The 114,787-nt window shown below is 29.0% G+C and overlaps 6 protein-coding genes and 2 long non-coding RNA genes across 28 annotated transcripts in view; 5 read left to right on the plus strand and 3 right to left on the minus strand.

The window, feature by feature from the left end:
* The first annotated feature begins 11,096 nt into the window (after nucleotides 1-11,096).
* Nucleotides 11,097-27,565, plus strand: LOC145187609 (multiple C2 and transmembrane domain-containing protein 1-like). 4 transcript variants are annotated; one of them, XM_090076668.1, is made up of 20 exons: nucleotides 11,097-11,483; nucleotides 13,172-13,238; nucleotides 13,748-14,002; nucleotides 15,624-15,727; nucleotides 16,125-16,218; nucleotides 16,461-16,683; nucleotides 17,291-17,402; nucleotides 23,248-23,365; nucleotides 23,717-23,772; nucleotides 23,851-23,981; nucleotides 24,084-24,318; nucleotides 24,471-24,619; nucleotides 24,699-24,801; nucleotides 24,898-25,074; nucleotides 25,218-25,337; nucleotides 25,424-25,540; nucleotides 25,642-25,704; nucleotides 25,797-25,903; nucleotides 26,018-26,225; nucleotides 26,760-27,565. In XM_090076668.1, exons 2-20 carry the CDS (start codon nucleotides 13,211-13,213, stop codon nucleotides 26,796-26,798), a joined length of 2,439 nt encoding a protein of 812 aa, XP_089932794.1. In that variant the 5' UTR covers nucleotides 11,097-11,483; nucleotides 13,172-13,210; the 3' UTR covers nucleotides 26,799-27,565. The 4 variants fall into 4 exon arrangements, with proteins under 4 accessions (XP_089932794.1, XP_089932793.1, XP_089932792.1 ...); XM_090076667.1 differs by lacking the exon at nucleotides 11,097-11,483 and adding an exon at nucleotides 12,851-12,999; XM_090076666.1 differs by lacking the exon at nucleotides 11,097-11,483 and having other exon boundaries at nucleotides 13,088-13,238.
* Nucleotides 27,566-40,571: 13,006 nt separating this feature from the next.
* LOC145188120 (tetratricopeptide repeat protein 39C-like) lies at nucleotides 40,572-62,079 on the plus strand. 5 transcript variants are annotated; one of them, XR_016453223.1, is made up of 16 exons: nucleotides 40,572-40,767; nucleotides 40,974-41,022; nucleotides 41,361-41,571; nucleotides 43,365-43,474; nucleotides 46,089-46,318; nucleotides 46,619-46,689; nucleotides 46,774-46,871; nucleotides 58,575-58,668; nucleotides 58,983-59,066; nucleotides 59,210-59,262; nucleotides 60,369-60,475; nucleotides 60,681-60,804; nucleotides 60,898-60,995; nucleotides 61,076-61,180; nucleotides 61,304-61,342; nucleotides 61,447-62,079. XR_016453223.1 is itself a non-coding variant. In XM_090089998.1 (16 exons), the coding sequence occupies exons 1-16, from the start codon at nucleotides 40,610-40,612 to the stop codon at nucleotides 61,579-61,581; spliced, it is 1,737 nt and encodes a 578-aa protein (XP_089946124.1). In that variant the 5' UTR covers nucleotides 40,572-40,609; the 3' UTR covers nucleotides 61,582-62,079. The 5 variants fall into 5 exon arrangements, 3 of the variants coding, with proteins under 3 accessions (XP_089946124.1, XP_089946128.1, XP_089946143.1); XR_016453224.1 differs by having other exon boundaries at nucleotides 46,092-46,318; XM_090089998.1 differs by having other exon boundaries at nucleotides 58,983-59,037.
* A 5,053-nt stretch (nucleotides 62,080-67,132) lies between these two features.
* LOC149892863 (uncharacterized) lies at nucleotides 67,133-68,697 on the plus strand. Its single transcript, XM_090071325.1, has 2 exons — nucleotides 67,133-67,148; nucleotides 67,280-68,697. The coding sequence occupies exon 2, from the start codon at nucleotides 67,449-67,451 to the stop codon at nucleotides 68,640-68,642; it is 1,194 nt and encodes a 397-aa protein (XP_089927451.1). The 5' UTR covers nucleotides 67,133-67,148; nucleotides 67,280-67,448; the 3' UTR covers nucleotides 68,643-68,697.
* Nucleotides 68,698-75,555: 6,858 nt separating this feature from the next.
* On the plus strand, nucleotides 75,556-89,416 carry LOC149892864 (uncharacterized). 13 transcript variants are annotated; one of them, XR_016449187.1, is made up of 26 exons: nucleotides 76,064-76,352; nucleotides 76,545-76,610; nucleotides 77,887-77,969; nucleotides 79,562-79,629; nucleotides 79,822-79,881; nucleotides 79,975-80,063; nucleotides 80,155-80,458; nucleotides 80,574-80,677; nucleotides 80,901-80,948; nucleotides 81,132-81,160; nucleotides 81,330-81,380; nucleotides 81,751-81,801; nucleotides 82,027-82,089; nucleotides 82,396-82,464; nucleotides 82,547-82,603; nucleotides 83,246-83,373; nucleotides 83,496-83,559; nucleotides 84,181-84,486; nucleotides 84,985-85,091; nucleotides 85,293-85,361; nucleotides 86,966-87,046; nucleotides 87,285-87,401; nucleotides 87,485-87,565; nucleotides 88,621-88,764; nucleotides 88,980-89,045; nucleotides 89,137-89,416. XR_016449187.1 is itself a non-coding variant. In XM_090076670.1 (26 exons), the coding sequence occupies exons 2-26, from the start codon at nucleotides 76,580-76,582 to the stop codon at nucleotides 89,197-89,199; spliced, it is 2,247 nt and encodes a 748-aa protein (XP_089932796.1). In that variant the 5' UTR covers nucleotides 76,064-76,352; nucleotides 76,545-76,579; the 3' UTR covers nucleotides 89,200-89,416. The 13 variants fall into 13 exon arrangements, 9 of the variants coding, with proteins under 9 accessions (XP_089932802.1, XP_089932796.1, XP_089932803.1 ...); XM_090076670.1 differs by having other exon boundaries at nucleotides 83,246-83,287; XM_090076676.1 differs by lacking the exons at nucleotides 76,064-76,352; nucleotides 76,545-76,610 and adding an exon at nucleotides 75,556-75,631 and having other exon boundaries at nucleotides 83,246-83,287.
* Nucleotides 89,417-89,782: 366 nt separating this feature from the next.
* Nucleotides 89,783-90,861, minus strand: LOC149892865 (uncharacterized). The gene is made up of 4 exons (XR_016449191.1): nucleotides 90,732-90,861; nucleotides 90,328-90,457; nucleotides 90,115-90,163; nucleotides 89,783-89,969 (listed from the first exon to the last, which is right to left on the minus strand). It is a non-coding gene; the product is annotated as an uncharacterized LOC149892865 (long non-coding RNA).
* Nucleotides 90,862-100,222: 9,361 nt separating this feature from the next.
* Nucleotides 100,223-105,113, plus strand: LOC145187533 (NADH dehydrogenase [ubiquinone] iron-sulfur protein 4, mitochondrial-like). Its single transcript, XM_090067119.1, has 4 exons — nucleotides 100,223-100,423; nucleotides 103,885-104,060; nucleotides 104,271-104,344; nucleotides 104,516-105,113. Exons 1-4 carry the CDS (start codon nucleotides 100,271-100,273, stop codon nucleotides 104,617-104,619), a joined length of 507 nt encoding a protein of 168 aa, XP_089923245.1. The 5' UTR covers nucleotides 100,223-100,270; the 3' UTR covers nucleotides 104,620-105,113.
* An 18-nt stretch (nucleotides 105,114-105,131) lies between these two features.
* Nucleotides 105,132-110,515, minus strand: LOC145187532 (neuronal acetylcholine receptor subunit alpha-3-like). 2 transcript variants are annotated; one of them, XM_090067100.1, is made up of 9 exons: nucleotides 110,191-110,515; nucleotides 109,973-110,112; nucleotides 109,820-109,864; nucleotides 109,602-109,711; nucleotides 109,237-109,469; nucleotides 108,736-108,948; nucleotides 108,098-108,215; nucleotides 107,794-107,898; nucleotides 105,132-105,734 (listed from the first exon to the last, which is right to left on the minus strand). In XM_090067100.1, exons 1-9 carry the CDS (start codon nucleotides 110,228-110,230, stop codon nucleotides 105,314-105,316), a joined length of 1,425 nt encoding a protein of 474 aa, XP_089923226.1. In that variant the 5' UTR covers nucleotides 110,231-110,515; the 3' UTR covers nucleotides 105,132-105,313. The 2 variants fall into 2 exon arrangements, with proteins under 2 accessions (XP_089923226.1, XP_089923232.1); XM_090067106.1 differs by lacking the exon at nucleotides 109,973-110,112 and having other exon boundaries at nucleotides 110,191-110,308.
* Nucleotides 110,516-113,672: 3,157 nt separating this feature from the next.
* Nucleotides 113,673-114,787, minus strand: part of LOC149892866 (uncharacterized) — a 2,577-nt gene continuing 1,462 nt past the window's right edge. Inside the window, exon 2 of the long non-coding RNA XR_016449512.1 lies at nucleotides 113,673-114,787. This exon is cut by the window's right edge and continues 462 nt beyond it. This is a non-coding gene — a long non-coding RNA (uncharacterized LOC149892866).

Here is a 114,787-nt window from a genome sequence, read left to right on the forward strand (position 1 = left end):
TGCAATATAAGTAAAGATAATGTTTTTAACTTAACACTTAGTTATATCTAGTGCAAAATATCCAAAAGTCTCGACAAATATTGTCATGAATTGTTAAACGGGAAAAAAATTTTCGCTATACAACGTTAAGAATAATCAAATCTATATTATCGTTAATAACGATACGATACAACAAAGGCATCGCTAATATCGAAACCCAAACGGTCCTTTATCGATTTCATATCAAAACTCTTACTGATGTTAGAAAATTTATTAGAAATGCATAATTGCCTAACTATGATGCAGTATTTGTTGATCTTAAGAGATCACTCAAAGATATTGCTCCGAGATGGAGTTGTACGTATATTATGGCATCAGACATGTTTGAAAAACTCGCGATTTATTTACAAATCGGGACTAATCGAAATAACTGCGCGCTAATATTAAATGATGAAACCTGAAAGTTTATTCTGGAATATGCAAAAACTTTTGAGATGATATTTTTTATGCAATGAAGGATTTTCAACAGATGTTAAAACCATGTCAATAGGTAATAAATTTAGAAAAGGTTGCCGATGAACTAAATAATTTCATTTTAAGCTTCTAGAATTTTTAAATTTACGTTTACAAGAAACTTTAGAATGTGATGCTTTCATTGCTTCACTCTTATTCGATCCTCGTTTTGCATGAAAAAGTGCGAGACACGAAGTTTTCGATGATTTATTGAGAAGTTGTGGATTAGATCATCTTCTGAAGATTCATCATTTTGTAAACTCACAAAGACAACTTGCTGAAATTTTTCAAAGGCCTGAAAATCTAACAGATGAAGGTGAAGAATGTTTTAGTCAATTCTCTAATTGATATTTAATCAATATTTGATATCAATGGTTCATAAAATAAATTTTATTCAATTACGTTAAAAAAATCAAGAATTTTCACACCCAACAAAAGTTCAATACTGCTCATTAACTTAACATTTAAATAATTTTCGTCATCTTAGAATATGTTTTTTCTATTTATTTTTTTTCAAAAATCAAACGAACAAAAAAATAATTTAACATGTTATTGATTTAAGGTCAAAGAGTCAAATTTTAAAGAAAATTTTTTATCTTTTTGTATTGTATTTTTTAATTATTCAAATACCTGCTATATTAGACAATAATTTCTCCTTTTCCAGGAGGAGGTCAACGTCAAGTTTACAGGTCATACAAAACACAAGAATTCATCGGCAAGTAACAAATATTGTGTGAATGAAAATTTTAACATTCTTGAATACTAGCATTAAAAACGTGATGATCCTAATTGGAAGGAACTTTACAATACATCTCAAGTTGTTTTTGGTGCTGCATTTTCTCAGGTTAAAGTTGAACGAGATTTTAGTAGTTTTGCAATGGTCTACACTCATTTGAGAACTCGACTTTCGGATGAAAAAATTAAACGCAATACTAGTTGTTAAACTAAACTTGAGTTTGCTTGACTAAGTAAATTTTCCTTTATTACGTTAATCATATTTAAAAAAAAAGAAAAAGTTTCTATTTAATGGTACTCGTTTTAAAATGGAATATAAAGCAAAACCTTTAAATCTTGTCTTAATACAATCAGTGAAATGGCTCTTTGTTACGATGATCAAATCGATTTTTTTTTAACTCCATGTAAAAAAATGAAATGAATTACGAATGAAAAAAATGGTTGCAAAATGTTTTTAAATTTAAAATGTTTAATGTACCAAAAATGAATTATTTGGTTTTGGTGTGATTATAAAATTTCTTATTTTATTCGATAGTTTTAGAAAAAAACCATTCTCTGACAGTAACTATTTTGTTTAAATTATCAAAATTTGGCAATTAACATTTTAAAGCGCAATTTTGATGTCAAGACTTCAGTATTCCAGGAAGTTGGACGCCAACGGCTGCGAAAGAGAAGTGGAGTCGAGAAGATTTCCACCTTTCATCAACTGCAACATTTCAAAACATGACAGGCCCTTGATTAACAAAGTAAAGCCAAAAAAACCGCAGTGAAAACGATCACAGAACTGTAATGCTTAAGGTCAATAAAAGATACTGTAAGTACTTTTTTTTGTTTTGCTGAGTAAAATCATTTTTTATCGTTCCTAAATTGAATAATATCGTCTGGATAGTGGAAAAACTCATCTAGTTAAAGATATCTTATTTGAGATAATTGATTTAAAGTCTTTTTTTTTTAACCATATTCAGTTCTAAGATGAAAAAAAAATAATGTAATTCCAATAAGCTTAAATTATGTTATAATTTAAACAGTAAAAAATGATTCTATTTGATGCTGTCTATTTTAAAATGAATATGAAACTAAACCGAGGTTCTAAATTTTGTCTTTAAACACGCAGAAAAATAGTTAACTTTTTGTTATGAGATAACACTGGCCAGCAAGAAAATTATTGCATTGATTTTGACACTTGTTCTTACCTAATTCTGATACGCTGAATTCAAATCTGACATCAGATTTTTTGCAAAGAATAATTTACTTATTGTGCAAATATTGTGCAAGTCAAAAAAACTTTGGAAAAAGTGGTTGACACTTTTTCCAAAGTTTTTTTGACTTGCAGATTTGAAAGTCTTTTTGAATTTCAAACGTTCTTGTTTGAAGATCATCCATTTTCGTAAGATCTTGGTGGAACCGCTCTCCTTTAAATAGTCATCTTGATCAGGAAACTGGTCGAGATAACTATTTATAAAATAAAGTTTTATTCTCATTTCGCATCCAAGAGCAAAAAAGGCTTTTAACGTTCTAACAATTAAATCCGCAAAGTTTTCTCTTTTTTTATTTCTAAGGAAGTTTTTTACAACAGCCACACACAACAACCAAGCTATTTTCACCTTGCTATTGATTTTTTAATGAATTCTTTATTATTTTTAAGATAGAGAATTTATAATCCATCAAAAACTCCTGCTTTTTTTTTATTAACAAACCTGGAAATACCCTTTGTCTTCATTTCTTCTGGTGGCGGGAGGCAAAGTTACCGTCTCTGGTATGGCGGCCGCTGCTAGTTGGGAGACAGAAGCCACTAGAGACGATCTCCAAATCATCCTATCTAATTACTTTGCCGCCGAGGAGGGGGGGGGGGGCGGGCATAATCAACTCTGGTTATAACTTTTTCATAGGTGATTTGTAAATTCGGATTTATAGAGATTTTTACTTGACTGCTGTAAATGTAAATAGCAAAAAAGTTTCTTTATCAAAAACAAAACAAGGTAAAAGAAAAAAAAAGGTAAAAACAAAAATGATGCTACTGGAAAATCGGGGAAGCACATTAAAAGGGTATTTGATCAAACATCAAAACAAAAACGTTAAATACCACATCAGTAGCAGCTACCACCACATCAGTAGCAGCTACCACCACATCAGTAGCTTTTCACATGCTACTGTCGTCAACGAACACAGAAAGAATATTTGAAGCTTTTTTCAATAAAATGCATACATATAGATTCATATTTGAACATAAGTTTAACGTCGAATTCCAAAAACCAAAATGAAAGTCAGCAAAAAATGTTACAAAAATCGCTACATAAGGTATTCTACGAAGGAATAACCCCAACTGTTTACAAATTTCGTCAATGTAAACCAAGATTTAAATAATATAGAGATGTAAATAACAGTTTGTTTTTTTTGCCCAGCTAAAATATATGTATAATTAGACGTATTTACAATTTTTTTCCTATGTAATTTTTTTAAAGCATACTTAAGTTTGATTATATATAAGAAAAGTTGAAAGAGTATATTATTTTGAATAAATAAACAAAATTGATGAAGAAACATGAGGGATTTGTTTGTTTATTTATTAAAACGATGTGTCATAATAACTACCGACCAAGTATTCATCTAAATAAGAAATAAAAATAAACTGGTTTAAACTGATTCGGGTTCATAATCCTTCATTTTTTGTTTTTGACAGTATAAAGTGCAGTCATAGAATGAATTTAGTACAACAATTATTATTACTATTATTATTATTATTATTATTATTATTATTATTATTATTATTATTATTAGTATTATTAATATTATTATTATCATTATTATTATTATTATTATTATTATTATTATTATTATTATTATTATTATTATTATTATCATTATATTATTATTATTATTATTATTATTATATTATTATTATTATTATTATTATTATTATTATTATTATTATTATTATTATTATTATCATTATTATTATTATTGTTACTATTATTATTGTTATTATTATTATTATTATTATTATTGTTATTTTTATTATTATTATTATTATTATTATTATTATTATTATTATTATTACTATTATTATTATTATTAATATTATTATTATTATTATTATTATTATTATTATTATTATTATTATTATTATCATTATTATTATCATTATTATCATTATCATTATTGTTGTTATTATTATTATTATTATTATTATTATTATTATTATTATTATTATTATTATTATTATTATTATTACTATCATTATTATTATTATTGTTACTATTATTATTGTTATTACTATTATTATTATCATTATTATTATTATTGTTATTTTTATTATTATTATTATTATTATTATTATTATTATTACTATTATTATTATTATTATTATTATTATTATTATTATTATTATTATTATTATTATTATTATTATTATTATTATTATTATTATTATTATTATTATTATTATTATTATTATTATTATTATTAGTAAGATTAAGAAACCATATTTACTTCAAGTTATAAATTTCCAAATATATTTTGAAATTGAATTAAAAATAACAGTTTTGATAAAAACTTGAGCTACATATAAATTCAAAGAATCGCTCATTACTCCTGTCTGTAATTATTTTGTTTCAGTAAATTTTGTATCCGCAAATATCTATATTTAAAAAAATACTTTTGGAACAATATTTAGAGTAAATTTTAAAATTAATATTTTTTATACCAGCAAAATTAAAGTAAATATGTAAGGAACTTTAAGTCTACGAACATAAAAGTATTAAACACTGCAACATTTTAAAAAATTATTACATTTGTTAAAAAATCTTAACATGTTAAAAACAAATAAAGTTCTGTTAAAAAATGAAAAAATATTGTTATAGAACGGTCATGATTGTTATAGAACGGCTTTTGATTGAAAAAGTAAATTAATCTAAAAAGTATTTAAATTCTCTAATTGAAAAGAAATCATTTTCTCATCCCATAAAACTAAAAAAAAAAAAGTAATCATAAAATTCTGAATAATGATAAAAATCACTCTCATACTTAACTATTAAACATAGAGAAGTTTTCTGAAGGAAATTAAAGTGAACCTCATATGCATATTTTTATACCTGCATATTTTTCAAATGCTTCTGTGATTAGGACCATCCACTTGACGTGACCTGAAGAATGCTATGAAGATTCAATAAGGGATTCTTGTCAAAGCCTGTGATTTGAGATACTGTTTCATTTTGTAAGAAAAATCTTGTTACAGTGTTCCCATCATTACTAGTACTACTACCTTCTTGCTTCGGATAATCGAGTTCTTTTTTTCTCGTTAGAAAACTGTACTTTCAATTGGTCTCCACTTACTTAACATTTCTTAAATTTTAATCGACATGAAGCATGCAGTACATACTCCAAGCAACGAACCCAACAATGAAAAGTGGACAAGATTTATTTAAGAGATTCCTGATTTACTTTTTTTTGAGAAATTAGTTGTAAATTGTTTGTCTCACGTGGTAATGCTCCACAAACAAGACAGCTTTGACTAATTGAGATTTCAGTGAGAAAATTTGGGGACTTTTTTTATTCATTTCAGGGCACCGGAGAAATTTATTTAACTCTAAATTCGCGTCTAATCATTTGGAGTTATTGGACAAGAATCTCTCATGAATCCGTTTTGATTGCTTCCATCTTTCCATGATGTGCGACTTTAATCTTCAGAAATGGGCATTGACTAGGCATCTTTTTTCATAGCAGGCCTCAAGTCCACCAGCTATTTTAAGCTTTGGAATGGCTTTCTCACGAGTTTCCAAATCCGCTAAATTATTTGAAGATAACTCCCTTAACGAATCATAGAATTCTCTTCTAGTAGGCTGCGCCATCTGAAAAAGAACTCTCTTTTAGTTGGCTGCGCCATCTGTAAAAGAAAAAAAGTGAAATTATACAGACATGTGCTACAGTTTCTAGAGGGCAAATAGAAGCAGCTAAATTGTTTTTCATTTTGTTCTTAAATGATCATATTTTACAGTAATAAAAGATGAATTTTGGGAAGAAACTAGGAAAATCACAATATTCAAGCAAATTGTGAAGATTCATAATAAATATAAGTGATTTTAGATTATGGTATTTTATATATTCTAGAAAAGGTGAGTTGTAGATATTTTCAGTCTAAACTTTGAAAAACAAGAAAAGAAGCTTCAGTGAAAATTTGATCAATTTAAATGAATTCTTTTTTGAGATATGCCGTCTTTTATAATAATGAAAAAATATTAACCGCAGTAATTAATTGTACAAGCGGTTTTTTGTAGTTGTTGTTGTTTTGTTAAATGTGTTTTTTGTTTTTTTTGTTTAATGCGTTTTTTTAAATTATTTGGAGTTTTTTAAATCCAAAGTTACAAAAAATGAAAAAAAGTTTTTATTAAGTAAATCATAAAATAATATTGGGCTTTTGGAGTTTGGTTTTTTGGCTTTTATCGTAAATTAACGAAATAATAAACAATTTCTATATCGGTATTAAAAGTAACTCAAATTTTCTGAAGTTCATTAAAATAGAAGCTTTTGATGTGACAAGTTTACATTCATTCATAAATTTTTAATTTAGAACTTTTTATAAAAATATGTTTAACGGCTTTAATCGAATATCAATTTCGGGCGATTTCTTGAACGGTTGAAACAAAATAACAAGGTATTCGAAGTATCGCAGTTTTTTTTCTCTGGGATTTGTAACTTTGTATAATTAAATGTATTTTTAATATGATTAATTTCGAATGACTAATATAAAAGTCCGTTTTTTATTTGCTAACTACCGGAAAACCAAACTTCGATACCTCAATAATAAATCAATAAATTGGCAAGATGGTCGGAAGAGGACTTGACTTTGGAAAGCTTAGCGGATTTTTTCAAACAAGTTCAGTGACTTGAGTGAGCAAAATGAAAATACCGCTAGCGGAAAAATAAAAATCGACCACACTTGAAAATTTTGCCCGTTTCCTAAAACCCACAGGTGCAATTTTTTTGAAGTTGAAAACCAAATTTGTAAACCTATTAATAACCATTCGAGTAACATATTTACTAAATAATTAAACTTGTATAATTCCTTCGATAAGTCTACGAAAAAATATATTTTAGTAAACAAAATCACGCTAAAACGTTATCTTTTCATAATGTCAGCTGAGCATATATATTGAACTTGGTCATTTTTGTCAATTCGTGCGGTATAAATACCAAATAAATACCAAATAAATACCATAAATACCATCTAAACACCATAAAAATACCATAAATGCCATTAAATACCATAAATACAATATAAATAAATTTGTACTTCAGGAAGAGTGGTGGGCATCTGGATCAGGTTTTTCGTACTTTTGAGATTTGCATAGAATTATGAAACTTGCGAAAAGAAATATCATATGTTGGGAGAAACACTCATGACAGTAGAGATTCAGAAAACACGATTTTTAATAAACTTTTGTTGTTTTTTCATTCACTTAAACAACTTAAACAGTTTGCTCGCTTATTTCGATTCTTTACTTTCAATTTCAATGCTACGTTCATGTCTTTTGTTTTTTCGTTTTAGTAGGTTTATGTCTACTCTTTCGGTTACTAGAAACTGTTTTTACTTTGGTGCGCTTTTTCTTCCCTTTTACCATTTTACTTTGGTGCTCTTTTTCTTACTATTTCTTCCCTTCTACCATCATTTTTTCTCTGTGCAGCTTTTGAAAATGCTTTAAGTACTTCAGGAGAGGTAGTCTGGTCCAAACTCTTTTAAAAATCAATACTCAATTGTAACTTTAGTTTTTATTCAGTAGGGCAATTTAAAGAATAAAGCTAATAACATAAAAAAGAAGTTTTCATATCTCCGCTGATCCCGAAACTTTTAGTTGATTTTAATCAGTCGTCCTAACTGAAAGAAATTCGTCATCCTGAAAAGTTTTTGAAGTAAATAGTTCGGCTCCCGTAACAGCAAAAATCCGACTCTAATATTCAAAGATCTTAAAACTTTTTCAATTTACTCATTTCTTCATTCATTCGTTCTTCCATTGGTTTTGTGTGTTTCCTGTTAGTGTGAGGAGTGTAGTGTGGTAGAGGCGTTATAGAGGTTTTAGGAGGCATGGACTCTAGTGTTAAATAGAAAGATTGTGGAGGTTGGGGTTGAGGCTAAGGGTCTGGGGACTGTTTAGTTAGGAAAGGGCAATGGTTAATTGTTAAAAGGTTAAGGTTGTGTTGTCCGTCCCCAGTAAATTCTATTATACGATAATTCTCAATATAATGTTCCGTTAATATGTAATGGTGCTTAGTCCTCTTTTATTCATTACGTTGATAAAATTATAATTTTTTCTTGCTCTCCTTATAGTGTCTAATTCTGTTTTTATCAATTATTCTTCTATTTATTCTTCTTCTTTAAACGAACATCTCTTTTCTTTTTCTTTATTAGAAACGGTAAAACTTCTGCTTACTTTTCTTTAATCAAAATCTGATCTCTGTTTAACTCTTTGCTTTTTCTATTTATCAAAAATTTTTTCTTCTTTTCTTTTTTTTTTGTTACCTTTAAAACTTCTGGTTCATACAAAAACTCATCAACTACAAAAACTTTCTCTCTAAAAACTGATCTCCCTAAAACTCAGTTCTCCCAAAAACTTATCTCCCTAAAACTCAGTTCTCCCAAAAACTTATCTCCCTAAAACTCAGTTCTCCCAAAAACTTAATTTTTTTTATTCTAACTTTATTTTTTTTGAGCTTTTATCGTTCTCCATTACTGTTTTTGTTGTTGTTGTAGTTGTTGCTATATTTACTTATGATTTCTTTACTTGACTAGTAAATATCTCTGCGAGTAGGGGAACATGGGGCAAGATGAAGAACGTTTTGAAAAGCACTTATATCTTATTCAATAACTGTTTGATTAAGTAAAACTTTATCAAAAAGTGGAAAAAAAATTATTATGCGTCACATATGCGTATAAAAATGCGTCACATATGCGTATAAAAAAAAACCCATACAAAAATTAAAAATAGCCTGGAAAAAACTCATTAACCGAAATTACCTCAAAATATCATCTTGCCCCGAATACGGGGCAAGATGGCGTTTTTGAAAAAAGTAAACTCCATTATACCATTACCTTCTCAAATAACACGATATCATAAACTCTAGTTAATAAGATATGTAAAACAAACGATTATGTAACTTTTTAAACAATTAAACTATATATTTATAATGGGCTATGCAAAAAAAAAGTCTACTAATCAATTCATAGCAAATTCCAACACAACAAAATAAAGCAAATGTCAAACAAAATATTTTAATGCATAATAAAGCAATGTAATAATGTCTAAGCTACACAAAAGTTATTACAGTACAGGTTTATGGTAAAACATGTACTTTGGCGAAACGACAAACGAGTCATCTTGCCCCGTTCATCTTGCCCCTAGGCTACTTAATCTTCAAAATGACTCAGAACTCTACATAAATAAGTTATCATAGCTTAATACTATTTGTATGGCTTCCAAATTGAACAAAATGAATGAGAAATTCTTGCTTACCTTTGGCTGGTGATGTAATGATGAAATAAATCAAACACAAGTGGATAAATTTTTTTTTCCCTTAACATAGGAGAAACCTTTTTAATAATTATCTTTGATTCCGAAAATAATATTTATAAAGAAAGCATAAATAAATCTAGTAGATGTAATCTACTTCCCTCTCAGCTACAGTCAGATTTCATATTTAGTTAAGTTTTGAGGATAACAATATGTTTTCATCTTGCCCCATTCGTCATCTTACCCCATGTTCCCCTACCTCTTTTCTTAATCGTTGTTTTTAATTTTTTTTGTTTATTACGCTTTATCATCTTACCGTTTATTTACTTGACAGGGTGAATAAGTCTCTGTGTGTACGTCATTTCCTAATCGTTGTTTTTAACTTAATTCTCTCTCGTCACATATTCAACTCTCCACGAGGAATCGTATAGCCATGAATTTTCAATAAGTTTAATAAATTCAATAACAATATGGCTATCATGATTGTGTAAAGAAAAACAGGTTTTGTTGGTTGTAAATATCAGTAAAATAAATTTAACCATTTGATAAAAGATGGATTTGCTACGTATACAAATACAATTAGACCTCGGTTGATCGTTTGGTATTTGAAGTTCGTTCGCGGACATGTAAAACAAGGAATCGAATTTCAGAAGGACATTCACGGCACAACATCCTGTAATCAGTATTCACATACTGCAAATTATCAGTGTTCACGTTCAATGTATTTCAATTTGGAAGATACTCTTTTCTTCAACAACTTTTGCTGATTTCTAAGCTGTTGTCAAACGCGTTTTATCAACATTCCAAACGTCTTGTGAAGCATGCGTTATTCCAAAATTTTTAAAATTCGCCCGCTGTATAACAAATAAAATTGACAGCGCTAGAAAAACTCCTTCTAGAGTTCGAAAAAAACCCTGGATTACACTTTATAAATATAGAAAACCAATTTTTTCCAGCATTTTCACTTTTATTTTTTTTCAGTATTCTAGAATCCTTAAGCTATTTTTCAAATCTAAAAATCAAAAGTTGATTCCCGTGTCATCATAGCGGATCATTTAAAATGCAGTTGGTTGCATTGACCAAATAATCTGCAATCAAAGCTTAATGATGATTGAAATGTGAATTAACTATCTTGTTGAATTTGATGTAACTAGATAAAAACGGCAAAAACTCGTCCTGTTGACATCGAAAGTTTTAACTGAGTTGAATGGATTTTCTTTCAGAATATTTTTGACAGTTTTTCATAGATTTAACCAATTTTAATCCCTTCAACGACTTTCGTTTATAATTGCCAACCATTATAATTTGATGATTTTCATTTACAGTTGCCAACTATTGTAATAAGAAGGATTGTTTTTGATTATAAACAAATTTATGTTAAACGTCACCAAGATTGGAACAATTTAATTGTGGTAATACGCGACCTGCAAAAATAAATCAATAAAACAAAAGAAAATTTTCGTTAAGAGAACACTTTGGAATATAGTTTCGAGATGTAAATCGAGCTGTAGTATATATATATTATACATATATTGCAGAACAAAATCAAGATCTTACAAATAAATGATAAATTTAAAAACTCTTTCTGAAAAATGTGGAGAAGATTCTCCTTTCTCTATCCTGAGCCACGAGTGAAATCTTCTTATACTGCAAGATGAAATAGTTGATAAACAGCTCTTTTGGCAAGAGCATGATAAGCACATGCAAGGGGAAGCGTGGTCATACTCATTGTGGCTATCACCTGACTCGACCGTGGTATGAGATATAGTAACTTTACTTACTATGCATGATGGGTAATTTGCTATGTATGATTGGTAGTTATAACATATCCCAAAACTTTGCCAGTAGAGAACTAAGTTAAAAAAGAAGGTTCTTTTCTTAAGCAGCTCTTGAAATTTCACTTTTTCAGCTGAAGACAAAAATTATTTTTACAAATTCTCGCGTAACATCATTAGACAACAAAACAACTCTACAGTAACATAGATAAATAACATAGATAAAAATTAATAATTTTGATAAAATTAACTTAGATAAAATAGATAATAATTAAACAATTAGATAATTAGATTACAAAAAACAAAAAAAAAAAATCGTGTTAAAAAAGTACGATGATTTGGTACCCCGCCGATCATCATTTGGCACTCCTTTCTCCCTCACAAATGGCTCTTTGTATATTTTTACCGTAACTTAAATACAAGCTGTTTGACTATTTTAACTATTTTTCAGGACGCAATAAAAACTTAATAGAATTAATTTTTTTATGAAATCTAAGATTTTATTTTTACCAAAATTTTTCTAGTTCTAACTGTTACATAAAGATTATCAAGTGTTTTTAGAATTTCCTTTCGAACTGATTAATTTAAATAACTTACGGCCTGTTTGAATTTAATTCTTAAAAAAATGACTTACGTTGTATTTGAATTAATTTGACTATAAACAGACATTTGTGAGGTGGAGAGAGAATTTGTAAGAGATAGAAAAAACAATCTCCAAACCTATCGGTTTTTGAATTTCAGTTAATCCTTTATAAGCGGCATTATAAAAAAATCTAATTGGAGATTTAAAAGAATTATTTATTTGTTTTACATCAGAATGTATTGTGTTTTTACAGTTCCTGGAGTTATGAAAAACATCATTTGTAATAATAACTCATAATTAAGTTTCGCGTTGTAATTTATGGAGCAACAAAAAAGTTGTTATTTTAAATCATCAGTTTTAGCTAGTTACATCGCAGCAGACGTCTTCAAGACAGTTTAGATGGATAAGGCGTCTCAGAGACTCCCTTTGTTTGCTGGAATTAGATTGCAATAGAGTAAAAAAAACTTCTTTTTATCTTTTCAACAATGTACGCCGTTATGTTTCCAGTACCTTTACGAAGTTTTGAAAATTGCAAAGGAAAAAAACTTTGTGTAAAACTTCTGCGCTTATAAATTTCTTAAGTCGATATTGATCTTTGGGAATAATAGGTGCTTTTCCATTCAAATTTCCATTCGATTATTACTTAAAACTTTACTATTATGAGTTTAATCTGAAATGTGGAAGCGACGAGAAGCGAGGGAGGGGGGTAGTTGGTTTAATTTATCGTTTTTATTTTATTTGCGAGCGGTGACGCGAAATTGTTTATTACAATAGTCGATCAAAATACCTCGTGTAACTGCAAGACAGTTGTAGTGGACATACACTTACGTGGGAATCATCGTACTTTTTCTGCACATATATTGTTTGATTTTTTGCACCTTAATAAATTATTATATTGACTCTCTTAATTCTTGTAAGTTTTATGTTCTATATTGTAGGTCCATTTTTTTATTTCGCGTCATCCTAATATGTGCGGGGTTTTTGTGTACTTGGCAAATTTATTTGAGATATTCTAAAATTTCACGATTCTGATAATACAATTTATCTTTTATATATTCTGACCTAACTTTACTTTGTTTTTTTAGTAGTTAATTATTAGTTAACTAAGAGTTAGCTAAAGTATCATGAATGATAATGAATGCGAAAATAGAGGTTAGTTTTAATTATGTTTAAAACAATGTAGCGTTCATGTGTGATGTCTCTCTGGCATAACTATTATGTACTGTTTTACAAGTTCGTTAAGAGTTAGACTAGTAATATCAATATTTTAGGACAGGAAAATAGACTACAAAGTTTTATGACATATTTAAATAGGAGAAGAGACAGGTGGATTTTTTCTTTCTTAAACTAAAAACATCTTTTAATAGCAATGATCAAACCTTTTAAAAACACATTTTTTTTAAATAAAAAAAGTGTAAAGAAACCCAGTTCAATTACACTTATTTTATATTCTTTATGTTTTACATAATGAAGTTCTCAAAAGAAGATCCTTATTTTTTGTTGTTTCATTTGAAACTTATTTATAATTTATTGATTTAAAATTCTATATTAATATAAATGTTTTGTAAATGTTAAGAATGATACCAGCGACAGTTATTTAATTTACTAGTGATTACTTAACTTGTTTATTCAGTGTTTTCATAAAAGGTTTTCTTTTTTAGATTCTGTTTCTATGTCAGATTCTCTTAAAAAGAAAAAGAATGTTTTCTCAAGTATTGGTAAGGTTTTTCGTAAAAAGAACTCAAGTAAGTCAAAGTCAATGATGGATCTAACACAAAGTAGTAGCTATCATAGTTTTGTTAGCACAGAAGCTGACATCAATCAATTTTCAGCAGGGACATATGATTTTAAACATGTTGTTTCGGCTGCAACATCTGCTGATTTGGAAAGCAAGAATAGTAGCAGTGAGGATGAAGGTAATTATATAGTTAGGCACTTATGTAATTATATAGTTAGGCACTTATGTAATTGTATGAAGTAAGAAAGTCAATCCAAAAAAAAGATCTTTCATTAAAATTACATTTTTAGTTATAGTGTTTTTTTACATTTATCAAAACAGATTTTAAAGTTATAGAAATTAAGATTTTAAGCGCAACAGTTTTAGGTTGTAAAAAATGCTCAAAGTCTTCAAGATAACAATTTTACCCTGATGAAATCATAAAAGCATCATCAAGGCAATCAAATGCATGATCTATTTTAAAAGGTGCAGCTTACCACTAGACTTTTTTTTTCTGTGTTAAGTTTTTTTTATTGACATTAGCATATTTCTTATAACTCTAGTTATAACTTCATAATGAAGTTTAGTAAATTTATTTTTTCAAATCCATTTTTTGAAATTTCTTTTACCATCATTACACAAATTGTTCCCTTATGATTTAAAAAACATTAACATCTTTGAATAACTTTTATGTTTGATAAATTTGTTGTTATTTATTTTGATAGCTAGATTAAAAATTCAAAAACAGGTTAGTGTTCTACTAATAATTTTATGTCAAATCAGAAGTTAACTCAACAGATAGTTATTCAGAAGATTCAAAGTTTAGTTTATTTACCAAAGTTTGCAGAGTAGTTTAAAAAGTGTCTTTACATTTGCTGATTATCAGGTGAGCAGTTTTCTTTTTGAGTATTCATATGAAAAGTTATAGAAATTTATTATGAAAAATATTTATAATTTATATATATACTAACTATAAATACTAGTAATATATCTCAGAGATAATGTTTGTCACTTAAGAATAACAATTTTTTTCTGACATTTTTTTTGCTAAGCTTAAATACTTTAAATCATTTTTTATTGTCCAATAAAAAAATAATAAAAAAAACAAATATTATTATTCTATTTCTATTATTATCATCATCATTTCTAAGTAAATAGTAAGTTTAAACCATTTTTTATTGTCCAATATGTAATTATTTTCAATTTCTTTTATTAACTTATATTATTATTATCATCATTTTTAAGTAAATAATAAGTTTAGGTTTTAATTTTATATGATTTTCTTTTTTTCATTTTTGATAAAGTTCTGCAATCATCTAGCATAACAAAGTGCTAAAGTTTTAAAATATTTAGTCATGTGGGCTCATCTCAATAATTATATAGTGGATTTCTCCATTAAAAATTCTACTTAGACTTAGATCTTTTTCTATTTTTTTTTCTAGCTAATTTTTCTGACTATATAACATAATAACTTTGTCTTCTTTTGAATACACATCCCTATCAAATTATAAATAGTTTGTTGTATTTCTGTATGTGCTGCAGAGTTTGAACACTTAAGAGCCTCTATCTTTTCTAGTATGATGGAGCGTTTGATTAATAATAGGAGTCCTTTTTTTGTAATGGCACTTGTTATTCTCAGTTGAAAAATACTTATTTCCAGCAATTCTGCGGGTAACTTATGTTTGTTAGATATTTGATAATTCTGATTATTAGATAAAATATTATTAGGTAGTTTGTTAACATTTTTTAAAATAATTTCATGCAATTTGGAAAATTTTCATACACTCTCTTTTGATATTTACATATTTATTTATACACAGATAGTGTTAACAAATTGGAATCTGATCGGAACAGTTTAGGAAGTGAGAATACATGTGATATTGAAGAGGAAAACCAGTGCACAGTACCAGAAGAAGAGCTTACAGTAAGTTTAGTAATAATTTTTTTCTTTACTGAAAATTTTACATCACATAAGTTGTATAAAATATTGTTTATTAGAGAATTTACTATGAACAAGAAACTTTCTTTATAAGGAAATTAAAGTGGACAAAAAATTTCTTTATAAGGAAGTTACAGTGGACAAAAGATTTCTTTATAAGGAAATTAAAGTGGACAAAAGATTTTATTAGATATACAAAGAGAATTTAAAAAATGGAATATTTAATATGAAAATGGTATTAAGTTTCTGAATGAGTTCTCATCAGTTTCCGAATAGAACGAGTTCTCAACTAACCCATTAGTTGGATTCTGCCATGTAAATCTATATAAAAAGTGTAAAATATAGCAGAAATTCTAAAAGCACTTTATCATTTTTATTATAGGCAGCTGCATTATACAATAGAGGTACCTATTCAGTATTTGTAGTTGAAGGAGAAATTGTTTCTGGTATAGGACTAATTGCTCGTGATTCTTCAGGTAGAAATTTTTCTTTTCAAAAAAATTTAACAGAAATTTTTACAGAGAACTAAAAATATTGTATTACCTAAATGTGATATTAAATATGCATGTCTATAAATTTTGATAACTTTCTATCGATTAATCATTTAAAGTAAATAATATGAATAGGTGGAAAACATTTAAAAAAACAGAACACCAAATAAAACATTTCACGAAATTTATGTTTAACAGAAAATGGTTTTCTTTTTTTGTTCATTTAGGTACTAGTGATCCTTATGTTAAAGTAAAACTCAATTCAAAATGTATTCACAAAACAAAAATTGTTTATCGTAACCTTGATCCACAATGGAATGAAAGCTTCAGTTTCTTTGTAGAAAATATTGACACTGATCTTGCTTTCAAAGTTTATGATTTTGACAGAATTTTGTATGATGATAGTATGGGATTATGTAAAGTCTCTCTCGGTGCGTTAAAGATTAACAAGTAAGTAATTCTAAAAGATTGTAAAAGATTTTTAGATGGATTTTTACTATCATTGATTAGGAATAATAACTCCAATTTTACTCCTGTAAAGTTTTGATATTGATATTTGGAGGCATTTTATTGATAGTTTGTTAAATATTAGAAGAATGAATTAATTAGAAACTCAAAGCAACAAATTTTAACATAACGTGCTCTAAGTATTTTTTTTTTTTTTTTGTCTTTTTATTTTGGCTTTTCTACATATGAAAAGCAAACTGGTAGTTGTCAGTAAAGATTTCCTGAATATTTTATTGAAAAGTTTAAAGAAAAGTTTTTTATTTTTCTAAAGATTTGTTTTTGTAAAGTAAAACAGAGTTCAGAAAATTACCATAAAAACAGAAATTACAAAAACTGTTACTTGTAACTGCTATGTGGTCTGAGATAACAATTGCAGATAAGTTGACAAAGGAAAAAGGCCTCCTGTGAGGTGATGGTGCTTGATGGCAGAAAACTGTAAAATCAACTATATCTACTTGCCCCTATAGCCAAGTAGCTTTTATTAGATTAAATTTTTAAAAGAATTTTTTTAAAAATTAAAGAGTGTATTGAGATTCATTTTATTTTACAGACAATATGATTTGAAATTGCCATTAATCAACAGCAATGGATTTGATGAAGACCTTGGTTTTATTCGTGTAAAATTGACAATTGCACCAAAGTCTCCAAAAGAGAAAAGTGATGTAAATACAACTTTTATTATGTTTTTTAACTTTGTTAAGACAGAAGAGTTTAATACCTACTTAAACCAGTTCAATATTAATTTATTTGTTTTAAATTATACAAAGTGTAATAAAATTCATTTATGCAGTTCAGACAATGCTGAAACTATACAGAGACTGGTACCTAATATTTATTGAATAAAGTTTTAAGTTTAACCTGCGTTGGCTCAACAATTAAAAAAATTGTAATTTTGTTTAATCATCCAACATGCTGTATACAGCTATTCTCGAAAGTTTAAACGATTGCAGAATTTTCAAATCTAATCTTCGGTTTTTCTTGAATAAAAATCTAACGGAAATAGATATCAAAATAAGTATTTTTCCAATTTGGTAAATAGGTTATTTGTTATTAAAATAAAAAAAAGTAGGTTTTGACTCATTACCGTTTACTCAGAAATTTCATTAAAAGGTAGGTGATACAAATTAAGAGGTTTCACAAAAGTTTAAACGATTTTATTTAGGATTAATTATTTGCTAATTAATTGATAAATCCGCTGCGAAATTTTTTTTCACAGCAAATTTATCAATTAATTAGCAAATAATTGAGTAGTTTTTCAATCAAAAAATTCATCACAACATCATCAGGCAGCTTTTAATTCATTAAAAATCAACTTAAAATATTGTGAATTTCAAATTAATTTCAATTGCGTGCAAATGGGTTGAAAATCAGTTTCTAGTGACATCAAATGGCAAGTTATTGGTATGGCGCGGACAAAAAATCACACAAACGTTCAAATAGGCAAAATACTTAACATTTCTGAATATTGCGTTAGAAAAACCATCAAAACCTGGGAACTTACCAAGGATGTCTCCAACATGCCGCGTACTGGGAGACCATCCAAACTCAGCAACCGTGACAAAAATGGTATATTCAGAATGAGCAGAGAAAACCCCAGACTCAGCTACAAAAAAGCTAGCACAAATCTTCGATGAGTCAAAAAATAATCCAAAAGTTAGCAGAGAGCTCGTGAGACAAACATTGTCGGACAAAGGTATTGGAACGTACATAGCTGCTAAAAAACCTATTCTTTCAATCACGGATAAACGTAAACAACGAGTGTGGTCCAAAGAAAGGCTGGACTGGTCTGTAGAACAGTGGGCAAAGGTTATTTGGAGTGATGAAGCTAACTTTCAAGTTGTAAACCGCAAGGGAAGAATCTATGTCAAAAGATTTGCATTTGAGAAATATTCAAACAGGTTTTTGCAACATCGTCGACAAGGTGGTGGAGGTTCGGTAGGCATCTGGGGATGTTTTTCTCACAAAGGTATAGGCTTCTGTGAGCTGTATGAAGGCCGAATTAATCAATACACCTACAAGAACACATTGGAAACGTGTTTAGTTCCATCAATCAGACAAATGTATGGCAGAAGTAAGCAATTCATCTTTCAACAAGACGGGGCTTCAGCTCATACAGCACACTCAATCAAAGAATATTTTTTGAAAAAAAAGTTCAATGTGATGCCCTGGTGCCCTAGATCACCAGATCTCAACCCAATCGAAAATATTTGGTCTTGGATCGACAATCAACTGACATCTCATGAAATTCAATCAACTCAGCATTTAAAGCAACTTTTGAATGAGTACTGGCTGAAGGTACCTCACGTGATGTGCATGAAATTAGTTGTATGCATTGAATAAATGAGTTTATCTTTGCTATAAAAACAAAGGAGGACAATTCAAATATTAATTTCACTTTTTTTTTCATTTTTTGTTCGAATGTTGCAATTCATTTAAACTTTTGTGCTTCTTATTTTTCCTATAAGATTTTTTGTAATAGCTTTTTTCTAACTAAATATTAAAATTTCTATAACATGTTCATATTCATTTTAAAGCTAATTACTTTTTCTTTAATAAATAAAAAAAAATTAAGTCGATATCATTTTACAGTTTTTCTTTATTAAACAAAAACCAAAAATACTTGATAAAAGTTCTGCAACCGTTTAAACTTTCGTGAATAGCTGTATTAAAAGTATGAATTTTAGACTTTTGGTTACAAAAAAAAACTCTTTCATGTTCGTGAGTCATAGGGGATATCTAATAGTTGTAATTTTTTACTCCAAACATGAATTCTTTTTCTCAAAAAAAATTTGATTTACGTTTGAAATCCAAGTGAGACAAAAAAATGAGACAAAGCAAACAAATCCTGAGCTGAGAGACCTAATTAACCTTTTTAAAGATATTACTAAAAAAATGAAAAAAAAAAAAAAAAAAAAAAGTTATAAAAAAGTGGGTGGAGAAATTATAATTGTGTGTACAGAAATATTTGAGTCAAAAATTAGTGAGTTGTAGTTGCACACAATAGCAAGATTATACAAAGTAATATTTCAATAAATATTTATATTTCAATGAACATTTCAATGACTTTTTTTTGCCAAAGTCATGTAAAAAAGAAAACTGAAGTGAAAGTTTTACGCAAAAATGGTTTTGGCATATTTCTAAAATTTCAAAAAACGACAGACATGATAGATTGTGATTGGTCGCCCAAATTTTAACCAAAGCTTATTTAATCAAAATGATTTTAAATTGATTATTTATGCACAGGAAAAATGCTGAGTCGGCTTTGTTATGTAAGGAGATCATGTAATGGCTATAAAATTGCAAATTTACATCTACTAACATATCATTTTTTTACTATAAACAAGGCTTAAGTCTGTTTTACGCTCGTGTACATGTCTTTTTTGAATAATCACTTTTTTTTGGCGTTATTTCTGTTAGGAAAATTATTTATTTACATATATCTGATAGGCTTACAAAAGCTCACTTAAGTTCCCATTTGATTTGTGTTCGTGTAATTGTAGAAAGAAATTTTGAACGAAGTTTCTGTGCGATATTGTCTCATTTGGTTTTGAAAAGCGATGTTATTTAAAGTCTACACTAAGCTCTTGCGTATTGAAACTATGATTGCGTATCGAAACTGTGGCTGCGTATCGAAACTATGACTGCGTATCGAAACTATATATTATCTTAAATACAGTTATGATAACTTAAAAATAATTACGATAACTTATCCTAAATATATTTAAGATATTATCGTAACTAAGCTCCTGCGTATCGAAACTATATAATATCTTAATTTAGTTATGATAATATCTTAAATATAGTTATGATAACATATCGTAACTATAACTATTACATTTTCGATAATCAGTATCGTATTGAAATATTATCGTATCGTCATAGTTTCGATACGCAGAAACTTAGCTACACTGTAAAAGTTTGACCTTAAACTCCTAAAGTCATTGCATTTTAACTGGCTGTTGAATATATACTGATGTATTTTATTTGACAGCGATATTTCAGCAATAATAGTCTATTCTTCAAAAGTTATTTTTTTATGGAGAATCAAACCAGAGTCAAATATTGTTGCTAGTTTTTTTGAAAAACAATCGCTTTGATATAAAAAAAACTGGTCAGTGTGTCCACTAATGTGTTCTAAGACGGGAAAGGAAAAGAAACTAGTTTGTTGTAAAAGAAACACAAATTAATGACAAATCTCTTATTGCACTGCATTTTCCTCACCAAGAGAGCTTAGTGGCGCGTATTGCTGGACTTGATGTTGCTCGCCGCATTTTCATATTTTTTTTTCATATTTTATCATATTGAAGCACTTTACATCGTACTTTTCATATGAATAAAGATATGCAAGTGGAAATTGAATAAGTTAAATGAAATCGAAAACCTGACATTTTCATAAACTTTTTTCTGTATCCCACGACAATTTTAAATTTAAAATGTCTGGAGCTGTTTTCAGCGCAAAAATGTATTTTTAAAAAACTTTCGGTCTAAAAACAAGAAGCCCTTGATATTTTCTTGGGTTTTTTTTTACGTCATTTATAAGGTAAACCGTAAAAAAGTTTAATTTCTTACATTTTGTTTTAAAACAGCAAATGATGTTTTAAAAATGCGTAAGATATAAAATCTTTTTTTCAAATCAAAAAAAAAAAAAAAGATTTTATTTCTTCAGTTACTGCTGTGAATTTTACAGCCTCGTGTGAATTTTGGCATTGTTAAAATCAAATTCGATATTTCTTGAATAATTAAAGGGAGCTTTTTGTTTCACGTGTTTACTTACTCGTTATTTTTTTTAACGATAAAAATAATAAAAATTAACTTTTGTTATGGTTTGTGTTGGCCCTTTGTTTAAAAGTGTTTAATGCCCTGTGTAAAGAATAAAGTGAAATATTTGTTTAATGAAAACCAATGTTTTCTTTTTCATCTGTGTTTTCACACTAAATGCAGTTTCAAAATTTCATTTTGGTAACGTTTTTTTATGATCCTGTGGCTAATTTAAAAAGCAACCTGGATTTCTTTACCAATTTGGACAAATTTTTTCGTGAAAATTTGATGTTTGAAAAGCAATTATGAGTCTGAATGGAACCTGCAAAGACAAAAGTAATGGTTCTTCGAAGATGAATATAAGTGACGATGGTTTCCGTAGCGTTTTTATTTATTCGAATCAACCAACTGGGATCTTCCAGAAAAAAAAACTAATATCAAGAGAGAGTGCTACCCCTTCTATATGTGTCCCTGGCGATTATGAAGATAATTTTGTAGGTCGTGAAGATAATTTTATAGATCGTGAAGATCATTTCAAAGATAAAAGTGCGAGTTTGGTTTTACAAAAGTCTAGGTTAGACTATGACGTAACCAATTCATTCAATCGTTTTTCTTCCGAACTAAATGTAAAAAAGACAGAAACGAGCTTTACTGAAAATAAAATCCATGTCAATAATCGACAGGACAGTGCTAGCAACATCGATTCATCTGAAAATTCATTGGCCGCCTCTCAAGATTTTTTGAATGCAAGCAAAATATCCGATGTTGGAAAAAAAATTTCTTTTAGTAAACAAATAGTAAAATGTTTAAGCGATATGGATTTAAACTCGAAGAACAGCAAGTCCTTTTTTTTTACCTTGATAAAAAAAGCCAATTTAAAAACAAAAAAAAAAAGCAAAGATGAAGACTTTAGTATGCTGGCTGAAATCGGTAAAAAAAACAGCAAAAGCGAAGATTTTAGTATGCTAGCTGGTAGCGGTAAAAAGATAAATAAAGACGAAGACTTTAATATGCTGGCTGAAAGTAGTAGTTCAGGCAGCTTGTCTAAAATTTCCTGTTGGAAAAGCAGTCTATCGGTTTTTGATTCTCCAAAACGTACTTCCTGTGCGGAGGTTAGTTTTTTGATGAGAAGGTTGCAAAATTTTCAAATTTTACGATAAATTTTTCAGTTGCCGCAGTATACGTGTGTATTAAGGCTGAAGTGTAGTGAATAAAATCTCGAATTTCTTGACTATTAGGTTACTCTTAAATATTGTTTGAATAAGCATAAAATAAGTTTGTGTCATCGAGAGAAATAAAATAAGTTTGTGTTATCGAGAGAAATACGTTTTACATCCTTATAGTCATAACTATCTCTTCAAAAAGATGTTACGGCAGTTTTCTGTTTTAAAAAAAAAGAAAAGAAAAAAAACAACAAAAAAACAAAAAAAAACAACAAAACGCTATAACAATTTTATTATTATTATGATGCTCCTTTTATAGATTTATTTATAGGATTTTTTTTGTTGTATTTTAACTTTACGGCTTCTCGTTTTTCTTACTCAAAGTATTGCTGAATAACTTGTCAACACTTTGAAGCGGTTTTATGTTTAGACGTTAAATGCTGTATAGTTTTGTATCGAGTTTTTCCACCCTCATTCTAATTTTTTTTACCCCTTTTCAGAAATTTAAATTTATTTGCTCTAAATTTTATTGTTGTCGTTACGTTTGTTAATAACGTGGTCACTTCTGCGATAACTTATTTTGTAGCATCTCCAACTGCCCATCGTAAAACGTGTGAAGCACGGTAGCAAAGGTCAAATATGCGATTCAATGCTTTCTGTTGTACTAGCGGAGGGTAAAAATTTGAAACCGATTACCCAAGTTGGTAAGTTTTTTAAACATTTAGCAATCTCGATATAACGATCTCGATATAACGATCTCGATATAACAATCTCGATATAACGATCTCGATAAAAAGATCTCCATATAATAATCTCATTTCCCCTACACTCTAGTTCTAACTTACAACTTGATGTAAATAAATAGTTAATATAACAATTCTCTATATAAACATTTTCGGTTCGTTTTATCAAGATTCTACTGCTTTGCACGTATGTCACAAATTTAATACAATTCTTGTATATGAATGTAATATATGTATATACACGTGTGTTACACTCATTTACTAATTCCGAAGAAAGTCCTTATTTTGTTGATCAGATTTAACTTTGTTTAGGTTGTTGTGACATTTTCGTCAGATTTAAAGTTGGTGCAGACAAATATAAATCAAGGGTACGTGGCTTAATGTTGCTATAGAGATTGAAATAATTAGTTACAACTGAGTATTCTTTTTTTGCGGTCGATTTTTAGGTTAGCAAGCAAACTGCTAATCCCATTTGGAACGAGCAGTTCGACATGAAATTAGTGATGTCTGGGGCATTTTCATGTTTGGAAGTAAGTGTCTGGGATAAGGAGTCTGGAAAGGAAGTATTAATAGGGAGGTACAACAAGTTTAAATTTAATTTACGAAGTAGTTTTTATAGTTTTTACATTTACCCGATGTTGTTTGAGTTTTTAGTTTTTTGAGCCAACTTTTTATGTAGGGGGAAGATCGATATATCCACTCTAACAGCAGAGAAAACTCATTACATGGAATTGGGTTTGGAAGACCAACAAGGGATTATTTGCTTATATCTTTGTATAACAGGTTTAAACATCCCTGGTTGTATATCAGATTTAAATTCATACGTTGACGATCCTAGTTTAATCGAGAAGCAAGAGAATTGTTTTTCGTTTTTGAAGACAGCGGAAAATCTCAAACAAATCGGTTGGATGCAGGTAACATTTTCTTTCTAGCATAAGGTGAGGTATTTTAAAGTCTTCAGGTTCGAAGTTGCTTTCTTTAGGTTCGAAGTTGCTTTCTTTAGGTTCGAAGTTGTTATTTTTGAACATTTAACTCTTACGAAAAAAAAAATTTTGTTTTGTTTCAGATAAAGCTTCATCGTGCTGTTGGATTAGCTATCGCTGATTTGGGTGGCGCAAGTGATCCGTTCGCAGTCATCGAGCTTGCCAATCAAAGACTGGTTACCCCCACTATATACAAAACATTAAATCCACAGTGGGAGAAAGTCTATGAGCTGTAAATGAATCTTTTATCTTAGTATTTTACTCATGCAGCTGTAACCTAAATCTATAAAGACTGTTCTTTTTTATATCAGGATGATTTATGATATTCATGACGCTCTTGAAATATCAGTCTTTGATGAAGACAAGCGAGGAGCACCAGAGTTCTTGGGTCGATTGAAAATACCACTTCTCTCTGTAAATGGTTTTTATTTATGTAGCTACTTTTGTTTTTAGTGTAAAAGGTAACCAAGAGCGTTATATATTTTAGGGTAATTGTAATATTAATTACAGATAAGATCTGGTGAAAAAAGTAGCTATCAGTTGAAAGACAAACGATTGCAAACACACAGTAAGGGGCATCTCATAATGACCGCTACCATCGTTTACAACAGCATTCGAGCTAGTTTAAGAACATTTACTCCAAAAGAAGTCAAAGTAACAGAAGAAGCACCGAAGTTTCGAAGACAGGTGAATGATTTTCAATAGAATTAGTTCTCATAAATAAAAGAAAAAATGCCCGACCAAAAAACATCTTTAAAGTTAAAATGAATCAAAAACAACACCAACAAAAACGAAAAAAAAGGTCAAGTTTCATTCTTTTTTTGTTTAAGCTCTTACAAGAAAATGTAAATCGCGTCACAAACCTTATTCAAAGTATTATCGCAACAAGCGAATTTATTCAAAGCCTGTTCACCTGGAAATATAAATTCAGAAGCGGATTTGCATTTATGGTAAGTCTGTCCACCGTTCCTTGTTGCTATTAATATCTCTGCAGCAATAAACCTATAAGAATGTTGTAAAATTGCTTTGTTTTTAGATCTACATTTTGTTTGTTTGGAATTTCGATTGGTTTATGTTGCCGCTGATCTTGTTTTTGGCTCTACTAAAGAATTACATCGTACTAATATTCTCGCCCACCCATCTAAGTTACGATGTAATTTTTGTTTAAAAATTTTAAATCTTTTTTTATTTGAATTTCAACATTTTTTCAGGTGTTGTTAAGTATTTTAAATAAATTATTAATTGAAATTAAAGGAAATTAAAGGAGAAAACGATTACGAAGAAGACGATGACGATAACGATGAAAAGTCGAAAAAGGTACATGAACTGAAAAAAAATGTTCCCATTTTAGGTGTTTATTTTTTGTTTCAACACTTTACTCGCTGTTACCAGAACTTTTTTGTATACAGGGAAAATCCAAGACATTCCGAGAAAAGTGGGAAGCAATTAATCATATTTGTACGTTGGTTCAAAACCACCTGAACAACATCGCATCTTTTGGCGAAAGAGTTAAAAAGTTCTGGAATTTTCTTTTTTTTCGTCTTTGATTTTATCGTTCTTTGCCAAAGATTGCAAAAATTGGGGTGTAAATTTAAAAATTGGCTAAATAATTTTGTGCTTTGTTTTGCAGCACGTTTGCGTGGACCGTTCCGTTCTTGTCGTACCTTTTAATGGTTATCTTGCTGTTAGCTACTGTTGTTCTTTACCTCGTCCCTCTACGCTACCTTTTGCTTTTGTGGGGTATCAATAAATTTACAAAAAAAATAAGAAAACCTCATGGAATATCTAACAATGAACTTTTGGATTTTCTGTCGAGAGTGCCTTCTGATCCGGAAATAGTGAGCGCCTAGTCCCATATTTACTTTTAAACTGAAGGACATAATAATAGATTTCTGAAATTTTATATATATATATATATATATATATATATATATATATATATATATATATATATATATATATATGAAATGTATGTATGTATGTATGTATGTATGTATGTATGTATGTATGTATGTATGTATGTATGTATGTATGTATGTATGTAGGCATGTATGTATGTATGTATGTATGTATGTATGTATGTATGTATGTATGTATGTATGTATGTATGTATGTATGTATGTATGTATGTATGTATGTATGTATGTATGTATGTATCTATGTATCTATATATCTATGTATCTATGTATGTATGTATCTATGTATCTATGTATCTATGTATGTATGTATGTATGTAGGCATGTATGTATGTATACATATATATACGTATACACATATATGTGCATATGCACATGCATATATACATACACATATACACACACCAATGTGTGTATATCATTTCAGTTTTATGCTTTCTTTGTTTTATGGTTTAGAAACAATATCACCAACTTCGTGCTGATGTTCCTAGATAGCTTCCTAGGTAGCTGAACTGGGCTAAAGAATATCTTGTCATTGTAGATGTTAGTACCCTGTTAGTAGGGTGACGTCATTGTACCCTAATCCCGTGTGTATTATATCACTATAGTGCCATCTAGTTTGGATTTATTTTTTTAGTTAAGTAAAATATTTTTTACCTTTTGCTAGTTTGTTGAAGGTTACGCAAAAAAAGCTCTTTAAAAATATTTCAGTAAAAAAAAATATGTACGCATGAGAAAAACTCAAAATCAAAACGCAAAAAGAAAGGCTGGTACTTTCTATTTGCTTCTGGTTTCTATTCTATTTTTATACAAGCAAATAATTGCACCAAGTTCGATAAAACTATTTATATTACACTTTGTCGTGGAGGTGGGGAACGCTTTTTCTATAGATTTACTAACCTGCCCTTAATATGAGTTTTTGATATTTATTGATATTTTGTATCTAAGCCTGCGATGTGTAGATAATATATATTCAAAATAGTTGTATTCAACAGAAAATAACAAAGTATTTTTGTTTTTTCTTTTTATTACTGGAAGGATTCTGAGAGAGTTTGTAGCAGTAAAAATACCCATTTGTAAAAATATCCATTTTGTAAAAAGAATAAAATTGTAAAAATATTTAAATGTTTTGAGAAGATGGTATACAGATGGGATGAAGGTAATTCTTTAGTACTTTTTATTTAGTTTTAGGGAACGAAAATAGAGTTGGAAATCATGGTTGCTGAGGAGGTATTAAAATTATGTAAAAGAACCGAAAAAAAGCTTTTAAGTTGATTTACTCCTGTTAACGTCTGAAAAATGACAACTAGTTCCCTTTTTTTTTTTCTCTTTTTTTTTTTCAGTTTTTTGTTGATTCTGTTTTATTGAAATGGAATAAAAAAAAAATTGCATCTTTACATGGAAACACCTACAGTAGCATCGCACATTAACCCGAAAAACAGGAAAGTCCGAACAAAAAAGTGAAAGCTTTTATCGCTTTTAAACTTAAGATCTTAAGCAAACTACTTTTTGATCTAAAATCAACAACAACAACAAAAAAACCCTGGATGTTATTGTTTAAATTTAAAGGAATATTTCGTGACCCAAGTGACCCCATTTGTTATAACTCCAAAAAATTCATCATTAAAAAAAAATGCGGATTAAAGATTTAAAGTTTTTTTTCTCTTTTTACGTTTTTAAAGTTACAAACACTTTATTTGAAAGAGATGGTAATCATATTCTTTCAGATTTAATTTTTAAAAAAATTTAGAGTAAAATTACTTTTAAAATTTGAGATTAATTGATTGGGAGATAAAAATTCTTAAAAACATTATCTGTAAAAAAAACAATGCTCATTTATTTTATCTCCAGGGACAGAAATTACGATAACATTTAAGAAGTATTTTACTAAGTTTGCAGTTTTCGTAATATAACTGCTGTTATAAATTGGTCTTTTAAAACACGTTTATTTTGAAAAACGCAGTTTTTTGATGTAGATTTTACATAAAACTAATAACAAAGAATAAATAGAGCAAACTTTATTGTAAGTTATTTATTCATTAAAATGTCTTCACAAATTAATAAAATCTATGATAAAGTAAACATTATTACTCACCTACCCCCAACAAGAAAAAATATTAAAAATGAGCGCTGAGCCCCACAGCCTTGACATTCTCACTATATTTTGAAAGTGGATATTAAACTGTACACAAAAAACATCAAAGAATTTCAACAGAAAATCGTTTCAGGAAGAATCAAAGATTATGTCGAAAAAAAATACAAGTTTCAGTAAAATTAAAAATGTTGAGTTACGTTTTTACTTTAAGATTGTTTCATAAAAAGTATACTCAATCGTAGGCATAAAACAGAGGATTGACTTTATGTCATCAGCTTTTTTTTTTTTTTGCTCAGAGGAGTCGATGCTTTTAACAATGAGAGACTGGAGATTTTATTTGCTGCAAATCTGTTTTTCCAACTTGTAAACTCCTTCCTTTTTTCAAAACTTTTACCAAGACTAATGAAATACAATTTGCATTTCTGCCACTAGTATACTCACTCCACAAACAACAGTAGACTTTCTTATCTATTGAATTATGAAGAGATTAAGAAATGATAGTTTTCTTTTATAAAAGAAACTAAATGTTTTTGCTCTTCGAAACTGAACAACATTTTCCATATGAAAGCATAAAACAATTTTTCTGGACTCTTAATAGCTTTTCCTTTCTTAATAAAAATTGATCTTAAAAAATATGTGATCAAATTGTTTTTTATACTCAAATTTGGCAAATCCTCCGTATTCATTTTATTCTCCTCACAGCAGTCACACGAGTTTGATTTTGGTCTTAAAAAACTTACATTAAGCTCTGTATTAAATTCTTCTCTATACATATGTTGCTTGACAGATGAAACTTCTTTATTTGCACAATGTTCAGTATATTAGTCATGCATTAATGAAAAATTCAATTTATTTACGAGATATTCTTTTTGGGTTGTGCTACAATTTTTGTGGCAATTTCTACTCTATGTGGTTTGCTTTTTTCCTTTCAAATAGAGCACCTGTATTTCGATTTATTAGCTTATTGCAAAAATAATGTACTCTTATTTGTAAAATGCTTATAATTCCTATAAAAAACTTCTTACAAACTCAGTTAATAATGCAATCATTTTCCAAAAAATTATCGATAATGTTTGCTTCTGCTATTTTTTATCTGAAACAGTTCTAACTGTTACTTTCTCATTCCTTTTTTGTAAATTTAGCATAAAAAGCATTTTAGCTTCTTGACTCCGGAAATGTTTGAATATTTCTTTTTTCTAGTATAATTTTTGATTTGCAAGAAAATATACAGTTTGAACAATCAGTTTCAGCAGATTTTCCTTATTCAACTATTAACCCCCTTTAACTTATATAAGATTGTCCAAACTTTCTTTTTTTTTTTTTTTTTGTAAATCTTTTTCCACATACCAGGATTTCTCGTCCGTTTTCTAGTTCTCTTTGCTTTTCCATTACTGAAAGAATAATACATAAGCTTGATTTACATTTTGTGCAGTTTTGTTGTCTGTCATCTTAAAATTATTACCAAATTGTAAAAAGTCAGCTGGCTGATTGGTTAAAATCTGTATTTTCTTTAGAAGAACAAATTATCATTAAATAATTTTTCCTGTTTCACACAGGCGGATATTTAAAAATTCGCAGCCAAAATATCAAATACTCATTGGTTTTATGGTACATCAAGTTGACCAATATGAATAACAAAATTAGTCATTTGCTATCAATTCACATGTGTCGAGTATTGCTTGAAACTACTTTTAAGCCCTCCATAAAAACCCTTTGGAGGGGGATGATAGTACTGTTATTCTTCATTACAACTTTGAAATCATCTGTATTTATCCGTGAAAGAAAATTTGATTTGATGAGAAGATGAGGGCATTAGATCTTATTTGCATTTTTACAGCATGAAGAAAAATTTCACTAAAATTTTCCATGAACACTAAAATAGCAACCTTTCAACTTATTTTAATATTAGCAAGGAATTTTTTTTTGGGAATTACCAACTATCCTGTTACTTTATCCTGCGTAGAACAAAATTTTCGGAACAGTTTTTAAAAATGCCAAACTCAAAGAGAACTCATGAAAGACTGTAGAAAAAATAGTTTGCATCCATTGCATGAAAAAATGTGCAAGAGAGTTAAATGACCAACTGATTTACAGACAGCAAATTGTGCTTAACACCAAATTCAACTTATTAGACTTACGAGTTCCAAAAGGTATTTATGGCACTTGTAGGATTGCTCTTGGAAAGAAGAAAAATGGTGAGAATGTTGCACTCCGTCTTATGTTTCAATTAAACACTCTAAAGGTTCGACCTTCAATACCTAAACAGGACTGTGACTCCCTGATCAATCAAATAGGGCGTTTAAAGTTCTATGAAAAACATCCACTGGAGTCTTCTTCTAAACAACCTCAACCACCTTCAAACCAAAGAAGGTGTTCTGATTGTTAATCCCTTCTTAGAAAAGCAATTCCACATAGCTGCAATGATTTCTCATTTCGTTTAAATATGAGGCAACTGGCTACAAAGGATTCTCTAGTCAGTGAGCAAATAGCAGCATCAGTTGTTGCTACCAAAGAAGCATCTCTACATGGAAATGCCAAACTTGCACAAAACAGAGGTGACCGCCCCTTGTGTCTCACAAAAAGTACTAAAAATTTCTCCAGAAACTACCATTAAGCTATGTACTTGCTTTGAACTAAGAGTAATACAATACCTTAGCAAAGAGATCCTTGAAAAATGCAATGCTTTTATCTGCTATCTTATTAAATGAAATAAAAGGCAATAGGTATCAACTGATTCCTTTAATTTGAAACTATATCAATGCTTGAGTAAATACCTAAATATTTGTTGCATGTTAAGTACACAGGTCTTAAATTATATATTAGTTTTTGAACCAAACATATCCAACAAATATCAATGTTTTATGTAGTCTATATTTGTAAACTTTTTTATGTAATGCACCAACCTAGAGGTTAAAATTTGCCAAATATATAGAATATGTTGTTTACAAATTAGGCTAATGTTTGAACATCATAAAGGAATTTTAAGTGTGAATTTTTTTAACATACAACTATAACAAACCATAATTTTTAGGTGCTTATTTTAGGACCATCAAGTGTCAAAAAGTTTTTGGAGATACACCCCTTCTGAAAGCTGAAGATCTTGTAGTTGTTTAAACCAACATTGGCTTGTCCAATTCTTCAATGAAAAAACTGGTCTACCAAAGTCATGTTGTTGAACCCAACTTTCAAGCAAAGTTTATTGAGACCGGAAAAAGGCTGTCTTTTCATTTCATGCAAACTGAAATTGAGGTCTACAATGACAAATCACAGAAAAGGAAGCAATTAGTTCTGTACTGCAAAAACCTAGGAGAGTTCCTAAATGATGTCCTGCTTCAAAGACAAGTCTACACTCATCACATTGTGAAACTTAGACTTGATGGTGGTGTTGGTTTCTTTAAGATCAGTCTGAGCATTCAAGAAAGGGAGGAGGTGTTGGAATCTAGTTCTTCACCTTTTAAGAAAACCTTAGCATCACGAGTAGCAAAACAAAGTGGAGTGGAGCGTCAGCTGTTTGTTGCTGTAGCAGAAGAGATTCCTGAAAACTATATATGTGATTTGATGTCCCATTCAAGCTCTAATCCATGCACCTGGTGTGAAGTTGACTCAAAGGTCCTATCAGCATGTGGAACTCCTCGAATATTTGCTTTACTGAGAAGATGCTTTTACCATTATAGAAAATTGACCAGAACTTAAAGAGAGCATAAGATTTTTTTGAATGTGGTTCATGGGCCTCTTTTGGCTATGGCTGACAATGTTCTGGTCTTGGACTTCATTCCACCAATGGAAATCCATTTCCTCCTTGGAATTGCCAAACATCTGTTCAAAGCGTTGAAGGAAGAGTGGTCTAAAATTGTACATCAAGCCTTTCCATGGAGGTCAGTTTGCTGGAAATGAGTGTAGAAATCTTCTCAAAAATGTTAATGACCTTCAGAGACTTGTAGAAGAAGATTGCGCCTTCAACATTTTTGGGATTGTTGGTTCACTGAGAAAATTTGATGCAGTGGTGTCTGCCTGCTTTAAAATGCCACTGGAACCAGACTATATTGAAAAAATCTTAGCATTTCAGGCCTCTTATCTGGTTGTAAACAGAGTAAGTGTTACTCCAAAATTCCATGCAGTGTTTTACCACATCCAACACTTCATCCAAAAGAGTCAAGACTCCCTTAGAAAATATAGTGAGCAGGCTGCTCAAGCACGTCACCACAGCTTCAAGACTCATTTGAATAGATACAAGTAACTAATTGGCCATCTAGAGTATGGAAATTGGCTGCAAATTTTTCTGGCGGACTACAACAGCAAGAACCTCTAAAGTAGAAAATTAAATTTTCATTCCACCAGATATTAAGACTTTATGAACTTGCTGCAAGGATTAGTTTAAAATAATCTAAGTTTCTTTTCATTAACAGAGTTTTTCCTTTATAATACTAGGATAAAGATTGTTAATATGATTGTTGTTTCTTTACTATTCTCAGGATAATTTGCTACTTAGAATTCAGAAAGTATTCAGTACCAGAGAATGTTAACTAGATCACTGCATAAAAAGGCCAAAAAATTTAAAGCACTGTACCTTATGTTTCTTAATTGTTGAATGTAAAGATAAAAAAAAATTATGTTTATTATATACCTTTTAATTTTTGAATTATGTAGAAATGGTGAACACAAATAATCTAAAATTTAAAAAATGTTTTTTTGCATTTTTTTGCCAAAAAAAATTAAAATTTTGCAATAATTTTAGCTCGAGATATAGCGACAAGTGTTCAAAAGAAAATGTATGGGAACAACTTTAATTAGGACTTTTAGGTTCATGATCTGAAAATGTTGGCTTATCTTGCCGGCAGCTGGTAGAATATTATAGAAAATGTAGTCCAGCCGAAAAAAATTAAAAATTTGAACTTTTGGTCACTAAAGTTAAGAATGCTTTACATATGAAAGATTTGGCAGCAACAACTGAAAGATTTATCGAATGCTTCTAGACAGTTGCAATCGAAGTTTGTTTTCAAATACAGAGAAAAATGGAATTTAGTAGGAAGAAACAAAGACTTTTTCAATAAAAAGTAAACCTCCTGACTTTATGCGAATGTTTGTTGTTAGAAACAGGGTTCTGGAAAACCATTCACATCTTTAACTGCAGATGAAATTTGGCATTTGTTGTTGGTGCCAAACTTACAAAACTTCAATATCATTTTATACATCAAAGTGCAAATAATCATAATTGTGATTTGTATCGTCCATATGAAATCTTATTTCTGCAAAAAAAAAAAAATTTTATCCCAAAAATATAAACGTTAGTGAATCATTTGAAGAGATACCTCTTCAAGAGTTAATAGACAATACAGCTGCAAGACTTTTTTAGTCATTAGATAACGTGATTTCCTCACTTCCTCAAAATTGTCTTGAAGCAATTCGTATGGTCACAAAATGGGGATGTGATAGAACATCGGGACAAGCTGAATATAAACAGGTATTTCAAAATAAGACATTTTCCAACTCAAGCATTTTTTAAACAACTATCGTTCCAATATAATTAGAAATAGATAGCTTAGATAGTTCTGGCAAGACGATTGTTTGCAGAAATACCATTACGTGCTCTTCTTGAAGTTGCAGACTATTGAAGTTAATTTTCGCCAATAAACTACAAACTTTATCAAAGATCAAGTCGTTTACGTCAATACACAGATAGAGTCATTGAGATCGTCCCAGCGAGAACTTAATGGCAACTAAATCTTTCTAAAACATCATTTAATTCGTTCTATAATCTACGGAAAAACAATAAATGCCATAACTGACACTAAATCCCATCAACGATGCCATCTGTGTCATTTAACTTCAAAAGCCTATAATAGTATTTTGCTTTTTTCGTCTAAAGTTTTAAGCAGCGTTTCATATATTATGGAATATCCCCCATTACAAGCATGGATTTGATTGTTTAATTGATGTTAGTTACCGTTTGGAGATATGTAAATGTTTGGAGATATGTAAATGTTTGGAGATATGTAAATGTTTGGAGACATGTAAATGTTTGGAGATATGTAAATGTTTGGAGATATGTAAATGTTTGGAGATATGTAAATGTTTGGAGATATGTAAATGTTTGGAGATATGTAAATGGCAAATTCGAAGGCAGACGACAAAAACTAAATTAGAAATATTTATAAAACATTACCTGTGGTTTCTCCTACCAAAAACCGTACATAAAATACTATTTCGTGAAAGTAACAATCAAAAGTTGTATAGCATCAAACCAAAGTATTTACAAGCAAAAATCTGATAGCCATAAGTTTACCGAAGAGACGAAACAAGAAGATGGCCTGTTTAGTACCGCAATTGTACCTCTTCTGTTTAAAAAATCAATTTTTGGAAAATTTTTAAATGCTCTAGTTGCTACTTTTGTAGACTTCTTCACCTGCAATATAAAAAAGAGACATAAGAGTTTTGTAAAGAAGGAGAAACTGATCTTCAAGCTCAAATTATAATTTGATTATAGTCAGTTAAACCCTTAAGTACCATTAAGATTACTTTTAAAATTGATATGACCATGTTTGAAGGGAAAGTAGTAAACTCATTAACTGACCCAAAGTCAGCAAAGTCTTGTAATGCGTGTGGTTTTAAGCCTAAACAGATGCATGGTATAAATTAAGTAAAAAACGTCTGTAAATGAGAAAGGCTTTGGTAATAGCAATAATGCAAATACTTTGAGAAGAGCATTTGAGAACTCTGAGATTTTCTCTGAAATAACATAAAGAAAGAAGTTATGAAGAGAATGTACATTATTTTTATTACAATATCCTCTGGATACCACATCGATACTGATCAATTTGAAGTTTACTGTACTGATACAGCTAAAATTATAGTTAAAAATTATGGTCAAAATATAATGCCACTCAAGAAAAATAATATCTGTTGATTGAAATTATTTTCAATTACAAACGAAGAAAAAATAGCGTTTTGGGCTAAGGAAAATAATTTCTTTACTAAAAATAGTATTTACAACTTTTATTGCCAACTAACATGCGTGTAAAAAATAATTTTAAGTTTCGAATTTGAATTCCTTGATCCTAAAAACCCCTATTTTGATGTATGATATATTTCTTATGTACATTTATTTAACAGTAATTTTTGCCGCTTTAAACTTAATCTGGGTCACTGTGCATCGGTCTGAAGGTTTGTCAACGACAAATCTGGTTCCAACTCATTTTCCAGCCGTTAAATTCCCATCATTAAACGTTTCAAGGCCCTTAGATTAGAATATTTAAAGGAGATTGTAGACTTTAAAGAATTGTGGTATTATTTAATCTTGACAAAAAAAAAAACGCCCATTTATTTGTTTTCAAATGAGAAGTAGTTTACTGTCAACCCTTTTCACACCGGATAAGCCGAGTCACTCCGGGTTTTGTCAGAAAGTTAAGAAATTTTTACGAAAATCAATCAGTTCGGGAATTTGATGGCTTTTGTTTTCAATCCTTTTTCCTGTAACTCAATGTTTAATGTAGCTTAAATGCATTTAGAATTTTGCCGATTATATCTTGGATATTTACACGTTATGCAAAATATTGATTACTGTAAAATGGAGTAACTTTGGACAGGTAAATCGGAAATAAAATTATTAAGTTAAGAAAGCTATGGTGCAAGAAAACGCAGAATAAGTATGATGTGCCTAAGACAATTAGTTATAACAAAGGAGAAATATAGGTAAGTTAACTGATATAATCAACCAAGTGATGCGGCATTTAACTGGTAAAATCGATCAATTGGAGCAGATTTAACAGAGTAGCCTAAAAAACTATTTACCTTTGCCAAATTATAGATTGTAAAACTAGTATTTGTTAATGTAAGTTATTGTATCAAAAAATATAATATTGCATCAAATATCACTTTGCACCCCAAATGTCGAATACTGATTTCTGTGGAAAATTTGTAGCCATTAAATCTTCTCTGAGTTATTTACACCTTTTCTAAATAATTCTCCACTATGTTAAGTAAAGGAAATTTTTCCACATAGTTCATCTATCATTGTAACACAAAGTCGTTGTCGTTCTTCAATTTCAAAAAACTTGAAATAAAATTAAAAAAAATTGTGAATTAGAAATGCTTGGCCAATTATAACCATTTAAAAAAATAAGTCTTACTTAAAATATAACTTAAGTCTTTTCTTGTGCGTAATTGTTCAAATTCACGAGCAGCAGTATTGGAAGAATAAAGCTGATCAATACTTGAGGTTTTCATAAAATTTTTACATGAAAATCTCAAATATTGATCAGCTTTATTCTTCCGATTTTTTCTAATATACATTTATGTTAGACTAACTATGCAAAGCTTGAAAATCTTTTAACTTTTCAAGAGATATTCAATTTGAAACATTTTCACTTATATTGCCAGTAATGCACAAGTTTCTTTTCAATTAGATTGTCTTTAAACACAGTTTTTTGATTTTTAAAAAGTTAAAAAGTTTCATAAACACTGTTACTTAAGTCGCAAAGTTACATTTAAAAATACTCAATAAGTTTTACTATGAATGATACAAACAAGTTTTTGTAGTATAATCTTATGGAAGCATAAGTTGAAATATTTCTTCCACAGCTTTACAAATGTTTGGTATTGTAAAAGCACTGTAAAAGCACAAAGCACATAAAATTTTTTGAACCTTAAGCATTTTACCATGATTTTTTTTTATGCACTGCTTCTCTTGCTTGTTCACTAAATAATCCAAGGGAATTGCGATATTGAATATATTTGTATCTGAATGTTCAGCTTGGGAGGCTAGTCAGATTCTGACCAATACTAAGGTGTGTTCTTGAACAGTTGGTTAACAACTCGTAAAAGAAGATGGAGCTCTATTGGTGAGATCAAATTCAAAACAAGTTAAAAGTCTTTGGCAATAAACAAAAGTACTTTAGCTACAATGTTACTAATCTGGGTAGTACTTATTTTTGATCCAGCAGCTACAAACTCAATACTATGTTTAGCATCTTCTCTTTCAAACAGTAAATGAGTTGTTGCTTTTTTTCCAAATTTTTGAAATAAGCTATGTTGTGTTCTATTGCTGTGACTTTCACAGAAATTCTAACATTTGATATTGTGAAAAATTCCTATCAAAAGAGGCCTCTGAAATTTTGTTCCTTAACTTTTGGAGATCCTTTTGACAGTGTGACCACAAATTCCCCTTGGAACCCTTTTGTTGTTTAAATCCAAATCTTTTTGTAGCAGATTGTTCACTATTTTCTCATAAAATTTTTCAAAAATTATCGCAATTTTTATTTTTTATTGCTTTTTGAATTAATGAAGCAAAAAGAGATTTAAAAAAATCTGAGTCTAAATTTTTAAATTATAAATCATATAAAAGTGGGAAATGGAGGACCAACTTTCCCTTCGATATTTAAATTTTAGACCACTCATAAACATTATAACTAAAAATGTTTCTGAAGTTTCATGTTGATTTCAAAATTTTCTTTTACTTAAGTTGTTTCTAACCTTTAAAATAGTAAGCATCAAAATAGTATTCATCTTTGTTAAATATTCATTAAATAACAGAAAGCTGTTATTTAACAAACTTTTAACAAAGATGAAGATCATATACTTTGCTTATAAAATTTTTAGTAAAAATCTTAAAAATTGAGCATCTTCTAAACGATGTTAAAAGGTTTTCAAATTTTAGTTTTGATCCATTGAATATGTATATTTATACCCAAAATATGTATAACTATACCCAAAAGGGGTTTTCTCGGGCCTCGCCGTTAACTCTAACCGTGATTTTTTTAAAGATATGGATAAGTCTCCTATCTTTAAGTCACATTAAACATTCAACAAACACCTAAAAAATATGCAAATAACAAATTTGATTAGTTGTTATCATTTTGTATCACAAAAACAAGAAGCCAAAAATAAAAAAAAACCTTAAATAAAAAGTTTATGGTATTTTTGAGTTATACCGTGATAACTTTGCGTTTGTGAAATTTTTATCCTTACAGCTTAAAGAGTTTGTGAGAAGTTTTGGGTTAATTTTTGAGTAAAAAAAAAAAGTTTCTTAAAACTGCTTATGTTCTTGGGATTGCCTCGTAGAACCATTAACTTCTGAGAAGTATGAACTCTTCAAAGACTTCGTTTTTTGTTTCTAAATACCCAATAATTTTTGGTTGATTGACTTTCACAATTCTCTCCGAGGTCTTGACTTTAATTCTTGATTCGCATACTTCAATGCCTTCGTATTTAGAAACATACCTTTTTATAGTCTTTGCAAAATTTTTTAACATTTTACTTTATTTTTCAACTTTCTTTAACAGGGAAATTATTTCTTGCCTTTGTCATGAATTTTTTTGTATGTTAATATGATCTTTTCAGTGTCTTAAAAAATCTAAACCTTCCTTTGGTGTCATTTGTTGTCGTCCTGTGTTAAATTTATGAATATACGGCGAGAATCTTTTTAATTTTCTGCTATGTAAAAAATGAGTTTTGCCAATGTAAAGTTCCAGTCATTTTATGTTTTCCTTCTTACAATCAATAAGACTTTTTCCACTGAATCGATGCTTGAATTATCGTCTTTATCTGACGTTTGAAACGTTCACTCAAATCAACAACTTTTTTTGGTCGTCCAGGTTTAGACGCTGATGTTGATGGTTCTGGGAATTCAGATGATGCCAATTCTTCTGTACTTTTTTGCAGTTTAAATCCACCATTCAACTTTTTCCATGTTTAAACCTTTTTTTACTTTTTTTACTTTCCATTGGAGATCATACAGTATTTTTATTTTTTTAGCTATATTGATCACGTGACATTTTTGTACCTGAGAAACAATAGAAAAAAAAGGCAACTTTTCTAACTGCGACTTTAGGTATATGCATCACATGACATGTTTGTACCCATAGCCGCCTAGAGAAGTTTTGGGCCCTGGGGAAGGTTTCTTAACGGGCCCTCATTATGATCAGTTATATACCCAGGACCACTAGAAGTGTGCTTAGTTCACTGAAAATTAAAAATGAAAATTAATTAAATTTTTTAAAAGTCAAAACTATTTAAATCTCTTAAAAGTTATTTTAAAAAATTGTTTGTACACCAACGGGGCCCTAGGAATCTTCCCCGTCCACCCCCCTCCCCTCTCGGCGGCCATGTTTGTAACTGGTACCAAAAAAATCACCCCGAATTGAAACCAAAAGGTTTTCTCAAAAAACATAAATTGTATGATATTTTAAAACTTAATATACAATTTATCCATGAAAATATTACAGTGCAACTTTTCATACTTAAATAGTTACCTTGAAAATTTAATGTCTTGAAAAAGTGAAAAAACGTGCAACTGAATTTTTGGCCGGAGTTGCTAGACATGTTATATATTCAATTGTGCTCCTATTAAACTTTTAAAAATTATATCAATTAGACTTTTGTAAACAAGTTTTTAAATCTCTAACAAAAAACGAAATTGACGGCAAACTTCTATTTCATCGGGGAATTCGAAAGAAACGCCGGAGAGATAGTATTTTTTGAAATTGTATATTCAAAGCTAAGTTTAACTGCTTTTCTAAAATAAGTCTTCAAGAGAATTTTAACGATTTTTTTTCGAAAGTTTTGACTTCTTCACTAAATATCTCCAAAACGGTATAACTTAAGACATTCGTATTTTGGATTTTTATCTTATGTGTTCTTGATAAAACTCAGTCAAATGTAGAAAATTTAATTGTGTTTTTTTTGATTTTAGACCACCTGACCAACTAACTTTAGCCGCGACACTTTGAGAGCGTTTTGCTCAATTTTTGACCAAACGACTCGCGGCAAAAAAAGAGAAGGGAAAAATTGTGAAACACGTGTATTTTGCAGAATAAGTTGTTGAATAGATGAAACCTGGAGCTCCCTGCGAAGCCAAAGCTTCCGCTTCCTCCTCCCTTTCCTTACCCAAAATATAATTCCACCCTTTAATATATCTTTTTTTCCCTATGAAGTAGGGAATTTCTATTGGATAATAGAGTTTTCTGTGCAACTAACCTCTAGGAAGCTTACTTTTTAACATAACTAATTGACATAAATGCATAGAGAAATAAGCTATAAAAAGACCTAAACTTAAAGAACAAACATAAATAACTTAATTTACTTCATAAACTACATTTTAAAATTACTAACCTCTGATAATAATCATATACATATGAGTAGTAAATATTCTAGCAGATTTGTATAATATATACTTATAACACTATATTTCTAGTGATATGATACAAAAATAAACAATATGAATGAAGCAGAAAATGACTTGAAATATGACAGTAATACTAGTAACATTCCATTGCCACCTGGTGTTGATGCACATTGGCTTGCTCGTGAAGGAATTCATATTTTGTTAAACAATGGAGGTGTAAACCATGCTCAAAAACTATTTCAGAAATACAAGTTTGTGATTTTATTTATTCTTCCTAAAAAGAATCTTTAAAGAAGGCTCACATAGCTCTGATACTTTAAGGCTTTTTTTATTATTACTGGGTGCGTCTTATTTTAAATTGAATAAAATTTTTTAATTTAAGAAATTTTCAAAGTAAAAAATTATCAAAAAATGTGCTTGCTTTGTTGCACTTTTGTTTACATGGTTATTCACTTAGAAAAGGAAGTGTGGTTTTATCTGCTGCTGCAAGCCTAATTGATTTCATTGTGAGTTGTTGTTGTTGTTTTTTTTTTACTATAGGCTTAACAAACAGAATGTTTTCTATTGAAAACACTAAGTTTCTTTTGGATGAATTTTTGCTAAAGGCTTCCCTTTTGAAGCAAGTGGTTTTTTTTAAATCAAGTTTTATCAAATTTTATCAACTTTCTGTATGTGTTTCAAAGCCTTAGGGGTGGAATTCAGTAAAGATATTAAAAAATTTCTTTAGTTCTTTAAGAAAAATTTTTTTTCAGAAATCTGTTTGTTACAACTATTTTAATAAAAAATTTAAAAAAATTTCTACCTAACAAGTTATCTACGCAATGTTTTATTTTTTCTTATTAAGGCAGCTGCAATGTCTTTTGAAGACGAAAAGATGGAGATTGCCCAGCAAAGTTTAAAAAATACCATAAAAGTTTGTGACATAGACAGTTGTTTTGAAGGACTACTTAATAAACGACCTTCACAAATGTGGAGCACAGCAGAGCGAATTGAGAGAATGATTATCTGGGCTGATTGTGAACTGTTTTTAGCATTTTTAATGTTTTTGAAGCAAAGTAAGTTTTTTAAAATTTTTTATAAAGTGAAGGAATTGGGGATAGGGGAGGTTGCAGTTTTAGGTGGTATTTTAAGAACTACAAAAAGTAAGAAAACGTAAGTTTTATGCTTAATTACAACCTTCAGCCGCATTATACAGAGTGTGTCAAAAGTCACTTTATCATTTAAAGATAAAATAACTTTTTTACTTTCTATTTATAATTTTTTTTTTTTAACATTTTGATGCAAAGATGTTGAAGATTCTCAAATGACTACTGTTTTCCTTTTCATAAAAGTAGGCTTTTTCTATAGTACTCTTCATAACTGCTTGTTAAGTGACTTATTCAAGTTTCCTAAATAATATTGTCCTTTAGTTCATGAATTAAAAAAATATTCAAGTATACAAATATTCCTTGTTTCAAAGGAATCTAAGGCTGTCTTTAGTTCTGCAACTTTTTCAATTATTCAGTTCAGCAATTGTTCTTGGCTTGTTGATAAATACTCAGTGTTTCAAATACTGTTTTTATCAATACTCTACCATACACATTCAATATTTTTCTGTGATCAATCTGGGTGTGGTCTTTAATTCGATGGGAAATCCTGAATGAAACCCTTCTGTTGAAAATGTTAAATGAGGGCCAATATTACTGGTTTTAAAGGAGGATTTCTTTCATTAAAATGTCACTTGTATATTCTCTGGGTCAGAACAATGGTTTGCTGTTTTACAAGTTAAATTCAATAAGTGTTATACATTATTCTGTTATTAGCTGATAACAGAAGAAATTTAATTAATTTTACTATAACCCATAATTTATAGACCCATAATTTTTTCTTGAATTTATGTGTTTTTTTAAAATCTAAAAAAAAAAAAAAAATAAAATAAAAAAATAAAAAAATAAAAAAATTGTACATAAGCGAAAAATTCTGTGAAAAAAAAAACAATAAAGATTTAGGCCACTAATAGTTATAGGTTTAAACTAATAGTTACAGGTTTAAAAATTATGCTCAATTCCTAATTTAGATTGTGCTTGTGCAATTTGTTGCAACCAACATTAGAAAAGCTCTCACTCTCTTGTATTCATAGCTGTTATTATGTATCTTATTGCTTCAAATTATCGAGTGTATCTTATTGCTTCAAATTATCGAGTGTATTTTATTGCTTCAAATTATCGAGTGTATCTTATTGCTTCAAATCATCAAGTGTATCTTATTGCTTCAAATCATTGAGTGTGAACAAAGTTTTAAATACTATTCTGGTTAACAAATACTGTGAACTCTTCAAGTCATTGGTATTCTATATGCCATCCATTCTTTCCTTTGTCAAACCTCTCAAATTTGTTAAACATGCTTCACAAACTAAATAAATGATTCAATTTCTTTGCCTAGTCATCAATTTCTTAGCCTGGTCTCTTAAAGTAAAAAAAATTTTAATTCCAAATCATATCAGAAATATTTCTGTTTCAGCAAAGTATATGAACCTCATGTAAAATAAACATGATTGCAATCTTTCAAACATTTTTTTATTAATAAGCTATATTAGTAACTGAGATTTCAATAACACAAAATTGACATAAAATTGATAAAAGCTTGTAAATGTCTTGTATCTGCTTAAACAGCAAAACAAAGTTAAAAATGATGTTTCCAACAATAACTATCAATAAGTTTTTTTATGATAAAATGACCTTTTTTTCAATTAGACCATCACTGTTATAATTGCTATTTTTTTTCTGTTATAATTGTTATTTATTGTTATAAATTGCTGAATAAGTATATTTGGTAAATTTTTGAATAGTTCAAATCTCTTAATTTTTAGATGTTGTTGATTTTCTTAAAGCTGGTTTCCACATGAGAAGAGCATGGAAAATGTATGAAAAATGTTGTGTTGAGTTGTATGGTTGTGATATGAATACAAAAAGCTCTAAAGTAAGTTTGATTACAAACACTTTACATTTGTTGATGAAAGGTTCAATAAAAGTTTCCAAATCATATGAAAATATCCAAAAATTATACAGCAGTTTTAAAGTGAAAGTTTCTAACAGACCTTAAACCAAGTCTTCCGTTTTTCTTATGTCGCTAAATTTACCATTTTACTGATATCATAGATCTGGTTGTTTTTTCCTCGTACATATCAAGTTAAAAAAAAACTTTTTTAATTTTACAATTATTCTATTTTGTTTTAATGATTTTGCTTTAACATAGCATGATATCTAATGGCCATTTATCAATTATCTCTTTAATTTAATATTTTATAATTGAGGTCCAAAAATTTGAGCACCCCTGAAAATGCTTTTTAGTTAAATTATCTAATTATGTTATGTTATTATGTTAAATTATGTTACTATTTTAATACCATATTTTGCAAACTCACAATAAAAGATTGTAACAACTTTCTCTTTAACAGTCTTTTGACTCTTTGTTGTCAGCATGATGGTTTGCCATAAAAATACATACATGTTCAATATTTCGTTGGTAACTCTTTGTCTTAAGAGCAGTGGTGATACACAATGGCATGCTACATGTAAGTTTTGCTATGCAGTAAATATTTCTGTTGCCCAAACTTGTTTAAACTGCTTTTTCAAGTTTGGCTTAGAGGTTGGATTGTGGACTGCAGCTTTGTGTTTCATTCCAGCAGTTTTTGATAAAATATTGAGATCTGGTAAGTTCAAAAGCCAGTTACTATTATTGCACTCCAAATCATAAATAAGGGTGGATTTTTTACAGTTTCCAAGGTTACAGTTTATTTTGGATTTAAACAAACACCTGAAGGTTGTTTTACATAATTTAAACCTGATCCATCTACTTGAGAAAATCTAATCTTACCTGAAAACATTACCTGATTACCTAATCAGCTGGTTTCCACATTATTTCCTTGCAGACATTATGTGCACTAATTTCTAATTTCTGTAGTAAGTGGTTCTTTAATTGGACATTGCACTAGAAGGTTAAAGATGTTTGATAGAGATTGTCTTACAGAACTAGGACTCATGTCAATGCTCTGATTTTGTAAATTTTAAAATAAATATAATTTTCTCAATTTCTTTCCATTTTTTTTTTATTAAATGTTGAACTAATTCAATTATACTTAATCAAAAAAAGGAATTCAATGGAAATGTGGGAGGGAGGAATTTTGGTCAAAAATTGGTCTTAAACCTATATTAGATTTATAGAGATACTCCTTTAATGACTACATCTTCAGATCTAAAAAAATATAAAGAAAATAGTTTCCAATTATTTGCATTAACACTTTAAAATATATTTTACAATAGTTTAAACCCAAGGTAGGCTTTCATTTTTGTCATAACATTTTAAAAATATACGAGTTTACTAGTGCCAACTTAGTATTTAGTACTTTTTGATATAAATTGTTTTATCTGATATAATGTTAGTTAAAAAAAACAGCAATATTTCTGAATTTTAGTCATTTTCTAAGGTATTACATGTAAAAAAAACTTTTTTGCCATAATCTATGAAAGCAACATTCAGATTTCTATAACCTGCAGTTCAAGTATGTTTTTATATACAATTACAGCATTAACTCTGCTTCTACACTGATATTTATTCATGTATATATAGTTAAAAATGAGTTTAATGTATTGTCTTTTGTTGTACCTCTTTTTTTGCAACAAAATTGTGTCTTTTAAACATCTAGCATAATTTCTGAACCCATCATACTTTTAAAATTATTTTTTTTCAATGAACTGGGAATTTGTTGGGCTTTCAATAACAACTTACTGATATGCATTTGGGTAACATTGATTTTTGAACCATCTCTGCTGTTTGGCCTACTGTGTCAGCCAGAAGTGCTTTTCTACATGTCTCTAATGAGATAAAGGCATACAAGAATAGCCATTATATCAAAAGTTGAAATAGTAGTGTTTCGTAGGAGTGCTCAAAATATTTGCTTATCTTGTTTTGTATCAATACAATTAATAATGTTCTTCCTGTTCATCTGACCATCATTGCATGTGAATATACCCACCATTAGTTTCTAAAATGAAAAATCTTTGTAATTCATACTAAAAATTCTTGCTCATTACATTAACATATTTGATAAACAAACAATATGATTTTTTAAATATTTTTTAAATAAATATATTTTGTAAAAATATTAGAAATTTAATTGTTTCTATATTTTTCTTAAATAAACTATATTTAAATAAATTGTAACAATTTAATTAAAAGCTATTCAAATTTATTCCAACTCTATTTTAATTAAATAGAAATAAACATTTTGCTCAAAATGTTTTAATTATTTTTACAACACTATTTAATAACAATATTTAACAACAATATTTATTTACACTATTTAAAAGCAATATTTAATAGCAATATTTAATAGCAATATTTAATAGCAATATTTAATAACAATATATAGGTGTAAATTAATTGTAGTATATGCAAACACAGTTGTAGTTGCAGTGCTTTCTCAAAAAAAAAACAACTTAAAGTCATTTTTTTCTGAATAAAAAGTTTTTTATACCTTTGTTTAATTAGAGTATATTCCTTGTTTATATTATCTTTTTTTAATTTTTTTTAGAAGAATGCTTCTTCTTCTACTCCATGTTCTGTTTTGTCGATTGAAGAAGCCAAACTACTTACTGCATCGTTTTCATTTGGTTATGGTCTTGTACAGATTGCACTGTCAGTTGTTCCTGCAACACTTCTGAAATTTTGTGAAATAATTGGATTTCATGTTAACAAAGAAGTGGGTTTAAGTTCATTGATGATTTCAAGCAATAGTAATGATATGAAATCTCCTATTGCAAGGTTGTTTTTTTTTGTACTATTATATAATGTTTTAAAAATCTTGATAAAATATACACCAGTTTATATATATATATATATATATATATATATATATATATATATATATATATATATATATATATATATATATATATATATATATATATATATATATATATATATATATGAATTATATGTCAAGATTCTACAGTATATATATTCTCTATGTAAAGAAAATTTTTTAATTCCCTTCATTATGTAGAGATTCTACAACAAGAATATCTGACTTAATAAATCCTGGTTCTAAACTTAATTTCCTAGATTGACATTATTATGGTATCATACAGTTGTTTGTCCATTTTGTAATGTTGAGGGAGAAAGCCTAGAGAAAGGTCTGTGTTATTTTTTATTGGAAAATTTTTATACTCACTTTTTTTAGGAACAGAAGAACCTATTTTAATCTTTTTATTCTAAAGGTCTACACGAAGCAGCAGAAGTGTTAAAAGGTTCTGAAGAAGAATTTCCGAACTCTACAGTTTTCATTTATTTCAGAGCTCTTCTGTGTAGACTAAGGGTAAGTCAATTTGATAATAACTATCTTTTTACTTTTAGTAAAACAAGGTTGAAACTGTGTAAAAAAAAAAAAAAGAACGAAAAATTTGAAAGTAGAAAAGCTACTTAAAATAGCACTCATCAATTTTTTTTAAAACTAAATAAGAGGCTTTCAAACCTTTCATGTCTCTGAACAGTGTTTTTATTTTTATAATCTTTTGTTTAATGATTGCCCAGTACTTTTGTTTAATGATTGCAGAGGTCTGTTATCCTTTGATTTAATAATGGTAAAAGACATTTTAGTGAGCACTCTTTAACATATACAGTTAAGTGCATTTTATTTTATGAGAAATTTATCTGAAATTAATGTGCATGTAAATACACGTGCAATTTTGTTTACATTATTCCCAATGAGATATGTTTATACATTCATAAACAGCACATCAACTTGTATGAACTTTTTTTATGACCAAATGGGTTCATCAAAAAGTTTTATTTAGTTTTTTCTAAATGTTAAAAAAATGGACAGAAAAAAAACATTTCTCTGTTGATTAACATAATATTTTTGTTAGATGAAGAATGGTGGATTTTCATATATTAAAAAAAAAAAGAAAAAAAAATAGAAATAGCAAATACAATTCAGTGTTGATTGGGAATGTTATAAGTGCAAATAAATATCAAGATAAAGAAGAAAAAGAGGCTAGACAAGCTTTACATCGAGTTAAGAAAAAAAACCTTTTTGTGTCAACATCCCAAATTTTAGTGGAAACTGAAGCAAAATGGTTACAATAGACGATACAAAGATGATTTGAGAAACAAGATTTAAAAATTCATTCACCTTGCAAAGTGCCATTATTAAGAAAAAAACATTTGCAAGGTTGTGTAAAGTTTGCTAAAGAACATTTAAATTGGGATGGAGATGTAAAAAGATTGTTTAGTGATAAAAGCAAGTTTATGTTGGTAACGATGGTAACAATTGGAAAAGAGTTGTTAGACATCCCACAAATCAAGCTTTTAACCCATAATGCACTGAAAAGAAAAAAAACATTGGTGGTGGAGAAATATCTTAGCTGTTTTTCATGGTATAGTGCAGATCCCATTTTTCAAATAGATAAAATTATGACTAAGGATGTTTACATAAACATATTAAAAAATATTATGTTGCCTAATACAGAATGGAAAATGGTGTTGTTGTGGACATTTCAGCACAATAATGATCCAAAACACACGACCCTAGACACACCAGTTTGGCTCCAGACAAATAATATCAGTCCTTTTGAAAGGTGTCCTCGAATGATCAAATCAATGCCCAACTAATGCAAGTTAAATTTGCATTGATAAATTTATAAAAATACATGCCTGTTTTTTTTGTGTGTATTTATTTTTTTTGCACATCTATTTCAGGTAAGTTTTCCATAAAAGTTTAAATATAATATTTTTATGTAATTTTTTAAAAATTTGGAAACAAAAACTGTTTTTTTATTGCTTAAAAAGTAACTAATTATTTGTAACTAATTATAATCAATACTTTAAAAAACAGTATTAATATATAGATTTTATTTTGAAAAATTTAGAGGTATGGTAAGTGGATTTATTTTTTTGCACTTAACTGTATTTGACCAGTAAGTGTGGACTCACACATAAAATGCTTATTTTTTGCTACAACTGCAAATGGCTTTCCAAATCGAGGAAATTTTTAGCAAGCTTATCATGCTTTCTGTTTATTTTTGTTAATTAGAAATATAAAAGACAGTCCCAGGAATTTGTTCATGACTATGAAACTTAATGTAAGTGTAATTGTTCAATAATACAGAAACTTTTAGAAATAAAAGTATCATAGAACTTTCTGCAGCGGTTTCTTGCACTTTTTTTTTTAATTCAGAATGGTGACGCCTTTTTTTAAATTCAGAATGGTGACACCTTTTTGCATTTTGAAAGAATGAAAATATTTATTTCAAACTTTTGCAACAGAACTATGAGAAAATCTGTATTTTTTTGTGTGGTCTCTAAATGAAAGGTCTGGATAAAATCATTTACAAGTTTTATAAGTTTTTTTTTTTTATCTATAAAACCCTCCTCTTTATCTATAAAACCCTCCTATTCTTCCACCACTGATCATTTTTCATTTGATTTTCCATTGATCATTTTGTTTAAGAGAAACATTGATTAAGACAACTAATTTATGTTATAATAAAAATTATGTAGGAATGCATTTGCAACTCTTTTGCAATTTGAATTGAAGCTTCTATTAAGATATTCTAAATATTTGTTCATAGTTTTTTCTCTTATGTTTTTTTTTTTTTGTTTTTAAACAAAATTTTAAATTAAAGAGAAAACTGAAACTTTTTGAAATCACAAAAATTTTTTTTGAAATCATAAAATTTTGTAAACAAAACAAACACAATTAAAAATTCATTAACACAACAATTAAAGAGAAAAGGAATTTTATTATTTCACATTTATTTCAAACGAATCCTGCATCGAAAGAACTCATCATCTTTTGAGACGATCCACGAATCAATCCAATTTTTTACTTCATTGTAAGAACCAAAATGCTGATCAGCCAGGCAGTGTTGCGCCACAAGGAGGCGAGCATTGTCATGCAGCAAAATCACTTTAGTGCCTGTCTCAAATGCATCAGTTGAGTTCGATATTGTTTGCCAGTAATGGTTTCACTAGGTTTTAGCAGCTTGTACTACACTACACTGAGCTGGTCCCACCAAATAGAGAGAATAACCTTGAAGCCATGAATATTGGGTCTAGCTGTCAATGTGGAAGCATGGCTGGGCAAACCCCATGATTTTCTGCGTTTGGGATTATCATAGTAAACCAATTTTTTGTCCCCAGTCACAACACGGTGCAGAAATCCCTTCCATTGTTGCCTTTGAAGCAGTTGTTCACAAGAAAAAATTGCCGTTCAATCCCAGTGGGAAAAAAGACGTCGAAAAGACGTCTTTAAAAGTCTTATTTACGATGTCTTTAAGGCGTCTTTTTTTAGTCGATTATGCAAATCTAAAAGACATCTTTTTTCGACATCAAAAAGACGTCTTTTTTTGTCTTTATCTCGTCATGAAAAGACATGAAAAATGCGTCTTTAAGACGCCTTTTTTTAGTCGATTATGCAAATCTAAAAGACATCTTTTTTCGACATCGAAAAGACATCTTTTTTATGTCTTTATCTTGTCATGAAAAGACATAAATATGCATCTTTAAGACATCTTTGTTAATCGATTATGCACATCTAAAAAAGTTTTTTTTCTCGGCGTCGGAAAGACTTGAATGCTGAGAAAAAAACCTCTTTTAGAAGTCAATATAAAAGAGGAAGCATTTTCTTCATCTTTTATAGGTTTAAACATAAGAGAATTATTTATAAATAAAACAGCAGTATTGTTCAACAGAATATATTAATTTAAGAGTCATCAGCAGATTCATCCCCAGATTCATCATTATTTTCACCTTCCTCTTTCTCCTCTGTTTCTTGAGCTTTCTCCTCTGTTTCTTGGCGTTGTTGCTTACGCAACCCCCCGATTTGGTCAGGGGCGTTCTTCAGCTTTCTCTGAATAAAATTAATTATTTCACGTCGAGAACTCTTTTTAAACGAGCTGGCTACGACTTCTAAAAAATGAGTAAACATGAAAAACAGTCACTTGTTTTAATGTAATATGAAATAGCAAATGAAATTTTATCAGCTGTGTGAAACACATAGGACTTACCGACTATTAATTCAAAAAGGGCTGATCCTTTCAACCCCCTCTTGTTTCCAACACGGTCCTTTCTTTTTGTCCCCGCTAAGTTAAATTGGGACAGGAGTCCAACGGTAAACAGTCTAAAAATATAAAAAATGAGTATGCCAAAGAAATTTATTATTATCAAAATGACTGTACAACGATGTATTATATTATGTAGTACTTAAACCAAACTTTGCACCTCTCAGATTTACTATGAAAGAGAAGTTATCGAAAACAGATATTGATATTTTTCCTGTCTTCTATGACGCGACTTTTTAATTTAATTTCGCTGAAATTAAGTGTTGCAGACCCATAACAATTTAAAAATCCGTTATTGACTAAAGACTATCAATAACGAAAAGATAATTCAGCTAATACACATTAACAGTTGTTATTCATTTAAACTGGATAAAAGTATTATTCAAATCTCTATTTTAGCCTGAAACATTATGATGCTTTACTTAACATAAAATTATAAAAACAGGCAATATCATTAGCAACACAGATGAAACACACATAAACAAAAATGAAGACTAGAAAAATGCAATGATGTTTAGCTATAAGAAAGTGTACCTTTCCAGTATCATTTTTACTTGGTCTTTTGTATCTAAACCACGGACTTGACGTAAAGATTTTCTCTGTAAGGCAACACAATAATAAATACCATGGTAACGCTGTTTAAAAACAGCTTTCTGGTTATAGCGAGGTTCTCTTACCTTACTTATAAAATTTTAATACTAAAATGACAAGACATTGGAAAATGCATAACTTTTCAATCTTGTTTGAATATCAAAAAACTAGACATAAAAAAAACAAAACAAATACCATGATTGGACGTTTCTGTTCGTCTAACAGCTCTCTTTCTAAGGCATTGAAATCTTCCATCGTTGCCATCATTTTTATTGCTTGGCTATCCTTTTCTTCTGTTGGCCAACGACAATTAACAATATTTTCTTTTATCTCCCACAAGAGACCAAGTGACAGTTTTTGGTATTCTGAAACCGATTAAGATAAAAAATCTTGCGCAATTAATAATTCTTGTAGAAGCCTTGATTTTTTTTTGAAAAATTCCAAAGTCCTCCTATCTAGCATTTAAAATAAGAGACCTATTCAACACATTTTACACAGGAATAATTTTTGAAATGCTTTTAATTTGCAAAGTTCAACTAAATAAGAATTCCATTGAATTCCTGTGAATAAAAAAGAAGAGTCAAAAAATAAATATTAAATCTAAAAAATTAGACCTTAAAACAACCTTACCACCATCGCTTAAAGGAAACCGTAGCTTCTCAAAGGGATCTAAAAATGATTATATGCAGATTTACAGATATATTATCAAACAATTTCTAGTTATTTCAAGCTTTCTATGCAGCATAGTAATATACTTTAAATAAAGAAATATTAAGATATATCATTCGGTTTGCTGCTAACAATCATTATATCCAAAGTATGCATCCTTTAACGTAGTGCTTATTTTATTAATCTGAATTGTTCACATTGTTTAACTTAAACACACATCTTATATAAAAGCACTACCCTCATGTCCTACAGCTGCAACATGGTTAGATGCGATACACTAAAACTTAAGTCATTTAGCAGTGTTGTTCTTGGCTTTTGGTGTACATATATATATATATATATATATATATATATATATATATATATATATATATATATATATATATATATATATATATATATATATATATATATATAAAATATATTTATATATATTTTTAAAAATGTAATAGCGACATGAAAGCATACCTTTTTTTGAAATTGGGTCAATTGGAAATACAGCTGTACCTGAGAAAAGAATATTAGCAGCAGATCGATCAAAACATTATACTCAGAAACATCTATTTTTTATCAACAAAAAAAAAATTTAAATCATCTTACAATGGTTAAGTTAAGCGATCGCAAATTATAAAACTATCTAGTTAATTATAATTTATCTACATTTTATCTAGATAAAAAATCTAGAATTATAAAATATCTATTCTTCAAAGTTTCATTTGTTAGCTAGTTCAACTAACAAATTAAAGCCTCTTCCATAAATTCATGGTTTTCCATAAACTGAAACTTTGAAGACCAGAAATTTTTACAAATATTGTAATTTGCGATCTCTTAATTCAACCCTTGTCTTATATTAAGGTCAATCAGTCGAAAATAAAAAATTGACTAAAGTAAGAAGTATTTCTGAATGACATAAAATATACAAAACAACATGATGAGCCTAGTTTACAGCAAACAAATCACATTGTAAATGGTTTCAAAGAAACATGGAATTTAACAAGACAAACCGCCAGACATGCAAGCCAATGATTCTTCTGTTGATGGCATAGTACTTTCATATTCAGAATCTAAATACAACATTTATACATCTTTAAATTTCACACATTATAGAAAAGGGATGTATGTCCATTTTTGCCAAAAATGAGAAATTTGTACAGTAAAAACTATGGAATAATATCCATGTTATCTTAAAGTATTATGCTTCGAATATTTATAATTAATGAGTTATTAATAATTTTAAAAAAAGTGTATAAGTCATTGTGTTGAAAACCATTATAGAGAAGAGACATATTGGACAATACAATTTTTTTTTTTTGCATTTTGGAGATACAACCCTTTTCTAAAACAGGTGCGAAATACAAAAAACATTTAATGGATTTCTACATATTTGCATTAAACATTAAATGTTTCTGAGCTTACCATTAAGCTGACCTGATGCTACAAGGCTCAATTGCGGTCTTTTACAAGAAGATGATGATTCACAACCTTAAAAAAAAGCACAAATTTTGAATCTAAAAAAAACATTTTTACTGTGATGAGTAAATCAACCAAATAGATAATGATTATATAACTGATTATATAACTGATAGATATGATTAGATTATTGTGTTTTGCATAACAAAATTTGACTTACTAATAGTAGAATGTGGACGCTTTGGGGTAGACGACCATAATCTTGAGCTATTCTTCTGGATCCATGTTGGTTGTGTTTTCTCTGAATTTAGTTTTTTAAAACTTAATTTAAAGTAATTGATAAAGTTACTATAAAAAGTCTTTGTTCTACCATGATTAAATACTATATTGTGAGACTTTGCAAGAGAAATATGCATTTATTAATTACTTATATTAACAAAATGATTTAAAATTAAACGCACCTTTATCTGAAACGGAAGATGAAGAAAAGTCAATTTTTTCTGAAAACAACTTTGGTGGGACTGGCAAACTAGAGCACAGTTTTGCAGATGATTCTAAAGATAAATCTTTTGTCATTATGTGCATTTTTTACTTGCTTTGTTAATGACAGACAACAGGTAACAAGGAAATAACAACTTTAACATAAAAGATAAAGAGCCAATCTTTTATCTTAACAATTTCATCATTTAACTAAATACAAACATCAAAAATATTCAGATCATTTAAAAACATTGAAAATAAAAAAAAAATTGCAAGCTTACTCAATGCTTCTTCTTTTCTATTGTCTGTTTCGCTGGCACTTGAACACGTAAATACAGACAGATATTGTTCACAGGTTTCTTTTTCGTCTGGAAATAAATATTTTAATTTAATATGTAATAAATAAGGTGACCATATTTGAAAAATACCAGACTCCTACAAGGAATAAACTTGGTATGTATAAATACAAATGGTATTTAAATCAGGCCCATAGCCTGATTTAAATACCTTTTCTTTAAAGGGGGTGGACTTTTTCGAGAGGTGCCAAAAATAAAATTAAGATAAAGGCGCCCAAGGGCAATTTTTTTTATTCCTTCTATATTCATCTATTTTTTGATATGATTTTACATCAATTTAATAAATGTATGGTCACCTTAGAAATAAACAATGTTCTTCAAAAACAACATATTAAAAAATTAGGTGACATATCAAATGTTTGTTAAGTCTAACTACATACGTATTTCAACCTTGCTTATGTGTTAAAACCCAAAATGAAACTGCAAAACTTTTTAAAACACTTACCTGCTACTAACTTAATTGAGACTAGATCATACTGATACCATAGCTCTTTGTTTGGTGGAGAATTTTTGTACTTCAGTACATTTATGCCTTGTGGCCAATACAATTTTTTCTCTGCTTTGTCTAACCATCTTACTGGCACCACTCCATCCACTTTTTGCTTCTTCCCATTAACATTTTCTAGCCAAACAGCTGCAGCCCATCCATTTTTAAACTCCATTTAAGCAAAATGTTTTAAGTATACAAAAGCACTGTATTTAAAATCGATGGTAAATTAAATCTTCAATGAAGTCAATGAAATTTCAATAAAAAAAAAAAAAAAACAGAAAAAAAACAACAACAATGTAATAAGAATAGATTTTTAAGTGAAAAGTTTAAAGATAAACAAGTTGTCAAAGATACATTTAACATAAAGATGTATATAAATATATATATATATATATATATATATTATACATACCGGATCATCCCAGATAAGGGTACTGGGCTTACAATTCTTTGGTAAGCCTTTTTTAGACTGATAATTGGGTGAGCATATATCCGGGTGTATAATAATTTGTGTCAAAATAAGTTTACAAGTTTTTATTTTTTTCAAGTGTACATGAAAGATGTGACAAAAATTTTGTCTATTTTATTTTTAAGAAACAATTATATAAACATTTATAGTCTTTCTTTGTTGAGTTTACAGTCTTATCCCCTTTATTGTCTGTTTCCCTAATATATCCAGTTAATGGTTTTTGTGATTGATGTATTTTAATATATAGTGCATATATCAAAGGGCTTATATCCATAATATAATATGAGTTTGGATTTAGGGGACATTTATCAGGGATAATATGATATGTATACTTTGTTATTTATGCAAATAATCTAAAAATCATGTTTATTATATAGTCAAATATTGCATTTAGCGTTCTTTATTATGCAACAATGGAAAAATTGCATGACCATTTTCAAATGGTAATACAGCAGCTTTTTTAATCAACTCATCGGCTTTCAAAAGCACATCTTCTGCCTTTCTGTTCAAAAGATCTCGAACAAAACCAATTCCTAGATTTCTTGAATCAAGAGGTGTGTTGTATAAACACTCTAAGTCCCTTCTCCTGAAGACACCACATTTATAAGTGCATTTGTCATTTTTTTCCTTCACAAAACACAATTTCCCACTTTCAAGGATGAACCATGAATCTCTGAACCTTTTACAGACTTTGTACTTTTTTCCACTCTCAATTAAAATTCTTGGTGAAGCCAATCTACAACAAACTTGAGCAATTGGATTGTGAGCACTTTTAATGCATCTTTTGATTTGCTGTAAAAAATTCTCAAAAGGAAATGCGGACAATTGATTCAAGGAGCAATTAAAATTTTTGACATCATCAGCAAGATGAATGAGAGAGTGAACATTATAAACTGAGAAGGTCTCTCCGAAGACATGCTTTGCATTTGCTACAAATGCAAAGTAAGATATTATACTGAGTAAGATATCTAGCATAATCTAAAATATGGTTTCGCTTGCCATCATCATCAGTTAAAAGTATTGACATTGCAACGTGTAAAACTAGAAAAATGTCATAAACCTTTTTAGGCACAGTTTTTTTCAACACAAGGGGACCAGTATACAAAAGGAATTGTCTAAATTCAGTGGCTTTCCAGTAGCTGAGCTCATCAAGGGATCGAGGTTGTCTTGCAAAATCAGAGGGAAGCTTTTGACTCAACATAGACAAGCCTGAAGATATTGATTCTTTTGTAGCTGCAGGGAGTCTGCAAATCCTCGGTCCATTAATCAAAAAAGTTAATATTCGTTTCATGACTCCAAGACACACCAAGTGCATGTAGTCTAAAACAAATTGACTAATGCAGCAAACCATTCCAATAAATGGAGATTTTCCAATTTGGTGACCACTTTCAAGATACTCTAAATTGTCAAAATCCACTGAAACTCTCAAAGAAAAGAGATCATCACTGTTAAAAACAACCCTACCTAACCAATTTCCTTTTACCAAACATCGCTCACAGGATTCATAACCAGTGTGGCCAACAATACATTTCAAAAACGATCGTGCTGGCGCATCACAGACAAATGCCTTGACCACAATTTGGTGTGTAGCTATGCTTGATACTATACCATGTTCAGAAAGAGTTTCAAGTTCTTCCAAAAATTCTTGGAGAAATTCCTGCACCGGGGTTGGTTTTTTTGTTCCATAAAACAAAGCAACAATAAACACTGTTTTCCTAATAAGGCATAAGATAGTCCAAAATGATGTTTTTCTAGAATTAAACACAGGTAGTGCATCAATGTTAAAACTGATTTCCAAGGTTTGTTTTTCTAATTCACACTCTACAAACTTTAATAAAGAATTTTTAAGACCAAGATAAATATACTCGCCACCACACCTTTTTTGAATTTTAAAGTCAGATACATTGTTGTTACACAAACCACGATAAGATTTAGGGAGTTCTGGATGGCTATTTTCCCTTAATAGCTTAAGAAGATCTTCTACAAATTGTCTGGAAACATTGTGTTTTTGAACAAGGTTAGAAAAATCATTTTGGAAAGATTTGTCTTCCTTGTCTGCACAGCTTTCTTCACTACTACTACTATCCAATGGATATGCAGAAAAAGAAGTCTCATCAAAATCAAAATCTGTTTCATGAACCACAGAACAAGATTGGGTATCATTTAAAATAGATTCATTTAGAAAGGAATCTACATAAGTAGTGTTATTTCTAGGCAACAATGATCCCATGTTTTCATAATCAAAAGGAGCTTTTTTGAGAATAGACGACACAGCTTTGTTTTTTTGCCTATAATGCTTGAAATACTGACTTTCCATGCTAATATAGATAAAATAACTAAAAGCAGAAATATCCCTGCCATTTATATATATATATATATATATATATATATATATATATTTATATATATATAATGTATTATATATAAACATTATATAATGTATATGTTATTACATAAATTATAAAATAAAACCTCATACCAAAAATAGAAATTGTCGTGTAATTCTGGTTAAAGAACTGCACTTCTTAAAAGCAATTCGCGCGCATTTCTTTAAAGAAAAAATTAGATTCTTAAAAAAAAAATTTTTTAAAGTCATCAATGTAAAAGACGTCTTTTCTACATCTTGAGAAAGACGTACAATCGATTTACGTCTTTTCGACCTCTTTTTTAAAGACGTCTTTTTAAAAGACGTCTTTTCCACGTCTTTATTTAGGCTATTTATAAAAAGACATAACAAGTCATAAAAAAGACGTCTTTTATTCGTCTTAAGATATCTTTTTTCCCACTGGGATGTCTCTCAATTTCCTTGCTTCTGAAACATTCCTAGGGCTTTGAAGTGCTTTGTTGTCAACTTGTCATCTTTGTTGAAATCACTGTTCTTGAAGCGTTGAAACCATTCATGACACATTCTTTCACTATTAGCTGCCTCACCATATATATGTGAGAGCATTTGATGAGCCTCAGGCGTAGATTTCTTTGAATTGAATGCATAGAGTAAAACTTCCTGCAAATGACAAGAATTTGGTTCGTAAACTCACATTTTAAAGCGATTAAAAATATATGAAGCTAGTAGAATATAACTTATATTTGGAAATGTTGCTTTTGACTGACATATAAAGTTATCAAATGACACTATAGATCCGACAGTTCTATTTACCAAGTGTCTCTAACGACATCTATCAAAAAATGGCGGAAGCAAAGTTATATACCTAATATATATATATTTTTTATTTATGATATAATTTTTTTACTTTATATTTATAATATTATTTTTTTAGTTTTTATTTCTTATTTACTTTACCTTTTATTTACAGTATTATTATTTTTGCTTTTTATTATTATTACTATTTTTTTGCTTTTTATTTACATTATTATTATTTTAATTTTTTATTTTCAATATTATTTTACTTTTTATTTATAACATTGTTTCACTTTTTATTTTTTATTGAAGAATTTTCATTCTGTATATTTTTTTTACATTTACTTCATGTAGGGTAATCTTGAAGAATCTCTCAACTTACTAACAAGAACTGTGTCTACAAACACTGACCAAAAAGAAATTGCACTTTTATGCTATTACGATAAAGGTAAACTTCTTTTTTTAGCTTATTTTTTTAAAATCTTGTTTGATATTTCTTGATGCTTGTTTCTGTTATCTTTTCATGCCAAAAAGTATTTATTTACAATTATTTGTATTTCATCTTTTGAATTTGAGGAGGATATTTGTTAATGTAAAAAGAATGTTATGATATAAACCACAAGCAAGTTAGTTATATTTTTGAATTTTGTTAAATCATGATGATTATGTTCGTGTTTTCCTAGAGAAAGTATGAAATAATTTGAAAAATACTTAATTGCTTTATTCTACTAGGCACTTATTTGATAACCTTCTTCTTTTCAGGTTGGTGTCATTTGCTTAAAATGGAATGGAAAGAATCGATCATTTGCTTCTCAAAGTAATCAAGCATAATATCAAATTTAAATTGTAATTGTTGCTTTTAATTGTTGTCAAAACTAAACTTTTCATTCTGAAATTTCTAAACATTATTTCCATTCTGCAATTTTCTAAACATTATATTTTAGTTAATTTGCAAAATCAATTTGATAGTATATTGTATGTTTTTTTAGATTGCAAAGTGAATCCAAGTGGTCTGAGGCTTATTACACTTACCTACTTGCTGGTCTGGTTTGATCTCCTATAATTTTTACTTATTTTTTATTACTTGGGTTATGTAAATAAATAAGTTATAATGTAATAATAGTATAAGCAATATCTGTTATGCAATGAAGAAATCAGCTGAAGAAGTAAACTTCTGTCAGAATTTTAACATTTAAAAAGATAAGAAACTTCTATTCTCTATGAAGTCACTTGATTAGCCAAACTATGTTGGGATCTCGATAATTTATACATATAAATAGATATTCTTTAAATTTCATAAAGTGTCTACTGAACAGTTAGTGAAGTGAAATATGCGCTTAACTTTGTTGGAAATACTTGATTAACCATAATTAGGTAATGTAGAGTACTGAAATCACTATTTCAAAGTACGCTGCACTATTTTGTACATTATGCACCCACATGAACCTGAAATAGTCCAAGTTGAACCCAAGTAGTCTGAAACTTAATGGACTTATCACAATTTATGCTGTATAAGAGTGACCGTTAGTTTTTCAATTAACTTAGACAACATAAGGTTGTATAAGACCAGTTCAAAATAACACAAAAAAATTTAAATTCTTTCCATCGAGTAATAAAAAAACAACACAGAAAAGATTTGAGCACATTTAACGAATATTTAGAGGTTGCAACAGGGTCTTAAAGCTAGCTTTTCTTGTGTCTTTATAAATATAATGTAATAATTGAATATATATTTTTGATACTTTGATATATATATATATGCATCCTCAAGGTAGCAACTGCTACTGAAGTTTTACATTTAAAACTTTTATTTGATTGAATAAGCAAAAGAAAATATTTTTACTCTAAGTTTCGATAAAAAGAGAAAAAAATGGCTGCATTTAAAATATTGCTATTTAAAAATTTAAATGGCAATAACTGGTGATTGCATTTAAGTTTTTAATAGTTGTACACAGCATTTTGTTGTTTGACTGATAGATGTAAATAAGAATATATAACATATACAACAAGCCTAAATATCACTCAAGGTTTTTAATGTCAAGATTTGTTAAGATGATGTTGATTATAAGGAGGAGGAGGATGACAAATATGACAGTTTCGATGGTGATGTGGATTATTGATAATAGCGATTTTTCTCTCGTTGTTTAGTTACTTCTGGAGCATTGCATCAGCTTGATGAAGCATACATATTATTAAAATCTGTTCCTAAAAAAATTGTTCGTAAAACTCAACTTGAAATTTACCTTACAAGAAAGGTTAGTTATCTAAAAAAAAAAAACAACTCATTTTGTCAGTTTAAAAAAAAAAACTTTTGAATATTTTTATCTTCCGAAGCTTGAATAACCGGTTTTTTTCTTAAGAACACAAAACTTAAAAAGTTTTGTGTTCTTTTTTCGAATCTTTTTTCGAATCTTTTTTCGAATCTTTTTTCGAATCTTTTTTCGAATCTTTTAAATTTAGTGTCAGTTGTACAAAAAAACACCTCCTGCACAAATGGAGTATGTAATACTAATATTGGAATTGCTATATTTATGGAATTCTTTCCCTCAATGTACTGAACATGGATTACGAGCAATCTTAACGGGTAACCACGATATTTTTCTAGTTTGTGCCTTTATTTTTATCATAATTAGTTTTTTCAGGGTCAATTTTTTTATTACTAAACTTTCTTTTAAAGAACTTAGAAAATATGAGCTTGGTCACATGTCCCCCATAAAAACCCTGATGATGGGAGCTATTCATAGCAAACTGTGTGAAAATGAATCCGCCTTAACGGTAGTTGCTAAAATTCTTGTTGAAATTTGCGTTTTATTTGCATTCATGTTCACACGATAGTTTTTTTTCCCGTGATATAGTTGCTTGAACAAGCGAGCATTCAAACCAAGACGAAACCAATAGATGCTCATGTAATACCCTACGCGATGTATGAAATGGCAATGATTTATGCCAAAGACGAAAGAGTAAGTATTTTTGAAACGCTCTTCGTTTGTTATTGTTTTTATTTATAACTTTTTTGTTACTAAATACAAAGTTCAATAAAGTTATACAATGAATTTAAATTCATGGGTTGCTTTTATTTAAAGACCTGGCAACTGAGCAAGGACATGTTATGTAAAGTGAAGGTAAAAAATCTTTTCGCAAAAAATTTATTTCTTTTTTGTTTTATTATTTTCCTCTTTAGAGCTTTTTAAGTTGTTTCTGTTTATCTTTATTCTTTCTCTTAAAGGACACCTTCAAAAACTATGACTTTGAGAATAGACTTTTATTTCGTATTCACGCTGCCCTAAACAGCTTAGAAGACAAAGAAATGCTGAGACTTGCTAAGCTAAAACTTACTCCGCCTAAAATTGATGGACTTTAGTTGTTTCTTAAGCGTTTTATATTTTATCTTGGCGCAAGTTATATTTGTGGCTAAAAAACAGTGTTCCGTTGCTTTTTATGTCCTTAGCTGCTGTTTTTAGCTATGGTTTTCTTAACCCTCTTGCATGAGTTTTTCCCAGTAGCACAGCCACACGAGGAATGACATCAGAGATGAAGTGTAAATTACTTAAAAGCTAATTAAACTTTGCTACTCAACTTCAAGTCTCGTTTGGCTGCACCATTTGTACTTACACTAGTTTTCTTAACCCATTATGGTTTTTATTTAATCGAGTCGAATGGTTTTACATGTATCTAACATACATAAATTACAAAATTGAAAAAAGTTACATCAATTTCACCATTCATTTCAAATGTTCAACCATTTCATAATTTTCTAGTAAAATTTCAGATATTTGTTATAATTTTCTACGCTATATAATTTATGACATTGTAGATAGAAGAATATCTTCCTTTTTTGAAAAAAATGGTTGTGAACCGAGCGACTGGTTACCCTTAGTTAAGAGTTGCACAACAAGCAACAGGCTGCTTATATTTTATTTTTATTCTTTAACAATAAACCAACTCGGAGCGATAAAAATGTCTACAGCTCTACCTTAACAATGACTCGGGCCGATAAAAAATGTCCACAGCGGGAAATCTAGCGATTAACTTAAACACGTTTTAAAACTAAGAACGAGTATTTTTATGTTGTTCGAGGTAATAATGGTATTAAAAAAATAATTGCAAAAAAAGTTTTAAATTTTGTTCTTAACTGAAACATATAGTAATTTTTGGATTCTAATCATGTCTCGAAAGATGAATAAACATATGACCATGTCTCTAATGATGAATAGAAACATGACGTCTCTAATGATGAATAGACACATGATCGTGTTTCTAATAATGGTAAGATGCATGATCTTGTTTTTAATGATAGATAATGTCTCTAAAGATAAATAAACAGATGTCTCCAATGATGTATTAACACATGATCATATCTCGAAAGATGAATTTAAAAAAGTTTAGTTATGACCATTACTGTTAGTTTGCTTACGAGACCGTGAAACATTTGAACCATAAGTTTTTTTCAAAAAAAAAAAATGAAATGGTCTTATTTTGTTTATCTTTTTTTTTTTTTTGAAAAAATAAACAGAAAGACGCAATCTTAAGCTTTTATCTCGATGTTTTTAAAGTCTGTAGCAGTCTGAAATATAAATAATTTTAGCCTCAATATATATTTAAGGAAAATCTTTCTTTTACTCGATTGCATGTTTTTGCAGTGAATACAACGTTATAGGTTGTAACAGGAAAAAAAGCATTGAATTTATTGCCATTAACTTCTCTCACAGCTTTGACGATTTAGAAAAAGATGGCTAGCTATATTTAACAAACGCAATGAGCACGAACTTTAATTGCTTAACATATTTGTGTATCGCAACATCGTATTTGTTGGTGTTGAATTTAGTGATAAATTTTTCAACGCTCGACAATCATACTTCTAGGCATTTTTTTTTTTTTTTTTCATAATTAAAAGTTCATCCAACTGTTATGTAACTGTTCTGGGTTTGTTACCGAGGTCTGCTACTTCATCATAAATCTTATCAGTTAAATTAGCAAACATGTAATCTCCAAAAAACAAAGATCGAATACTTGAATCTGTGAATAGTCCATTAAGGGGCAAGATGTTTCAATAAAACACTAAGTTCCTTGTTAAACTGTTTTTTGTAGTGTTAGTAATCAAATCAAAGAAAAATAATCAGAATCATCAATTAATCTATCATAAAAAGCTCTATAGACTTCCTCAACCCAAAATCTAATAAACCGAATTATTAAAATAAATTTAGATTTAAAGTTTATAATATTTTACATTTTATAATATTTTCTTTGTCTGTATTTTAAAAAAAAATTTAATTAACAAAAATAAGAGTTTGCTTTTTTTTCGTTAAAAAAGAAAAAGATTTGAGAAAACGTTTTTATGCTACATTTTTTTTCCTTTTCACAAATTTTTTTCATATTTACAATTTTACTATCATTTTTTTCACAACTTAAGATCTAAGAGTTGTTTTTATAGCGTTCTTCAAGTTTGTAATTGTTCAGTTTCAGATCCAATATTGAGAAATTCCCGAGAGATAAATAAACTTTGGAAATGAACACTGAAAAGAAATTTTTAGAGATAAAATTATTAAATATATATGACAATTTTGGCACTGCATGAATGGTGTTAAAGGTAGTCAACCCAAATCCAAAATGTTTTTGAAATTGTTTTTTTATGAGATTTTTTAAAAACTGATTTTATAATCAATTTATACTCATAGAGAAAAAAAGTAGAGCTAATAGTCTTCTAATAACAAAATTATCATAGCAGTATTCTGAGATCTATACTTCCTCATATTCCATCTTAAAATAAAAAAAAAATTATTTCTTCCATCTTGAAATGAAAAAAAATTTATTTCTTGAAATAAAAAAGTAATAAACTATCAAAAATTTACTATAGCTCCCAACTTTTGTTCAATGAAGTGATGAAGATCAAAGTGATCAAAAGGATCAAATGAAGATCAAATGCAGTTCAAATAGGCCGACCTACCACATGAAAAGTAGGCTGCAAAACTAAATACAGGAGGCAGAAAATTAGAGGTCACAAGGAAGCAGAAAACAAGAGATCACAAGGAAGCAGAAAACAAGAGCTCTGCTAAAGTTATTTCAATTTAAAGCTCAAATATATAAGCGAGGACCTCTTACTTGGACAACTTTCTACAGGCAGACCCTGGTCGTAAACAATCTATTGATAGGGCTCAAGTATTTTCGGTCGGATAGAGTTAGCAATTACTCAAGAAACACTTAGCAAATTAATTCCAAATTTTTTTTATACTGAAATTTATTGCATAATTTAAAGTTTTTAATCAGTTAGTACGTTTGGAAAGTAAGAGTTTTTGATCGTAGGTGCCATTGTGGCCTGCTTTCAGTGACCTTTTTCAATGCTGCTATCCATTTTTGCTTAAATTCTTCGTCATATTTCGTCATATTTGTTAACAAATGGCAAACGATGTCTATGAAGACATTCGGTAATGTAACACCTCATAAATAAAATTTGGACAAAATTTAAAAACTAATATTTTAAGAACTAATAAGTTTTATTATTTAATATTTCAACTGGTAATATGTGAGTGTACGCAGTTTATAAATATATTAAAATAATTATTTCAAATACCATATTTAGCAATATTATAAAGTTTTTTTGAAAGATGTTTTATTTGAGTAAGGAAAATTTCTTTATTTATCTTTGAATAACAATATCTAATTCTTGCTTCAAGCTCTTCCAAATTCTCAGCTCTCCAATTATTCTCGTACACTAGTTTTTACGCAAATTGTATCTTACTTGGTCAGGACATTGAGAAGGATCAGCGGCATAAAACCTATCATTACCAGCTAATGTGCTATTGTTTAAGGTAAAATAGCTTTCATCATCCATAACAAAATCCAAGTTTTTATAATTTTCGTACATTTTACGACATTTAGGACGCATAGCTTTCTTCTGCTGATGGCTACGATCTGGACGATTTGTTTTTTGAAAGTTCGAGTGTTTGACTACAGTTAAAAACTTGAGCTACTTTCTTTTGGGAGCACCCTGACTTATTTTCAAACAATGTAGCAATCTTTGGAATATTTTCTTTAGTAGCTACCTTAGCGATTCGACCACTTCCAACTTTTCTTTTTAGAGATCCATTCTCCAATTTTACGATTTTATTGTAAGCAGTTGATCTGGGTAAACCCCATTCCATAAACTGCTTAGCAACAAACGCTTTACCTTTTTCTCGATTTTTTTTGAAAAAAAAATTTCCATAATTTTTTCGAGGTCCTTTACTTTGACCATTTTATTTTCAATATTTAAATAATATTTTTAACTTGATTAAATTAAATTTAAATATATTTTAAAATCCTCTTTCAAATAAGCATAAAGGTTTTTTTGCATGCATGAAATAAATTACATAATAAATGCAATTAAAAAAAATTTGTCCGAAATTTTATTTATAGGATGTTACTAATGACCGGATGATTGAACTGTTTTTGTCAACAAATCTCTTCTTCCTTCCACCACCTCTTTTTCTTTCGATAGTTTGAGTTTCCTTGTGTCTCCTCAATATGTCTCCAACTGAAGATTTACCAACTTTTGACAAAATCGCAATTTTTTAATGTGAATAGGTAGGATTTTGCAAAGACATTTGCAAAAAAGTTACTTTAAGTTATGGCAAAGTTACTTTAATTAGAATAAAAGAAAAATATGTTTGTAGCAACTGAAGCATAATGCGCCAAAATTGAAAAAAGATAATTAAAACCCCTTAAAATACATTAATCAGGTATAAGTTCCATGTTACGAAGTTACACAGATATCCCTTAAATTGAAAGCAATTACTTTTTACTTAAGGAGATGGTTAAAAAAATTTCAAACGTCTTTTAAAGGAGGAAGGAGCAATGAGGAAGGATGTTCTTTCCAAATAATCAAACAATAGTTGATGTCTAGAACTCTAACATAAGGAAGCATGCCAGCAAACCAGACATCCATACATTTCTAGTGCAATAAGCAACTGATATCAAAACGCCCTTTGTGGATTGTCAACCTACTAGTGGCTGGTTAAATGGCTTCCTGAGGCACCGTCCAACAGTAGTCCCAAAACAGAATATATTAGCAGTGCATGGGAAAAACTGAATATTGAGTTTGTACAAGATGGCCTATACTACTAGTGATAAGGGATGGATGGATTATCAGCAGTATTTATTCTTTCAAGGTTGCTTTAACAGTTTTGCACTACTGATTTGGTTACAAAAAGACTCCAGGGTGTTTATTCTAAATGAGGCAATAGCCTCATTTAGAATAAATACCCATAGCCTCATTAAGAATAAACACCCTGTATGAGGCATAAGTCTCATTTAGAATAAACACCCTGGAGTCTTTTTTGGAATCGGGGTTTAGAAGTAGAGAGAATCAGAAGTAGGGACTTACTTCTTTATTTATGAAAACAAAGATTTCTTGAAAACCCCTGGATGCATTTTTTTATTTTTTTTGGAATAACTCTACAGCATCATTTGCTAAAAGCTTTTCTTTTTCTACTTCTAACTTTCTTAAATGTGAAAAATCATTCAAGACAGGTATGACTTAAAAAGAAATATATCTGGAGCTGTCAAATTTTAAAGTGTTGGAAGTGCATGCCAATAAATGTATTTGATGCTTGTTTGTCTTCAACTACTTTTCGTACTAAACAATAGACGAAGAAGAATTGTTGCTTAATAACATAGAAGTTTTTAGCCCACCTGTAGAATAAAGTTTGTTTTCTTATTCGAATAAAATTTAGGAATTAATGTCGACGGTACGCTCATCATCGTTGAAATCAACTTATCTAAACTTTTTCATAGAAAATACAACCATGGGCAATGACGTCCTGGTCACTTGATTTTCGGAGGAATTTACTGGGAATTTCTGAGAAATTCACGTAGGCTTTTGTTTCTTGTGTTGAACTCCAATGTCCTATTTAAATGCAGTTTCTTGTCATTCTTTTTACTCATTCTTTTACAGTAAGTCAGAAACACAAATAATAAATTTGGTTGTAAATTATTGTTTTTTTTCTTGTTATGTTTTTCTTTTCAAATTAAATATTAGTTTAAATATTTAAAAATATTTAATTCAAAATATTGCAAACATTTAGTAAAAAACTTATCTTTTCACAATTTGATCATCTATGTGGGAGAGTGTATTTATTCACGCGTATTTGCGAAACACAAAGCGTAAGGATATATTTATTTTCCGACGTTTCACTCAAGTACAACCAAAATTTACATATTTCTAAAGTAAAAGTATAACTTTAAAAACGTTTTATGGATAAAAATCAGAATGAAATCATTGAAAAAGAGCAACGTGATGGTGTCAGTGCTTATGTCGATAACGAAATTGAGAAACTCTCCCGAGTCAAAATTTGGGAAGACTTTCAACCAGACAAAGTATCTGAAGCGGTGCTCTTAAATGCAGTTCAAAAAACCGACTCTTTTCCTATGGATGAACAGTCTCGTCGTTTTACACAGTTTCTATCAATTGCAACATGCTTCTCTTCAATTCCATATGCCGAAAAACTTCATAAAGTCCCTGAGTTGGTTGAAAGTATTAAGCAGTTAATTCAAAACATGATAGCAGAGGTTAAAGAGTATAGTGACATGGCATCTGAACTCGAAACTCTTATTAAATGTTTTACGCGAATGGTTAAAAGTGTTCAGCATAATGTAAACTTGATGCTTCCTCTACTTAAAACTGCTAATAATCAGATAAATGTTATCGATGATGCAATGAACCCACAACAAAATCAGAAAAAACTGAACGAAGAAGACAAAAAAGATCTACACCTTGCTTTAACTCGCATGTCAAGTGGTATAGAAAAGTTACTCACAATAGCAGAATCTGCGAGAAATGAAAGTAGAGAAATAGACATGAAAATCTTATTACTGACCAACTCAGTTCAAACAAAAAAAATCACTGTTTTGAATCGGTTAGATATAGTTAATATATGCTTAGGCTGCTCTATACCAGCGAGTGCTATAGCGTTTGGAGCTGCTGCAGGAGGACTTATTGCCGCTGAAGGATTTGGTGGTGTAGGCGCTTTGACCATAGCAGGAATGGCTTTTCCACCCATAACTGCCTTGATCGGTGCAATCATTTTAGGTGGAAGTTGTGCTCTGACTGCCGTTTATTTAGTGAAAAGATTTTGGGCTAGTAGACAGATGAAAGCACTTGGTTACTTGAACAAAATATTTGAAAGTCTAGTTCAGTTAAATATGGCAAATGAGAAGTTTCTGTGCTACATATCAGATGCAAAAGAAAAAGCAAATGTAGTTAAAGAGCATATGCAAGACATTCAACTTTGTTTAGAAAGCGAAAGACAGAGGAAAATTAATCAAGACGTTTGCGCCAAAGCTACTGAATCAACAAAGGCGATGATTGAAAGTCTTCAGAACATTTCCAGCTTGGGTATATCTCAACTGACAACGACAACTTTTTTGGCGATAAAATCTGAAAAATGAAGGGAACAATAACAATAAAAACAGTTTACTAAATAATATAGATTTTTTCGCGTTACTTTTTTTACTGATGCTTTAAACACTTGTTTTAGAGTAAAGTGGGGTAATTAGCTTCACTTTTTCTATGCATTCAGTTCTTTGCATAGAGCTAAATAAGTCATATAAAATTTAAAGTATCACTTCTCATAAATGGCAGACGACCCCTTTTTTTTTTTCGAGGGGAAAATCTTTATTTTAAAAAATATGAAGCGTCATAGTAACATAAATGCTAAAAAGTTACATAGAGTTACATAAAAAGTTACACTTTTTCATGGATTCTTTTTCAGTCAATTCAAACATGGATTTGATGTTAAACTTTCGTCATTGTAAAGCCTGATGACTCGAGCTGATCTTCCACGCTCAGATATTTGCGCAAATTTGAACTGCAATTGTTTAAGAAATGTCTCTGATGGAAGAATCTTTTAAAGGGGATGCAGAGAATGACCTTTCATGGTGAACCAGATGATATTGATGTTGACCTTGTAGTGATGTTAAGATACAAGTGCTGGTGTTGAACATGATGTTTTTAAAGAAGTATTGAACAATCTTAGTACTTCTGCAGATGCTCTTAAAACTTTAGAAGGCTGCCTAAATAAGCGTTTATCAATGGCATCTTTGTTTAGAGGGAAAATCCTGTTCCTTTGGAACCACTTTTCACTTAAGAGATCTATACTTTTACCATAGTCTGTCCAGTTAATTATTTCTGAGTAAATTTGAGCCATGAAATTAATCTTTGGTTGCATGAATATTCTAATAGTTTTTTTTTTTTAATCTGATTATCTGGCTTTTAGAAATTGACGAAGTCTGAGCTCTCTTATGTGGTTAGCATTATCTTGTGTCATGACTACCATTAAAAATTCTGGATGAGTGAAAAAGCTATCTTGTTCAATCAAGAATGTAAATCTTCAAGCAAGTACCTGGAAGATTGTATTGATTTGTAGATTTTTTCTCTTTAAAGTATTTATTAGCTTTAATGCTAAACCACATTTGCATGTAACCACATTTTGACTTAAAAAAAAAATACAAGTTTTTCTTAAAGTTCAAGTGTAGGACATTCTTCAATTAAGTACCTAATGCCAAGTTTCTGAGAGTTCAATTTGTTGTTGCCAAACATTTTAAGTGTGACTAGGGACCAGGATCTCGTACAGCTAAATCCTCTTTACAGTTCCGGACTTTATTGCCAGGAAAAAACGAGTAGATAATACTAATCCTCACTTGGTAAACTTCTGTCTGTTGTGTAGATTTGAAAGTCAATACTCTTAACGCCAATCACTAGAAGTTATTCGCAGCCTTTTAGTTTTACACCAATAGGCCCTCTTAAAGATTTCGAATTCGTTGATTTACCGTCTAAGTATTGAAACTGATGCCAGAATAACAGTTTATTAAAATGGAGAAGGGAAAATGCCCATTTTAACGTTTTTTCAAAATAGTTTCAATTTTGAAAAACTTTTTTCCACCTGTGATTAACAGCAGGGGCATCACAACATTGGGTTTACCCAATAATTAAAAGAAAATGAATCGTAAATCGTTCAATTAAATTGATTGTTTAACATATTGTCAATCGTAAGTTGTTAAATTAAATGACTTATTAATAAGACACATGTAAATATGGTTGTTTTACATTTTTAAATCGTTCAAATTTTTAACCCACATCAACACATCACATCAGTGAACATTTCTACAACAATCTTCTACTTACAGTCAACAAGGTCGGCTTTTTATTTAAAATATTTTTTTCGATTTACGATGTATGATGTACGATTAAATACTTACATACTTTTATAGACATACTAGATAGATTGATATATACAAATGCATAGATAGATTTATTGATTGATTGATATATAGATAGATTGTTAGATGTATGAAGAACGATGTACGATATACGATGTACGATATAGCTAAATTTAGTTTTTTTCAGATGCCAAAAGTTTCCTGAATTTGGGATTACTTGTCCATGATCAATGAAAACAGGACTAGCTGCATTGGGTGTGGTAAGGATTACAAGGTGTCTAGTGGGAGCACAATAGGGATGAGAGGCCATCATAGGACAAAGCAAATAACCAGCTTTAAAACACTAAGCAAGGGAGACCTGGGCGAAAGAAAGATCAACAGTTGCAACTGTCTATGCAAACTCCAACTTTTATAATGACTTTAAAGTTGGATCCTCTTCTGGTGCTGGACCATCAAGAGCAGCCACTTTCATAACCTCAGCCAGAAAGAGGTCAAGTAATGAGCAAATGTTCGGCGACAAAGCACTAACAACTGAGTATTCACCATAATCAATGGTCTAGGAATGACGATAAACAGAAGGATGTTGGAAAAAAGAAACACTTTGTGAAAGTATGAACAAAAAGACAGTAGAAGCCAATTTCTTCAAGGACAGTTTCTCTAACCAAAATTACAGATTTATACAGTGCAATGAAGGCAGCAGTTGATGAAACATTTCACGAAGACAAGCCTCATATGGATGGAATATCATTCACGTTTGATCTGTGGACTAACAAGACCACCAACGCAGCATACATTGCTACGACTGCCTACTACATAGGAGCAAACATGAAGAAAGCCGTAAAGGATTGTATTATAAACTATGTGTTCTGGTGTGTTGATCATAAGATAAATTTGATAGTGCAAAGTACTGCATCGAAATGTGAGTTGTGAAGAGATTTAAGCGAAAAGATGACAGGGCTGGGTAGCTTCTTCAATCATGATGAAAGAGGTCGCTGATTATTACTTGTTGGAAATTACTGACAGGTTTCGCGAATGTGGAGCTCAAAATTTAGAATACGCATAAGCAAACCTGGTGGATCCACGTTGCAAAGGATCAACATTACTTGGCATTGGGCAAAGGTGCAACATGACCAAAATATCCGTAAAGATGTGTTCAACATGTACAAGGCCGAACTTAAGAACACCCCCTCACCCAACACATCATTATCCATCATTAATGATACAATAACAAAAACCTAGGCACAAACACAGCCACATGAAACAACAACAACTGGATATGTAAGAAGGTCTTTTAAAAACTTGAAGGTCCAAACTTTTAGAAAAGTGGTGGATACCTTTGGGGAGGATTGATGAAGGTGAAGTTAGAAAACTATTTAACAACAACACCGATTGCCGATAATGGGAATATACTTCGTTACTGGAAGAACCAATCAGTTAAGTATCCCAAACTTTTCCGCTTCACCAGGAAAACATTGGCGATTCTAGCAGCTTCCTTTACCTCTGAATGAGTGTTTTCCACAACTGGAAACATCTATGGTGACAGGAGAACAAATCTGTCAGCATCAAGAGTTGAAAAACTTGTTTATATAAAAGAGAACTAAAGACAGATGAAGAAAACGAGTTATGTGTTTTTTATAGTTTGATTCAATTTTCTTTTTTTCTGTAAATTTTCTTTGCCGTTATTGTAGCGCAAGAGCAAATAACAACGACCAAATAAAATTTTAGATTTGAATCAAGCTATCTTATATCTTATTTTTATTCTTTCGAACATTGTTTAACGAGGCAGACTTTCAACAAAATGTGATGCCTTTTCAACAAAATATTCACATAAACCTACGAATCATTTCTCATTTATTTAGCTTTTGCTTGGCTTATACTCTGAGTTAAAAAACTTATTCATATCGACTTAGAACTTTGCACGGGGTTTGCAGGAAAAGGTTTTTAGTAGTTCGTTAAACTATTTTGGGAGACTATTATTTTTAAATTCAAACCAAGTTGGTGTAGATTTAAGTATCTAGATGAGCATTCTTATTTGCTATTGTCTATAGTTACTTTTTAACGGAAAAAGTTTTGCTTAGCATTGATGTTGATACTTTAGAAACATAAAGAAGCCATTTCAATGCATAACAACGTTGTTATAATGACAGAAATATCTTCAAAACATTAAAAATGACTTTTACAACGGTAACCTACAAGTTTAAAGTGACAAAAACAACTTCGATTTAGGTATATATGCTTTTACCTGCCACACGGTCATGCAAATCGTAGATGGAGAAACTTCTGTAAAAAAAAGTGTTTCTTGTTGTTGCATATGAGATACTTTTGTTGTTATACAAAGTATTTTTGCTGGTATATGAGGTGTTCTTGCATTTATATGAATTATTTATATGAGGTAATATATGAGGCATTTATATGAAGTATTTATATGAGGTATCTATACAAATCATTTATGTGAAATTTTATAAACAATACTTAAGTGGTTATAAAAACTAAGGTTTAAATATCAAAAATCAAAAATTTAATTTATGAATTAATATTTGTAAGTTAATAATAATTATAAATTAATAGTTTTTTAAGATAAACATTCAGAAAATTTTATAAATATTTTTACCTGCCACAAACTGCCAAAAACATATCCAGCAATCAATAAAAACTATGATAAAGGTTTTGATTAAGTTGCGCAAAATCTCACTGTCACTCTGGTTTTCAGTCTTCACTAAGTCACTATAGAGCTTCCAAACAGGTCAAAGATAGGAAAAAAAATGATGAGTCTTTAAACGCCCTCTGGCATACAAACACGTGGTACGTGTCAGTTAATGAAATTATTGTTAAAAAAGAAAAAAGAAAACCTAAAAAGAACTATTTTAAGAGCATTTTTAAAAATTGTTTGTTAACTCTTAAAAAATAAACAAAAAAATCTAAAATCTATAATTTATAAATCTAAATTAACAATTCTATATTTATAAACTATGTTAAAATTCTATAATTCTAAATTACATTTGCAATTCTATAATTATAAATTAACAATTTTGAAATTAATTTTAGATTTTTGAAATTTTAAGCCAATATAACAATATAAGTACAACGATAGTCGATTTCTTGTTAAACTAAAACTTCTTTTACTGGATAATTATACAATTACTGATGAGAGGTTATTTTTGCCTTACAGAGGAAATTTCAAATTTCAACAAGAAATAGAGTTGCGCTAAAGTTGTACACTAATAGAGTAATATCAGCTTAAATTATGAAACTCAATTAAAAACACCTCTTAAAATCTCCTGTCTAGCGTTGAATGATTTGGAATTACTACGCATAACTTTGTAATTTACAAGGAAACGTTATTTTATATTAGAATTGTTTTGTGGATTCTTTTCTGCACACACAGGATGTTTGATACTTACATCGATACAAGCATCAAAATACGTTATAAGTTCCGGCGGCCATGCTTTATAGGGTTGTTATGCTGTCTTCAGAACCCGTCCCCATGCCCCGTAACTTTTACGAAAATTTCTCTCTGACCAGTTTATTTATTTTTTCTTTTAAAACCCTGTCGTAGGGAAATATACAGGTAAGTGTAGTTTTTAAAGCTTAAAAAATGCGTCACTCTTCGATTGTTGGACCAAAACAATAAGCTATAAAGAGGTTTAATTAGCTTTTTGCTTGACGCTGCTCCATGCGTCAACAGAAATAAAAAATTGTTGTAAAAAAAAAGAAAAAAAAAAAAAAAAAAGAGGAAAAACTTCTGATAGAATTTTACTGTTGACTAAAAACACAAAGATTGCTATTTTTGACGACCTTGACGAAATAAAGAAAAATAAAGTCAGCTTAAAATGATTAAACCAGTTTATATACAGGCTTTGATCGGGACTCATTATTTTGTCAGATATGCCGCGCTCATGCGCACGCTAAACGTTTCATTGTTTTGAACAAACATTTTTTAATGCCAATATTTTTGTTCTAACATCAGACGCTTATTATATCTGCGTAAAAAATTCGGTGTAGGTTTTTTAAAGGACCCAATTTACAAATTAGTGAAAAACTCCTTGAGCTCAGCGTAAAATGTTGTATATTTATATTTATTTTTATATATACCTTTTCAAGATTTTTCAAAATATGTCTCTTCAATATTATAATAACTTTCAAAATACATTACCTTAACTTCCTGAGGAGAAAAACACGAAGTCGGTAGAAAATATTTCATTATTTTCTATTTACGGATCACAGCAATCGGACATTCCAGATTTGAGAAGCGGCATCATCGGCAGTATATTCTTCAGTGAACGCATCGATGATTAATCAATATTGTTTTTATTTGTTTAAATAAAAACAACCATGTTAATTGAATGAACATAATTATATTTTTTACTCCACGATTTTTTTCCAAAAATGACTTAGTCGATGCAATTGAGGGGGTTTGAATATTCCGAAGTTGTCAAATAAATGACATTAAATGGTCTTTGTACTGGTTCATATCTATTTATAAATAAAAATCGAAGGAGCAGTAAATATTATTTAAAACACTAAATAAAAACGGGATTAGCTTTTGTTAAAATGAAATCTGTTTTTGGTCGTTGCTACGTTTTTTAATTGTTAGTAAATTTTTTGTGATATTTGGTTAAAAAAATGCAAATAAAGTGAACAAATACAACCAATTGTTTTTCTACTTTTTTACTTTTTGAATAGCTATATCAGCTATATAAATACAATATAAATAAAATGATAATACAAAAGGCTTGTTGATATTGGTATAAACAAGGTAACTTTATTCTCTCTCTCTCTCTCTCTCTCTCTCTCTCTCTCTCTCTCTCTCTCCCTATATATATATATATATATATATATATATATATATATATATATATATATATATATATATATATATATATATATATATATATATATATGAAAGTAAGTTTAACTTCAGAATTAATTTCTCGCTGAATGAATTTTAATTTAGCACCACTGCACAGATTTCAAATCAAATTATTATAGAGACTTTATGATTTTCTTAATGAAAAATTATGATTTATTTATCTTTAAGTTAGGTTTTTGTAATAGATTTGTAAACAAAAGTTTTATTGAAAAAGGTTTTTTTATGCATCAAAATAATATAAACACATAAACAATAGTAAGAAAAAACCAGTTTGACAAAAGAATATCTGAAACAAGTGGAGAGAAGATTCAATATGCAGGACTAGATTAACAAGGAAGAGTTTCATAAAGTAAATATATTTCAGTAAATTACAATCAGTAAATTACTCCTCAAAACGCTTTAACTAAACACATTTAGTAACCTTACAGCTTTACCATTGAGTAATGGGTGAGGGTTGATTTGGTCAACGTGACGTAATACCGTTGCAGCTTTTTGATAACAAAAAGCTTGTTTAATATCTTGAAGATAAAATACGCAATTCGGCAGCGAATTTATTAGAGGACCCTTTTCACTTAAATGAGTTTTTTAAATAAAGAATAAATTATTAAAAATCAAGAAATAGAAATAAAAAATAAAATCAGAGTAAGAATACAATAATTTTATAAACAAATAAGGAAAAATAAACTAAATTAAAATTGAATTAATATACAAAAGGATAATTTGAGATAAACCGGAACGACCATAATGTTCATCAACCTTTTAATAATATTTTATATATTAAACTGTTATTCTAGCTTTAATCACCATATAAATAATTTAAATGCAGAAGTCATTTTAAGAACACTGAAGGATGGAAACCTACGGTTAACCATCTAGTGATCTATATTAATATCATGATATGGTATGACGACTCTCATGAATCATTCTACAACTTAACTTTGCAAATTTTAACAATGGGGGCTTTAAAAATTTGTTCCAGAATTATTTCAAGCTAAACGTATTAAATGAAGATCAAAATCACGATAGAATGCAGTTCTAGCAATTAAAAATACTTTTGGATGATGCCAACTGTAAGTATATAAAAATTTAGCAAGCTGTGTTTTTTACAAGGATCAGTTAGTCTGTTTATGCACATTCATCTTTTATTATTATCACTATAATCTTTGTTCCAATTATCTGAGTTCTTATCTTCTATACTGTTTAAAATTTCCCTCGCAAGGTATGGAGTACTGAGGTTGAGTACTTATATCTTATTTTTTTAGTTTATTTAGCTTTATATCAAAGCATTTTACAATAGATGTTAACTTCAATAAAAATTTATTTAAAAGGTATTAGGACTTTAAAGTTTTTATATTTTAATAGGAAATTGAACCTTTTTTAAAATTAGAAGCCTCAAAAAAAAATATTTATGCTAACAGTACCGCTTTGTTTCTTTGACAAAAGAATTTGAAAAGAATTTTTAGCATGACTTTCCATTTTCATCACAAATATAAAATCAGTGTGACTTTGTCTAATATTGGTACACTTTCTTTTTATATGGTTATTTCACAAAGAGTGTTGTTTCAAAAAATATTTACATTTGACTGTGAATGTTTTAGGTTTTTGAGCCATTGTCAACACACTTGCTCAAAGAAATTATTTTTATGTTAAATGCCAAAAAAACATCTCATTTATGATTGAACAGTATTTCAGTCTTGGCCTGAAAAGGTAGATTTTTTAGTAAAAAATTAATGCAAAAATACAATCGTTTTTTAATGATTGGCCTAAAGACTATTGATTTAGAAAAATTTTATATCAAGGTGTATATATTTTTTTTTTAGTAAGCACAATATTTTATTTCACTACGTCATTTGTTTGTTTATATCTCTGATCATTGCTTATATCTTTAAACCTCTTTGGGTAGTGAGCATATCTATATAATTCAGATTAAATTATAATTCTCTTTAAATAGTTTTTTTATTTCATGCTATAAAGTTAATGATTATAAGAACAGTGAATTATGTTAAATAGATTCACTTATAAGATATGAGTCTTGGATCTTGAAGGTATAAAGTGATTAATTTAAAGATAAAAATGTTATATCTACTTCTTACAGTAATGTTTTATGTTACCATAGATACCACTAATATATTTTAAAAACCTAAAAGCTCTTGAAATAAATTATTTTATTAAATGTCTCTACTTTTAAAACTTGCATGAATTTTATGTTAATAAATTTTACTTTCTCACAAAACAGCTCACTGATAAACATCTATAATTAAATTTAAAGGCTTCTTTTTCATGAACCTACTTAAAACTTAATTACATTTTAAAAGTACAGGAAACTTTACAAAAAAAATCAATTAAGTGATTTTCAATTGAATGTAACTAAAATTGTTTTTCAAACTCAACCTTTAAGTTTGGTAAAAATGAGCTTGAGACAATGTAAGTTTTTTTAAAATTTCAGAATTTTTTTAGAATTTTTTTAGAGTCATAGAAAAAAGTGAGTTTTATGAATATAGTTTATTTTGAATAATTGAATGTTTATTTCTTAGTAATTTTTATTTCTTTTGTAAATCTATGTAAGATGCCTATATGTATATTTTTTAGTTTTTGTATTTACAGACAATCCTGCCATGAGTATCAAGCGTTTAAAAGGAAAGTTTCGGATGAGTAGCTCAGCATCTATATCTTCACAAATGTCTATTGTAAGCTTTTTTTATGTTATAAAGATAAATTTAGGTTATAAAGATAATCTTTATGAGTATTATGCAGTTTTTGAATTTTTGCTTTTAGATTTTATGTCTTCATGTGTAAAAATTTTCTTCTTAAAGCAAGAGTTGCCTTTTTTTAAATTATAAAATGTCTTCTTAATATGTAAATCTTTACCAAATAACAATAACTTTGTAATCAATGGTAATAAAATTAACTTTATTTTTGTATCACTTTTCACTTTTCAAGCCACCAAATCTTCTCCTTTTGTAAGTGGTTCATTTTTTCTTACTTTCTTTTATTATGTTTGTGAGATTAAAAAAAAAAGCTGATATCTTGTTTACTCTCGTAAATATTTCTTGCTCAAAATCAAAAGTTTTTCATTGTTGAAGTCTTTCCTAAAAACCTTTTACAAAAAATTTTTAACTAAAGGAAGCAGGTTCTTGTAGAAATTGCTTTATAAACATTAGATTTTCAAGAATCTATCCTAATCTTTTTAAAACCTTCTCAATTTTGCTGAGAACAGTCAACATAAACAAAGTATTTAGTTACCCATTCCAACTATTTACATTTGAATTTTATATACTTTATTTACATTTTCATTTTAAACCATTGTTTGGTTTGTTTTCTGTTTACCATAAAAAAGTAAACTTTGCATCTCAACTGGTAGAGTGTTTTCTTGTATCCATTGAAATTTTTTAGATTACTAAAAATTGAGTTCTAATAATGCTGCATACCATGTTTGATGATGCAAAATACTGTATACCATGTTTATATAAAATGGATGATTAATTCGAATAAATCATTATTCATTAAAGTGACATTTTCAATCCATTTACTGCACTGATTGAAAATGCAAGTTTTCACAAAGAATGATTTATTTGAATTCTTTTTATTTTTACTTTTTTTTATTTCTTTGCTTATCAAGCTAAAGAAAAAAATGTTTTACTTCATGTGAAATTCAGATAAATAATGCAAAAATGTTACAGAGAACTATTTTGCGTTTATCAAAACGCAAAAAAGAACCACTTTTGTTCTCTGAAAATATAAAAGCAATCAAGGTTAGTTATATAAGATTTAGGTATCATAATGTTATAAGTTTTTAAAAATCTTTTTTGCTTCATATAAAGTTATGTTATGTAAATTTTGTAAAAATGTTTTGTAAAAGTTCTTAGAGAATCATTATTATCATTATTATTATTATTTAGTAGTTGATTTGCAGCGACAGTTAGAATACCGTCTGCGTAAAAAAAGTTAGACCCATATCACCCTCCATCCCTCCCAAAAAGAGAATCTTCGAACATTTCTTAAAACATTTTTAAAAACATTTTTAAAAATGTTGTTCTCTAAGAATTTTTTTTGTGATTTAAGATGAGCCATATGTTTGAATTAAAATTGAACTTTTGAACTCTGGAAAACTCTGTAGAATCTTGAATCCTTGAATGCTGTAAAACCCTTAAAATGGCTGGGTTATGCTCTCTCTGTACCTGACACTTTATACCCTAAAAGTGACATTATTGAGAATTTTTGTTTGATGTTATAACTATAGTTAGATAATTCACTGTAAGTTTCTATTTTAAATTTCTAGGAAGATTGGTCAAAATATGATGATCGCTTGATTGATTGTATTAATCGAGGTGACATAGCAAAACTAAAGTATTGCTTTTTTTTTTTCGTTCAGTTTTTAAGGAGAGATTTTTTTTTTTTTCCTAGTAGGTTTACAATTTATGAGGGGGTTTGAGATTTTCTTTTACTTAATAAAATGTAAAAAGTTATTTAAATTTTATGAGTTAAATATTTTTCTTGTGGAATGATTTTTTTAGGTAAATTTTAATTGATTTTCTTTAGGCACACACTAAATAAGAAAAGTATTTCTCCAACAAAGCTTAATGCAGATGGGGAGACAGTGTAATTCTTTTACTCTTTTGTTCTTCACTACAATAAATTAATTTTTTTATATTGTTAAAGATCTTTGTTCAGATGAAGTAACTTTTAACTTAGGCTACATATTGCTGTCAAAAAGAGCCAGGTTGATTGTGTGGAGGCCATCTTGACACTTCATCCAGATCTTTCTTCTGTAAATGCTAAAGGTATAAAATTGAAAAAGATTAAAAAATGCTGATGGATCATGAAGAATCTCAATGTATTTCAAATCTAAAATGAATATTGGATCATTTTTAGGACAAACTGTTTATCACCTGGCTGCGAAGAATGGTGATGTTATTATGTTAAAAAAACTTCTTGACTACAGTCGGTGGAACCTTGATATTCAAGATGAGAATAAAATGTCTGCATTACATTGTGCTGTGTTAAGTGGGGAGGCTGCATGCATAAAACTGTTACTTGATAATAATAGCCCATTGGATCTAAAAGATGATAACAATAGAACACCATTACTACTGGCTATATCAGAATCTAATGAAAAAATTGCCACAACACTTATACTACATGGTGCTGACATAAATCTTTCTGATAATTTAGGCAGGTATCCAAGTTTCTTTTTGCTTTTTAAATATCTAAACAAAGTTTAATTTAAATTTATATTACAAAGTTTGAGATATTATTTTGTTTTATCAAAAATTTTTTATTTAATAATTCAGAACACCAATTGTATTGGCTTGTTCACAAGGAATGTCACAAGCGGTTACTTTGCTTGTATCAAAAGGTGCAAGCAGTCCAATAGCTGAAAGTCAAGAAAAACTTGGTAAGTTGCTCTTGCTTAAGAGATTATTTTATAACACAAAAAATAGTTGTTTATTTTTTACATAAAGTTAATTAGATAAGTATTTTTTTGTTAAAATATTTATATATTAGTTTAAATAATTTGATGCAGTGTATTTTTTTTTTCAAATATACATCTGATGTTTAGTAAGATATATCTAAAAGTGTTCTTCATAAAATCAGTAATAACTTATGTATTTTTCTAGATGAGGTATTTTCTACTCCCTTTGAAGTTCAAACTAAAACACAGTTAGGTAGGATATATTTTCAATGAAATTTAGTCATTTTTTAGCAAGATATATGACCTTTTAAAAAGAAACCTAATATGATATATCTGGCTTCTTTTTAAAAAATGCCAGATGGTTTTTAAAAAGTATCCAGATATGTGATTATATTTGTTTCTTTTTAGCATCCATTTTCATTTTTTAACATTTTAGGTAGCGAAAAAAATACAGCAGAAAACAGTGTACGTCTTACTTGTTTACATCAAAAACAGCAAGATAATCGACTTTTAATGTCCTTTGAATTCTAGAAATGCTTTTATTTAAAGATTTGCTTGAGACGTTTTTTGTCAATGATTTTAAATTTCATTTCTTATTTCTATTTTATTCTTCGTTTTTTTTTTTTTTTATAAGTCTCCAACTTGCATAAACAGAAATTCAAGCGGCAAACTGAGAAGGCAAACGGTTTGTAGATTTGATTCAAGTAATGTTTGTTTTTTTGGCTGATGATTCTTCTGATTTTCAACCAGTAAATAATTTTGCAATATAAGTTACAAATAAGCATATATAGTTATAATATAATATATTGTGTTTATATTATCATATCTGATTATATGATAATATAAATACAATGTATTATGTTATAATTTTAGTAAATTTTCCACTCGTTAACTTTAAAACTACTTAATTTCATACTTGTTAACTGCTAAATTACAGTAATAAAGTAACAGACTAAAAATTTATTTAAAAAGTTTCTTAAGTTTTAAGAAGTTACTAAATTATTTGCCACCTGTGATAAAATACTGATGATTGTTTTGTGCTTTTTTTTCTTCAGAAAAACTTTGATGATAGCAGCTTTACATCATCAATTATTGAGTCCCTAAGGGTATGTAACTTTTTTGAAAAAGATTTTTTAACAACTATGTTGTTCATACTTTGTGTATATGTTGTCTATTTCTGATATTTCTAAGAGATAAAAAAATCCAGTTTAATTATTTTTTTCTATAATTGTTGCTGTAATTGTTGCCTAACCTTTTGCTATATTTTTTGCTATATTTTTTGCTAATTTTTTTGCTATAAATTTATCATAATTGTTGAAAAAACTTTAAAGGGTTTAGAAAGTACTGGGTTTGGTAAAGAGTTGAACACACAAGAAGATCAAAATAAAGATAAGGTAATTTCCATGCATTATAAACTTTAGAGAAAGTCATAATATTGTTCAAATTCTTTAATTTTAATAATATATTAAATCTACAATTTTTTTTCATGCATCCTAGTGTGCACGTAAGCATTGCACACATCCAGCATGTACATACGTAGTGCACATCCAGCATATATGTAATGCAATAAGAATTAAAGCCAAATTATAAGCTTTATTATGTTTTAAAATACAAATCAATTTAGTTACAAAACCAATAACTCAATGATCTCAATAAGTTTGGAAATAAACAGTAAAAATGTATTTCTTGTGTTGTTATAGTCACAAATGGATGACATGCAGAAAGAGTTGGCAAAGAAAGATTTAAAAATCTTAGAACTTCAAGCAGAGGTATTGTTTATTCTTTTACATTTGTTATGATTTCTCTTGATTTTATCATAAATAATGTTTAAAATATTTTATTTTGCTTAAGCTTTTGGCAATCCATAACAAAGTCAAACTTGAAATCGAGAAGCGTCTTTCTGCTGAGGTAAATTATGAAATTTCATTTTTTGTCGGTTCAAAAGGAGGTATCAAAAAAATACAAATTAGTTTATCATTGTTTAAAAAAAAAATTTTGTAATTGAGTTAAATTTCTTTAAAAAAAAAGTTTTCACTTTAACATGGTTTGTATTGGTTTCATCATTACCCTCCTCATCATACTGTCATCATTATCCTCATTATCATCATTATGCTTAGACAACCGTTTATTTTGGCATGATGGAAAAGAAAACAAGCTCATTTGTAACTCCAGCTTATTCATGATTTTTTAAACATTTACAAAAATGCAGCTTGTTCTCACAAAATTAAATAAAAATTTTGCTTGTTTTCAAAACAAACTTTCACTTTTCATATAATTAGTAAATATCCTGGTGTGGCTGGACAAACAAAAGAACTTTTACAAATTTAAATAAAACATCATATATATCTTTTTTTTATTTGAGCATGTATTTTAAAAATGTGTATTAAAATAAAAGATTTCTATATTATCATTTTTTTATTGCAGCTCTTCAGCTGATGTAAGTATTTGAATTCATCTCTTGAGGTCAATATCTCAATATTTGACAATTGAGTTCATTACAATTTAACTACAATTTTAATTGTTAACATTAGTATTTATATTACTTTTAAGGCTGAAGCAAGCCTAGCAAAGCAAAAACTCGAAGATTGTCAAGTAAGTGACACATGGATAGATTTTCTATTGTCTTTCAGTTGGTGATTGTCAGTACTTGTTTTAAATCTTGTTTAACAGCCAAAGTGGTAAGGTGATCATCTTATTGAGAAAAACCTTCATATGCAATAAATTTTGTTTCGAAATGTACACAACAAAGATGAACTGCAGTAGGAAAGAATAGATTGAATGTTACTTTTTTTTATGGCAGGTGAGCAGAAAAAAATCAAATGTTGTCAAGCAAGTTTTATTTGAAAAAGAAAATTCCATATCTGGTAAACACTTTCTATGTGCTTTCATTATAAACTAAACATTATTATCATCAATTTAATCATTGATTCATCATGATCAAAATGATTTTCAATTGATTTGTTTGTTGTTTAAATGTTTTGCTTGTGGTGAGAATCTTTTTTTTTTTTTTTTTTTTTTTTTTTTTAAGGAAAACTAGTTTTGTGTGGTTTTGGATTTTGTGGGTTCAATTCTAGAGTTCCAGGCCATAATAGTACAAGTTGAGTGTAGCTTCACTTAAACCACTAGGCGAAAAATGGAAATAGGCAAAACAATAATCAACTTTGCTTTCATATACTCCTAAATTTAGAAATGGTTACACAAAAAAAAAATAAAAACCAATTTGAAAACTTGAAATGGCTTTACTGAAAAGTTAGGTTTTTGAACTTGTACTGTTAAGGCCTGGAACTTTAAAATTATCACTTATGTTTTATGGAAATGCTTTGCATATGTTTTATGGAAAGATTTCTTCCTATGTTTCTGTACTCACAAGTTGTTTTTATGTTGTTTAAGATTTTTTTCTATTTTTTTCTATTGTTTTTTTTTCTTTTTATACCATTTAAACGCTTTTCTTATTGAAGTATTCCGCAATGTTTTATAAACTTCAGATGAAAACATTTGTACATCAAAAGACACACCTATTATATGTGTTGTTGAAAACTCTAAAGAAAATGATATTGGAGTAGAAAATGATACTGGAGTGGAAAAAGATATTGGAGATGGTGGAAGTGATAATAGTGTTGAAAATGACAGTGCTGATGATAATTTAACAAATGGCGATGCTGATGAAAATGATAGTGCTGATGAAAATTTAACAAATGGCGATGTTATAAACGACAATTGTCAATTAAATAATAATGATAGTGATAGTGATGAAGTTAGCACAGTAACTGGATATAGGAAGAAAAGCTTGGGTATTAAATTTATAATTTTTTAAAGGAATGAAAAGAAAAGAATAAAAAATTTGTAACTTTTAAATATTCTATCCTTTAAAAAAAAATTGTATTTACCTACATGCTAGTTAAAAAATAGTTCACAAAGTAAGTGAATAAATAATATATTTCAATTTATCCAAAGATATTTACTAAAAAATATCTGTTAGCTATTTGAATTATAAAAATATCTAATAGTTATTAAAAAAACATTGTCAACAATAATATGAATTTAAAAATATAAAACGAATTTCTATTAGAGGCATTGTTTTATCCAATTTTTAACAATCAATTTAATTTTTAACAATTTTTTAGAAAAAATTTATTTTTAAATTTTAAGTTAAAAATATCAATCAATCAAATTAAAGATATCAAAATAATGTTTGATGCAATTTTTATTTTATGTAAATTTTTTAATATTAATTTGCTCATAAAACTGGAATCACAGGAATCTAATGATTATGAATATACATCACTAAGGTACTGCTAAGCAACACATTGAAATGCTAGAAGAGCATATATTAAGTCTTGAAGAAGATATCAATCAAAGAGATAAAGAAATACATGATCTCAAAATGAAGTTACAAGTGAGATTTGTTAATGAATTTTCAGTTTTTTGGTTTTGTAAAATTCTTTAATACACATTTTAACTTTTTTTTATATAACTAAATTGCTTCTATAATTTACAATTGCTTGTAAAATATACAACTGTTTGTATATTTATTAAATTTTGTATGTAAGTTATATTGTTTATATTTTTTGTATGGTTTTTGCACTTTTTTAAATAGAGCACCAAGGAGCTAGTTGATTTAAATAACAACACAACTGTTTCTTTGGAGACGTATAATCAACTCAAGGTAATTTTTTCTAATGCACAACAGCATGTAAAACATTGGGAATAAATTTTTTTTTTGTATAATTTTTTTCACTCTTTGTCCAAATAGAAACTTTCACAGAAGATTAGTAATTTAAGTTATAAAGAATTAGAATTATAAAATGTAAATGTTTGGTAGCAGTTTTAAATCTTGAAGTTTATTATTTAGTTAAGCAGTTGAACTGCTTAACTAAATAATAAACTTCAAGATTTGTCTGTCGTTTTAATATTAGATATTAAGAATTAAGTCTTATATATAAAGAGCCCTATATATAGCCTATATTTTTTAAAAAATTTAAATGTTTGTAATGTATTTAAATTTTACAGAGCCAGAAATAATAAAACTATTTAAAACTTAATCTAGAATTTAAAATTTACTTAGCCTTTGCACTTAAAAACTACTTTACACTGGCAAAGCATGGAATCTGCAAGTTTTATAAGGGTATCAACTCAATTCTTTTCCAAGTATCTTTAATCAGCTTAAAGAAATCCTGTTTATTTATAAATTTTCTACCTGTTAACTGGTAAACGCTTCCATAAGTGTTCCATAGGATTTTCTTCATGACTTTGTAATGGCTGTTTAAGAACGCTAACTGTTTTTTAGTTATTATGATTTTTTTCACTAATCCTGCTTTATACTTGTGGATTACTGAAAGATCTTTTTTTTTGGTAATTTTTTTCTTTAATGTAGCATGATTGTTTGAACTAAATCTGTACATATTTTGATCCATATCACCCTAATGGTATTAAATGGTTTAATTAACTAAAACATCCTCAATTTCTCCACCATGACTCATATTTTTAAATTGATGCTATAAGTTTAATTGTATATAATTTATACCTAATTCTATCTGATCCAAATAGCATTAAATCTTGATCCAATTTACAAGTCGCTTAGCAAACTCAGTTTGGTTTTTTCTACTCTCTACAGAAATCAATGGCTTCTTTTCTGGGTGTTTTCCAAGTAAATTGCACAACTTTTGTATTGTATCTACGCTGCATTTTACTTTACACTTCAAAAATATTCAGAGCTAAAGATAAATGTAGAATTAGTGAACAAGTTTTTTCCTTTTTTTCATAATTCTTGGTCTCACTGAACATTTTTCTTTTTTTTCTGATTTAATTGAAATTTCTTTTCTTTTTTGACAAACTGTGACATGTTGATATGCTATTGTGCTATAAGAATTTGATCGGTAAGAACATTAGAATTTGCCTGTTAAGAACAATTGAGTTTGATTGGTAAGAACAATTTTTTTTTTATGAAAAGTAAAAACTCTTTTTTGTTTAATTGAAATTTACTTTTTTTTGGACGTTTTTTTTTGGTCATCTATTTAAATACCCAAATGTTTCACAGAAAAAGCTTCTTTTTAATATTGCTATATTTTAGTTTAACTATATTTTTATATAGTTTAATATTGCTATATTTTAATTTAACTATATTTTTATATAGTTTAAAGAAAGGTTTTTTTCAAAGAAAACAGACAATCAAATGAACAAAAATGTTTAGTCAAAAACTTTTTTTTCGTCTGTAATTTGATCTTTTTAAATAGTTTTTTTTTTCCGCTCTAGAAAAATTTCTTTTTCTAGAGTGAAAAGAAACTTGAAAGAATTGCTTTTAAGGAGAAGATTAAAGGTTTGGAAGCTGAGTTGGAAAAACAAAAAAATGAGGTAATCTATTGGTACATTTTATCATTATTTTAAATTCTAATTTAAAAACTTAATGCAGTTGACAATTCAATACATGTTAAGTAGGTGCTGTTTTTCAATTAACTTTGGTAACCATTAGATAAAGAAAACTAAAGGATAATATTAATGGTACTATAAAAAAAAAACAAACACATTCTCATTTTGTGGAAAGCTATTTTAAATGTTAAAGTTTATAAACGTTTACTTTTTTTGCATTAAGATGAAACTTATGGAGGAAGAAAGAGTGACTTTAGTCAGTAAACAAGCAGATATTGAGGCTAAATTAGCATCTCAGATGGAATTTCAAAGTTTACGTGACCAACTTGAAAACGAATTGGTAAACATTTTTTTTATATATGTAAACTCAAATTGAAATGTCTTTCATATTTTTTAGTTTACCTTTCTTTTGTAATTTTTTAGGCAGAAAAAGAGAAGCAAAGAATGATGCTCGATGAAAAAATCAATAATCTTGAAAATATCATCAAAAATAATACAGCTGAGGTTAATAATTTGTTGTTGATGAAATGGTGTGGAAGAATAATTTTTAAATATTCATTTAAAGTCAAAAATTTTGCAGTGGTCAACTGTTCTCATACTTTTTCTGAGGATGATTGAAAAATTGAGACAGTTATTTTGTGATTAGTAAAACTATGAATCTTTTTCCTTTTTCTTTGGAAAACTAAACATTTTATGGATGTTAATCAATCTAACTGTTCTCAACTTTAGTTCTAAGTCTAAACCTTGAGTAGGTACCTGTCGACTTGGAGATGAAATGCTTCATTAGCTGGAGGTTTGGGTGCTGGGTCTTGCAGGCCTCAAATGACCTAGTTTGTCAAACAATAATCCATGGAAAAATCCAAAAGGGTTATGGTCAGGCGAGTTAGGTGATCACTTTTTCTGAAAGAAAAGATTGATGTAATCAGAGAGCCACAACTAGAAAGGAGTTCAAAAAGTTAGTCTGGATTTGAAGGCATATGAAGCATAATGATATGGTTATGGTTAAGATTAAAGGTTTAAAAGCTGATATATACACTTTTTTCCTTCTATTTGAAAGCCTTTTATCAAGAAGTCAGGCTGTATTTTGGTTGTTTCTGGCTTGGTCAATAATTATATATTTCATCTAGCTCTCTTAGGATATATCCGAAGTCTGTTAATCCTCAAAAGCCCAATAAAACTTCAAATCGTACAAATCTGGACAGAGAGCTCCCAGCATAGTTTATTTTTTAGTGTCCGTAGCCCTGGACGACTTCTTTATCTTCAATTTTTGTTTATCTTTTTATTAGTCAGTATTCATTAAAGAAATAAATGGAAAGATGTGAAAAATTACTTAAATCAACAAAAAAAATTTGCATTTTGATCTCAATATTAATATTAAAATTAATATTTCATTCGCATACCGACAAACTCATAATCTTATTCCATTTTGACCTTTTTTAACTTTTTTCATATTGACTTTTTAAAAAAACGAACAAACTTAATCCTATGACATTTAAAGCGAACAATCAAACCGCGTTCAATGGTCACACGATCTCTATTATGTATTTTTTAACATTTAGAGAAATGATGCTGAGTTAGAACATTCAAGTCTTCAAGATAGGCTTTTGAACGAGAGTCATCAAAATGAAGAGCTAATTACTCAACTCAGAGGTCAAGTCACTGAGCTAGAAATTCAAATATCTGAAGCAAAACGTCAGTTTGATGTAGGTCACATTTTCTGTTTATTTCTCTCGGAAGCATTAAATATTTGTCTCTTTATTAAATATTTATTACTAAATAATTTCCTTTCGATTTCAATCACCAATGATTAGATTTTATTATTAAAAATTTAAGATTAATAAGCCGCCTTAAGTAAATATTTTTATTTGATAATGCGAATTACGCCGATGGACACAAAAGATATCTTCTTTTAAACTAGGAAAATGAAGCCGACTACAACAAACAAATCGAAAGATATCGGGTGCTAATGCTTCGTCTTTATAAGGTAAAATTTTGAATAGTCGCTTGTGACGTACTTAGTTGCTATTGCTAATTCTTCGCCTTCTACTTTGTTTTTATTTATTCGCCTCTCATAGGGTGTTCTGGACCCCAAGATTGGAAATATTCTTTCAAATATTGCTGCTATGAGAGATTTTTAAATATCTGATTTTTCCAATGAAATCGAAAATCTTCATCAAAGGTGAAGTTGAAAGGCTCACTGCAGCACAACCTCTACGACGCTTTGTATAACAGACTTTTTCCGGTTTCTATCGCTTTTAATCAAAGTTGTGTTTTTTTTGCAGCTTTGAATAAATGTAGATTTGAAACTGTTGTGTAAACACAGCCTAATGAATTGTTTATAGTTATATTGTTTAAGCTGTTTTCGTTTTTTTTTTTGTTTTGTTTTTTGTTTTGTTTTGTTTTGTTTTTGATTTCTGTGATTCGGTTATTTTGCTCCTAATTTATATTTAATTAGGTTTCTAATGGAAATTCTTTCTAATCGTGGAGAGAATTAAAACGAGTTTGGAGACGGAATAAAGAGAGTTAATTTTTTATATTATTTTCCACATGTTGCTCTATAGAATCCAGCGAGACATTTGTATATCATTAGGCCAAACCTCTCAAAATAAAAAAAATATTCGACATTTGAGGTTTGAGGAGGGGGAGGGGGGTTTGCTTTGGTTTGCGATTTTTTTACTCATCGAACGACAAGATGGCATTAAAAAAAACAGTTAAACAACCTCTTTAAAACTAATTCAGATTTTATAAATTAAAAATTTAGAAATAATACAATCATAAATATATATATGTGTGTATATATATATAATATATAGTAAGTTCAAAATGCATTAACCGCATCTTCTAAATATCCTTGCACCAATTAATTATGGTCATCATAAAAGCGTTTGCTTCGATAAAGTACCATACTCTAAAGAAAGGATTGTATCAGGTTTTTTTTATTCATAGATTTCTTACTAAAACCAAAGCTTATACTTAAAATCAGCGAAATCCAGAGCGCTGCTTACACTTTGGTCAGTTGTTTTTCACTCGATCATTTAAATACAATCTAATACCTCTTTTTGTCTTTTCGTCTTTGCCTTGTGTAGTTTGAGTTTGTAATTTCTAAAAAAAAAAAATCTAACTGTGTTTTTTAAACTTAAAACTGTTTTTACTTACTGCAATTTTTTTTTTTCTCTCTTTAATTTGTTTCGAACTTTCTTTACCTCAAATCAAAAACTTTTTTTATATAAAAAAACTTTAAATGTCTTTTCTTTTTTTTTTTTTACCTCCTTCGTTTTTTCAGAAATCTTGTTATGATTGCCTTGCATTGACCAACAATCGATTTCTCTAATCAAAACTGATGCCAACAGACACACTACGAATACCAATATTAATTTTGCCATCTTTGTTACTAGACTAAATATAGGAATATATATATATATATATATATATATATATATATATATATATATATATATATATATATATATTATATATACATACACCATACACATATATACATTCCTACAAAATTAAACTCCATTTCTGTTAGTATCGTATTAGGCGATCACTGTTTATGAACAGTCCAAACTAATTTTTTTGTTTCTATTTATAGGAGCTTTATATTAATTACATTTATACTCCTGTTCTTATTCATGTTTTTGGTAACAAATTAAATCGAAAAACTAACCCGGAGGTATGGCTTTGTTTTCTTTTTCCGAATCTTTGTTGAGACGTCGAAAATTCTTTGTTGCGATAAAAAACTCTTTTGTAAATGGTTAGCTTAAAGTTTCCTTTCTTAAAAACACAGTACCCAGTCTTTTTTTTTTTTTTTTCTAAGTTTGATGTGTGTCAAAACCACCATAGCACGTAAGCGCAAGAAAAATATTTATTGCTGATTCACGCATAAACACCCTTTTACATTGACAGCTAAATTAAATAACCCCCTTTTTACATTAATAGCTAAATTAAATAAAATAAATTTAGAGATTTGTTGAAGAAATTTATTTACCTAAAATCTTAATGTTTCTGTCGCTTTTTCCCACTTGAAATACGATTTTCTATTCATTCCTTTTTTTTGTTTAAGTGGCTAACATTTGCTCGATTTATTTGCAATTAAATCAGAATTATTAACGTATGGAATAAGTTCATGTTTTTTTAAAAAAAATTTGATTTCCAAAACTATTTTCTCGTTCGATAATGTTACAGCAATTGCTCGAGTTATAAATTTTAGAAACACGAATAGTGAAAATAAGATTGTAGAGTCATATGAAAAGGACTGTAACGGTAGTTAACACGACTTTCATTAACTCTGTGTGTGCACACAGTTACAAATACCTGGATCCGCGCCTGTATATATATATATATATATATATATATATATATATATATATATATATATATATATATATATATATATATATATATATATATATATAGCTATTTCAAGTTGTATTATTTTCAAATACAAAATCTCGTGCTCGTATAAGTGCTCAATGATTTTGTATAAATGGAATAAAATACATGAAATATGGTATTTTAAGACTGATGTTTGCCTCGCTTATATATATATATATATATATATATATATATATATAGGCGAAGATTCAGGAATTTGTAACTGTGTGGCCATATTTTGTTTTCACGGTTGAAATTTCGGTAAAAGATTGATATTTTAATATTTTTTCTCAGCATTTATTGATTGAATAAAGCGTCGGTAACGTATAATAAGAAGCGTTGTGGCCATAGCAAGAATCTCTGTAGCCAAAATCCGTAAATTACGGCAGACAAATTTAAATTTTTAGGGATATTCCTTCAGCGAAAAAACCCAAAACTAACATGGCTGCTGTTAAATTTAAATGTGACCATCGCCTTAGATCCGCGCCTGATATATATATACATATATATACATATATATATATATATATATATATATATATATATATATATATATATATATATATATATACCTATGTGGTTATTTATATTTTAGTAAAGTTCATTTATAAACTTCAATAAGTTCTAAATTTAAACTTCCAGAACTTAAATGTAACTTTTAAATAACACAACAAATTTCTGCAACACAATTTCCTTTCAATGGTTCAAAGTCTTACCGGTTATCAGGATAACGAACTAAAAAAAAAAAGGTAAACAAACGTCAAACGCAGACGAAGTTGACGTCTGTTTACAACTAATAAATATGGCAGTTTATTTGTTATTAAACAATATACTTGGATTTTAGTTGGATTTATTAATGAATGATTTAGATAACTTTAACAAAGATTTTCCCATGATTTTCTTATGAGAAGTTTGATGCGTTACCTAGCAACTCTTCATATAATCTCCTGATCTTGTTACAAAAGCTTTAGCTTTGGGCTTTGGCTCTATACAAGATTTTTAGTACTTTGATCAAAGCTAAAATTTATTTTGAATAAAGTCTTATTACAAACTACACCAAGAAGACAATATGCTAAAGAAAATAATGTGCGTAAGCATTGTATATATATATATATATATATATATATATATATATATATATATATATATATATATATATATATATATATATATATATATATATATATATATATATATATAGAGAGAGAGAGAGAGAGAGAGAGAGAGAGAGAGAGAGAGAGAGAGAGAGAAAGAGAGAGAGAGAGAAAGAGGAGAGATTATCTGATAGATAAGGCTTTTTTTGTTGGATTATGGTTACCAGCGTCATCATCTTCTAAAGCTTTTGAGTTAAAAAACAGTTTAAAGTTAACTAACGTCAGCTAGTGAATAGCGTCTTTCTTTTTTACATAAATATGTGAAAAATGAAGTCCAAAATTGAGTTATAACAAACTACCCACTATCAAGATTAATTTCGCCATTTAAACGGGAAGATTGGTGGCGCGGTATTTCAAGAGCCTCACGGACCTTTCGAGTAGATTTATTTTTACATGTTTAAAAATCGTTCCTTTTTATTAAATTGGGAGAGAGATTTAACTTTAGTGGTTCAATAAGATAATGAAACTTAACTTAAGTGGTTCAATAGTTTTAGTGGTTAACAATAAGTATGAGCTTCATTTAGAACTCTTTTAGGACCAAAATTTGTTCTCTAATTTTTTCTTAAGTTTTAACGTGTTCTATTTTAAAAAACTCATTACCTTTATCAAACGGACAATTTTGCTTTCGCTTTTGCTTTATTAGTAATAAGCTTAATATTCTTTTAGTACAAATTATTAATAAAAAAACTATTAATAAATTGCTCAATTTTTCTATTTCTCAATTTTTTAAATTTTCTCTTTTAGTACAAATACTCTGCAATACTATTTTTAAATGTTATATCAAAATTCATAATTTTTAAAATAACAGCGTTTAAGGATTAAGTTGGTTAAAATGTTCATTGTAAACCGTGAGATAAGATTTTCTGCTCCTTTTCTCTAATAACTCAAATTATGCTAACAGTTTTTTAAAGATGCTCAGATGTTCAGATCAGTAATGCAGCACAACAATCTCTCTTTGTACTCTGGATGATTATTGTTTCGCTTATACCTTGACCAATGTTGATAAAAATCTTTATGAGCAGTTTCGACAGTTTGTTCACTATAGGGCCCCGGGGTGAATCTTTTGTGACTGATGAAGTCCTTGATCTGGTTGAAGACAGTGTGAATTTTAGGTGTTACGCTTTCACCAGTTATCATTAAGTAACACCTTTTGAAATTTTCAATTCTTTAAGCGAAGTCTGGCTGTAGGATGAATCCAAAGCAAGCCTTGACAACTAAATTGAAACTTTTGAATGCTTCAATTAAGTGAAAATTGTTGGGATATAAGTTTATATCAGCAAGTTGCTGCAGCACATCAACATTTTTAAGAAGCTTTCTGCATTCGTTTCCGTCGAACTGGCCCCCATGATATGGACTAAATTTAATTTGGAGGGCAGGTTGCCACTTAACAGTTTCTATCCAAGCAGTTTTAAGGATCCTGAAAAGGTGATTGGCAACTCATAAAAGGAGATGAAATTCAATTGGTGGGATGATTCCCAAAATCAGAAAATTGTCAAACCCGCTGATTATGGGCTTTTGAATGAAATTGTCGAACAGCTTTGCATTAATAAAAACCCCGCCAGATTGCTGAATGGAATCAAGGCTAGATTTGATTGAGCCCAGCGTTATTCAGTTTCCAGATTCGGTAAGATACTTGGATTTGACATCACACCATGTGCAAGGGTGCATACTTGAATGGGTTTGAATACAATAGACTATATTTGCAACTTTCATATCACAAGCTAAAACTAGTTTAAGTCGATTTTCAATAATCAGTGACCAGATTTGTTCAACATTGAAGTGAGTTTCTGGCAAATCTTCTGATACCGTAACAAGATTTTGTCTTTTGACTCCAGTGTCTTTGCTAGTCCTTTGAGTGAGAGACTGTTTTTTGTGGCCGTGAGCTGGTTTCATTCCTTAACGCAGTATTGACAATGCTAAGACAAAACTTGAGAAAACCTTTGCAACCATCAATTCCGAGCTTAACGAAACAGCCACCAGAAATTTTGCGAGGCTGAATAACATGATTCACAAGACTTGATAAATAAGCGCAGTGAACAACAACCCGAACTGTACCAGAATCTCCTTTTCCTTCGGTGACTTTTAAGTCAATGCAGGTGAAGAAATCACTTAAGGGTTGACCTGCTCTTGGGAAATTCATGTAAAAATATGGCTCTACCATTTTGCTGCTTGATGTTTGGTTTACAATTCTGACCAGCTAGTTTAATCGATTGTTTGACAGGCCCGTATTTAATTGTATATTTACAAGAGCTAGAGTGGTCAATTTTGGAGCGTTTGATGGTCGCTGGGCACCACTTTGATGTGAAACCAAAACATGCATATTTTATATTCATAATAAACTTTGTTCAGAAAATTTGGATAAAACTTTTGAATTATTCATTTTTTAAAGAGATTAGAAACTTCTCAAAAGTATACTCCCTGAAATCTATCTATCCTCATTTCTTAATCGTCAAGACTTTCTTTCAATATATATATATATACATATATATATATATATATATATATATATATATATATATATATATATATATATATATATATATATATATATATATATATATATATATGTATGTATGTAATATATATGTATAAAGGAAAGTAAAATTATTTAAGTATTAATATTTACCGGGGGTAAGTGTAAGTGGAGGCCCGCCGAATCCTTTAACAAGTTAAAAAGCTCCTTCCGGAAATAATTCTTTATTGGAATTAACTCGAGATGCAATTTGTTAGGGTGCTTTGTCATCATTTGCTGCTAAAGATTGAAAGTTTTCCCTGTACTTTATTTGAGAGCATCGGTGTGCAAAACTTTTCCTAAAGAGCTGAGGCATGTGCTCCAAAGCACACTTGGTTTTTTCTAAATGGTGGCTTGCTCTTCAAAAAGATGTTTTTCTTGCAGCTTTGAACAACCAGTTTGGAATATTAGGCAATAAGACATTGTGGCTCTTGTTTCAAGTTTCACTTGTATTGACTTGAAATCAAACAGCGGGGGGAGTGCAACTTTTTTCCCCTCTTGTTACCTGTGTAAAGTAGTTCTGCACGATTCGCAGAGTCCTTGTGGTACCCAAGAATCAATGATATTAATCTTGGTCTTGTACAATTGACATATTCGATCTGCTCGGAATTCAATACGCTGTCTTCAACATTTTTTCAAACAGAGCAAGCACACAAACTTTCGATTTTCATCATGAATCTTTGCTTGATTTAACATTGTGTTAATTCACTAAATCTAATTTCACGAAACCAAATTCTGCCTTTTACAAAATTTAACCTTAATCAATATTCGATAACAATCCACTTAACAAATGATACTTATTTGCAATCTTGTAAAGAATTATTAACGGTACTTGTTAACAATGACAATTATTAATATACTTATATTTATTTAAATTAAAGATACTTGTCACACTTAAAGAAAACTTAGATGAGATCTTACTTGATGAGACAAACGATTTTTACTGGTCTTCAAAGGACTTTTTCTGCCCTTCATAAATTTCTCCCTTCAAAAATGATTACACTTTTAGAAAACGTTTGGTAGAGATTTTCTCTTTTTGTGCCTCTGCAATTATTTTTATAAAATTTTTACAAATTATCTTATTATTATCACTTATCTCATCTAAATTTTGTTAAGTCTTAGTCAATATAAAATCTTAGTCAATATAAAAAATATTTTGTTTTTTCACAGTTTTTCTGTTTTAAGAGAAATAAATATTTTTTATTTTTTATGTTGGTATCCTTAGAAAAGCTGTTCAATCATTTTTTAGCATTTTTATGCATTTTGGCAGTAGTTTATACCTTAAGAAATGCTGATATTTTCACGCTACGCTCAAGCCAAATAAAACCACGCTTTAAATAGAAAATCAATATTTTGGTCTGTAAAATTAAAACGGTACATATAGCAATTAAACAATTATAATAAAAATTGTTGATATTACATAGTAGAACACTCATGTAACCATTATTTTGGAAATAGTGACCGAATATTACAGTAATCGGTAACGTTTTGAGGTATTAGTTGCAAAAAACTAATAAAATATAAACTAAAACTGCCATAAATCCGTAATCAGTTAACCATTCCAACTCAAACTTTATCCAGAGTTTGGTGTGCGTAGGCAACATTTGTACCAAACTTTATCAAATTATGTTGAGTTGTTCTCATTCTACTGGTGTTTTTATTGGCGCACTATGAAGTCAAAGTTTAACTCAATTTGAACATTGAAAGGAAACTATTTTCCGTGGACAAAGTTAAAAGATTTCAAAATTTGGATTACAGGGAACCTTGATGTGTATGCTATCACCCCATACAAATGACGTTTTAGGGTCGGCTAAGTTGGCATTATCATGCCAACTTAGCCGATCCTAAAACGTCACTTGTATGGGGTGATAGCATACACATGCAGATTTAAAGCAAAAGACTCTGTTGTTGCAATAATATCCATGTAATGGATATCTCTCCAAGAAGGTACAAAGTACGGACCAAGATTAAGAAGATCGTTCTTTATATACTTGGTTAACTTGCAGCTTTTATTTTTATTTTTATTTTTACTTTTAAATTCATTTACAAGAACATTAAATTTTTTAAATCTTTTTTTGACTTTTTAAAAATTATTTTGCGGGCTTTTCATTAAATTTAAATAAATTCAAATTTCCATTCAATAGCCAACCTGAAACTTATTTAATTAAATTCAACTGCTCAAAAAAAAAAAAAAAAACTAACATACGCGAAACGTAGACAATTAGTACTTCGGATTTTATGTTTGACTTTGAGAACGACGAGCGTATTTTATTCCGTTCGACCTTTGCATAAATTAGCATAAACTTTGTTTTATTGCTCCAGAAAATTTTTGACTTTCAACGAAGCACTAAAGCACAATTTTTTGAGAAAAAACTATGATTTTGCTTTTAAAGTTAATTTTTGAATAGTAATGTTGAAATTTTTCTACTGTTAGTAAACTCACGGCTGCTTCTTGTGGTTTCTAAATTTTTCTTTTTTTAAAACCTTGAAAAAAAACTTAAGTTTTGATTGTTATACCAAAAAAAAAAAAAAAAATTTTATTAAAATATCTGATATTCACTCATAAATTTACGGGTTGTGCAATCTTAAGACCTTTATTACGAAATAGACGTACTATGGATGAATTTTCCCAAATAAAATCTTATCTTAAAAAAACAATTATGTCAACAAAAATCTGTTGTGTGCATAATTTTCCCTAAGTTTGTAAAGGAGTGGAGGGTTGTTTAATTATACTTAATTAAGATTTTTAGACAGGTTTTCTCGAAAATGTATGGACAATTCCCAACACCAGTACATTTTTTATTTACAGTTAAAATATCTGGAATTGAAGAGCGTTTTTTCAAAACGGATAAAAGTCACATTTAACAAGTTTTGAGAAAACTTATCTATTTAAACTTTTAACAAATATTAATTTTTATTTTTGTAAGCAATAGTTTATTGTGATTTTATTAAAAATAATTTTACTACTAAAATTTTTTTTTTTTTTTTTTTTTTTTTATGTATGCTTGTGACGGTTTAATATATGAGAGATTTTTTAAAAAGCTCAAAGTCCACAATTTTTTTAATGAAATAAAAGCTTTTGTGAAAAAACTAAACTTCGAACGATTTTCGAATTACGTTTATTTGTACAAACTTAGAAAAATGATGTAACATAAATTACTAGAACCCCCCTCCTATTTTAACCACTTTGTCCTTGTTACATGATAAGTGAAGACCCTGGGTTTTCTTTTTCTTTTTGTAACAATTTAAAACTCACACGTGTTTAAAAAAATAAAAACTCATATCGCTGTTGTTTGATGTTGAAAATACGTTTAATGCAGACTGGGAAGACGCAATTTTTCTTCAAAATGTTCAGAGGCGTTTTTTCATGGCTTTGCATGCTGCAAATCAGATTCTTTAACCTCATAAAACTGCTCAATTAAATTAAGAAGACTCAAATACTGGTTAGAAATTTTTGTAAGCAATTAAAGACGTCTATGATGTAATTAAGTTTTGAAATCAAGCATTGCATTGCCTTAAATCGAAATTTGACCTTTCTCTTACCTCTATTTGTCATTTGAATTAATTTACTGTTACTAGCGGTGCTGATACTAAGGAAATGGACTCGATATTAACAATTAGTACATAATTTTAAACAATCACATTTAAAGGCTACAACAGAGAATATTCAATGAAACCAAAAATAAAACAAAAGTTTAGTAGAATACATTGGTTAAGTTTAAACAAACGTTTCATTTTCATCAAAGTCATCAGCTTCATCCTGCATTACTACTTCAACATTGTCAAGAACACAGGCATAGAACTCCTACACATCATTTGGTACCTCAAAGAAAGCCATTAACATTTTTACATTTGCTTTTTTCTCCTTCTTCAAAATCTTTAATAGCTTGGTATTACTTCTGCCATTTTTGAAAATTATTATCCTCTTTTTTAATAAAGAGCTAAGCCAAGCTTTACAGAATATGTACTTTGTCACCCAAAAACTCACTCAAAAACCTGCACGCTCTAATTGAAAAAAAAAAAAGTTTCTGTCAAATATTTTTCTTATCAACATTTTTATGTTTCACAAAAAAACATCTGTTCTGGGCTTTCCCAATCCAATATTACACGTTGATAAAAAAATCTTTTTTAAACTTAGAGAGTGATGAAATATTTATATTGTCTTGGTTTCAATGAAGTTCTCAACTTCTCCATAATTTTAAAACTGGTTGAAGGTCCAGGTGGAAGATCCACTCTATTGCCTTTTCCACTCTCATAGTGTGAAGCACATTCTTTATCTTGACTTATAAAATTCACGATTGAGTTTGTGATTTCTTTATCACCTACAGTTTGTCTGAAACCTCCAAATTTTTCAGGTCTCAGAAATCCGTTTTTTAAAGGTATTTTACCATGTTATGCAGTCTTTTTAACCCAACACATGTAATGGAAAGAAATTATTTTTACAGACCGGAACTGATTGCAACTCCTGTCAACAATACTGTAGTTTATTGAGTGCTCAGCTTGTGTCTTTTTAGTTGACTTAATTTAGCAAACTTTTAAGATGTAAATCTTAATTGCACAGCTTCTAGAAAAAGCTTGAAAAAAAAAAAAAAAAAAAAAAAAGAAGAAGAAACTGGTTTGTCAAGATTGGTATACAAAGGAATTATTCCTATTTTTAATTCATAGTAATTTTTTTTTGATCTTTAGAATAAATTAAGATATATATTACAATGGAAGGTTTTCCTTCCACACTAACTGATGCATCAACATCTTTTAAATGCACTAACTGCTGCGCTTATTACCCAATCAACCATCAGAATGAAAAAGGGATCTTTTTGCTATGTTTCGCAAAATATACCAACTGCCTAAGTAAATTGTTGAAAGCCAAGTCAATAATTCTTAAAGAACTTGTGAGTAGGGCCACTATTTTTAAACTCCAAGGGAATTCTTGTGATTGGTTGTTTATAAAAGAATTGATTTTCTCATAAAAAAAACAAAAAAAAAAAATCTTTCGCAGTTATTTAAAATAACTAAGTTAAAAAAGTAACAAAACATGGATCTAAATGACCTTAATTTAAATTATTATGCGGCATTTAGTAGAATAGTTTTATTTAATTAAGTGATACGGTATTTACGTTTGCGCCGATTATTTTAGAGTTATTTTTTTTAGAGCGATATATTTTTAAAATGGCGGCCATTTTTCATAGAAACTATAATAGAGTTGTTTCTTTCATTCCTTCAATAAGAAATAATCATTTGATTGTACAAAGATCGTATTCTTCTGTTCAAGAATCAAAGGCAAAACCAAGCAAAGTAGCTGAGGTTGATAGTGCACCGCAGGTATTTAAATACTATACAGATACATCTGTTCCAGATACATACACTTAGTCACTTAAGTCTACATCATCCTTATATAAGCCGTATTTATAAAAAAACAGGCAAAAATAAAAAAATTTATTCTGAAAATACATAAAGATAGTAAATTTTTTGTCTATTTCAAAGCAAAAATGGATGACAAAATACTTAATATGAAAAAGTTAAACGTTTTATTACAAAATTCACACCACAAGTTTGATATAGCGTTTATTCTTGCTTAAAACGAAGTCTCGTATTTCATTATGGGATTATCATATTATATTATGGAAACTAGTTACTATTCAATAACTAGTTTATGTCTTTAATGTTAAAGTTGTTTCAAGTTTAGCCAAAATGAAAAGTTCCATAGATATAAGGAATTTTGATAATACTAAGTGTGTATAAAGAATATTAGAAAAATTCTTAGAAATGATAACTCTTAAAAGTAAGTATCCAGAAGAAAATTTCCGATATCTACAGCAAAACACAAAAATGATTGTACATTGTAACAATGCATTAGTAAATTATTTGAGTATTGGAAAAATGTTCTGTTACTAATGAAAGTAAATAGAATATACTTGGAAGTGACTGTTACATAAAAAGGTGGGAATGCAAAGTTGAGGAAATAAGTCTGAAAGACCTGTTTCCCACAGTCAAGCAAGGTGATGGTTTGAAGATCAATAACAGCACCAGGTTTATTGAACTGGCATTTATTTAAGATATCATGGACTATCACTAATAATTGGATTTTGCAAGGTAGTGTATAATTATCTATGTAATGATAATACCTTAGACAGTGCTGGAACTTTCAGCAGGATTATAATGCAAAGCATGTACAAAAACAACTTCAGTCAACTCAAAACTCAGAAGACCTAAAAGAAAAACTCAATATTTTAAATAAAGAATCTTTAAAGATAACACTTTTTATAAGCAGTATTCGTAAATGCTTTTCAGGATTTCATGAGCAAAACTACTCCAAATACAACAAAGAGCTTTTTGATTTCTCTAAGAAACTATAGGGTGTACTTGAAGATAAAGGATCAATATCCAACTAATTAAATTCTATATTCATGAGTTAAAGATTCTGTTTTTATGTAATATATACATAACTTTTTTTTAAAATATAGTGACTGACTGTATGTACTAGATACAGATATATTTATTTACTTCCTGCAAAACCAACTGATGATTTATAAATTTTATTTATAATTTAAGTTAGATAAAAACATTTTTCAAATGTTTTGACGAATGAAAGATATTATGGGGTCATTGGTAGAGATAAAGGAAAGCTTGAGCATTTTTTGACTTTAAATGATACTTATGATTCATTGATGCTTCAGATTTATTGTACTTTTTCTGGTCAATTTTGAGTGTTAGTTGATATTAACTTGATCATCATGTCGTCTTTGGGTTTGACCATCTTAAACTAATGCTCATACTTTTTAAAATGGAAATCTAAGTGTTTAACATGTTACATGTGCTGTACATGTTAAAACCTGAGACACCATTTTCTTTGGTTTGTGCCTTTTTGAACTGCTTCATGCCATTTTGAACTAAAGCACATCAACAGAAATGCTTTTTGATAAAGTTTCTCTCAGTCTCAAGACATTTGCATATTTAGTTCATAACATGTGTTGGAAACTTTGGAATTGCTTTTTTTTTTTCTGACATTAACTTTCAATTGATTTAAATGTGAAATAGGTGTTCATTGTAAAAAAGCAATCATCATTTGCTTGTTTACAATTAACAGTTAATCTGGTTTGTTATGTCAAAACCATACAGAAAAAACTTTACCTTCTCAAGTTTTCCACGTTTTTCTAGAAGCTTCTAGAACATTCTAGAGACTTTATAGAACCTTCCAGAACCTTCTAGAACTGTATAGATTTTCCATTATTATTCTACCATTTAATCTAACTTTTAGGAGGAATCTTGGTCCCTTTGTATAAGCTTTAAAATTTTTTGACACTTAACATAAACAATGGGTCCGATACTTTTCAAGGTGTTGTAAGCTACTAAAGCTGTTATATTTTTGTGACTAGCACCACATGTTTTCTTCTGTCTAAGCTTTCCCATATCTTGATTCATCTCAATTCCAAACTTGCTCTAGTTTTAATTTTTCCCCTCAAAATCTAAAACTTCATAAAAGTTGTATCTTGTCATTTACAAGATAAGAGTAGCTGCTTATGAGCTGATCATAATTGCTTTAATTGTATAACTAGGAGGTTTTCCATTTTGAATCGGTAAATATTTCTTAGTTTCAGAGTTTTGAAGCCTGCTAGTTTATTTCTCTCATTGCATTTTTAAACAAATGTATATTATTTAACCACAATATTTTCTTTTAAAACAAATTATCCTGGACTTAGTACTTTGAGTTGAAAGAAAAAGTCATCTCTTAGTAGTTAGTGGACTGCAACTTGCCTCAATGGTATAGCATTCAATGGTATGGTATTTTTTGGTATTCATTCAATGGTATAGCATTTGTATTCATTCAATGGTATAGGATTCAATAGTATAGCCTCAATGGTAAAGCATTCACTTATACTGGAATTTACTTTATAGCACTCTCTTATACTAGAATTTATGTTATGCCACTCGCTTATACTAGAATTTACATTATGGCACTCATGATAGTGAAGCAAATAAATTTAATGAAGAACTTGAAAAGATGAGTTTTGACTTTGCAGTTGAATTATTGTTAGCCATTCTGTTTTTTCACATTATTTTACTTAACTTACCCAGAAGTGAAGCAGATTTAAGTAAAGTGTGTTCAGAGTAGAAAGCTTTTGATGTGTGTTAAAGCCAATAGTTCACACAAATATTCAAGAGAACCAAGTAGTTCTTTTATTGTTCCAAGTTTTTTTTTGGTAAATATACCTCTAATGTATACATCTGTTCTTAATTCAACTCAGTTTCATATGACATATATTGACCATCAGTAGAAACTGTTCTGAGTTTTTAAAAAGTAACATGCATCAATAGGAAATCTGATATCTCATCAGAGAGTGTGTGGTGACAAACATGCAGTACATGTTCAACTTGTTCAAACTGCTTAATTTCCAGCAAAGAAACTACAGAAGCTAACGGTAAGGATTGCCCTTCCAGACGAGTAAGATTTTAAATTGCTTAACCAAAAATTAGTGCACATTGCTAGTGTAATTAATCCTGCTGGTGTAACCTGATCCTTAAGATAAATACAATTTATGACAGTTTATGCCCACATTAAACACCCCAAATTCTTGTAACCCTATATTTTTTAACAATTAAAGCCTGTAAAATCATTTATAAAAACTTCAGTAAAAAATATAGAATCCAAACAATAATTTGTATTCAGAAATTAGATTCTTCTTTAAATTCTTCTTTAGTGTATTTGTTTAGTTTAATATATATTGTAGAAACATTATTACAAAATATTGATTTAAAAAATATACATATTATTTCTATTTTAGGAAGAGATGTCAGTTGTTGATGGAGTTCCTCTTTACTTGACACAGACCCGTAAAGCTGCAATTTTTTTGCCCTCTCGAAATGCAATGCAAAGTGGCTCGCATAATATGCGCAAGTGGCGTGTGAGTTTCGATACACGCGAACGTTGGGAAAATCCACTCATGGGATGGGCGTCAACGTAATTTATTGTTTGCTTTTTCAATCATTTGAATTGTGTTAAATATCCCCGCTGTGACTTTATTAGTAACATTTGTTTTGAACATTTTATGTTGGTCCTTTTATTTTAGGTTGATGCTTTATTAATTTATTGTACTGCTTTGATTAATGAAGCATAATTGTGTGTTTATTTAAATAACTCTTGCTTTTAACTTACAATATCGACTTTCAGTGCAGATCCATTGTCAAATACGCAAATAGAGTTTTCAACGAGGGAGGCAGCTGTATCATATTGCAAGTCACATGGTGAGTTTCTACCAAAATTAGAGTTAGTGAAATTTAAAATTGCTCGATTTGACTGAATTGATCGAATGGAAATTTTAGTTATATGTGCAATGTTTGAAGATTTATTTGTTACTGATAAAAATGATCTGTTATATGTTATTCGAGTTACATGCTGTATTTTTTCTCCTTCAGGTTGGGATTATGAAGTAGAGGAACCAACGCTACCAAAAACCCGCCCAAAATCATACGCTGAAAACTTTTCGTGGAATAAAAGAACACGTGTATCTACAAAATAATGTTTAAATTGTGTCAATGTTAAATAATGATGTTTATAGCCGAACCAGATCACTGAAAAAAATATAATTGTTTAATAGAATCTTTAAACTGGGAGGTTTTCCGTTTTGAATTGGTAATTCTTTAGTTTCAGAGTTTCAAAGCCTACCAGTTCATTCACTCAGTGTCTTAGAATCCTCAGAATGTCTTTATATTCAAAACAACAAAAAATTCGACCTAGAGAGTGGTTCGGATGAAAAACTGAGCATATAAGAACAATGTGACGAGCAATGTGGTTAACAATGTGATGAGCAGCCGTCTTAAAGTCAACATGGTTTCAAGCAAAGTATTTTAGTTTTCTGCACTGCACTAAATTGTTATTTTCATAAATGCAGTGCAGTCCCGAGCTTCTTCGATTCTAATTTCGCTGATTTTATAAGTAAATTTGAGTGTAATCCGAGTAATGTAACCCGCAGGTTCTTTTTAATTTAGAAAGAAATTTTCTTTATGTAATAAACTCTCCTCGTCACAATTCGTTCACTTCATCATACTTTTCTACGATATAAAAAAATTTCTGGAAAAAAGAGCTACAAAGTTTTTGCGACTGCATTTAAAAATAATTGTTAAAAAAAATCACTTGACAAATGAAACACGACAAATACCAAGAAACCTATAAGCTAATACTAACGTTTTTTCCTAAAGATAGAGCACAAACCTCTATGACACATATTTAGGTGACATTGAGAAACAAGCAAACAAAGTAAGAACTGTCATGGTCGCAAATAAAATAAACAAACAACGATCTAGTGTCATGGCAACAATCCTCCAGTTTGCTTTGATCTCGTGTTCTTCATCCACAATCTGCAGCTTTTTTATCAAAATATCTATTTTATCTAATAACTGCTCGTCCCCATTTTGTCTAGAACTATTACTCGATGGGCTATCAACTCCTGGAGCTTTTTTGCAGTAAGACCTTTTTTCAGACTCTTTGATGAGCAATTTTACAAAAGACGAAGTCTCAAGATGTCTTAACAAGGATTGCTCATGTTTGTTGCAACAGTTTGAAGTATCTTTCGGATCACGTTTGTTACTATGATCACGGATGCGAACTATGTATGATAACCAATCAAGTATCCATCTAAAGCAAAGAAAATTCGATTATCGTTTTCAATTAAAAAAATTCGTCAAAACTGAAACAAAACCAAATCTTTCTTTAAAGCCGCTACCTATCATGATAACAAAAAGAGTAATAATTATTTATTTGATAATAAAAGTATTAATAACAATTATTATTAGAGACCAGGATTTAGAACACGGATAAGGAATGGGGACGAGGAAATTTTGTTAATTACAAAATTACAATCATTTTTTTTCTTTGAATTAATACACTTTTTTTAAAATGAATAAATATAAAACTTGTTTTGGGTTTTTGAGTTGATATGATTTCAGAACCGTGAGAAATTTGGGCCTTTTGTTATTGTAGATACTAGAAGTTTCTAAGAATGCAAATTACAAACCACACTCAAAGATAAAACTATGAAACGCAATTTTTATAATGGGCTTTTCTTTGAGTTATATTTCAAGTGTTGTCTAAAAATCATGGAGAAACAGCGGTTTTCCCAAAAAACTTTTGTATTGTAAAATCTCTCCGCAAAAAATTCTTACCTAAAAAAATTAAACAGGCGAAATTTATCTCATTTATGCACTCAGAAATAAATTTAAAAAATATTGACTTCACAACTATACAAAATCAAAACCACTCGGGAATTTGCCAAGATGAGAATAAAGAATATGGAGAAATTTTTTAATAATGGCCTGTATTAGCTACTTGTATTTTTCAATTTCGTGATTGTTTATTAAGTTATAAACCACTGCAACCAAACTGTTTCAACCCTCTTTTTCTGTTCTCTTCAGTTTCTAGGTAAATCGTGAAAATCATACGATTTTTCTTACTTTAAGTCCGACGAATCTACTCACTTTGATCACTTTATTTAAATTTATGGAGTTACTTTAAAGCTGCTGAGTTCTTTTCCAGAGCTGCCATAAAATATTTTACAAACACTTGCTCAGTATGCAGGGGTGGCAACACGTTTTGAGTGTCTACAAGCGGTATATATTTAAATTTGTTCTTTTCTATAGAGAATTCGGTCAGCTGTAGCCAGTCTTTTCTGTGATAATGGACATTAAAGTCCTGAGTATCTCACAGATAAAGGAAACAGAAAAGCTTTGTAAGTCCTACAAAATTTTGAAGTCTACAAAATCCTCGCAGTTATATCTACGAAACTTTAAGACACTCAGCAACATTTGACACTGAACTTTAAGCAACATTTGACACTGATGTAATTCTCTTTTAGGTTGACAGAATAAACCATAGGGAGAAACTGCTTATTTTTTCTGCTATGAAGCAGCACTGCTTCAATAAACTGGACATACTGTCTTTTGAATAGGTGCAATTCATTAAATTACAACTGATTCCTATAACTTCAAATAAAATGGTTATACAGCACAGAAGCACAACCCATCTTGTTGATTAAAACTTTTAAAATGTTTGGTGACGCATACTCTGACCTGTGATTGGCCTTGAGCTTATCTGATCCCCTATAGGCATCCCAAGCAATTCATTACAAGCCTCACTTATCTCGGCAGATACTTTCTCAGAGCACTCATGATAAGTTGTCAATAGATGTTGTAAAAAACTGTTCGTTCTTAACAACTCTTCTATGCTAATTTAACAGCTGTAATCTGAACTTACAACTTCACTGGTCAGCTATGACACTTAAATGTTGGTTTAAGTCATCTTTACTTTTACACGTCAATCAATGTTGATGATCTAAGAATTTCATGAAAGGATTCCTGAAAGTTTCAAAATGTTCTTGAACATTCTAAATGCTTCAGAAGAGTTCTCATACTTCTAGAACATTCTGAAAGTTTACTTAACGGCGCATGTGAATTACGAGCATTCTGTAAATCAGATCAATTTTAAAATGTCTCATTCTGATCATGTTTCTTTAAAACGGTGGCAATTTTCTATTTGTTTCAGATTAAAGGAAATAGGGAAACACATTTTAAATCTAGCAACAAAGAAAAAATTTTATTTTGTTTAATGGTGTTATTAATTCCATCTTTTAATAAGCGAATTTTATGTTCTTTGCTTTAAAGCTATTATGAAGCGATTTAGAAATTAAGATTACGTTTACCTCTTGGTCCACACAGACATCGGTCGATCATGTGGCTCTCTGTGGTATATCCTCATTATGTAACAAAGAATAATAATCATTAGCACCATTTCTGCCATGAAGGCGCTAAATTGTTAAAAGATGATTTTAAAATTTAATAATGGAGAACAAATATAAAATCGTTTATATTATTTTTATGAGGTGTTTATAAGTATACTTAAAAAATAAATATCAAATTATTCGCCATAAATAAATGTTATAAAATTACTTTTAAGTATTGAGTTAGCAAACAATGTGTTCAAAGAATAAACAATAAGAAATGTACCTGTATAAAATCCCCACTAAAGGAATAACGTCACTCGTTGAAGGGATAATGTTTGTAACGAACAGCATGAAAACAATCAGAGCAAGCAGCAGATTAACCGCAAGAGATACTCTTTCTCCTTCAACATTATAATATAATATAATATAATATAATATAATATAATATAATATAATATAATATAATATAATATAATATAATATAATATAATATAATATAATACAATATGATATAATACATGCATATATGTATGCATGTATGTATGTATGTATGTATGTATGTATGTATGTATGTATGTATGTATGTATGTATGTATGTATGTATGTATGTATGTATGTATGTATGTATGTATGTATGTATGTATGTATGTATGTATGTATGTATGTATGTATGTATGTATGTATGTATGTATGTATGTATGTATGTATGTATGTATGTATGTATGTATGTATGTATGTATGTATGTATGTATGTATGTATGTATGTATGTATGTATGTATGTATGTATGTATGTATGTATGTATGTATGTATGTATGTATGTATGTATGTATGTATGTATGTATGTATGTATGTATGTATGTATGTATGTATGTATGTATATGTGTATGTATGTATAATTTAAAAATATTTGATGGAATACCTGATTCCGCCGGCAAAATGAAAGCAAACATGGTTAACATTCCAATTACAGTCAAAGGAAATATTAGGTTACAAATGTAAAATAACGAGCGACGCGCTATTTTTATTGTAAAAGTTACATCAGGGTAAAGTTCTGGACAACAAACGTACTTTTGTTCATTGGACTCTGCTACAGCGCTTTTCAACAGCCACTCGGAACTTTTGTAGTAGTTCTCTAGATGAAAATTTTATACAAGTTTTGTGATTCTCTGTAAAAAAGAATATATACAAAATATATTAAATATGATAATATCTCCATCTCGAAAAGTTCTTTAAGAATATTTTAGTACAGATCATTCTTCTTTTGTATTGACAGAAGTCATAGCGCTTCCTAATAAATGTCAATGGAACGTTGCAGCGATCGTTTACTTATAAATGCCATAAATTAAAAGAATTACGGTTAAATAAACAAAAACTCCAATAAAGATTTAAATTTTCCAAAAAACACCTTAAAAAAAAGAACCTAAAGTGGCTGTGTCGCTTTCTTTTAGTAAATTTAGTCTTTCTTTATCGTAAGTCCAACTCCCGAATTTCAGCGGACACATTTGCGTGTCAAAGGGAAAGTAAGTAACGTCTATATCACATTTGCTTCTTAAAATAACAGGTGCAAGCCATATGCATTGTCCATCGTACCTCAACTTTGCTCTGGTTTTCAATACGTCTAAATTTCCAGCAAACATTTTGTCTTCCTCCGCGCTTAAGAAAAAAATGTAACAAGATGTAAAATGATAATTTATTTCTAAATAATGTTCTAAGTTTTTTACGGATAGTTAAAAGTTTATTTATTTACTAGCCGCACATGTTTCCAAAACGTACGAAAATGCATACTTGTTATATAAAACAATGTCCGGTGTCCAAATTTTTGAAGGATCAACATTGATTTCTTTGATGTTGTTGTATTTGCTGGAGTTCCAAGTTAAAGAAGGATTAAACCATTTCTAAAAAAGAGTAGGGAAATGAAATTTTAAAAACAAAAGCATTTAAAAGACAAAAAATTTAAATTTCGAAAGTATTTAGAAAAAAAAATCTTTTTAAAGACTCGATACCTGTCGTATCCATGCACTGACAACAAGGATTTCTGTTTTCTCATGCTAAAAAAAAAAAATTAGTTTCATTTAGAATACTTTAAGAGCAGAGAGATGGATTCATCTATTTTTTATTAGCAGGCAAAGTAATATTCAGTTCTTTAAAAAGCTGACCACGGCAATAATTTGTCTTAAGCTTAAACCAAAAGTGACATTCACAGCGTCTAAGTCATTTATCACTGGACGAACTGCACTGTTGTAGTTTAGAAATAAATCTTCCAGAAGCTGATGTTCATGAACACTTCCGTCAACCACTACAAATCAAAACAAAGAAACAACTTAGCTTTTAGTATTTCAGAAAGAATACACATTTGACTGTACTTACTTCTTACCTATTAAAAATCTAATTAAAATCAAAACCTCCAATGTCATCTTGTTCTATGGAAGATGGTTTAAAAACTGCTAACTCATTATGTATGTAATCTATGTATGAGGAAAAGTTAAGCAGAGATTTCAGCAACAATCGTATTTCACAACTTTGCAAAATATTTCTTCAAAGAAGATTTATTAAATATTTAGAAGGAATTCAGAAGTCCAAATTTCAATCAAACGAATTGTTTAACATAAAAAATTGAAATTTACTCCAAACTTGTTAAAAATCTTTTTTTAAAGATGGAGTCTTCATCTTAAATAGTTTCCCAGAATTAAGTTTCGCTCAGTTTATGTCTATTTTCTAGAAATTACTTGAAAAGCCGTATAGCGAGTAATTGAATGATTGTTCATAAACTATTTTCCATTTCTAAAAACTGAAAAGCTTGAAGCATATATTTTATTAAACGTCTTTTGTTAAAAATGTGCACTGGTTTCAAAAAAAAAAAAAAAAGAATTTTGGCGCAATGAGATTTTTTTTGTTTAAAACTTATTTGAAGTACCATGAAATAAAAACTAAATAAGATTGAACTATTTTTTTGTTTCTTTATTTGTTTTTAAGAAAAAATACTTTTTAATTAATCATGCAATAGGATGTCATACTTTAAGTATACAATTATATTTTTTAATGTAATCGAACGCAATAATAAAGTAAATCACTAAAAAATCTGTGATCAAAATTGGTCTAGCAGCAACAAATATCACGAGTATTTAAAATATCACTCAAGTGCTTGTTTGCAACGATGAATTTATTTTGCATCAATTCAACAAAACTGTTGGAAATTTCAATTGGTACCCTTCTCCATATGGGCCACTTATAGAGCTTGATCTGACCTCGACAAATTCCTTCTCCATTCAAGCTTATATGTATTCAATTGGATTCAAAGATGGAGATTTGATTGAAACTGTACTATTGGTTTCAATCACTCAGGATGTCTACTAGAAGAACAATGCAGTTCTCTAAGGCCTCTATGTAGATGGTTGATTCAATCTGTGTAGATATTGCACAAACCTACAGCTATATACAAAAGTTTAATGAAGATGGAGTTTTTCATGACAACGTACTAATTTTTCTAACAAAGTTTATCTAAATTTTTCTTAAGTTTATTTTTTCAGTTTTTTGCTATTTATGTTTGTATTAATAAAATGGACGAAAAGAAAATATTCACACACACTACACTTCTTCCGTAAAACTAATTTAACGTTGGACGATGCATTTTACTGATGGCTTAAAGGTTTAATCGAGTGATTTAATTATACATTTTTCACACTTCATAACTAATTATTATAATTAATTACCACTCTAAATAATAAATTATCATAATTAATTACCACTCTAAATAATAAATATAGTGAGTACTCGTGATTCTTAAATAAAAAAAAATGATTTTAAAATTACAAAAAAATATTTTGATTGCTAAAAATTATCGAAAGAATGACTACAATATTTTAAATTTCAACTCGCTTGCAAATTTTTTAAATTTCAACTCGCTTGCAAATATTTTAAATTTCAACTCGCTGGCAAATGGGTAGAAAAGTAGTATCAGAGAGCATAAGATGGCAAACTATTGGATTGGTCAAATCAAAGAACCATAGCAACGCTGAAATTCGTAAACTTATGAGTGTTTCTGAATTTTGCGTGCGAAAAACCGTGAAAACCTGGGAGCTGACAGGTATCGTTGTTGACATGCCTCGTTCTGGAAGACCACCGAAACTTACTGACCGCGACAAGACGGAACCCATTAGAAAACATATGGAGATAGCAATCTAAATTATACCAATAGTAAAGTTTAGATTGCTATCTCCATATGTTGGTGATTGATATCTCCATATACTGTTAATTAAGCCTGGTCCAATTTTCCTATATAAAGTATTCAAAATCTTATAAAATAACAAAATATTTCAAAATAAAAATTACGGTGTTTCAAGTCATTTGTAAGCATGGTGGACGAATTAGGTTTTAAGCTAACATATCTTTGTCTAAAAATTCACACGTGTCTTTGTAACGTCATTGTAAATGAGCATCATTGGTTACCTGTGTGATGTTGCCTACTTTTTTGGACGCGCAATCGAAATGGAAAAATGCAGGAATTTTTTTTTGATATTCATTACTGGGATTTAATTGTAAATACTGAAAATGGAAAACAATTTTTATTTGACTTTATTAGATTTAGAATGCTGAAAATGAAACAGTTTTAGACTTGAATGCTCACGGAACACCATTATCGTCCAGAATTTCGCCCGTTTTTTCATTAACAAAAAAAATTGTTCGCTAATACGGATCAAAAATACTTATCAACACTGTATTCCTTTCTCCCATCCACAAAGAGAACAACAGCCAACACCCCTTACTCACCACAGAGACACAAAAATAAAGTCTAGGTTCACCCTAACCTTGTAACTAAACCGCATTTTGATGACATTAGTTTTTCCTCTTCGGAACTTTTGGTTTTTTCGAACAATTGAATAATAATAATAAAATAATAATAATAATAATAATAATAATAATAATAACATTAATAATAATAATAACATTAATAATAATAATAATAATAATAATAATAATAATAACTAGCAATAAGTAACCCGTAAAACGGGTTATGGTCGGTCTGTTAATTTATAGTGGCTGTATTCCACAATTTAAAGTTGCGAAACCATAACTAATACCCTTTTAGAAAAACGCCTTCAAATTTAAAAAATTAAACCATCTGTAAAGTTAAAATAAAAAGTATGCGGAGGTAAAATAATTTACCAATTATTTAATATTGAGTAATTTACCATTGACATAGGTCATATCAGTGTTAGGCAGAACCATTTTCCTTGATATTACCAAGTTCAACGCAATACGTTTTTAGTTACTGACTCAAAATAATAACACTTCATAATGCTTTAAATTGACGAAAAAGTGAAGCTAAATTCTTGTGATATCTTTTATAACATGAACTTTAATTTATAAGATTAATATAAAGCGAACGTTAATTATACATGAATTATTAACTTTTTGGTATCCCCTTGATACATGTTTCTTTAAAAAAGGAAACTGTCTTTAAAACGTTAAGTTCTCTTCATTATTTTGACACTAATAAAGGACCTCCCTTCCCCGTTTTTGCCGTTTTACCTTAATGGTGGTCAGGAGAATATTTTTATTAAGAGTAGTCAAGTTTTTGATGAAGACCTTTTACCAGAATACCGAAATGTAAAACAATGATTTACGTGTATAAGAATTTTTTCTTTTTAATATTTATAAGAATTTAACATATATAAGAATATTTTCTTTCCTCAAAAGTGTTGCAAATGCAAACTAAGCTAATTAATTAGTTAAAAACCTTATAAAATTTAAGTAACTCGATATTTGAAAAATGCGCTAAACTACAATATTAACCACCAAATTACGTACAGCAAATTATTAGGCTTAAAATAGAGAAAACTTTAAAAAAAACTGAACTAATTGCATACATTTATATCATTTTAACTGACCAAAATTTACAATAAAAGGTAATCAGGTTTCTTTTTATAAATCGTATAAATGCGTCAATCGTAAATCCTAAAGAAAAAAAAAATGGAATTATGATACTATAATTACAACAACAACAAAAAAAACAAAAATAAAACTCCGCATAAAAACTGAAAATCGATGTACCTATTTATAGTAACCTATTTTGACATGGCAGTTAATATAAACATTTATCGAAAATGTAACAATAAAATCTGTTTCGAAGTACAAAAGGATTAACAATACTATATATGTATATAAAAAAAAAAAACCAATATAAGATATAAATTGCATTTTTACCATGTCGTCTTGGCTTTCAGTAAATAAATAAAAGCAGTAAGTTCCAATAATGAAACTACCTATTATTCATTTTTTACAATAGTCACAAACATGAAGGTGTCTATTGTTAAAAATGAATACCAACACAAAACATCACAACAATAACACATAACAATAGAATATTTACATCCTTGATCCTAAAATCCAGTGAAGATAACAAACCAAATTAAAATATGAAAGGCAAAATTAGAAAACCAATTTAAAGTTAACTATATTTATCTTTTTACTAAACATATAAATACATAAAAGTATATTTGTTTTTATGTTCAATATTAGTTATTCAATTACTTCAAATTTAGGACATGAAAACACCCTGGATTTAAAGATCAAGGTTGCATACTCTCATACACAATACGCTAAACATTAACAGACATTATTATGTGTTTTGGGAATAATTAAAAAAGGCTACACAACACAACCTAGCTCCAAAGCAGTAACTCCGCCTGGCACTAAATGCTGCCAAGTCACAACTCTGCTATAAGTACATCGCTTGGGTGGCAAGGTTATCAATCTTGCTCAACATAATGCCAAATCACACCACTTTGAAAACATGGAAACAACATAATTTAAACATATATACAACTATAAACAAATATGGTTTTATATAACACATTTGATTAATAATCTTTTCAATTTGATGAAGAGTAGCTTGTTCAGCTATTAGAAGTGGGACTGAGTGGTGAATGAAATCTTCCATCATAAAAAATTTGTATGTATTCCAGAGATGT

Source organism: Hydra viridissima, unplaced genomic scaffold (assembly GCF_058129835.1).
Source record: "Hydra viridissima isolate aposymbiotic clone 2 unplaced genomic scaffold, HvirCarnegie_v1 scaffold_1, whole genome shotgun sequence".
In the NCBI taxonomy this organism is placed as follows: domain Eukaryota; kingdom Metazoa; phylum Cnidaria; class Hydrozoa; order Anthoathecata; family Hydridae; genus Hydra; species Hydra viridissima.

Excerpts from the sequence above, each read along its gene's own strand:
- LOC145187609 (XM_090076668.1), top strand. The coding sequence starts at position 13,211 with ATGAATGATAATGAATGCGAAAATAGAG. Across the intron at positions 16,219-16,460 it reads AATTGCTCGTGATTCTTCAG|GTACTAGTGATCCTTATGTT; the intron begins GTAGAAATTTTT and ends TTGTTCATTTAG. Across the intron at positions 24,319-24,470 it reads AACAAATCGGTTGGATGCAG|ATAAAGCTTCATCGTGCTGT; the intron begins GTAACATTTTCT and ends GTTTTGTTTCAG.
- LOC145188120 (XM_090089998.1), top strand. The coding sequence starts at position 40,610 with ATGAATGAAGCAGAAAATGACTTGAAATATGACAGTAATACTAGTAAC. Across the intron at positions 46,872-58,574 it reads CTCTTCTGTGTAGACTAAGG|GGTAATCTTGAAGAATCTCT; the intron begins GTAAGTCAATTT and ends TACTTCATGTAG. Across the intron at positions 58,669-58,982 it reads TTTATGCTATTACGATAAAG|GTTGGTGTCATTTGCTTAAA; the intron begins GTAAACTTCTTT and ends TCTTCTTTTCAG.
- LOC149892863 (XM_090071325.1), top strand. The coding sequence starts at position 67,449 with ATGGATAAAAATCAGAATGAAATCATTGAAAAAGAGCAACGTGATGGT.
- LOC149892864 (XM_090076670.1), top strand. The coding sequence starts at position 76,580 with ATGTTAACTTCAATAAAAATTTATTTAAAAG. Across the intron at positions 79,882-79,974 it reads AATGCAGATGGGGAGACAGT|GCTACATATTGCTGTCAAAA; the intron begins GTAATTCTTTTA and ends CTTTTAACTTAG. Across the intron at positions 81,161-81,329 it reads AAAATACAGCAGAAAACAGT|TCTCCAACTTGCATAAACAG; the intron begins GTACGTCTTACT and ends TTTTTTTATAAG.
- LOC145187533 (XM_090067119.1), top strand. The coding sequence starts at position 100,271 with ATGGCGGCCATTTTTCATAGAAACTATAATAGAGTTGTTTCTTTCATT. Across the intron at positions 100,424-103,884 it reads AGGTTGATAGTGCACCGCAG|GAAGAGATGTCAGTTGTTGA; the intron begins GTATTTAAATAC and ends TTTCTATTTTAG. Across the intron at positions 104,345-104,515 it reads ATCATATTGCAAGTCACATG|GTTGGGATTATGAAGTAGAG; the intron begins GTGAGTTTCTAC and ends TTTCTCCTTCAG.
- LOC145187532 (XM_090067100.1), bottom strand. The coding sequence starts at position 110,230 with ATGACATTGGAGGTTTTGATTTTAATTAGATTTTTAATAG. Across the intron at positions 109,470-109,601 it reads GACATTGTTTTATATAACAA|CGCGGAGGAAGACAAAATGT; the intron begins GTATGCATTTTC and ends TTTTTTCTTAAG. Across the intron at positions 108,949-109,236 it reads AAGCGACACAGCCACTTTAG|AGAACTACTACAAAAGTTCC; the intron begins GTTCTTTTTTTT and ends ATTTTCATCTAG.